We start from the raw sequence: 113,547 nt of genomic DNA, 5'->3' as shown, positions 1-113,547 counted from the left end.
ATCAGGTCCTGTTTCTGCAATACATTTATTAATTAATTTATTAATGCTGGTTATAGTTGTGTTATGTATTTTTAACGGAGGAAATACTTATCAAAATAGACAATTCTGGAACTTTGCAACACTGGAAAGAACCGGTGTCCTGGAGCATGAGTGGTTTCTGTATATATGTTTTCTATGCTAACTGATAAAGTCTGAATGATTAGTACTGGGGGGACAGATTCCAGTGCAGGAAAGAGATAAAGTTATATCTTTTTCTGAGGCAGTACTTTTCCTCAAAATACATGTTTTTCCCTGATTTCTATCATAATTTTTTTTCATACAGTCACTAAACAGCAACAATTCATATCATATCCTACTAGAACAGAGTGCAGAAACCTCCGTCAGCATTGACCTAGGCACAGATAGTCCACACCCATTACACAATATAAAATAAATATTTTCACCTGGACTGCAAGTTTTTACTGGTTTCTGAAGAGACTCTACAGCATTGGCCTCTTTTAATGGTGCCTAGTATAAAATTTATCAGTGATTTAAGTGACATGTTTTCATATAGAGATAGAAAAATGTCATCTTAGTGTACAGATATATAATATTTCATACAACTTAGAAGTCAACTTCTACAGACTAGTAATTTACAGAATGTTCATTGGCAAAACAATACCATTATTCCACACCCCACAAGAGATGCTGGCTCACACGTGTCTTTCCTTATGCTGTAAAGCCACAGAACAATCTCATTTTGGTAACAGTAGCTGTGAAATAATGTGGAAAGGTTTCATGGTAATTTTCATGTTTTTTGTTAATACAATCCATATGTACTCAGTGCAATGCCCACAGGCCATAGAGACATTCTAGAAAATTGCTCCTCAGTGTCATTGTAAATAATTCACTCACAGCAATATTTTTAGGTCAAGCATATCAAAGTTGCAGTAGACACAATAGACCTTGACATAATAGGAGCACTGGTTTTACAGCAGCAGAGGAGGAGAAGGCGTATACTTTCCATACATGAGAGATCAGTTGCTGTTCCCCAGTGCACACAATACTGTGCTTAAAGAGAGCAGAGGCAGTACTAAGGGCTTGTTATAAGGTTTGGAATTGTTGGAAGCTTTTACTTAACTCTAAATGTTCTTTTTTTTCTTTTTTCCTGACTTCTGGTATAAGATGGGTCAAAACATCTAACCCAACAGTTTCTGCATCAAGTCTATAACTTCTGTTTAGAAAGTACAAAAAGACACTTGGTTTTATCTCTAAAACTGCAAGTCAAAGAATTCCTATGATAGAAATAGTCCGTGATACTGAGGACCATGGTAGGATGAATATGTTAGACTCGCTTTTTGGAACAGCCTAACACCACCACATTAACATCTCTTGCTTTACAGATGGTGAAGTGCCATACAGTAAGTTAAAGAGTTAAATATAGAAGTAGTCTATAGCTTAACTGCAAGCAGTATCTAGATGATCTTGGAGTCCAATCATGTGTCCATCTGGAAAAAAAAAAAAGCATGCTCCTGTAATCCTGACTTTTCCCTAATGTGAACACCATGTTTTGCTTGCTGACCACCCCCTTTTTTTCTTTTCTTTTGATGTTTATCTTTGTTCCTTGCCAGAGTTACAATGAAAACCAATTTGATTTTTTTTTTTTAAAGCACTTCATGGTGACACCCACTCCAGATTAATTTTTATATCTTGCTTTTTCTTTTATTTAGGTTTGTATAATTTTCTTTTCTTTCTTTTTTTTTAGTCTTCCTGTGCATCCTCCTTAAGTGCAAGTGCCAGAAATGCAGACCACATTCCAAACAGCCCAGCCAAGGCTGGCCGAAATAGTCTGATGTCTCCTTATTTTACAAGCAAGCACTGATCCTTTTTAGCCAAAAATAGCATTTGTAATGGCACCACACAGTTAACACATTTAAATTTATCTAACATTATTTCCATAGATATAGAAGTGTCCGCAAGTTCTTTCCTAGTTTGAAATAGATTATTTCATCCCCTTGAAATGCAGCACTTGCAATTTTTTTTAACTTAGAGGTTTTTTTTTTTCCCCCAAAAAATGTAGGTCCTCCTCCCCCACAAAAAAAATCACTAAGGTTTTGAAACTTAGAAACCATGGCAGCAAGTACCAGTAGGAATGAACTTTGAATACCAGCAGAAGTCTATCATGATTTAGTAAGAAAATATTTAAACTTGCCATTGTATTTCATTTCCCCCACACTATTTTAAAAGTACAAACTGCAAAAGGGGCAATAGAAAGAATAAATACAAAACCAGCAAGTTTTTCATAAGCTTAAAAAACATTCCCTCTCTTATGTAAACGAGGTGTATCTTCAAGGTGCGTAGACATAAGACAACCATTAAAACATTTGCCATTTGTCACTATTGGGAGATATTGCAGATACTGTCATATAATTTAAGCAAACAATTTCTGGAATATAGTTACAGAACTTAACTACTGTCCAATAAGTAATGTATTAGAAGTAAAAGGATAACACTATTTTACATTATTACATCCTCCTCCTTTGTTCATGTAGCAAGTATAATGGTTAACTGCCATCTCCTGCTGTTTGCATCCAAAGTGTATTTACAAGCTCAGCATTTTACATTGCCATGTTAAAGCCTTCACTTCATAACAACCAGTAATCACAAATCGAATACACAAATATGTCTGACAATATAGGTAAGGAAAGATTTATGTGTGAGTTTAGGAAGTATTGATCTGAAGAGGAAACAGAGCAAGTATTCAAATCGCACAGCTTCCAGATGTGGCTTATCAAAAAACTGATAGAATTGCTCAACTTCTACATCTGCTGGTTATGAGACTGCCTTCACATTGTCACTAGAATGAAAAATAGTCTCCTCCTCCTAGGTCTGGATCTGAACCGATACCAAAAATTTAGGGAAAGCTTCAGGGGCAGATACTCTAATCCACACAAGCCACGAATTACAATAGAAACTTTGTCGCTATTTCACATCAGAAATAAAGCTCCTAGCTCTGCAGCTACCATATATGCCAATGATATATACTCTGGCCTTTCCCAATTTTGTTTCATGAGATACAGCTGCTTCCAAGCTAGCCCTAAAAATGTTGATGATGTTTTAATAAAGCCACTTTAACCTATCTTAAGTTTGCAAATAGATGGTCATGAGACCTGATGATATAAGTTGTTGTGTTTTGTTTAGTGTTTTTTGGTTTTTTAATCATCAATATTTTCTCTACTAGAAATGTCACACTAAGTCTTTATGATGAAAAACAAGTCTAAAATGGACCAGATACCACAATTCTAGGATACCAGCATTCAGAAGGTTCAGATACCAGGTCAGGCAAAGAGGCAAGAGAGCTGCAAAGTAACATTCACCTGGCCGTTAAGATAGCCGAAGTTTCACTTTGCACTTCAGATAAACCACACTATACAAACTATTTATCTAAACTACATTGTCACCTATGGGTATTGGCAGTTATCCCAATAATCATGTTAAGTTAATTGATTGCATGGATCTATTATTTAGTGACTAAACAGTTAAAATTTTTATCATAGGCATTTTGAAGCACTGAAACAAAAAGAAATACAAAAATACTAATTTTAGCTAGTGAGAGCTGAGTCCAGGTGGTTCCCTCAAAAGTCAACATCACCATCTGATGCGTAAAACCTTCCTAATTATCATAAAGTACACCCCATGCCAGTTACTGTGTTTGCCTCAAAATAACAAGCCACGATAAGCCTAAAGTTCATGACAATAGATTTACATTTAAACAGCATCCAGTTCACTGTCTCAGTATCAATGTGCCACTGGTTACTGCACTAACAGACATGATGAAATTACTGCATCCACTGTCCTGCAGAATAGGGAAGCCACAAAGATGCTAGAGGGATACCAAAACTAAAAGAACTTTCAGACAGACATCAGGATGTAACCGTAGAAGACAACAGGAAAAAAAGACAGTACTTTAAAGACAGCAGCCAGCTGTAGCCTAAGGAATATCTTAAAGTAAGTCTTTGTAGCCTCTCCAGGCTCAGAAGGTCTCTGTACATCCCTAAAACAATTGCGGGAGATCATTCCAGAAGTTCATGTGGATCATGATCTGCTAACTAATGAATTCAGATTCTCTGCTTGTTTTAGTCAACATACTTTTATTGATTTCAGTGGAATTATGCCAATTTGTACAAGCTGAGGATTTGGCAAGCCAACACATAAGAGAAATGTGAAAGAAGTATGGTCCCACACATCCTACACTAAATAAAAATGTAGTCAGAGGTAGATGTCACTCTTGGGGGGAGAAACAAAAGAACGCGTACTTGAAAAACACATGTTCCCACCTACAGAGAGCACATTTCTGCCCACAGACAAACTGTGGGTGGCTCTGGACACACAGCACTTGGACACCTAACTACTCCATTTGTGCAGATTACTGCTTTGCAGGTACAAATAAGGAGCTTCAGAACACAACAAGCAGGAGAGTATTTTGGGGCAGAAACGTCACACCCACATTATGATAATCTGGCCTTTGCCACCACATGACAGTCTCCTTTGCTTCATGAAGCTTGAGGTATGTGGGTGGGAGAGAGTTCATAGCATATTTTTGTCTGACAATGGCTCCCACAGCACAAGTGTACGTGAAGCACTAGGAGCTTGTTTCCTTTCTCTCCCTTCACATTGTGCACTTTAGATAATTCCCCATTATTTTGACACAGAGGTAGTAAAACTAAGCCATTCATTGGTTACATTTGAGAAAAAAAAAGGCGAAGCAAAACATTATCACAACATTTAAAATACCTTCTGTCACAATATCCAGGAGCTCCTTGATTTGGGGTGCCTATTAGCACCCCTCTCTGATCTAGAACTACATACTGACTTCAGACTTGTATCAACCTTTACAAGAGATGATTTATGTTCTGCAAAATTTCAGATAATGCAGGTACATGTACAAATTCTTGTAACTGCTGACTGGAAGCACCTTCTGGAACCAGATGACATGCATCAAGAGTAAGATAACCAAACCACAGGTCTGTTCAAAGTGAATACCACAAACTGACTGTTAAGAGTTAATTCTAAAAAAAAAAAAAAGCAACAACAAAACCAACCAACCAAACCAACAAATTAAAACCAATCCACCAAAACACCCTCCCCTTGTTCCCCTCTCTCCATTGCTACACCACTGATCTCATCAATGTCTTTGTGGATGCAGACAGGCACCTAAAACACTTCATACTTAAGAAAAAAAAAAAAACAAACCAAAAAAACCAGAACACATTAGGTTTCCTTCCCCTTTATAGAGACTGTTACCTGTGTGGGAATGTGACTTCTGCTTTAAACTTTGTATTGAGATTTTGGGGGCACTACTGTATCTATTGCTGTTTAGTGAAGAGCCAGGAGCATTGCTCAGGAGTAATCCGAGACATGCATACCTGCACAAATATTTTTTTGCTAGAACTTAGGTGCATACCTTTCCAGCCAGTTTTGACCAGTCATAACATCTAGTGCTAGTGGTTCCTCTCTACTTAGATGAGGTACCTAAGCTATATTTTCCTGAAAGAGAAGTATTCCTGCCTTATTCATTTTCTGTGAGGACACATTTGCTAGGAGGATATACTAGCCTTTGCCAAACTGAAACTGAAAGGTAACTAAAGTGACCTAAAGTAAATAATAGACCATGTTTTAAGGACTCTTTGTAGTCATTAGAATTACACAGGCTATTCTTTTGCCATCTTTCTAGTACAAATGGACTCGTGTAGGTCACATCTACAAAGAAATTCTGACTTGGATCCCCAAATCAATACAATTACATTAGCAGCTTGATGTGCTTGAGCTCACAGGGTGCTGGCGCCATTATCCTCATAACAGGAAGAGCCACAGTTTTAACAAGCCCTCCCAAGTTGTTGAGCAATAAAGTTGGTATCTCTGCATTGCACATAGATGAGACTGGTAGGTTCCTGAGCTGACTGCAGTTTACGTACCTCTATTATCATCAGAAACTGTGTCAGTGTTAAAGTGAACACAGAGCCTGCATACTTGTAAGCACAGAATACTGCAATATGTGCTTAGGCTCCATGTTCACTTTAAGGTTGTTGGCTGCTACATTTTATCAGCTCTTTTTAAAATAAGGTTGCTCACTAACTGCTTTCCAAGCTTTCACATATGTATCATTTCCATCAGTTACAAGTGTAAATTTGCAAGCAATGGGAACACACACACGCATGCAGAGTCTTGTGGAATCTGTATAGAAGGTAAAGCTGTCACCAGATGGCATTTCTAAGTTTTGTGTGGCCAGATATTCAGAAGCAGCATCTGAATTTTGGATATTTCACTTTTTTTTTTTTGATACGCCCAAAACACAGCATTTGCTCCTAGAAATAACTCTTGTGATATTTTGTGGATAAACCTCTAACAGCTCATTTTGCATGACTACATACCTAGACTATAAGAGCCCTGAATTAGAGACCACTCAAAAATTCAGTCCATAATGTCAGTAAATAAGCTTTATGAATATAATTTTGAGTCAGCCCTAACAGTAGCAAAAATAAGTAGGTTGCATGTTCCTTTCCTACAGGGAAACATTGCCAAAAATATATAACTGTCGCTTTTCATCTTCGGAATAATGTTAGCTACTGAAAAAAAAAGATTCACAATGAGCAATTATGTCTTCAGCTTTCATGTCATTTCACATCATTCCACTATCACCCATGCTTAAAAGCTTAGAGGCAACATTCTAGGTCAGTGACTTTTGCAGACAGTGTATTTGCTGTTTGGTAATTAAATTAGATACACTTTAAATAACCAGATTCTGAAACAGACAGCCACTTATGAACACATGACCAAATGTATCACTGGCACTGTTGACACCGGATGGGGAAAATTATACATGTTAGCAATCATTAACTATAACTGAGGATTATAAATTTAAGGATTATGATATTAAGAATAAGTGGATCAGCAAATCATTGCAGAGAAAAATCTTTAAGATGTAGCTAAAAGCCAGACTGAAGGACTGACCTACTTTTCATCACCAAGTTTTATTTATACGTGTATAGAATTTTTTCTTATGTTGTGATTATCAGAATAACTTGTCCTACCAAGAAAGCTCTCAACTATTAATAAAACTAAATAGAGAATGAAATACTGCAGTGGGTGCTCAGATTTTACTTTTAATAAGGTTTTAGCCTGCATCTCATGCAAATAGCCACTAGTGCTGTTTGAGATAAAACTTTAAACAGCAAAATAGAGACATTAATTTTCACTTCATATAGAAATTTTTGTGGATAAATTAAGATATTAACTCTTAAAATAAGACTTAAAATTGGAATTTAAAGAAACTATTCCGTATCAAACATGGCTCAGAGGCATCTACTGTGTAAAAGTATGTAGGTTTGCTATTTTTTCAAGCCTTGCATTTGGAAATGAACATTTAAAAAGTCAGAAAAAGATCTGATGGGTGCTGTAAGATATGTTCTTTGTAAGAGCAGTTCTCATAACTCTTCAAGGGACAAAGACATTTAAAAAAAAACCAAACTAAGCAATTTAGAGAGGTACTGTTAAAAAGAAAAATCATTTGACCTTCATTTTGTGTGTGTTCAAAGAGTGATGTTAATGGATCAAGGCATGCAAAGGATAACAGAACACGGAAAGAGCACAGCTTCAAGCTGGAGTCTGGTAAGTCATGCAAGTGGTTCTACAGCAGAGGCTATTGGGGTTCCACTGTTTTGGGTGTACCTTGTTCAGCCCACCCACAAGGTTCAGCTCAGTGTTTTGTTAGCTTAATTCCCCTACCACCTTTCTCACAATCAGCATTCAAGTGGAAGGCCTCAATTTGCAACAACCATACAGAAAGGTCTAATTTTAAAACCCCATTTTGTCTTCTTTTCTGGAGCCTGACCAGTTGGTCTTATTTCAAGATAGACACAAGCTACAATGCACAATCAATATTATTAAATATCCTGTCCACCTAACTCTGCCTGCAGACCACTGTAAAGACATTGAAGCCAGCCCCACAAGCTAAGGATGACACAATATGACTGTTGCATTGCCATAGTTACTTCTAAAGTACTGAGCTGGAAAATTAGTCTTAATGTGTGCAGGTATTGCTTTGGCTGAAACACATGGAAAAACTGTCTTCAAGAATGAGGAAAATGCAACCCACCACATGTATATTTCTGACTATTATAAAACACAAGACTGAACAAGGGGTTTCTGTGTCCCTTCCTGTGCCATGGGTAGAGGTTTGCAGTGGTATCACACAGCTGCCAGCAGGTGTTGCAATGGGCAGCCATGTAAAGCATCTATTCACTGAACTCTGTCACTCCAGTTGTGTGCTCTTTATGGCAAGGGAAACAGAAAACAAAGAGGCTGTTATGCTTTTAACTTCAAAGTCTTTGTACCCCCAAGCTTCAACTCTGTACCTCAGGCAGCACAGCCCAGAAGAGAGGCAGCATAGTCTCAGGTAAAGATATTTTTCTGCTCCAATAAACTCTGTAGTGCTTACAAAAGAGATTATTTTGTTTGTTGGTTTTTAAAATCTTGGTATAGGCACAATGATAGCAGAAGTTCACCTGACATTTGTCATTTGACTGACAAGTAAGTTTTATTCTTAAGCTTTCCAAGTTCACAGGAAGGTTTTCTTCTGAAAGGCCATAGAGGAATGGTAAGTTTATCCATAAGTGCTGCAAGAATCAATGCACAAGTTAGGAGATATCGATCTTCCCAGTTTACAGTTCCTGTTGGAGTTACCATTCTCCAGCTGCACCAATTTCCTCTTCATTGGGGTAAAGCTTTTATGAGATCCCTAAAGCCTGTGTGCAATATTTATTCTGTTAGTCTAATTAAAGGTATTACTATGTACATAGTTACTGGATCTGTCCCCAGTGGCACTTCACATCATAAATAACATATGTGAAGTGTACTCCTATTGGGACAGGCACTAGTATCAATTCTTCTTATGCTATCTCTTTAACCATTACATCACCTCACCATTCTCTAGGATTTTTCTTTAGAGTAAAAAAATACCATTAATATAATATTAGTCTGGGATAATTAAATTTACTAAATCTTCATGGACCCATATAAAGAAATAATAATTTTGAGATGTATTCACTTCATGTAAAATGAAGTAGTTAGTTACACATTGTGTAAGTCAGCAGTACCAAATTTAATTCCATGGGACTGGCCCAAGATAAAATTACAACTTTAAACATGCATTCAAAAGTTCAAAAGGCTTTAATGTTAGTCCATGAAAGATTCAGGGAAAAAAACCATAACAGTTTGGTCTTCCACTCCAAATTTTAGAGGTATTCAGATTATAGATTTGGATTAATCTGCCTACTTTAGAATATGTAAGCATGTATTCTCTCAGTGGGAAGGAGAGAAGTTGTGACTATACAGCTAAATTCTCTTTTCAGATCCATGCAGATGCTATGTTAGAAAATCAAAGTATGTGCATGCTTAAGACATTAATTCGGCTGCTTAAGACTAAGGTAGTTGCCTAATATCTCTAAGCTGCAGATCATCAACTGCAACATGTATATGTGGCTATACTCCTTACTCACAAGGGTTCAACAGTGTTAATGAGGTATGGTCCAATACAATATCAGCAACAAAAAAATCTAATAACAGTTTTCTCCTTTATTCTGTATGTATATAATGTATATAAGCTGTGTTTTCATCTAAAACAATTCTACTTTACATTTTTACCAGCATATGGCATTGTGAAACCATAAGGTAACTTGAGAAGTCACATCAAGTCCACCTCATTTCTCATGCTATGATTAAGCCTGTAAGATCTTTGAGAACAAGCTTTTTTTCCTCTTCCTATATGGAGGAAGTTTTATACCTTAAGACATTCCCCTCAGTTTTGTTATCTTATGCCAAAGCACCCAGATTCTTCCAGTATAGATATCTGATAATTTTCAATGATCTTTTTAGGATCTCAGTGTTTCTGGAAGTGGTACATCCAAGATTTTATGAAGTAATTTGGATGATGCTTTACTACTGATGACTACAGTAGATAGACTTTCCAACCATTTCTTCAATTTCCCCAATATACTTGCAGCCCCCATTATCCCAATTTAATTCTTATTTGTAAAGCTAGTGAAGATGCTCATGTTCAACACCAGGTTCTTAGTGAAGCTGTTGAATAGTCCTGGACTTGGGACAGAACTTTGCATACCACCATTCAATACCTTTTCATTTTGAGAGCAAATAAGTGACAACTACCTTGAACCTTACTAACAAAAGGAAAACAATTATGGCTTCTCTGTTTTCAGCAATTCCTATTATCCCATTGCAACAGAAATTAATTTGACAGTTTGCTTCTTACAAATCCATGGTGACTCTCATTCTCCTCACATTTCAGGTGTTTTTAAAAAGTTGGACCATTTATTCCAATATTAATTCAAGGTATTTAACTTCAGCCAGAAGACCAATAGTTCTGTGACTCCTGTTACCCTGTTCCCAATTCTTAAAGATAGGAAAGATTGTTTTTCTTTCTAGCCGTCATCTGTCCTCCAGAAAGCTTTTAGATCTTTCCTTGCAAGCACACCTTTCAGGAATTTTTTCAGGAAAAAATTTGGGAGAGAAACTAAGGAGTTTTACAGATGATTGACACTGCAAGCACAGGACACTTGGCAGTAAAAGAGGAAAAAAATACTTGAGCAGAAGTACAACAGAACAGAAGAAAAACTTGTAGACAAAAATACATGACCCAGTTTCTCACTACAGACCAACAGTAAAATGGAACAAGTGACATTTAGTATGGTGCAAGCCTGAAGGCAGGCATCAGTATTGGTCTTAGGTAGCCTTGCTTTGGGACAGCACAGCTGTGATTGAGTGACTTGGGCACTGTGGACACCAATGACAGTTGAATGACATTGGGGATTAGGTCAGGTAGGAATGGTAGAAGGAGGCATGATCAGGATGAAGGAAGTATAGTACTGACAGATAAGAAAAGAGCACTTTATAGACAGATTCCAGTGAGGAAAAGTTTGGAAAGGTTGTGTGAAACAAAATCTTTAAAAAAAGCCATGAGAGACTACAGAAGCATCAGATGGTGTCTCAGTATAGATCAAAATATAATTCAGCAAGAAGAGGCGAGACATTTTGCAGGAATGGTGAAAACAAGTCAATAAATATATCAGAAAAAGGAGCATGAAGGGACATGCAATAAATGGCATACAGCTGTTGTACCCCTCTTCTTGCTCACTTCCATATTTGATAACAGCCCTTTGCAATCATTAATCCCTTTGATAGTTTAAAAAAGATGAAATACTGACATCCAGCTGGGCTTATGTCTGCATGGATAGTTCTACAAAACTAGACATCCACCTTTCCCAGACCACCTCATTTAAGTTAGCAACCTGGCTGAGCTGTCAGACACTGGAATGGAGTCCACTGCAAAGGTTGGTTTATACTGGATCACAGACTGGTGATATCTAGCATGTCATTTGCCTTATTCCCTCACTCACAGCTAAAGAGGTCTGTCCTACTCCCCCTGCTACCTGAATAAGATGGTATTTGCTAATATAGCAATAGAATAATCTTTGCTACCTCACCTTCAAAATAAGCTTTCCTTTTCCTAGTATTGCAATAGGAACTGAGAGTTAGAAGGATCAAAATTATAATTAAAGTTTGCTTGTATAACCACTAGGTTTTTTTCCCCTCTTTGTGGGTATTTCTCAAATTGAAGGGTTTAAATGTTTTGAAGGAAAATAGTGTCTCAAATGTATTGTGAATTCTGGAAAATAAATATTAGTCCTTTTGTAGCCAGAGCCAGGCTAAAATCCTTAAACATTTCATTGCTCTCTATTTATTGAAATGTTTTGGTTTGGGGTGGATTTTTTGAAGATGAACATCCCATTCCTGCCAGCACCCTCAGACAGCTATGCCGATGCACAGATGCTGATTCAGCGTCTCACAGTGCAGTTGTTTACACTGCCACACCAAAACAAACAGTTCAAATATTTGTTCCCCGATTTGGTTAATCAATATTTTCTCATTTCTTTTAAGAAATAAGTATTTTTTTGGACTGTGACTATAGTAATTATTAATGTTCACAAGTTAGACTTCTCTTGTAGCAGCTCTTTACTTTTTGATGTTTTTATATGCACAAGAGGATTAGCCCCATCCAGAAAGCATACCCTGTGAAACTCCATCGGCTTTAGACAACAAGTTGCAGCAGTACCTGGCTAAATTCTTTCATGCTCTTGAAATACTATTTTGAAGTTGCTCTGTCCTATGACATTAGAAGTCAGACTGCTGTTGCTTTCTGCTTCAAAACTTAGCAAGAACATAGGAACACATGAACAATGAAGGCATTTGTGATATTCTTGCAAGTGGCAAAAACTCTTTTCCAGGAGTTAATTTTTTTCACCTCATTTTTCTTTTCTCTGAGCCAACTTTTTTTTTCCAGACTGTTAGAGTTCATAAAAAAAAAAAATCTTCTGGCTTCCAGCAAACTTATGTTCTACTTTCATCTAGAAAGACATAAATATGTTGAGCCAAAACCACAGTATTCACTGCTATTTGAAACAATCTGTGTAGCTCTTTTACATCCTTATTTGCAGACTGCCCTATAAAATTCAGTACAGAAACCACAGCACTAACCTTTCCAACTGTCCACACACATCATCCTCTAAGTAAACAGAGTAATATATAGCATCAGTCTGTGAAGTCTTTTATGACTGGGATGAAAATAGCTCCATCAACTAGCACATGTGACTATTGCCTTTATCATCTAACCAAGTGAGATTCAAAAATTAGAATTACAGTGGGTATTTCTGCTGATCTGAAAGATTTAACATCTCTTTTCCCATCAAAAATTCTATCTGAAATAAAAAAAATGAATGATTCCAAATCTAGTATTACTGTACACAATCCAGGGAAGAGATAATAATTCGGTATCTCAAATTTTTAAAAATAATATTGAGCCAAAAAACCTCAATTCCCACCAATGAGACATTGGGGAAAATTAAAACAAGGTTGTACAACAGGTTCATTTTTTGTATCATTCAATATGGACAGACCTGACATTCAGTGCAACTCAAGTTTAGAAATCATTTTTCTCTCAGATCACAGTCTTGAGGAACATATAACAGCAGCTAAACATGCAATAAACATTTAGCATAACAACTGGACTTCCCTGCCACCCCCCCCCCCCCCCGTAAAATAATGAATTAACCAATTAACCATAAAATACATTTGCTCAGAAGAAACCTTTTGTGATTTCCAGTCAAACTGCATGATCAATGCGAATCAAAACAGACAGGGCAAAAATTGGGAGCTCAGAGTAATTTCAGTATTTTAAAGCAAAAACATTAAACATTTTTCATCTACAAAAATAACCTCTCTTTTAATATAGATTAAACAAATATATAATAATTCAAGTTAAAACATTAATTTCAGACCATATATTTGGGTTCACCCAAAAGAAATTGATGGGAAATCTAACCCCCACCTTCTCCCATCTGGTTTGGTTTGTCCTGAAACCATTTCCTCTCTCTTCCTTTCAAATGCATTAATTCAATCACTGAACTGAAAAAGTCCAGGTTTATTTAACATCTGTGCCTTGATGCACATGTATAACTGGAAGATTGCAAAGCCTTTTGCTAAGCAGTATTTAATTATATTGCAAGGAACATCGTTAAATTTGTTAGGATTTTATTACATGTTGTCAGGGGTCATACACCAAACTGGTAGGCTGGGGGCAAAATCCATACAATTTTCTCTGGATACCACTAAGGAGAACATTTGGCAGTAGACAAACCATCACTTCAGGGAACCTGTTGCATGATAAATTCAGACAGAACTGAGTCACCTTCCTGCTCCCTTTACACTCTTTCCACTCCGGAAGGCTTTACTGCTGTTGTCAGGAAGGGGCCCTTGCTGCCACCATGACAGTTCTAAGCCCCAGATTGTCTCTTTTTCACCCAAAGAGACATGCAGTAACTCCAAAAGCACAAGGACCAACATCCACATTAACAGGCAGAACTATTCTCACTTAGAAAAATTAAATATTATATGGCAAAGCTGTTTCATAGGATCCAAAGGCTACAATTGAGGAAAGGGAAGCAGATGTCCGTTTACTTTATAAACATTATATACAAGCACAGAAGCATGAGCAAAAAGAGATAGTGTCAATGCAGAAATAATTTCCTGCAATGTTTCAACTTTCCCTCATACTGAGGCATTACCAGAATCTATGCATTTTTGGTGTACACACAAAAATATTATTTACTCATAACAGAGTCCAAGAAAAATGTGCAGGAAAGGCAGTGACAACCAACATGTGAAGATATAATGATAAATTATGGCACTCAATGACCCCCCCCATTACCACTCTTTCCCTTTCCCTTCCAAAAATTTACAGGCATATTGAGAAGCAAGTCTCTCCTTCTTGTATGAATCTTTATTCAAAATCCGAGGAGCCTGTTCAAACTACACGGCAACTGTTAATTGTGCTATGGATCTTCAAGGTTGAGGGGAGGTTCCACAGCACAAGGTGATATAAAGTAGCATTTTTATTCACTTGCAGCTGTCCAAAACTAATTCAGTTTCTATATTTGCTATTTTTAAGTAGTTTTAAAAAGTAGGGTCCTTAGGAAAGCAAGTTAAGCTTTTATCATTCACAAGCAGCAGCATAGAAACATGCCTCAAAGCTATTTGCAGGCAACCAGGTTCTGCTGTGTTAGATAAAGAATGAAGTCAAATGGTGTGATAATGAAATGTGGCAAATTAAGAAATATTTTGCAGGGTAATTTCAACTACCATGGTGGTCTGTGTGAGACCGAAAACTTGCTGTTGGTTTGTTCAGTTACTTTTTGGGTTGGGATTTTCAATGTTTTAGGAGTAAAAACTGAATACATGACTATCTTGGTCACCTTGGAAAACCCAAGTAATAATAAAGCAAACAAGCAAAATCTAGATAAACACAATCCTTTATTTTAGCTCTGAGGATCCAGGATTTGCTTTTTTCCACCCAGGAAGTTCCTCAGGTACTGGAAACCTGACAAGATGACCTGTTTACTTTCTGTTATAAAGGCAAAAATACCCTATTCAGTCTCATTCCAGAGCTGTTACCCTTACTCTAAAAAGGGAAACTGAAATGAGATCAGCAATACTTCTTTCATCACTGTTTCTAGAAAATGTTTTTTCCTGATGTGTAATACCCAATTCAATATTCCATCTGAATGCTTTTGATATGCAAATGCCAAAATGATAGTGCATATCAGCATAGAACAGCTAAATCTGCACAGCAGAATACAGAAGAGAGCATGAACTGGCATCAGAAACCTGGACTGGAATTTACATCTTGGTTAATGTAACTTGCAGTTCACTGGGGGTTTTGGGTGTGGGTTAGTTTGGGGGTAGGGGGTGTGTGTGGTGTTTTTGTTGGGTGGTTTTTTTCAGGATTTTGGGGCTTTGGATTTTTTTTTTTTTTTTTTTTTTGAGATTAAAGAGTCAATGAACATGGGATTCTACGTACAGCTGCTTCGGCAAATCAAAGCACATAATGCTTCAAAAAAAAAAAAGCCAAAACCAGTCTTAATTCCTTAACACATCCTGAAAATAAGATGTGCAAAAATTGACAGAAATCAGACATTAGAAAATTTTCTGGAACCTGGCTTGCAATACAGAATTTATCATGCATATTTGTTGCATATTATCTCATTACAGTAGCTGTAAAGTTCTCCAAACTTACACAGAATAAGGTATTTAATCTTAGAATGTTGTTTTTATTCATTGCTGAGACTTAAAAGTGGTCCCAGGTATAAGCGAGTCTGCCAGCACCCAAACACCTAGGGCATTCAGGGAAGTTAGGGACATAAGTTTGAAGTTAGGCCATCTTTAACTTACAAGGAAAAAAAAAACCCCCAAAACCAACAACATCACTAAGGAACCACAGCAAGCAGGGACCTTAAAGTGGAGACTGAAAGAACCTGATACAGGATGTTGCTAACTGGCATCTTTTTCTATATCTGTCACAGCCCCTACACAAAACAGGAAAGGTTGTGCAGACCCATTGCTGGAAGACCTCCATTTCGGTCCATCAGTAATACCACCAGCACTTCAACATATTTGGGTTTGCTAGCCTTCCAGTCAGCTCACAAACTGCAAAAGGTGATAAAGCAGCTTGTTTTCTAGAAAGAATTTCAAAGCTTTCTAATGAGAAGCCACACAACTGTATAACATAGACTATATTGTTACAAACTTCAAACATGTAACAGACTTAAAAAGAGCAAAAAACAAATTCAGAATGCTAATTTTGGAGGCAGATTAATTGTGTCATATACAATTCTTAAGCCTATACTTTAACATGTCATTGGAGGAGAAAGATATTCCTGAATAGTCTTTCCCTACAGAAGTGGCTGAAAAATGCACATGGTAAGAAAAGTTGAAAAGAGAAAATACAGGAAAGTTTTTTTAAGTGTCAGCTACAGCAATTTTAATGCTACACAAGATTCAGGAAAAAAGCTTAATTTTTAAGTTGAATTAATCACGTTAGGTTCAACAGAGTATGGAAATTAAAGTCTGAAGTCTCAAAATCATACTTAATGCTACATAAGGCTTCCTCTTAAAAAAATAAATTACTACTCTTTGATAAGTCTAAGAAATCCCCAAGCATAGAAAATGACCCTGTTAAAACACAGATATAATACTGATCACCCAACTTTCAAGTATTATCTAAATACACGGTGCATTGAACTGGTTGAGTGGGAAGCCAGCTCTTTATTGAATTGCCCACCAGCTTCAAATGGACATTATATAAAGTAAATCAAAGACTAAATTAGATTAAGTGAAGGTACTGCTGATTATTGTCAACCCCAGATATTAGATTATGCAACATTCTAATAGACCTTTATTCAAGAGCTCACAAGTTCCTCATCACTCATGAGGCACACAGAGTTAGGTGCTAATTAAGAAAGTCCTCACACAACAAAAGCTGTTACAACTTCAAAAAAAAAAAAGTCTTTAAAAAGAAAGGATTCTCACTTGCTATCTTTAAGCAGCTGTTAAAGACAGGGTCCCATTTCTAAATCTGTATTCTCAACAGCTCTCGGAAACAGCAATTGGTACTTCATATCATATACTAGAAAACTTCACCCCTTCAAGCGATCTTTCACACATCGCTTCTATGCTTATCTGTAAATATAATGAGCAATCAGCTCCCACAGTGGTGCCTTGCTGTCTGTCTAGAACTACTCTTCTATTGTAAAATTTTCAGACAGTGCTTTTGCCCATTAATAAACAAAGCAGTCAAGCTTGCCTCTTTTCACTAGTTTAATCTCAGAATATCTAAACTGCACACAAACCCATATATCTTTATAAGCAAATATTTGGCACAGAAACCAACTTTAATAAAGATCTGAATTTCAAGCTACAAATCAGAAATGGACTTTTTGATGGCCTTCCTTTATATACATAGTACAAAGTACACCATTATTAAACAAACATATGCCCTAAATTCCCCAGAGTCAGCTTTATAGCAAAGCTGTCTTTATGACCATAATGTTAGATCTCCCTCAAAACCTACATTTGCTTAATAAAGCAAGCTGTGTGGCAGACTACATCTGCACCCATATTACCAGAATATACATATATAAATTAGAGACTACCATAAATGCATATTCACTAGGATGTCTTGTGATACAACACTTAATTCCATATCAGTTTATCCATCTTTCCTATGGGTACATAGCTGTGGATCTCTTATTTCTCTTGAGCTTGTCCATCTGTGTTCTAAATCTGATATCTGCTTTAAATTGTTTTGAATGTAACCTACTAGGGGTTAAGAAAGCACTTAGGAAGAAGCCTTTCAATTTTTAACCAATGGAGCTCTTACCATGGCACCAGAAACATGGGTGGCATTTTAAATAGTTACAATGCCAGATATGGACACAATCCCATTTAAGTCAGAAGCTGGGACCAGATACAGGAAAATGCTCATGGGCAAAGACAAAGTCTCTAGATTCAAGCAGACATTCAATACAGCTTTCCATTTCTTGCAGATGCATTTAGGAGAGGCACCACCTGTTTCCCCAGATGTTTACATGCTCCTTTAGAAGATGACTAATCAACCAGCTAATCAGCCCTGATTGTGTTACAAGAATTTTACAATTAATGGCGACTCCACATGGAAAACAACCCCCAAACTTATTGTATTTCAACTATCCACAGTAGTCCCATGAATATGTAAAAATTACAATTGCATCCACACTTAAAAGAAATTATCCTGATGAAGCATGGAAGAAACCAAACTGAAGTAAAGCCACTGAAACTTCTTCAGGGAAGCTATGCTTTATGTAAGTCACTGTACAGCTTGGCCTTCTTTTTTCCAAAGGCATTTCTCAACACCAAGAAAGGCAGTGCTTTTCTGGGGACTACAGTTACATCTAGTCACACAGCCTGAATTCAGTGACATCATTCATGTTACATAGCTACCCATTTGTTTTTGCTCCTGCTATTAAAGGCAAACTAAGTGTGTGATATAATGAAGTGAAAAGTGTGGCACATTACTAACATAAGCAGAAATACCTAAAGAAAATACAAAAAAGAAAAATCAGCTAAAAAAATCTTAGAGGTATATGCTTAGGTTTACTACAAGTACTTCCATTAAACCATCAATTAGGCCCAAGTTTGAGAGTAGTTTGTATCTTAGGAACCTGTACAAGTATTTCCACCCTGTATAATGAGGTAGGCAACTTAAAAACGAGATTTATCAAGAGCCAGTTGATATATGGGTACTTGCAGTTCATACACATTTGCTAGCTTGTATTTGAGATCATCTGAACTGTTCTAAATCAATTGTTTTCCTTTGCAGCAAACAACAATATATTTAATTCGTATTTGGTTTAGGATATTTTTGTATGTGTTGATACATTGGTTCAACTTCCTGGCTGAATTTTTTTTGACCACCCTTTACTATAAAGGGCTGAAAAACTGCGACAAACTGAATGCATACCATTTTATCTCCACAGATTTTTGTATGTTTGTGTTTATAATCAGTTTATAGCTGAAGGGAAATTTCCAATAGTTATGGAAGAAACATAGCCCCTCCTGTCCCAAAAGCATGCTTTCACAAATATAGGAATACTCAGGTTACATATTTGATTTTATCCCTGTCCCCTCTTTTTTCAGAAGCCTTTTCTGTCCCCTTCAGGTGCTGAGTCCTGTTCTTTTCCTTTAATTTCTCCTAAGTAGGAAACAAATTTATTTGGTTTTGCATTTGAGTCAAACTTTTAAAGACACTACTGCCAGACTGAGCTCAATACCAAATACAAGAAGTAGATTCCCATTAACAGAAATTTTCTTCAAGCTCTATATTAAAGAGCCACAGATTTAACACACAGGCTATTTGTCTTGCATATTACATGGAATAAGGCTTTTTTGCAATGTCCATTTCATATACTGTTTATTATTTGTTCCCATAGCATACACACAATGTTTGATAGCCGAGAGCATAAATTATTGTAGTATTCTTAGAATCAAAGTTCACTGCCTATCTCTGTTAACTAATATATTACTTTTGCTTCTCTAATTTATATAATAATCATTTTATGACTGAATTCTTCTATCAATAAAAAGTGATCTTCCTTGAAAACTAACAAGGAGTGGATAAACACCACCATGTTTAAGTTTTTGATTCTTTGCAAGACTAGGTTCTCGAATGTCACTTTATGTTGACCTTAGTCTTGGTGTATAAAAATACCAGATAGAATTTACGTCCACAAAATGGAATAAGCTTCTTTTCCCCGCCCTTAATCCAAGCAACTGCCAATAACTGATTTAAGGTGTAGCTTTGATAGAATGTGAATGCAAGCTATGCATTTACTTTGCATTTCTTTGTCCATGCTGCAGAGATAAGTGATAAAAATTTTGGAATCCAAGTAGAATTTCTGGTCCTACTGGTAAGGAAAGAAAAAAAAAAGGGAAAATCTTCTAGTACCAAGAAAGACAAATTATATATACAATTTGACTGTCAACATTATGCATCTCCTAGAAGGAAAGCCATGCCACTGAAGATTTCTCCTCCCTAAAAAAAAAAAAAACAAAAAAAAACCAAACAAAAAAAAACATTAAACACCTTCAGCTACTTTTCAGAGACTAGTTTGTTATAGGAAGAATATCTTACCCAAGCTCATGATCTGTGACGACACCAGAAAAACAAACCCTTGTGAGACAACCAGTGATACTAAGAGCATGTGCAAGAGATAAGGGCACCATTCAGACTTCCCTCATGAATATTTGTTAGGAATCACATCACCCTGCGATTAGAGCACAACTTCATCAAAACTTTTCCCCAGTTTCCTTATATATACCATTTAAGGGCCCAAGCTCCTTATCTGCATCACAGCACACACGCATAGCCACAGCGTCCTCAAACTACAACAGTGGCTGAGTGAAACGAAGAGCCTGGGGACAACAGAGCAGAGACTGCATGTACACAGGGAAGTTTTCATAAGCATATGCAGCTGCCACAAGAGCAACCTTACCCTAAATGCAAAGTAAGGGCATTTAAAATCTCAGACCCCAGTACACCTCCAGATAAGAAGGAAACCTTCCCTTCCCCTTGCTCCCACCACCCACACAACTACTCCAACAGTGGGTCAGGACTGTAAGGAACGTTAACAGAAACAGCTTACCTGAGTACCTCAGCTCTTTCTGAGGCACTGCCTGAGCACCTTCCCCAAATAGTTTACTGCTGGCTGGAGACTGGCCCTATATAGTTTCTGCCGAGGGGAAGGTTCTGGGCCTGGGTGTGGGCTGGGCACAGGTGCAGCCCCTCAGGGCCCAGGTCATGTGCATCCGTCCCATCCAGGCAGTGTCCACAGAGCTGCTGTGACCTGAGGGCCATGCTGTGTTGCAAACCTTTGCTGAAGCTACTTCTCCAGCTTCCTCACAGGAGGAATAAGGGCTGGAGGGAGTTACTCTGTGCTCTGTGAGCTACAGTACAGGGTGTTGAAGCTGTAACCAGCACCAGGCAGGCCAGGTGTGCTCCATGGGGTGCTGGTGAGGGCTCTCTGAGGTGTCGCTCTCGGTGGCAGGGAGCACCTCAGCGCCAGGCTCGTGGTGCATGTTTGAGTGAGGATCGGTTCTCTGAAATGCCTCCCCAGTCTGGAGTGATCAGGGCAGCAGGCAGTTAGGGTATGCCATGCCTCAAGGCAGAAGGTAGTTAAGGTATGCTGTGGGAGGCCTTTCCTCCCCACAGAGGCTGCTGGGAGATGGCTCCTGACAGCATCTAGGCAGAGGGCCTGTTGTGAGGGGGAAATACAGAGAGTGGAATTAGGCCATTTGCCTGAAGTGCCTAAACATGAACTGTTTGCAGGGCCCAGATGAGCCACCAGGCTCCTAAACATCCAGCCAGCTGGGTGGTGGAAATGCCCAGGACAGGCCTTGGAAGAAGCTGCTCTGACAGCCTTCAGGATCCATCCATGTGTGTTACCTAACTGGGGACATGTCACCAAAGGTGTGGGAGCAGGGCTCTGCCTCTGCAGGCTTGCTTACTCTTCAGAGGCTAGAACAGACATCAGGGATGCTTCTGCCCTTGATTGACTGCAAGGGTTTTGATTTTTTTAAAGGCAATTACAAAGCCTAATGTCTTCCATACTGCAAATTGTTTAAAAGCCGTATGTGCTGTGCTCCTCCTGCAACTTATGCTGGTTTCACCCCCCTTCAGCTAGCTGTTACGTAGTGGTCAGCTAATGCTAGCTAATGAGTATGCTTTTTCACAAGGGGACTTCACTTCTGATATTAAACAGCAAAAAAAAAAAAAAATCCGCAGTAGTCTATGGGTATAGTGAGTTGTTAAAAGTTTTAAGAGCACTTTTTTGTTCACGCAGACAAAGAATTTCACCTCCTAATGTCATGCCTATGGGGTTTTTTTTGTGTGGTGTGATCAACCTTTTGAGTTGCACCAATTCTTAATTAAGTATGTAAAGAATCTGCATTGCCTGGCAGCTCTGTCCTACTGTGACTTTAAAAAGTATTGGTTCAAAATTTCTTTAGCACTGCCAAGAATTCAGAATGTTTCTGCTTCCAATACTCCACATCTGTCTAGAAAACATATCAATCATATGATCACAAACAGCTGTTGCATTAGACTTTTAATCAGCCATGATTTTCAAAAGAGACAAAGAATGTTGGAAGAGTTGATGGAAAGTTATCGCAGAGAATGCCCTACTTGAGAACTCCAAAATCCAATTTTAGGGAGACAGAACTTTACTAAGCACTGTAAAAACTCTTCAGGTATAACATATTATATTACAGATAGTATAGCTATCTGATAGAAATAAAATACTTGGACACAATGCACATACAAGCAAAAGTGTAAAAGGTGCTCCGGGCAGGTATTTCGTTATTAAAGGTATCACTAGCTTGCACAGATTGCAAAGAATAAAGTTGTTGCCCAGCAGCCCATTTTCTGTTCAAGTTCCATAAATCCCATTAATGAGGGGTTATGAAGCCTTATTGAAGATACAACAAATCTCTTTGCTTAGAAAATGTTGATGTCCAAAAATGGCAAATTTCTCCTCTCAGTAATGTTAGTGTAAATCTGCATTAGCTCTGTTGGATTCAGGAGACGTTACAGGGTAGCTCCTGACTCATTTTTAATAGAACATGCCAATCTGAAATAGTAATATGACTACTCCATGTTATCCACCTGCCATAAAACCACAAGATTAAAGAAAAGAAAGGCTACTTTTAGAATTGCTTTGTTTTTCAAAAAACCCCAAACTCCTGACATTCAACTATTATAAATAGCTTCATAAAGTACTAGGAGGCATATATCATACAATCTCTTTAAAACACTTTTGAGTCCAGAGCCTTAGGGCATCCTAAACACATCCACACTGGGAACATCAGACATGGTATTTGCTCCACAGTCAGCCTGCATAAGCTTTTCCAGTGTTCGACTTGATCCTGCCTCATGTCTTGACCCCTGCCTGACTTAAATGTTGCCTGCTGACCCCTTTTTGCCCAGGAACAGGGGCTGGGTGTCCTGCCAGCCCTCTCCAACTACCTGTGCCTGCAGCAGAGGTGAACGTTGCAAAGCCAGGTGCAGCTACTTGGGAGCTGTCATCCCTGTGTGAGGGATAAATCCTAGAGCTAAGGTCCTAGGGCAAACAGTCAACAGGCATAATATCAATCAACAAGTGATATAAACTTCCTGGCAACAGCCAAAAGCTTTTACTTTTGTGTAGGACCTTTTGTTTTCCTTAATCATAGGGAGATGAGGGCTCTCCTTCATTTTGGGCTGCCCAGGCTGCCTGAGAGGGCACGCTGCAGCTGTTATTCTGCCTGCCTTTTGCCTCCTTTCCAGCTGGTAATTCTTGCTGTGCCCAACAGCAGTTCAAGCTCAAAACACCACGAATAGCAAAGAGATTTGGTTTGAAGAAAGCTCCTTTGAGATGGGCAGGCCAGATGCAGTATAAAACTGTATCCTAAGGCAGAAAATAAGGTTATTCTGTCACACCATGTATTGGTTTTGTGTGGCAAGGTTTTGGTAGCGGGTGGGGTTACAGGGGTGGCTTCTGTAAGAAGCTGCTGGAAGCTTCCCCTGTGTTCGACAGAGCCCATACCAGCCGGCTCTAAGACAGACCCGCCGCCGGCCAAGGCCAAGCCAATCAGCGATAGTGGTAACGCCTCTGTGATAACATTTTTAAGAAGGAAAAAAAGTTGGGACGGCGGTATTCGGCAGCCGGAGAGAGGAGTGAGAACATGTAAGAGAAACAACCCTGCGGACACCAAGGTCAGTGAAGAAGGAGGGGGAGGAGATGCTCCAGGCGCCGGAGCAGAGATTCCCCTGCAGCCCGTGGTGAAGACCATGGTGAGGCAGGCTGTCCCCCTGCAGTCCATGGAGGTCCACAGTGGAGCAGATATCCACCTGCAGCCCGTGGAGGACCCCACGCCGGAGCAGGTGGGTTCCCGAAGGAGGCTGTGACCCCGTGGGAACCCCGCGCTGGAGCAGGCTCCTGGCAGGACCTGCGGATCTGTGGAGAGAGGAGCCCACAGAGCAGGTTTTCTGGCAGGACTTGTGACCCCGTGGGGGGCTCACGCTGGAGCAGTCTGTGCCTGAAGGACTGCACACTGTGGAAAGGACCCATGCTGGAGCAGTTCGTGAAGAACTGCAGCCCGTGGGAAGGACCCACGTTGGAGAAGTTCGTGGAGGACTGTCTCCCGTGGGTGGGACCCCACGCTGGAGCAGGGGAAGAGTGTGATGAGTCCTCCCCCTGAGGAGGATGAAGCGGCAGAAAATAACGTGTGATGAACTGACCGTAAACCCCATCCCCGTCCCCCTGTGCCGCTGGGGGGGGGGTGGTAGAGAATCCGGGAGTGAAGTTGTGCCCGGGAAGAAGGGAGGGGTGGAGGGAAGGTGTTCTGAGATTTGGTTTTATTTCTCATTACCCTACTCCGGTTGATTTGTAATAAATCAAGTTAATTTTTCCCCAAACTGAGTCTGTTTTGCCCGTGACGGTAATTGGTGAGTGATCTCTCCTATCCTTATCTCGACCCACAAGCTCTTTGTTATATTTTCTCTCCCCTGTCCAGTTGAGAAGGAGGGGGAGTGATAGAACAGCTCTGGTGGGCACCTGGCATCCAGCCAGGGTTAACCCATCACACACCATGATTTGTGCGTACATCTAAAAGAATAGCCATGGGATCATGAGGATCTGTGAGCCTGACACGGACACCAGGAACAGTCACTCATGACAAGTGTTATCTAGAAAGTATATTAGAGGAAAGATTAGGACCCAGAATTCCTCTACTGTCTATCTAGCTGAGATAACATTAGCAAATTTTTTTTAAGTGGTCAGAGACACATATGTGGTGGGTTGACGCTGGCTGGATGCCAGGTACCCACCAAAGCTGCTCTATCACTCCCCTCCTCAGCTGGACAGGGGAGGGAAAATATAACAAAAGGCTCATGGGTCGAGATAAGGACAGAGAGAGATTACTCACCAATTACCATCACAGGCAAAACAGACTCGATTTGGGGAAAAAAATTAATTTAATTTATTTCCAATCAAATCAGAGTAGGATAATGAGAAATAAAACCAAATCTTTAAAACACCCCCCCCCCCCTTCTTCCTGGGCTCAACTCCACTCCTGAATTCTCTACCTCCTCCCCCGCAGCAGCACAGGGAATGGGGGTTGTGGTGAGTTCATCACATGTTGTCTCTGCCACTCCATCCTCCTCAGGGGGAGGACTCCTCACACTCTTCCCCTGCTCCACCGCGGGGTCCCTCCCATGGGAGACAGTTCTCCATGAACTTCTCCAACGTGGGTCCCTCCCACAGGGGTCAGTCCTCCATGAACTTCTCCAACATGGAGCCCTTCCATGGGCTGCAGTCCTTCAGGTACAGACTGCTCCAGCATGGGTCCCCCGCGGGGTCACAAGTCCTGCCAGAAAACCTGCTCCAGCCTGGGCTCCTCTCTCCACGGGGCCACAGGTCCTGCCAGAAGCCTGCTCCAGTGCGGGCTTCCCACAGGGTCACAGCCTCCTTTGGGCATCCACCTGCTCCGGCATGCGGTCCTCCACGGGCTGCAGGTGGATATCTGCTCCACCATGGACCTCCATGGGCTGCAGGGGGACAGCCTGCCTCACCATGGTCTTCCCCATGGGCTTCAGGGGAATCTCTGCTCTGGCACCTGGAACACCTCCTCCCTCTCCTTCTTCACTGACCTGGGAGTCTGCAGGGTTGTTTCTCTCACGTGTTCTCACTCCTTTTTCTGGCTGCAATTGCTGTGCAGGTTTTTTTCCCCTTCTTAAATCTGTTCTCCCAGAGGCACTACCACTGTCACTGATGGGCTCGGCCTTGGCCAGTGGTGGGTCTGTCTTGGAGCCAGCTGGTATTGGCTCTGTCAGACATAGGGAAAGCTTGTAGCAGCTTCCCACAGAAGCCAACCCTGTAGCCCCCCTGCTACTAAAACCTTGCCATGCAAACCCAATACAACATAGCAGATTGTAATTTCATTTCTGATGCTGTCTTTTCCCAGAAAACACCACAGATACAGATTCCAACTATTGCTCAAATACCTACTGAAACTTATTGCACATTGCAAACCATCATGTGAAAGACAGATGGAAAACTCATGGGAATGAATGTTCCCTCGTCCTTCAGAGGTTTTTCACACAGGTCCTAAATAACGTGTATTTCCAAAGTGTTGCCAGACACAATTTTATTTAACACTATAAATCAGATTTATAAATCAATAAAACTTGTAGAATTACATAAAAGTGTGGAGTACAGAATGATTGTAAAAAAAAAAAATCAACAAAAAACAACAAAAAACTCCCCACCAGCATTCAAGCCTGATTAACATGGAGCTACATTACCTGATCTGCCTGGCTGGCCAGAGTTCTGGTACCAGCACCAGTGATTTACATAGTGTTTTCTGGAAAAAACACTCCAGATATTCCAGATGTGATCTGGGGACCTTCCATTTTTGAGGTCTGAGTGATATAATTTTCACTGGCCTTGATGCCCTGCTTTGTGAATGGGTCAGCATTTTATCAATGAAAATACTTCTTTAATGTGCAAGAAAATGTTTTTCAAAAATCAGTAGCATGAATCTCACATCTTTAGATGCCATAGGTGCAGGTGGGAGTGAGGCTGTCTGTTGAAAAAAAAGTAGCCAAACTGACCGCCATTTTAACCTTTTCATAATAAACATTGCCAATAATAAGTCAACAGGTAAAATATATATCCTTGAACCCTGTCTTAATGTTTGGCATCAAAAATTCTACCTTTTCTCTTCAACCCTTACTTAAAATTCAGGGAGAACTTCCAGGTGGAAAAAAAATGAGGAAAAAAAAAAAATCAAACATGAAAAAAATTAATGTTTTACTAGCAAGATACCTAAAAGTTATTTAAAATGCACAAAGATCTAGTTTCCTTTATGTCATGTGCCTAAATGTTCTACCACTGCAGATCATTGGACACTGAAAGGAGCAGAGTGGTAAAGTTGACAAATATTCTTGAAAGTCATACTTAATTCCTACTTCTGTTCTGAAAAGTGGCCTCAGTGAAATAAAAAAGTAATTTTCTCAGGTATTGATCAATCACATTCAGGAAATAAAATCCTATCATCTCTTTGGTTCCATTACAGTAAGAAACTTATCCATAACTGAAAAACTCAGAAAAGAAAAGTAATAGGAGACTCTGTGTGGTTTTTCCCAATGCAATTAACATTATTCTAATGTATACCAAAAGAAAAGCAAATACAGGAGGGTAGGAATTGCCATACCAAACCAGATCCAAAATCCACTGTCCAAGACAAAAAGCTTGACATGGAAAGCAAAAAAATTCTGCACTAGGAAAGTATAAGACGATCTTTCCCCTCCTAGTTCTTTTTCTTAAATCAAATCACTGGATTTGAACCCCATCACGTCTGGAAGTGATTTATGTTTTCCCTGCTAATGGGCATTACTTTGCATGTGTATCCCGACTGACTTTCACTTCCGCTTACAGTCCTCTGTTCCTCTTGACACTTAAGTCTCCATATTCAGCAAGAAATTAGAAATGCTTTTTTAGCTGTTAGTAGTCACTAATAGTCATCTTGGAAATTTGTTACACCTGGGTTGCCAACACTATGAAACACATGTCTCTGACAGCCTCTTAATTTAGGTGTGTTCTCAAGAAAAGCATGTTCCAACAGCTCTTTCACTCTCCACAGTTCCTGCTTGCCCATATTAATGATATGAATCAGCACTCCTGTTAACATATCTCCCCATTACTGTTGCTTCTCGTAAAAGTGTTTGGGTTTTTCTTTTTTTTTTTTTAACACAGAATGTGTACAGCGCATTTTTGCACAGAAAAATGTAGGCATTATCTGCTACTTTCTGAGCTACCTAAATCTTACCTTGTATTTCTTCAAGGATTCCTGGCTGAGATCTTCAGCCTCAGATTTTTATTCCATTAACTGAGTTGAAACAGACGTAAATTTAATGGATAGCTCCGAAAGTCCTAATTCCTATTTTGTACTCACTCTGCCAAAAAACTGCAGCGTCTAGCCCTGAATACTTTATAATACAGCAGCAGCTGCATGGCATATATAGCTATACAGAAGTCTCACCTATGAAGCACAGACTTTGTTGTAAGATCAAGATAGAACTGCACAATGTGAAGGATATGGGCAGGGATTAGCCTACCAGAGCAACTCTTCTTTACTGATCCCATCAGTTATAGGCATGTGTGTATAAAACACTTCCTTTTACTCACATTTATGTCCTGCTTCCTCCTTGATTCCCATAAAAACAAGCCACATAAGAGTATTTTTTTTTCTAAAATGCTTGTTTGTTCCCCATTACTGAAGATAACCTCACAGTCTTTCAATGCTTTTTCATCTCACAATAATTAACACTATTTCAAAGTATTATAGTCCTCACTTACCAAATAGCCTTTCTGTCTTATTTCCCAGAGTGACTTGCCCAGAATCACACAGGAAGACTAGGGCTGAGGAAGGAGCTAATCCTCCATCAGTGTTCCCTAGTGGGTATATATCTCTCCAGGTCAGTTGTCTTTTCTCAAAGCTGGAGTTACAGTGCCTGGCAGTAACAGCTCTGATCCAAGAGAATCCCCAGTAGATGAAAGGCTCACATTACCTGGAAAGGTCTTAACATCAGGTTATGTTCCCAAATTCCTTTCTCCTGGAAGCTAATGCATGTGAGTTTATATGCTTAACTATTACTTAGCTATGTAGACTTCAGAAATAAAATACAGACATACTGTTTGCCAAACATTCATTTAAAGGATTCTACTGAAGTAAAATCTAATTATTATAGATGAGTGAGCGTACGGATCAATCTTAGAGATCTCTACTTTGATACTTTGATGCATATCTGTGTTCCTACTTCTATTTCCATTCTTAATATTTGCATGTGCATGTGAGATGGGAAAGGGAACTGCTTTAATACAACTTAACCTTTTTTGCTGAACTCACAGAGAGTGGTTTTTCAAGCAAGCATACTCAGGCTCTTGCTTCTCTTGAAGCTGTACCAAAAAGGAAAATCACAGGCACAAAACTATTGGTTTTAGATACAACCTTGTGCATGTGTCTTTGAGACAAGTGATCTAGTAAACAGTGTGATCTGGCACCCATTTAAGTCAGTACAATTTTCTCAGCACTGATAGCACTTCCGTATTGCTCCAAACAAACTTGCTCAGGTACCAGGCTCTATAGCTGCTCTGTCTTTGCAGTCTGCCCAAGCAAATCTGTCTTGCCTCTCAGCCAGGCTAATTAATTCTAATGAGACTGCTGGAATAACATTGCCACGCTGCGTCTGATTCATAGCTGCAAGCTCACTGGTTCAGCATTAGCTGAGGAGCTCCTACGCTGAGCTCCACTGTACGAAGCTTTCAGATACCCGCATTTCAGCTAACATACATTGTACCTAGACTCTTAATAACATTCAAGCTTTTGACAGTTTTACCCTAGTTATATGGGAGATAAAAAGAAACTGCAAACCAATGTGTGACTCATCACTTCCATTTTCTTCTCAAAGAGTTAATTTCAGGTACATCCAGGAGGCCACGAAAAGTTTGGCACCTAATACCATGTTCTCCTCATCCAAGACAACAAAGATTAAACAAGACTCTGCTTTAGTTATGCAGAAAAAGCAAAGTCCATTTGCTTTAGTAATACATTCTTGTTAGTTTTTTCATTTGGAGGTAAATGTTGGTGAAATTTAGTGCTCATAAAAATGAGAGATTAATCCTGGCCAGAGCAAGGTTTGGTGCAAGCGGACCCTGTGTAATCTCCCACACATGTCTCTGTCAATGCACCTCAGTCAAGAGTGGCAGTGAAACATGGCTGCTGTCCCAGTACTGGACCTATTCTGAAGGGAGAGTGCCAAATCTGCTGAAAAGTTCAATGGCTTGCTTGATTGCAAATAGGTTTCAAGCCCACCAGAACAACACATTTAGTTACACTTCCCTGTTGCTTAACACTGACACTGTAACAGGTACTTGTGTGTTCTCCAACTATGCTCATGTAATTGGCCCTATCCAAAAATAAACCATGATGTAGCAGAAGTTGTATCTGTGATGATGGTTTGGGGGATTTTTTTTATTACATGCCAATTTTTAATCTACTAGACTGAATCTTGATATAACAGAAGCCACTTCTAAGAGTAAATTCATGTTGCCTCTTGCTTTGATCTTTTACATGCACAAAAAAAATCCCAGGAAACAACTGATGCAGAGGAAGAGAGCATTGGAAAAGAAACAGGTGTAAGACTCTGAAAAATGGTATAACCAGGTCAATAGGAATTTCGCACTTGCTGTTCAAATTGCATGCCTGTTTGCCAAGGAATCAAGGCTAACCACAGTTTCCCCACTATATACTGCTGGCAGGGATCTTATCACTGAACCAAATTAGCAGGAAAGCACATTCTTAGATTGCTGTTGGCTGAGGACCAATGTAACAGTGGGCTCCAGGTAAAACTTAAAACAGATTATTATTTGTACCTTTTTTTTTCTTTAAGAAACAGAATGTGAAAGTTAACACTGAGTCCAGCACAAACACACTCTGTGCTGTTCTCCACTTACCGGGCAGCAGAATCCAAGAAATGAATAGTTTCAAGGCACAGTATCGTGCCACATGCACATTTTTATGTAGATGACCTCTGTTTTCCCCTTGGTTTTGGGGAGAAGAAAGAGCTTATTACAGGAAGGAAACTTTCTGCGTAGAGGCAGTATTTGTGCATGTCAGTATCTCTGGTACTGAAGAGCAAAAAAAAAATATATACTGAATATAATCTATTCATACTTGCTTCTCCTTCTTAAACCCCAACTCACTGCACAGCAAAATAATTGGAAACAATCCCACTAATTTCAGTTGATGTAGGACAGAGTCCTAGCTCAGAAGAGTGGTGTGATCATATTGACATCACTGGACACTTTTAAGCAACATTGCAAAAAGAGTTTGACCATGGAACTGCTTTCCCTGTACTCATAATGTGCTTTGTGAACAAAAACCCACACTGGGAAAACTCAGGGAAGGCTATAACTCAGGGAATTGCTTACGCATTATCCTATTGGGTCAAAAAATTTGTTTTTCAAGAGAATGTGAAATGTATTGGGCTTAAAAAGCTCTTGGCTTATATAACAGATGCCAAAGGGCAGTCTATTCATTAGCCAAGACATAAAAGTAAAAAGGCTGCTCCAAGGCCTTGAGGCAGCACAGTTTATTGAGCTGCACTTCATAACAGCTGCCCTCCAAAGTCTGGTTAATATCATCAAAAATGCTCTTTAACAGAGGGCTAAGTTGACACACTTACTGTCACAGCAACCCCTCTTTAGACAGAAAAAGACATCTGCAGTTTCCAGACCTCTCCTTTCCAGTGCTAAACTCTGACATACTGGGATCGTCCTTTACCTCAAAGTAATCATACCAGGAAAATTTGCTCTTCTCTTCTTTAATATAACCTTCTGCTCTCCTTAGTTCTAGATAAACAGTGGATGCTCAGGTATTTGTTATAACATGTACTGCTGGGCCTGCATAGTTCAGTCCTCTATGAGGAAGCTGCCTTGATCTTTTGAGGAACAGGGGGCAGCCTTACAGAATATGTATGCTTCAGTTTTACAGGACAACAAGTAGGGAACCAGCACAAGGAGCAAAGGGAGTGAATGTGTTCCTTCCTATCACATAATTTTATGAATTTGCCCTAGAAATGATTATTACCAGCTGCAATTTTTTCCTTAAAAGCTGCTATAAAATTATATAAATGGCTAAAAAAAAATCTTCCTCACTAAATCTGGTGTGCCCTTTTCCAATTTAGAAGTCCAGCAGAACAGCTGGACACCTGGATTTATTTCTTGCACACAGCCCACTTCCCTGCCGTGGAAGCATATCCCATTCTAGCTTCTGGGCTGGGTTACTCATGCTACCTTCTAACAGCCCTTTATACATGATCTCTGACTGTGAACCATTTCAGAGGAGCCATTGGCACACAGTTGTAGCTGTTCAGAGCAGTTACCATCACACCGTCACTCATTTGTGTTTGTGATGTCTCTCAGCCAAGAGTGTCAGGTTGCAGGGGAAAGTACTGGCTAGGATGTCTACTGTAGATCAAGCCTTTGTCAAGGAAACCTGAATAAACCTTATAAAAATATTCTCTCCTTCCTATTTATCTTAGATTTTTGAAGTTATAACTATTTAATTTATCAAACTTGATTTATTGAAGTATTTACCTTGGATGCTGTTGTACTTGATGGTTTTGAGCAAAGAAATGACTAATTCATAATGACAGTTGGATGAAAAAAATCACAGCACCAGGAATTAAACTAAACAAATTCTTGATTTATTTATATTTTTAGCTACAAGCAAAAGCTTGAAGTTAAGTAATAGAGTGCTAGATGCAATTTTAAAAAGTGCAATGCAGAAAGGAACCAAAGCAAAAGACAATTCCATAAATATAAGGAAAAACATACCTGCCTGCTCCATCCAAAGACTTTGGAGGAGAAAAGGGAGAAGAGATTGAAATGGCTGTTGAATAGCATTCATCTGATGACTCCTGAGCGTCTCTTTATAAAAAGAGCATATGAGCTTGCAGCCATCTCAGTTCAAGCTGCCTTACTCCTCCAACAGTGTCTCCTGCTAGAAGTGTCCTGTCATGCAGCTAGCACCACTGCTGGCTTCGTGCCTGCTCTGTTTTGGCTTAATGAAGCTCCTCTCTACAAAGAGGAGCCTACAGGAAGGCTATGGAGTGTATGCACCAGAAAACTTTGACAAGTACACAAAACCTAGTCGATGGCCCCTGATACTCTTGAAACCAATCTACATTCATTTTGTCCAGTTGCATGTAGGGCAAGCAGTTTAATTTGCAGAGCGCTGCTATTGCCCTAACAGGGAAACAGACTTTTCCCATATGAATAGGACTGAGACCACCGTTTCACACGTCAGCAGTTCATAATCGAGCCTGGCACCTATGTATTAGACTAGAACAGTGGCCTAGTCTTCAAGGTCTTTAAAACTCAAACCGGCTAAGACCAAAAAACTTACTGTACCCAAAACTTAACCACCTGTTTGCACTGTAGCCTGTCATGAGTTGTGATGCTGTCTGGATACATCCATCTATTGGGACAATGAATTTTTTCCTCCTTGTTTGGGCATAGGTGACAAAAAAGGAGGAGTAACTGGTATAGCAACTCTCTCATTTCTTAAAAACAAAGAGAGAGAGACAGCTCTCTCAGAAAACAAGAGCAATTATACAGTACATTATGTAGCTTTGTCCTTCAACAAGAGACCAAAAAATGAGATGTGATGCTTCTTAATACATTTCTGTGCAGCAGCGTGCAGTCCATGACTTCACAGAGTACTGAATTAGGAATTCAAAATTAGCAAGCTTGAAACTGTGACTGTCACAAAACACTGTCAGAAAGCTGTTCCTGCAAGATGGAAATGTTGAGAACAAGATACCTGGTTTGTGGCTATTTCTTTCCTATCTTGCCTAAGGTGAACTTTCAAAATAAAACCTCAGCTGACTAGATGATGGGAGGATTTACTTAGGATGCAGAAGATGCAGAGGTAGCTTGCAGAGTAGAAATGGGCCTTGAACGAAAGTATGCATGAGCATCCTATCTATGTGTCAATGAACTCAGCTAATCTGCTTTTCTCTCACCTCTATGTATTTAATTCTTAACTCTAAATTCTGCACAGATCATCATAAACTAGTACTTTTTATCAATAAAGTTTCAAGTTTTAGTCCAAATATCCAGTTGGTACTCATCCCGTGGCGTTGATTTTACAAGGGCCAACAGTTTTCCTAGCATCTAAACATGTAAGACCTAAAATACCAGCAGTCTTCAGAAACAACGTAGCAGAGCCCATGGAATCATGCACCGTGATACAACAGCTCACCTGCTGAGGTGCCGCGCTGATATCTCCTACTATACCAACCTGGTACAAGGTCTTCATGAGTCAGTATGTCACAGACTCCAAAAAATGCCACACAATGACAAGTAATCATCTTCCACAATGTCTAGCCATGTGGCATGGGCACTTTACACATCCAGCAACTCCAAACTGAAGTCCAAGACGGTGAGAAAAGAAGATGTGACAGAAGCTTGTATCTTGACACAGGCCAGGAAACGAGAGGCATTAAGGTAAGGAGCCCTGCCTAGACTTGCTGTGCTGTAGGTCTACCTCGTGGCTGAGGCTGCTGTCTGATGCTGGTTACTGTCACCAGACCTGCTCTGCTCACCTTTTTGGGGCACTGTGGGACTGTGCCCATGAGGGTACTCTTCCTCCCCTGTCTGCCTTCACCCTCGAACTGGTCTCCGCTTCCCTGGCAGCGCAGCCGGCTCTTTCTGCTTCCTGGCACCCAGGACAGGGGGAAAAGGGACCAGGAGGATGGGGATGGGGACTGGGAGGGAAGAGGAAGGCTGTTGCAGAAAACAGCTCTTCAAGTCAATGAAATGCTGAATATCCCAAATAAGGAGAAAACCTAGAAAGTTGATATAAATATTCAGATAGGAAGAGGCCACCGTTCAGTAATTGAAGCAAGAGCTACGAAAGGAAAAGTTAGAGACTTGAACCAATTGGACTGTGGAGATGAGAGTAGGGCTATCTGCTGGCGGGGGCGCGGGGAAGCTGTGAGCCTTGTCCGCCCTGCATGGCCACAGAAAGTCTTTCCACTGGGATTGGAGCGGGGCAAGACATTATTTGATAGTGGAAACACCTTGCTCTCTTTGGAAGGAGACATAACTCCTTATGGAATAATTTATTAATGCCATTTAAGAAATTGAATTCCTGTTCCATGAGAATTTTATTTATGCTAAATCAATACATGAAGTCAGCATTTCATTTTATTGCTGAATGGAAATTATATTAAGAAAGCAGCACAGAAAAAGGAAACACAATGATACTGAACTGTTCTAGTCTTGAAGTGGTTTCAATGACATAATTATATATTAAAAATAATATATTTAAATATTTCAGAAAAGAGCAGGAGAAAAAGGAAGTACAGTGCTAAACTTAGACAAGATATTGTTATTCTCAAAATGACATATTAACATTAGTAAAATAGGATAAAAATGATTCATTATTTCTCTCTTAAAAAAAAAAATCAAAATTGACACTTCTTGCCAAACGTCTGCATTTCTATTGTCATTTTTTTACCATTTTTCTCTGCAGTTGAAGAACATGCACATTGACTTCTATTGCAACATCAGGAGACCTGACAAATAATTTTTTTAGTAGCCACTGATGCCAGCACAGATTTAGTCTGTGACAATACAAGCGCTCTGTATGCATGCAGTCTCCTGTACCTCATCTGTAGTTTATTTTTTGCAAATTCATTTTTGAAAACTACTCTTACAAAGCCCATCAGCCACACAGTCCAATATTGTCTCAGTGCTGCATTAATCCACAAAAAAGTTAGCACAGGCCCACCATGTCATCCCTGTTGCTCCTAATTTTTTTTTTTTTAAGCCAAGCAGCTGCCAAGTCAACAACTCATCAATTTCTGGTTGGGATTGTGATCTCACACCTAAGGCTATGAATGACGCATGCATGCACACACATGCTCTCTCACTCTGAACTGGTGCTTAGTCTTGGACAGACACAATCTCCGCAGTGCTGTATAAACAAATGTCTTCTTCATTACCTCAAATGGCTCCACGTTACTGAAAGGGAGCGAGCTGAATGCATTGCAGGAGCTCTCTGAACAGAGCAAAAGGCATTCGAAGAGTTTCAGCACAGCCTGGCGGGCAAGCTGTGAAAATACACCCAAGGACTCTATGGAGTGTTGATGTGTGCGAGCTCTGGGCCTCAGCTAACGGCCAGGCTATCGTGAGGTTTCATCTCCAAAACCAAAAATTTGATACTGAGTGCTAAAATTGATCCAAAGTAAATTTCCTTTTCACTTTTTCCTGTGAGTCACGCTTATGACTACATTAGTACTGCCAGCCATGGTGGTGTGCAGCTGCGGGATTCAGGAGACCACCCAGTTGTAAATAGTTATATGCCTATTCCTCTGAAAAAGGTTTATTATGTTAATTTCAAAAATTCAGTAACATTATGCATTGCTGATGCTGACAACCCTGAGTCTGAGGACACAACTGTTTAATGAAACCCTGTTTTTCACTAAGGTTAAAACAATGAGGCTAATATTTTACAATAACTTATACTAAGTATCCTTCCTAAATAATTATCTTTTTGTCCCTAGAAAGGAGATCTTTTGGTATAAACTTGCTTAGTACTTTTGTAGTCATCATCTTCCTTTCATTTGCATTGAAAAGAAAGATTGACTTATAAAGCTTTTGTATAAAACTTTATTTCTGTGTTGCTGTACCTTTAAAATTATTGGATTTTGTTCTTCTTCAGAAGACTTGTGTTTTTTCTGACGTAGAGCTGATGCATATAGAAATGTGCTGTACTCTGTAACTGAAACTTTCCTTTTCTTTTATTTTGGTTTTCCCTAGTCTAAAACGCAGCATGCTGGTTCTTGGCAAACAGTTGCTTTACATATAGAAAAATACCTGTGGTACAGCTGTGTAAAGCCCTTGGGAAATTTCTGATATTCTTTTAGAGGCAATCTGGAGAATGTACAATGTCAAAAAACTTGGGCATTTACAAAAGCAAGATGCCCTGTCAAAGAGATAACCACTGCTACTGGAGAGTTTTTCTGAGGAACATTAAATAAAGGATACAATATCCAGCTTAATGAGACACCTGTCTTGAGAACTCTTTCTTACTTTCTTTGCCATCTCACACAAACAAATGGCTCGTGGCGTTAACATTTTACTTCCCTTTGTAGCTCCTAGCTTAAACGCCGCCATGTGTCACAGACTCGCTATCCGGCTCTGCTTGTGCCTCTCATACAATATTTAACTTAGGTTTCCTGTTTCACAGCAAAGCTCAAAACCCACTGCTTTCTTCGCTCCTTTGGCAAAATCCTCCCCCCCCCCCCCGGGTGATGTTCTAATGGTAGCAGTGAGAGGTGGGGCAGGTGCAAGTGGGGACTCTCCATGCGTGGTCCAGCCCCTCAGGCTCCTGCGTGTGGCCACCAGCTCCTTCCCAGCAGATCAGTTTAGAGCAAGGGGAAGAAAGTGCTCCCCAGTGAGCTCACTGCTGCTGGGGGCTGCAGGCTCTGACAGCATCAGCCGGCTCAGAAGTGGAGAGGGCGAGTTCATGGACACCGGCTGCACATATGGGTGGGAAAAGGAGCAGGCACGAAAGCAGCAGTGGAAGCTGGGGTGTGGAAAAGCAATAGAGCTTTTGTCATCTCCTTGAACAGCATCCCTGACCGCCACACCTCAGTGCGCTGGCCTTTTTTGTGTTGTATAGCATTTACCTCAAGAATCATGTCACGGCTGATATTCATAATGTACCATCTCTGAAAAAGATTTTAATGTAACTACCTTGTTCATTACAGAGCACGAGAAACATAAAAATCTAAACAAAAGCAAACACACAATTCATTCTCCACTGCAGTTACCTGACCAAGCAGAATCTTGTGGAGGCTCTGCGATCCTTCCTCTCCCCCATCTTCCCACACCGGACTCCACTAACACAGCACTGTCACTTTTCCATACCCATTTTTCTATCAGCTTCTACCCAGCATATTGTGGGAGAAATCCAGTCCCTTTGGTAACATAAGCCCTTGATTACCCTCGTTTGTTGCTCAAAGTCCTCTCCCAGCTGGTCTGCTGCTTAGTTATTTTTATCCAGGACTTCAGATTATAAAACACTTTCAAACAACAGCTAACTCTTAGATTGAGGCAGTGGTTAGCAGCCTTTGTGCACCTTAGCTCTACTTGAGAAAATAAGCGTTTTGCACCTTACTTTGCATGTTTGTTTCTCAGCTTTTAGGCTATGCCCACTCTTCAGCCTGCTACCATGCCGTTCTTGCCCTAACAAAGCCAGAGCAGTTTCCTAGCAGAGCTTATTATCTTGGGCTTCATGCCTCACCTGTAATATGCTTCACTGTATTCCGGGGAGATATAAAATTAAGACTACAAGTGAATAAGCCAAGTGACTATGGAGCATCCAGCATAATGACCTTCTTCTACAAGCTCTGTGTCACCACCTCGTGGATTTTTGAAATTCAAATGACGATGGAGAAGGCAAAAAACCATCCCTGGTACATACAGAGAGAGTTCCTAGAAGCAATCAGAACTTCTAAGCTCTGTTAAGACAGGTGCCCTCAATTGTCACACTGGGATTTAATGAGATTTAATTGCACAAAGTGTTATTTACTTTGAAAATAATTAAAAGCCAAGAGCTCAGTTTATCCCCTTGTGACTAACTTTACTCCAAAACTGTTTTATACTAGGCACATGAGGACAGTTTTAATGTAAGGCTCTGTTTCCCTGATTAGGCTAACAATGAAGACACGCATGAGGCAAAATTTAACAGTTCAGGACTTTTCTTTCAAAATGCATGCACAAATCAAGTGTTAACATGGCATTCATTTTTAAAAAAAAATATGCCATCAAATGAACATTGAAATTATTCTGGAAAACAGTTTAAGCAAAATAAAATCCTCCAGAATTTTTGCAGCCCAGGTGCTGCAGGAGCTTAAAAAGCTGTAGAACCATTTTTCAAGGAACCGAAGTGCATGAGTCCCCTCAGATTTACACAAAATGAAAATTTGGGCTTAATTTTTGATTTGGGAAACATTTTCCATTATTCCTAAAAGTGTGACTAGCCTCTGTCTCTACACTCTTACAATAGGTAGCTACACTGACCTCTTTATTTTACTACCTGAACTACCTAGAGAGGCTTTACAGTGGCCAGATCTTAGAAGAAGAAATTAGTTGTTCTCTATCATCAAAGGAGCAGTGAGTTGATCTGCATCCAAGGCTTTTTATTGTTTTGATCTTCAAAGGCATGCCAAATTTGCAATTTTGACATGTTCCTCTAAAAATAGCCAACGGGCTTTGGGCCTACAATTTTTTTAGATTACCTTCACATTTAGTCTCAAGAGCTTTTCCTCCAGAAGTGACCCCCTCAGCTTTGTTAGTTTGTCATCTAACACAGCTTCAGCCGAAAAGGTAGTTCAGCTGACAGTCAAGGGGATTCCCACTGCCTCTGTGACTGTTTGCTGCCACTTACTCAAGCAAGACTGCCTTACTCAAGCACTTGTCTGAGCTGATAATTGTGAATGAAATGTTTGATCTAGAGTAACAGCAACATTAAATTAATGTTTTAACCAAGTGTGACTGTACATGTGTTTACATGCCTCTCTCTAAGTATTTTCAATTACGTTTTGTAAAGAGAGATTAGGAATATGCAGTGATAAAGTAGGAGCACTGAGTCTGTTGAATGACTGTTCCTTTAATGACTTGAAGCAAAAGAAAAATTAAGTTTCCTTCCTCTGTGGTGAGAGAATCATGACACTTACCTGGGTTCACACACAGTTTTATAAGAATTAAATGGTGTGGTTTCCTACTGAAATTTGTAAATTTTATCCATATATGGGATAGCACAAGATTTTGTGCATTTAGAAGAAAATGATCAGTTTGCAGAGTCCAATAGAACAAAATACTTTCCACCTTGTCAACTAGTAATTATCTTTTTTATTTGTTCTAAAAACAGTAGGCTAAAATCCAGCAAGAAATAGTAAAAATACCACAACATACAAAACCTTGTAATGAAAAAAAAAAAAAAATCCTGTACCAATTAAAATCTACAAGGTTTGGAGGAAAAGCATCTAAGTATTTTCCAATTCTGAAAACAAGTCAGATGCATTTGTGGAAGCAGTCCCTTTAAATAACAGTAAGCGTAAGAAATAGAAGTGCAAGCACGCAATATTTTAAGCTCTAAGAGTAAAGAGAATGTGTTTTCTATCAGAATCGTTGCAATCATTCAAATGCCAATCTCCAAACTCTTCTTTGACTCTAACATTGAAATCTCAGAGTAATATATGTGGAGCAACAAGGACACCTTGAGGCAAGTTAGAAAAATGCAAAAATTTCTATTCCACTTTGGTATAGGATGACTTACAGATTCTCTGTAAACCTGAATTCTTTGGAATTGCCACATGATGTAAATGATAAGCTCTTAAAACTGTTTGGCAAAGTACCACAAGTTCCACGGAGTATTATTAAAGCAGTGCTTGGTCAGCACTCCTGAAATGCTTGAATATATGCTTACCAATTAGGTTAATTTACCTGCTAATAGTTTTGAAGACAGACCTGGTTTTGCAACACACTAATCTTGTTCTGAGTTGCTTTTCTCCTTGTTACAGAAGTAAAAAAGTTTTCTTCCCACTGCTTAGCATAGTATTACGCTGTACATATTTTTAAAAGACAATGTATAAAAATAGTGAAAAAGTTTCTGAAGAAGTATTAAATGCAAATCTACACAAAAATTAAACTTTCACAGTTCTTTGTCACTCTCTACAAGTTTCAAGTATTCCTTTAAATTTTTACCTTTGAAAAATTGATATAACAGTAAACATTTTCCAAAAAACAGGTGGGAAGAAGAAGAAATCTTATACTTCTTATTTTGTTTAAGATTTTAGCACATGAAAAAGCACTTTTTTTCTAGTATAGCTTCTAAGTCAGAACTGCAGTTGTGGGGCCATTTGTAGAGCTTTCTGTTCCCTTAGTGCTATCTGCAGCCTTAAAATCATCACATACTTCAGAAAACTCATGTTCCTCTGGCGTTGATGGGGTAAGATCAATAGTGATCAAATCAGTTTCCTGATCTGTTTTTTCTACTTCACTGCAAAATTCAACTTTATCTTCCTGCTGGTTGTTCTTCTTTATTTGTCCATTCTGTGCAGGGTAGATGCTGTCAATGGTGTCATACAGAAATTGGTAATGTTCCTTAAATATATAGAGAAAAAGTTAGTATGAATGGAATGCTCAGAGCCCAAGAATAAACCCATTCTTTCTCTGTTTTCTCAAATTGTAGAAATGTAACATGCAGTTGAACATGCAAGTCTGCATATGAAGCAGCTTCTACAGTTTTTGGTGTACAGAGTGTTGCTTCTATGGTTTATTCTGATTTCATGTGTATGTAATGTCTCTGTAACTGCCTGCATGATCTTCTGAGTTCAATCACTCAGTACCCTCTTGGTTCACAAAGTACCAAAAACATGGGGTGTAGAGTACCTAAGCTGTAAACAAATTTTGTAAGGAGTCTAGGAAAGCCGTCTAATAACCTGCGCCATATCGATGACACCTAGGCCTGGTTTGTTAGTAAATGCATAGTGTATGCCACAGAGACACAATTTCTCCAGAGTGATTTAAACAAAACAAGTCGATGGCTGCTAGCCTGTGAAATGGAGTTAACCTCCTAACTGCAGAAGTTAAGGGACACTGTGCACATAGGTCCCTGAAGCAACAGCAGAAACATCGATTTATACAATTTGTAATTTTGTAATATGTACCCTTCCACAAAGATGTTACAGAATTGCAGCTCTGGACATCTCACAGACTCATAAGATTTACTTACAAAGGTGGACACCACTCCCAGCCTGGTGCGACGAAGAGCTTTTACTACTTGGAAAACATCTATTACTTCTTCTTTTTCTGCACTTTCCAAGAGGGTCATTAAAGCACAAAATACACCAGTCTGTTGTGATCCATCACTAGGAGATGATGTAAAATGTACAAGTAAATTTAAAATGTAAAATCAGCAAGTCCTCTGACTAAATGTTAGATTTATTTCAAAGTCTACGTAATAAATTACATTTCCAAAACATTTTTTATTGGAGTGAAATTGTTACAATTAAGAATATCTGTAGGACACACACAAGACATAGTTTATCTAGAGGCTACCTGGATCTCATGTGGCCACTTAAGGGGCAAGAGAGAAATTAGAAGCTTCAGACTTACAGTGTCAACAGCTGTTAGCAGGATTATCCTCTGTTTTAGATGGTATGCAAGGGTATTCCTGGAAATGGTCCTAAAAAAATGGGCTTATGTACGGCAGCGAGAGAGAAACCCAAAAGCTCTGCTGGATCCCCATTAGTAATATGCTACAAGAGCACCCTGACCTAGCATTTCTTCTCAAAATACATGTACCAGGCAAGAGCAGCTAGCTCTTGCAGCTGAGTCTCCAGACACATGGAAAGGCTTGTGGGAAAAGGTAGGCACCTCAAAACTGCGGTTGCTACATATACCCAGAACTTAGAGCTAGGTTATGTGCTGAATTCAGACTCACCGGCAGTGGACAACAAGCGGGACACTGCGGGTACTTCTGTTGTCCTCAGTGACTGGTCTGGCTGGGACTTTTTGTTTAAGGTTGAGAATCATACTGACTAAATCTTTGGGGTTTTCTGGCACATCCAAGCCACTCCACTTGTGATACTGATATTGATACACCTTCTGTGTTTCTTTCGTCTGAAAAACAGCAGCAGAGATGTAGTCACTGTTCAGGTTAAAATAAAGATTCACGTAGTACATCTGTTGCAGCTGATTTACAAAAGAAAAATTATATTCCTGAGAAATTGCATGGTGATGTGAGTTCTACCTCATGAATGTGAGGTAGGTAGACATCCAAGCTTTGCTCAAAGTACAAAAGGCAGCTGACGTCCTGAGACTCCACTACCACCATCTCAACGACTCACTAAATGGGAAAATTGAGATAATTTATAGCATTTATCACGATTGGCTGCTGGTGTGGAAGAGAAAAATATTTCCATTTCTTAGAGCAGCAGGTAAGTGCAGTGGGAATTGTCCCTTTTCTTTCTTTAGGCTAAGTTTATAATAGGGAAACAAATTTAAAACTTCCTTTTGGAATTTGCAACGAAACTTTTACCTTCAGATGTGTAACATCAAATGCACGTATGGTATAGCTAAGACAACAGTTGACATCTGTCATTTGAACTTCTATGCCATCATACATTTGTTTTCTTTCTCCCCAGTACTGCGCACAGAGTTCCTAAAATGGGTGAAAGTACAAGTCAGTGCTTACCATTCAAACCCCCTTTTATTTTATCTTCCACATGCACTTACAGAACATATTGACGTTAAAGTAGTAGGAGTGTCATTGTATTTTAAAATATAGCATCATATACTCTTCCCCTCAAAAATGCATTAGAAAGTAAATTAAGAAGGTAAATAATGGAACAAATTATATTGGAAATCCAAATTCCTCATCCTATGAAACAAGCTTAACTGGAGGAAGGGAATGAGAGTGTGCAGTGAAGTGTGTTCTTTGCCTAGAGAGGACCCTTAATATGTCAGTGTGAAGACGATGCTCTCACCTGATCTCCTTCTTTCAGCTCTGTCAGCATAACAATGACTTTGACTTTTCTTTGGAATACCATTTGCCAGAAGTCAGAGAGAGTTTCCTGCAGTGGTCCCTGTGTTGCAATCATGGCTTTTGGACCCCAGTAACCCTATAAAAGAAATTGTTAACATTTTTTTCTTAAATTAATTTGAAATGTGATTGTCAAGCAACAGAACTCACTGTCATTTAAAGAATACCCAGTGAAATAAACTAATGAACCCTTTTGTTTATAGGGAAAATATGCCTATTGCAGTAGGCAATGGTCTTACAGGAATTCAACAAGCCAAATGACATTAAACTCAATCCTCCTAACAACAGTATCACTTCCAGATTGACAAAAAGGTATACTCATGCTGCAGTGGGTGAGACCTCACCTTGCCATTTTCTGCACAGCATATTTTTAAGGGCTAAAACATTTAATTCTACACAGCTGTTTAATCTGACCACTAAGAAATTGAGTTTATACCATACAAAGTTGGTGTACCAGTCAGTTCACACTGAGCTACCCAAAAGTAAAAATACATTTACCCTGAACAGATATCCTAACTGTGCAGCATTTTAAAGGATTTAGATAAATCGAATTTAGGTAGCAATTCCATTAAAATCAGTTACTTCATTAGTGACCAATAACTGCTCTCCTTCTTTTGGAGGTATATATGATACCAAAAAAACTGATGGCCCCAATCTTCACTAGTAGGGTTTTGTATACATGAGTAATTACACGCACAGTTCACTAACAGGGAAAACATTAATATGGATCAACTTGTACTTAGGCAGATGCCCACTAATAGAAATACATGTTATCATGAGGCCAGTCTGAAAGCTAGTGGTTTTAAACATAACACACACATGCAAAAAAAGTGTTTCTATGTTTAGTCTCACTATTTGTGATTGCACAGTCTAAGGCCACGTAAGGGAAAAAGTTTCATCTTATTACCGCAGCAAAATGTAGAAGATTTTGATGATTAAAACTATAAATGGATTTGCCAATCAACTGCCAGATCTTTCTCCCTTATTCAGGTAAATCCTATTCTATTTGTGAAGCCAGTAAGACAATAAGAGTTCAAGCTAGAATATAGTTTTAGCTAAAAGCTTGTGAAATACTTATAGTGGATCCTCTAAATACATACAGCTATGAAGGAAGCATTGATGTATCTGCTTGATTCCTCACAGTCGCTGTCCTCATCCGAGGAATCATCTGAATCACGTTCACCCTCCTTACTGCATTCATCTTCGTGCCTGATCGGCACTCGGTTAAAGTCATCTGCATGGGACAAAGTGTCACTGTCACGCCACACTGGTGCTTAGGCATAGCATTAGAGAGGGGCTGTTGCCACATGTGCAGGGGGGGAAATAGATAAAGGCCAGTCTTTTCACAACAGACTGCAGAACAAAGGCCACTTTATTTGAAATAAACTTAAACACTCCCAATAATTCACTTTTTAAAAAAATATTCTTTTCTAAAACACTGTGAGAAGTTTCTAATATTACAGTGTTGAAAAAATTAATCAATCAAATACATCTCAGTAAGGTAATTTACTGTCCTTATTTTTTCAAAATTTAGTAGGTTTCCTTACAGAAGATAACAGATACAATAAGGGAAGGTTCACGGAAAATACTTACATGGAATTATGTTGGCGTTCCTATTTTTGCTTTTATTTTCCTCACGATTCCCAATGTTCTGTGTCCGCCACCCCTTATAGGAAGGTAATCTCTAAAGAAAGATGATGCTTGGTATTACGCTCAATTAAAATGGTTCCTGGGATCATTGTCACCTCTGGACACCCAGTCATCATCTCCCAGTGCCTCACTTCTTACTTTAATTCTTTAAACTTTGGTCGCATCTGGACTATAGTTTAAAAATGCCTGCTATATCATGTACAATGGCACAGGAAATCATTCACAGATACACAAGTAATCATTCTATGCTCCCCATCTTTTTTAAAAATATTAATACCAAAAGCAGGAATAAAATTTCATTAATTTACAGCTTTTTCATGAAGGTAAAGAAACTGTTTCTGTGCCAGAGAAATAAAATAGCACAGAAGTGATCTATTATGTATGGTATCTCTATCTCAGGACTATTGTGCAAGGCACTTTCTAATGTAAGTGGGAGGTAGGGGCACTACAATGCAATGCTTATTTACCTGAAACTCTGCCTCCAGCAGAGAAGGATCACTTGGAGGATCTTTCCTTTTCAGATTGTTAAGATAGGAATGCAGTTCTGAGAGACTGACCTCTGTTTCTCCATACTGATTGTATTCCACGAGTGCTTGATGGATAAGGATGTACTGTGACTGGTGTTTCCCATTTAAAAGGTTTAAAATTGAATTTATTAAAGAGTAAAAAAAAACCAAAACCAAAACCATATCACTTTTTAAAACCATTATAAGAAACTATTACTCCCATGATGCTATTAGTGTTAATAATATTAAGCATTAACGTTGAACAGGCATTAAATACAAGTATTAAAAATCAGAGTGGCCCCAAATTGGACACTTTGGAACACATATAGTGTGTTGGATGAAAAGTGTTCTGCAAATAAATCTAATGTCATTCAAGAAATATGCAACTGAGATTTGAAAGATCTGCAAAACACTTAAGTAAGTTAAAAACATGCATTGCATCAGCCCTTAACTTTTGTTGTACTCTCAACTCAACTGAAAATCCCACCTAGACAGACAGTTTTTAGAATTTGAAAATTAAGTTTGACTATGCAAGCTCAATTTTGCATTTGCGAATTGTATGCCAAAAGCTGGATTACCAAATCTAAAATGTCCTTCTTGGCTTCCTTTTTTTAAAGCCTAAACTTAAAAAGTTGACGTTTCTAAAACTGAAAAACTGTGTTGAAACTTCTTCTCTCTCTTAATATTCTTCAGAGCTATATTTTCTATGAACAACTTCAACTGAACTGTAGCAGTACCCAGGACTGAGCAGCGCACTTCTGAGAAATACTGATGAAGCCCTAGCAAAGGAGAGTTCTAAGTGACAGGAGTTTTAGCGAGATACCTCTACTTGAACCATGAGGCACCGCTGCCGCCGCAGCTTCACAACATAGCCATAAACATCGACTCTGCCTTCTGCATCCAGCCCCTCCAGCATGGCATCAATTCCTATATATGTCCCGGTGCGCCCAACACCAGCACTGCAAAGCACAAAGGGATTTGGTTTTCAAGGGGGAATGGCATCTCCCAGTCCCACTCAGAGTGGAGCAGTCAGTGAGAGCGCAAAAGTGCAAATGTGTAACAATGGGATATGAAGCAACTGAAACAGTTCTTGCTGTAAATTAATTGGCAACACAAACAATGATGAGTTTGTATTTTAATTATCTCTTAATGAAAGTAAAGGCCAATATTGCCGAACATGGTGGTTATAGCTAGAGTAGCCCAACATTTACCTGGCTGCTTTCCAAAAGTCCAAAAGTCTGTGTATCCTCAGAATTTATCTACCCGAATATCCTTCAGATCCTTCAGAAAACAGGCATTTTTTATACATCTTTGGCTGCCTCACTCTCAAGTAATCAAGTCACAAAATTTGGGATCAGCCAAATACCTTTGCCAGGTCCCTTTTCTGAATAGCTTCATTTCATGTTCATCTAACATAATTTTTAAAAACTAATATATATTTACCTGCAATGAACCACTATTGGGCCACTAAAAAAGTTGCTGAGAGCATTAACTCTGCGTCGGAGTTTGAGAAGCAGGTGCGGATCCTCAGGGACTCCATGGTCTGGCCAGCCTGTGAACTGAATATGAGTGACATCTCTTCCAGCTGTCTTTTCTCTTCCCTAGACAAAGTGAAGTGTGGGTTTTTTTAATATATATATATATATATATATATACACACACACACAAAGCCAAAATCAAGTGCAGATATACAAAGCAGAAGAAAAATAAGGGCAACAGTCATCAAATGTTGAAACTGAAATTTCAGACAGTGTGCTGTAATGTTGTAATCCCAATGGTCTCTCAGGTTATGATATTTTTCATATTCAACTTTAATTAAAAAATATCCATGAATCAGGAATATACAACAACTCCAACAGAGGACAAGCAGGAGGTTCAAAGTGTTGCTAAAAATACTTTTTTCTCAGGTTAGCCTATGATCCAGAGTACAATATGTCTCCCCACTCTACTCATAAACAACTTGGCCAGTGTATAGTTCTGCTTACTTCAAGGGGTACAGGTTGGTAACTCTCTCATATCTCCTAGGATTAGCCTGCTGAGGGTACAACAGATTTAAAAAAAAAAAAAAAGAAAAAAAACAAAAAAAAAAGAGAGAAGAAATTTAAACTGTAACTCAGGCTTCTACCTTTTAGAAGTAGATAGAAGAAAACGTATGATTTTCAATGAGACTGACTCTCTTAAGTCACTTGACTAAAGCTTAAAGCATGTCAAGTCTTGAGTCTTACTTTCATATGTTGCTGCTAAATTAAAAGAGAGGACATGCATTTTGATAACCATGATTGTAAAACAAAATGAGAAAGACATCTCAATGGTATTCTTTTACTGGCCAAGATTTAGTATGGCTATATGGGCATTTCCCCAGTAATTTACCTCCGAGTTCTTACTCTAAGTTGAATTATCCAGTTGTGGCACAGTTATTCATACAGTTATTTGCCATTGTTTCAGTAATTATACATCACTGTTCGACCAGAACTGCAGAAGTCTCTGCTTTCTCGCCAGGGACCACTCTTAAATTAAATTCCACAACCAATATCAGTTTTATCTATATTAATATGATGTCAGCCAAACAGAGAGCAGATAGCTCTAAAAATATCAGTCCTCAACCTGCAACAATCTCATTTTTAATGTCAGATTGTTCTAGTCACAGAGTAATGTCTTTGTTAATAGTCACTTCTTAACATCCTGATATTCTCACCGTCTTTACACTAAGTTACAATTTGCTTTTAATCAGTCCACCTCCTGAGTAAATTTTAGTGCAACATAAGACAGCAGAATAGGAATTTCCAGCTGTAATCATGGATCAAGATGGATGGAATCTGTTGCTTGACTATTTTGCTGAAGATCTGTCAGCAGATTTACTCTTTGAGTCTTAATGCTTTTAGCTATGACTTACGCTCCATTTGCCCTCACTGAAATATTTTTGCAAAGGGCTGGAGGAGCATTTAGCCTTACATGGCAAATATTGTTCTCAATTATGCATAGAGCAACTAATGTGATTTCAGATGTGTAAAAAAGAGCAATTAACTAGCCTTAATGATTCTACATGTAGCCAAATGGTAATTTTAAAACACTTATGTTTATAAATACACTTGAGATTACCAGAATATGTAATCTTCCCACTGTACAATTATCACAAGGGTAGATAATGGTGCTTTATGAGTCACATTGATTTTACTTGCAGAAGGTTATGCTGAGATACACGTAAACCAGTAAAATTTCTGTGTTAAAGAACAAGCTAAATATCTAAGGAAACCACAGTGTATTGAGTTTTCCATACTTAACAGCATATTAACAGTTTCCTCTTAAATGTAGATTCCAGAGTACTAAGGAAAATACATTTTTAAGTTGGGAAATATGTCTGACTCATATTACTTGTAAGGAATGACACCTACATCTAAGAAGTTTTCTCTTAAACTTTATGTTGCTTAGGGAAAAACAGCAGAGCATCTTCCATTGATATCTGAGTCTTCTCTTAAAAGGATCTCTCAACAATACCTACAGACTCCAAATAGACACTCCAATTCCAGTCAGTCTTACACTTTTGAATCAACTTACGTTTGTGATGTGTAGTTTCTGAATGACATAGTCTGGACATGTTTTACTTTCATTGATCTTCACAATGATGTCCCCATATGTTGCAGAGCCATTCTCCATTGATGGCCAGTACTGGGCACATTTGTTCTATGAAGATACGAAGTTAGGTGAGCAGCACGACAGCAAAGTGGCAGAGAGCTGAGAGCTAAAAGAAAGTCTGATTTAAAATAGACAGCAACTCAGTACAGTTTTTCCAACTTCCCACAGGTCTTCTCCTCTCCTGAAAAGGCTGTCACTGTTTAGGATGTCAGCACTAAATAATTCCAAATATCCAACAATTCAGATCTCTGACCTGAAGTTTATGCCCATGGAATTTAACTTGGAACATAAAGTGGGGAAAAAATCCTGATACTAGTTGAAAAAGTGAACAGTTACAGTTGCTGTTGCCTGAAGGCTGTAGAAAAGTTTGCAGCTACTTCTATGGCCTCTTTTTCAGTCTTCAGTGAGGGATGTTGCTCCTGCCTGCCTATAACATCAACTTGGGGATGCTGTAAATCTGCACACTGCCAACGTTTTCATCTTTAAAAGCAGTTAGAACAGCAGTTCCCCTTCTTCCTGGAATAAGGAACAAAAGCAAGCCAGAAGCTTCAAATCTTCCAGTTAAAGGAAGGGCAAAGACAATGGATAAAAAAAAAATTCTGTCTAGGATTTACTGAGGGCATTGCCAGGATATCAGAAGATAATAGACAGCATTAAAATACAAACCATACCTTTTATGACAGGTCTGTGAGGAGCTAGACTTCTACCTTGGGCCCTTTTCTGGATTTATTAGCTGTAATTTGGAAGCTCACCCTCTGCTACTTACAGCTGTGACTAAAGTGACATTTTCTGATAAGACTGGTAATTCCATAAGGCAACACTGTTTTGGCATGCTTTCCAACATAGGTTCTGCCACAACAAGAGAACAGCAAAGAATGAAAACAAAGTACTAAGAAGAAAATGTAATTCACCACGGCACAGCAACCCATTCTGTTTTCAGACAAAAGAAGGATGGAAAGATGGATGGATATTTCTCACCCTCTTTCCTTCCTCACAGCGAGTCACCATGACAATAATTGTTGCCTTCTGTTCCCAGATCATTCTCCAGAAATCATCCATGGTTTCATCCTTGGGGCCTAGCAGGAGATAAATTTAAGGCAGTTTTTCAAAGAGTGCAGCTACATGAAAAAATACTTGCCTTCTTGACGTGCTTAGCTATGAGGTCTGAAAAGCTTGCCATAGATCATGCAGATAACAGCCACACACTTGATTTCATTATGACTGCTGCCATTAGGCTACAACATTTTATAAGTCTCATATATATCTTTAATGCATAGCTGTGAAATCTGAAAACTTTTGGTGTAAAATTATACATCATGAGAAATCTGCCTTTGAAGTACAATTTATTAATCTTCACAGAATTTCCTAAGCAAAAACTCATTAGCAACTTTTTCATATTAAATTTCAAAATGTCAGATTTTCAATTTTTCTTTAAATTTACTAATACTTTTTTACCACTCTCTAACAAAAAATGGGTGAATAAAGAAAGCATATTCTTTTAAGGTTAAAAATTACCTTGTGCAGCAATGTATTTTCTTGGTTCTTTGAAGCCCTATAAAAAGTACAATGTTATCAACTTTTAGAAAGGAAGCATGAACAATTTAAAAGATTTGCAACTTTAAAAATAAATTCAATATGCAACAGTCCAGTAATACTGAATACATTACAAAGATGGGAAGAACTCAAATGGAAATCCACAAGGGTGTTTGATGCATGAAATGTACAGACTACAGAATTTCTTCGATAGTGCCTAAGACTTTTAAAGTAGAAGTCACTCACATCAATATAACTTGCATTGATATAGTCTGATCCTGGGTCTCCTGGGATCTCTGAGAGCTCAACACGGTTATGATCATCTGTTTAAATAATTTAAAACAAAATAATTATATTATCTCAAGGCACTGAGAAAACAAATATTTATAAAACATGCAAAAATTGTAACAAATACTCACATGGAAGGATGTCAATGTAACGGTTTTTGTTCTGATTATGGGTTTTTTTGGCCTCCTTTATTGAAAATTTAGTGAAAACTCTAGGAATACTCTGTAAAATACAATATTTCTTTTATTAGGTAAGCATATATTTAAAATAGCTTCTACTTACAGTCAAATGCATATGGAAGCAATTCGGTACTACTGAGTCTGGAAAATAACATTCTGTTTCATATGATACCACTTCATATATTTCTTATATCTAAAATATATATTATTCATATTAAGGGAAAATAAATTTATCACCACAATTATATATTATTTATATCCCCATGGCTATGCTGTAAGACAGGGTACTAAAAATGTGCATTAAAAGATAGTTGAGAATGAGAAGTGTTTAGACTGTGTATTTTATACTTTTATACTTTTGCTGAAAAACACCTTCAGGAGAAAAAAAAGAAGTACCATCACCTTATAATGAGGAGAGCTTGGTAGCAAAAATTAACTGAAGCCTGTTTGACCTTAGATGAAATTCACTCAATTTTCTAGATTCTTATTTTTTTATTTATTTATAACCAGTGCATATACTTCAAACATGCTCCTGAACACAATTCTTCCAACCACCTGGCTACAAATCTGTGGTATATTTTGAGCCAATGACAAACCTGAAATTCATCCAAGAAAAGCCTTCCTTCATCAGCAATCTTCCTCTTGTATGTGTCCAGCAATTGCTCTGAAGGTATTGGCTCTATATTCAGAAGTTGCCTGTCATCATCTTTAACTGTGTAAATATGTTGAACGTTTATCGTTACTGACTTTGAAAATGTAAATTACATTTCAAGAAACGTGATTATCTAATTCAGATAAATTAACAAAAGGACAAACCTCTTTATTTTAACTAAGCTTGTTTATTTTTCAAAAAAAATGGTGTTGCCGGAGCCAGCTGTGAGCAAATGGGCCCCGGGAATAACAGAACTTGTTCAGCTCTGCCGCCTGACTGGAGGCACCTCAGGAGGAGGCCACGTGCAGGGACATTGCATTAACAGTGCTTTTGAACAAAGTGGCGATTGTCACATTCAGGTCACAGCAACAGCCCCAACACCCACAACAGTAACATGGCCTCGTCCTCTACTTCAATTCTGACCATTTCTCGTCAGTGGTGAAAAGGATTACTGTGTAAACAACCCACAAATGTAATAACATGTATTCCCTACTTTTCCAAATTTTCTCCAACTTATTCTCTGATTTGCAATAATCTGTAATATCATCTTTAATGATAAAGTAATGATTGAACAAGTTTTAACATCTTTAACTAGACATTTATTAATTTTTCATTTACATTGAAAGGATTTTTTTTTTTAACAACTGTGTGTCTAAGCAAATGGATTTGAATATCAACACAGTATTACTTCCCATTTAATGCAGTTAATTTCTGTGGGCTTGAATGTCATAAATTATTTTTTTCTTGGAGCTTTCTGGTACTAACTGATTCTGTCTTTCTTCATAGGCTTTGAAATCTTGTGCAAAAAGTTGCACATAATGTTCTGTGTCAGTCTTTGCAATTTGAAAGCCTTTAAAATTTTGTGGTAAAAAACGACTGGCTTATGTTTAAATTCTTGCTTTGAGAAAGGTGCACAGGAAAGGGAAATTCTGGTTGAAGCGGTGTTTGATTTTGGACTTACTCTCAGGGTTAAACATATTACAACCATTGTCTGTGATAACAAAATTGGGTTTGTAATTAAATAATAAATAAGAGGTTTTTAAACACTGACAAACTTTCAGTTCATTTAAGTATAAATACGTCTGCTATATATTTACTGAAGTATTTTTTTTTCTCCAAATGAGGTGTTATCATGTTGATATTTGTAATCTATGTATAAAACCTAGAAAGTAAACAATCAAAGGCGGCAGCAAGACGTGCAACTAATTTTATTTCTACTTGCTAAATATATAAAGATAGTCACCTGCAACAAGGTTCACGCCTTCAGAAGAATTGCTGTAAGAAACAAAAGCAGCTGTAAAAGCTTTGACTAGTAAGACATATATATGATAATGAGTTAAATAAAAGCTGTTTTGTATGTGAACACCAAGACTGTTCATAACCAGCAGACCGCATTGCAAGCTCTCTGTGAAACAAGAGTGCTACAGCTGGGACTTAACAGGCCCTACACAGAGGTGGCTGGGACCCTTGCCTTCCTACTCTGAGCACTCTTGAGGGAGAGAAACAAGGGAACCACATCAAACAGCTTTACCACTTGCATAATTTTGTCCATATCACCTGCAGCAAACATGCCTTTAATTTCTTCACTGGAGTGACTGCTCACACCATCTTTGTTTCTCTTGCTAAATAAATGACAAAAAACTAACACATACATAAAATATAATGAAATTAAGTTTAAATGCTAAGTAGCCAAGAACAAGCCAGTCTCTCTGGAGCTGTACAAGCAAAAATTAGTTTTGCTTCCCTAAGCACAAAAGTTTGCATCTGAGCAACAGCAGCTCCCTGTCCCCCTAAGGTGAAGAGCAGGGAGGAAAAGGGGCTGGAAGAGACGGGTCCCCAAGTTCTGCTGTTGCCAGAGGGCTGAGAGGTTTCTGAAGAAATTGCCCTGACTCCTCCGTCTCTACCAGCAGCAAATGCCCCCTTGCACATTGCACTACCTCCCTGCACAGCAATAGCAGCAGTGAGCCTGGCTTTCCAGGGCTCTGGCACAGTCATAAGGGAAGGCAATGACCATTCTTCTACCACCATTCGCTGTCCTACAAAACTGCCAAGTCACCTAGAGATGACGGTAATAAACAAAGCCTCCCTGAGATATTGTTTTGGGTGAATAAACATTTGAAAGAGTTCCAAGAAAGTGTGTATTATTTTCACTACTTTTAATTTAAATCATGAAGGAAAGGTTTTCCAGATATTTGTGAATATTTTTTCACAAAACTAGTGACAAACCATTTTGCTCTAGCAGATCAGTTCTGTGCCCTGAGAAAGGGTATAGCAGAGAGATTTTAAATCTATTTCATTGTATTTGCATTCCCAGACAAATCACCAAAGTTGAGTTTCTTCTGAAAGGATTAAAAGGTAAAAGGATGTCTTTCCCCAGTATTAATGAAATATCAAACTTGTAACATTATTGCACTACCCGTTGGGAAATCTTGTGGAAGAACAGGAAGCCCCCCCCCCCCCCCATTTATATAAGAGAGGGAGAGAAACATGAAGCTTACCTGAGCTTTTTTTTGTGAAGATCATAGATTTTGTACAGAACCAGTAGTAAAGCAATTGATGTCACAACGATCAAGAATGCCAAGAATATAATCAGGGCTTTAGAATTATCTAGCAACAGAAAAAGAATACATTTATTATTTCTTGGATACATAATTAAGGGAAATTTTTTTTCCTTTTTTTATTTTTTTTAATCTGTATAATTCCTAGAACCAGGTCCCATTGATTTTTTTGTGACAAGAACTAAACAATTATTTTTAACTGTTTAGTTTAAGTTTGTTATTCGAAAGCACCAAAAACTTTTAAGCTCACATAAAAGGAGGGAATTTTATTTCTTCATTAAGGAAACTTTCACTTAAACTCTCCATGTCCACCTGTCAAAACGCTACAACTCACTCGCTGGGTCAGCATTACCAGGCTTGTCTCCTGCTCTGTGTGACCTGTACACCTGAGCAGTGGAGCTCTCAGCTGCTCCTGATCTGGGAGTTGGGAATCCCTGACAAGTCACAGATGTTCAGCTCCTCAAACACGGGATCTGAATACAGGAAAATAATCCTAAAGTGCGTAATTTAAGTTAGAGAAAGGAATTTCTAGCTGCATTCGAATGTTTCCTGAAGAAACCACAGTTGTGTAATAATTCTGAATTACAGTCAATGACTTGTCAACATTATCTGTTACATTAATGCTGAATGAGGATATTTTTTCAAATGCAGATCAACTTAACTATAAAAAAGGCAGTTTGGATTTTTAATTAGGAGCAATTGTAACAGAATTCACAATTTACACTATTACTCTACACTATGCTAAACTCTAAAAGTAAAAATGCTGTATATATTTACTTACATCTGGTTCTTATGCTCTTCTTTACTGGCTGCCCTCTATGTTCTCCATTAAACACTAAGATCTGCATGCAGTGGGTGAGAATAATAGAGATGTTAATATATAACAAGTAAAAATTTCTGCATAGATTTTTTTCAAAAAAGCAAAGCACAATGGATATTCGAAATACATCCATCTGTTTTCAATGAATCAACTTCACTACAGCAGGATCTGCTGTCAATCTTTGTATAGCCATTTAGGTGGAAACCTGAGCTGCACTATAAGTTACAGCAAGATCTAGAACCAAAAATATGTAGATGACTGGGAAAAAAAGATAGTGAAATAAGAGACATTTTACAAAATCAAAATCAGATGTATCTCAAGGAACAAAATCAAATTTATCGCTTATCAAATCAAAATCAAATCTCTCAAATCTGAAAAATAACCATGCAATATGTAATAAAATGTCATTATTTTATTTGCTTCAACAGTAATGTACAAATAGTAAACTGATTTGGATATTTTTAATACAAGTTCCTGTTTGGGAAGTAATTCATAAAAGGTTAAATTATAGAAGCCAAAATAAACTTCTAAATAAGCTGCTTTCTTGCAACACTAACTTTTGGGTACTTTAACTGGTGTTAAAATACTAACTTTGTTTAGATGTGTTTATATTTCATAATATATTTTATGTTTATCCAATCTTTTAAATTTCCTTAATAGAAATTCCTATCAGATCTAATAGGCAGCTTGAAGTTGGTAGTTCAAATATTCACACTTTTCTTGTGAAGAAAAATTAATCTTACGACTAAACTTAAAGATTTAATACTAAACAGTGACAAATACTACCAGGACTGAATAATAGTAATTTTAATAGTAATATTCTTCTGCTGCAAATCATCCAAAAGGGGAGGAGAAGGGCGGTTAGCACCATTGCTGGCTGCAGGCTGAGTTCTTACTAAGCCTACCCAATCCCTTAAGAGAAACTTCTCCTGAAGACTCTGAGCACTGTGCCCCAGCTCCCACCCTCTGCTTTAAAAGGCCGATGTGTTCGGGGGGTTGGTGGTTTCTGAATTCTGCAGCTGGGAAGAAAACCATGGTAGGTGGCAACATCCAAAGCGGTGGCAGAGAAAATAAGCAAGAAGCTTCTCAAATAGCGAAAGCCAGAAACCTAGTGCAGCAGTCAGGGTCAAAACATCACTAAACCAACAAGTATGCTGGGTAGGCTCCTGTTTATTCCCTGAACAATTCAGTGTGCAGATAGAAGGGAATCATGACATCTGCCAAGTCTCACAGGTGATCTGTTTTTTTCTCTTGGGCCTTCCATAACTTGACCCAGAATCCTTTCATTACTAGTTAAGGCCATAAGGCTTTCTCTGTTTTTCCAGTAAGAATTGGGCAAAATAAGTTTGAAGCAGAAGCCAGGGTTTAAAGCCAAGCAGAATCCAATTTCTGCTGTAAGGCAAACTGCTTACTGCAAGTGGTGTACAAAAAGCTTACAAGAGTGCAGGGGTCTTGTACTATGGGGGCAACGCAAGCATCTTTTACTCCTCCAGGACTTCATCTTTATTTTACAAATACAAAGCTTTCTGAGCAGAATCTGTTGGAAAAATACTGACAAAGCCCTGGAACAAAACCTAGACTACTCAAGTTCTCTGATACAGCATTTCCTCAGGAAGACACAGAGAAAAGAGGAAAAGATTGTGGAAAATGAGTGAAACTGGTTCCTAAAAGTAATAAAACTCCATCATTCCTAGTGATTACTTTCTTACCTAAACTTTACTGAGAAGAGCTATCAGGATATAAAAAATATTCCTACTGGCCACATTAAGGGGATCACACAAGACCATTGGCTTTGCAAGCAACAACTGCCAAAAGGGTAAAATGCCTGAAACAAGAGAAAATAGCAGGAGGCCTCAGGAAAGTGAAGCTTGTAAACAGAGGATGATATATATTGTATTGAAACAAGGACTGGCTTGTAAAGGGCTGATGTAAGGACATGCAAAAGGATCTGAACTGCTTAACACTAACTAGTCCCAGAAGCATCAAAAATTTTCACAGTGAAAAATTCTGAACAATTTATTTCTGAGCAATTATCTCAAGACTTAAATCCCATATTTATCCTCTGATTGAAATGACAGTCACACATACATTAAATGAAATGTGTTTTAAACACTAAAATATCAGTTATACTTAAGAAACTATTTTAAAATGTATGGAGACCCCAAATTTCTTTCTGTCCCAAGTAAAAACAATCCATTCAGCTTCTATTTTTCATGTTGTCAGAACCTATGTGGAATAGCACACAAGGGATTGATTGATAGGCTAGGCATATATGCATTTTATTTCCGAAGTAACAGCTACTTCTTTACATCTGTGGCCTATAGATCGATAGATTAACTCTTCTGCCACCATATTTGCCTTTTTTCCTAAAATCAAGTATAACATGTTTAAACAGTGAAAATACAGCAATATTATATATATATATATATATAATTTAATAAGCCTACTTACCGTAAATGTATAGTTTGTCAAGTATGAGAGATTTTCTCTTTTAAAATCACAAATATTATATCTGGTGTCGTTTGTTCCATCATTTTCCCAAGTCAATTCAAATACTGTTTTTGCTCCATACGCATTTTTACTGCTGCACTTAATTTGGACAGCATTATCAGCCGTCAACGTTGCACTAACATTAAACACTGGCTCTGGTTCTGTTCACAAAAGAAGTGTTACTGGTTCTATTCTCATCATTTCAAACAAAACATTTCAACAGCTGTATGTGTTCATGTCTTTGTTATCTTCTCTCTTAATAATTTCATACATTTTCTTCCTTAAAAATTTCAGTCCCAATTTAACAAGATAAATAAAATAAATTTTTAATTAACCATAGGCTTATCTGAACTGGAAAAGATGTGAAGTGTAACTGAAAAGGCTGGGAAGATCAGAGCTCTAGTGACAGTCGGGCTGCAAAGATAATATGATGGCAACTATCCCTCTTGCATCTGACATCACTTTCTCATTTAAGGAACATGGGACAACAGACAATCAGGGGAACAAACAGTTTTCTGTGTGAGTATATGTTTCAAAATTTCTGTAAATGAAATTTCCTACCAGGAATTACTAGTATGTTTTAATATTTGGAATAGTATCCTTTTGCTTAAAGTGTCACATTGTCTTAAAGCTGGCCTAAAACCACAAAAACATTTTACTTTTTAATGATAAGGAATCTGTTAGTCTAATCTGTGTTTTCTAACTCTAATTTTGTATGTTGTAGCAAATGAGTTTCAGACTGTGAGCACCTTTCATTGAGAGCTTATGAAACCTTTCAGAAAGTAAATAACCTTCTGTGTAAGGCAGCTCCGTTAGCCATACTTCAGTAGAACACCACCATGGAAATTTGCTTCAAAATCACTTCAATTTGCAAGCTAGCATATTAAAAAAAAAAGTAAAAGGCAGTTGCTTTTTTCATCATATGAAGTGCTAAGATGTGTGAGGCTTTATGAGCAGATCAAATATCCCATGGGGGGAGTGGCAGGATATTTTACTTGTCTGAGTGTGTGGTTATGATGCATCTGCTCGTTTTTATCCAGAGGGCAGATTTGTTAGATTCCTATTCGGCATACTACTGAAAGGCCTGTGACAAGGAGAAAGTGAACATTTCTGGAGGCAATGTGTTTGTTGAAGACGAAAAATATTTTATGAAATGTAGGGGTTTTTCTACTTCCAAGGAGTTGTGCTCTACTGATATATTCTCTTGTTCAAAAAGCCATAAAATTCTTCCACTATCTGCTATGATCATGTTATCAACTGTTGTAACAGTTGAAGAAGGTTTAATAAATACCATTATTTCATGAAGGCAAGCAAGTTGTTATTTTCTCAAAAAATAAGGCAACTGAGGTTGTTTTCCAGACCCATAAACTTATATTGTGGACTATAATCTTCACTTCAGTTATTAAAATATGAGTGGAGCTGCAGAAAGTGGGGGGTCCAAAATATAATATGCTCAAACTAGACTATCATAGAGAGAAAAATCATGATCATGCTCAAATTTGGGCTGTCTAAAAATTAAAGATATTTTTCAATTTCTGTTACAGTTAAGTCTCAGATCAAATGGTTTATATTATCAATCAATTCATTCATCAGCTTTTTTTCTCCATGGGGCTTCAGGTGATAATTTTGATCCCTGTATTCTTCCAAATATAAACCAAAATTTGTTAGCTCAATGACCCAGACCAATAGGGAGATCCCAATGTTTTCATGGATTGTCTATAAAACTGGATAAAAAAGTTCTGTATATTCCACAGAGGGATAGGATTCAAATTCAAAACAATAGTCTGCCAGAAGCTGCTGTATTTCCCAAAGCTCTACAGAAACACATTTAATAAAAACAGCAGATTTAATGTTCTTATATACACATTTCTACATGCTATTCAGGAGTGCTAAAAGCAACAAAAGATTTAATTATTCCTGCCATTACAGGGGAAAAAAACAAAAATCACCATTTGAAACTGTCATTACATCACTAGCACAAAAATAATATTTTATTTTTCACTAAAAAAAAAATAATCCTTTGCTTATTCAGTGAAATTAAAGGAAACATTAATTTAGTGTCATACCAGGTGTGTGGATTGTCTGGCTCATAGTTCACAAATGAGTTTCACCATGTCTAGTGCACACAGGCGACTCATGGCGGGGTTACGAAAGTGACCCAGCCTTGAATTGCCTTGAGGCCCTGTCTCTCTGCAGAGACAACTCACGGGGAGCTGTGTAGGCAGCTTAGCCCTGGGTTGTCTGATAAACCCTAAACTAAACAGGGCGGTGGCTGTGCCATTCAAAGAACCAAAACCTGAGCTGAGCCTTGAAATCCCTTAACAAATAGTATGCCCTGAGTCTCAATCCAACCACTATTCAGTTGCCTGAGGAAGCAAGGTGAAAAAACCCCAAAACCTGGAGGGTTTCAGCTTCAGTTTCAAATGACAACCTTGTGTAGTCAAACAATCACAGACCAGCAAAGGAAAGATAACGGGAAACTCCACTCAGATATACATAATCCATTTAGGCATATATCATGATCCACTCAGACATAGTCATACACACCATTCCACAAGTCAGGGGATAAAAACTCTAAGATTCAGGTTGGAAATGGGGGAGTCACTTCTCCAACTATACAGTTGGCTTGTGAAGGAAACCTTTCCCCCGCCTCGATCGGGACGCCGGTCGAGGTAGCTTCCCTGGGATTGAGAGCCCTTACCTGGAGGAGTAAGTGAATATTGTTTATGCTTTAAGTTTGTAAACACGTGTGTGCTTGTGGCTGTCTGTGAATCGCTTGTGGTTGTAATAGTGTACTACTCTTGCCTTAAAAATTGCAATAGTGCATTCCTCCATTGTATCTGTAAAACCTGCAATAGTGGCGTGTTAAGTCTGTAAGTGAAGTTCAAATAAATCATTTGCTTGAACATTGCAGTTAAGTCTGCGAGTGAAGTTCAAGTCGTTTGCTTGAACCTTGCAGTGAAGTCCTTTTCCGTCACACCAGGTATAAACCATCAGTTTCCCTATAGCTGTATCTCTATATTAGCTGAGTCTGGAGGTGGTGCAATTAGAGCTAAAAAAGTACTAGAAGAAATTAAATAAACGTGGTTTTTGGGGTGGTTTTGGTTTTGTTTTCTTTTGTTTTTCTCAAAGAAGGAATTAAAACAGTATGAGGCTCTACATCTGAAGATTAAAGGGGGAAAAAATACCCCAACAAAACAGAAAGAGCTGAGTCTCTATTATGCCTTGTCTGCATAAGGAAAATATCTGCAAAGTCTGTTGGTTTTTTTTTTTTTTTAGCTTTTCTTGTAGTTCTATCAATTGAACATGTCTGGCAAAAAAATAATTAGGACTACAGGGGTAAGCTTTTGAAAGTATAGCCCCCAAAAGGTGCACGGACATTTCCGACAGCACAAGGGTTGTCACATATTTGGCTTTAACCTAGTGTGGAGTCTTAGAAGCCGACTGTGTACGTGTACATCCAAACTAACTGAAATCTGGTACACACATCAGTATTGGTGCAGCCTGTGTAATGCAGGTCTGCTTTGAGCAAACAGGCAGCTACAGAACACCTTTCATGCCACAAAGAAAAAAATGAATGTTTTTCATTCTCATTTTGTTTAATTTGAATCTTTCCTTTAGATTGGGACATAATGCTTTCTAAAATCTTATAAAGAATTTCAAACAAATGCAGAATTTCTTTAAAAAAATCTGGTATGTATAAGATGAACACTAATACTAAATGCATAATTAAAAATAGATTAGCATTAAATAATTAAAAAAGAAACTAATGACATGAATGTCAATAAAATTCTTTTAGTGTTAATCAGTTTCTTGGCTAATAGGAATGACATATATAAAATATAATGAAGTACAATAAGAAAGTACATATTCCCTGTGTTAGTATCAGCCTTGTTCATAACAGTTAGCAAACAAGTGACTTACCTGCTGATTTTGTTGTAAAGTTACATCTTCCAGTTTTTCCCATAATTATGTTGCTATTATATTTGCTGTTTGTATATGGAGTCACATATACAGAACCTTCTTTATAAGGTTCTAATTTATGGCAAATAAAGCTATTTGTGTCGACAAATTCTGGCTCTTTAAGAAAAAATGAAAAATGAAATCAATTAATAAAATTTGTGTTAGGAGCACAAGAACTCTTACACTTCATCAGAGCTACCTGAAAACGCTGTCATGTGTACTTCGATTTTAATTATCTTGTACTTGGTTGGTTTGTCTTGCTTACTAATGCTAAGTGAAGGCTCAGGAAGAGGAAGATATATATTCCCTAGTCAAAAAGGTAGAAAGTTGAGGTTTTGGTTTGTTTTGTTTTTTACTTTCTCAGTATGTCATTTAAATGGGTGTATTTAAAAACTAACATAAAGTGCATTGATAAAGAGAGGCTGATATTTCTTCTGTGTTCAGCTTGGGAAGGGGTTAGTAGACACGTCAAAAGTCACTCTGCACACTGGGCAAGTCTGTTCTGGTATGATGCGAGAGATGTGTGCTTTTGTTAGGGGCAAGCAGGACAGAAAGAATTGCATGAGAAACAACATGAGCAAAGCTATTACCCACACTGCAGCTGGGGCTTTGGTGGCTTGGGGAACTGGGGAGCAATGGCCTCTCCATCTTTCCTTCTGTCTGCTTCAGAAGTGACCTCCCGGCACCCTGGTATACTACCTCGCTCTCCTACACTGGCCAAGCCAGACCAACCAGAGAAACTGGTGCATGGGGCTGCCGCCCTTTTTGGTAGTGGTCAAATTTGGGGCATGGAGAATGGGAGAGATTATTTCTATCTGGGGAGCACAGGAGCTTTACCTATCTAAACATGTATATGCTAACTGCCATACTTCCGACCCCTGACTTTTACATACTTTGTTGTTACTCAGAAGGCAGGTCCCTGTCTTCTCAGAGATATATTAACCACCTATAGCAGCATTTTCTGAGACAGAAAGCATCATGTTCAAACTGATCAGGCAACTGATGATTTTGTCATAACTTATTCTTAATACAAGAAGCATGAGAACTGAAGGGTGACACAGTTGTGTCCTGAAATGGTAAATTGAATAACCACATGGTTCACCTGAACAACCTCAAAGGAAAGAAATTGAAACATTTCTGTGTCATCCTTCCCCACCCCCCTCAAAAAAAAAAAAAAAAAAAATTATGCACAGTTTGAAGAGATTCCAATATGGTTTGACATTGCATCATGCTTGGTGCTCTGTAAATATTAAAACATGCAATGAATTATTCAATACTGAAGGGGCATATACTTACCGTTGTCATTGCATTTCACGCTATAGCCATGTATAGGACCCTTTGAAATGTTACTAGGTTTATTCCATCTAACTGACACATTTCTGGCATCACAAACCACTGTAAGGTTTTCTGGTGCTTCTGGAGCTGTTGAAAAAAGAAAAATAATGGGGAGGGAAGGAAATGTTTGAATGAAAATGCAAAATATTCCTCTCTCTACCTACTTTGATTAAATTAAATTTCATTGGATACTAAATCAAGACACCAACAACATGTAATATTTTTCACAGTCTATTTCATTCAAAGAAATTATACATAAGTATAAACTGAATATATGTAAAAGCATCATATTAGAGTAATTTCATAAATTTAATTAATTCAGGACAAGGTGAATATAGCAATATCACATATTACCAAAATTGTCCAACATTTCCAAATATTTACCTTGTTTTGATTTTCTTATAATTTTAACAAACTTTAAATGTTTGGCCTGAATTTTTATTTGCAGGTTACTTGCTTTAGTTGATTTCCTTTTTCATTCAGAAAAAAAACCTTAAGCTATTTCCAAGGGCAATGCTTTGGAAAAACACATCATTTTATCTGGAGACACTCTTTGTAATTATTTTATCACATCTTGCTTCAAATCAAGAATTTAACACTTGTATTTGACTAGGCCTCCTTTTTTTTTTTTTTTTTTCCTTTTTGTCTTCATGCAAACTTCCTTACATTTGGCCATGTTCTCACCCTCCAAAAAAAAAACCAAATCACAATCTCTGAGAGGAGAGGAAGGCATCAGACTGGAAGACTGAGACCAGGGGTGGAGAGGGAAAGGAAGACTGTGGCTGCAGTCAAAGAACAACCACAGGGGCAGGAGACTGGGCAGGAGGAGCTGGAGGATAACCTGAGAGTGGCTGAGCATGGTGCTCAAAATATATCTTCAACCCCAGGAAACACAATAGTGGGATTCATAGTAGGGATTTCCAGAAATATGTGGAACATAAAGCAAAAATAAGCATTACACTTACCACCATAATCTGTTCTTATGGTGAAGGTTTGCTTGACAACCTCCTTTTCAAAAAAACATACAGTACCAGTGCAGTTGTACTCCTTGTTGGGTGACAAAGCGTTCAGCTCTTTACATTCATTTAATTCTGTAAAGTCTTGTGAACCTGTAGACAGGAAAAGAGTTTTATCAATATTTTTCACAAGTCCAAAAGTACCTGGTACCATTTTAACTGGGATTTTCTCTACCATATTTATTCAATATAATTTGTAATAAACTATCATAATATTCCAAATGGAAAAGTATACAACTTAATCCAATGACTAGGTTTTAGGTTCTTTTATACTAACTTAGTTTGCATAGGTCTTTACTTTTCATCTGTAAAGCTCATATGATTTGACTTTCTAAGAAAACAGTTTTCCCACACAAATCAAAACATTTCATGGGAGTCTAGCAGAACCCTGGAGTGGCTTCTTAGCTCTTCAGCTCCCTGAAACATGAAATCTCCAGTCCCAGACATTCATCACACATTTTTCTGGGACACGTGAAGACATTCAGCATCCATATCTTCCCTACCACACTAGCTGCCTTTGAGCCAGTGTCTCCTCAGGCTGACTGGTTCCAGGAGCAGGGAGCCTGGACTCTCACCATCTAGGAGCCTACAGAGCCAGCTTTCTGGGTAGTCTGCAAGGGATCAGCTCACAGAAGACCCACAGACTGCAGGATTTCCAAACACTCAGCTCCCCTTCAGACCATCAAGCAGGACCTCAAAAACTACAGAAGTCTGCAATTTGTGAAGCTGGTAAACTCAGTAAATGAGCTCTCTGGGTTTAAACTTTCCCTAGACTTGCAGTGCGCAGGGACGGTAGTCCCCACCTGGAAATCCCAGAGATTCTGAACAGCCCGTCCCTCAAACTGGCACAATTAATTTAAATCTGCCAGTCTCTCATCAAAAGACAACATCAACATCGCTTTTAAAAATAAATAAATAAATAAATAAATAATCAACTTTTAAAATATCTTAGAAGTGTCTTACCTTTGCAGTTAACAGTCACATTAGCACAGGCAAGTGAGTCTTCCCAACATAACTTTGCAGATGTGTTAGTTATATCCTTAACTTCAAAAGGATCCTTGCTGCTCTCTGAAAAGGATTAATACTGTATGTCACTGTGACATTGGCTATATTGATTCTTTAAATAGCAATTTGTTCTTTTATATTTGTTGACTTGTTCTGCAGTATGAAGATACAATTGGCACAGAATAATATACAAAGAATTTAACAAGAAATGGAAAGTAAAACTTGAAAAATCCTACATGAGATAAAGACACTGCTGGTATTCAAATAATAAATGAAACTTTTAATCCAACAATCTCTTTAGTGAACAAAACATCCAGCATAAATAGTAGCTTTCAAGTGCTAGCTGGTCTTGCTATTGCTAACCATGCTACATATGGCCAACGTAGTTAAAGTTCCCCTTTTTCCTTTACAATGAGAAAATTACAATTTTTTACATCCTACTTGAGGAAAATTCTACGAGGTTTTAAGATGCAACTTCAAAATGCAAAATATCTTGCAAACCAAGCACAAAGTATGAAAACCTTCTTTCTGATTCTCTGAAAAGAGACAAAAATAGACTAAGAAATCCAGGAAAGCTGAATTACTGCATGTCAAAAAAAAAAAAAAAAAAAAAGAAGAAGAAGAAACTATTAAAACCAAAAACTTTCTATACCTACCAGGCGGAATAGTAAAATAAATGTCTGTGCAATTTTTAACTCTAACAGTGTATCTCATGCATCTCTGAAGTTTTATTATATTGGTGCTGGAATTCACAGTTATGTTCTTGTTAGCCCACAAAATAACATATTCTCTGTTTTTTCTGAGATTTCCCAGTATAACTTCAACCATGTTATTCTCGTCTTTTCCATTTCCTATGCTGTAGTTCATATGACCAACTAAAAGAAAAAGATAAAATAGCAAACAATGATTTTATGAAAATTTTTAAGAATCATTAAATGTTTTATGGCACTGCCAGCACCATATGTGTTTTAAGAATCAGAAGATACAGCAAAATTAGTTGCTCTTTATTCTTTACTTTTTTATTTTATTTATCTTTTACTTTAAAAAATTGTTTACTCAAAACAGAAAATTTCCTGAGGAAAATATTCTTTTAAATAATTCCCTAGTTAGAAAAACTAAAGAATTAAAAAGATGAACATTCCAGAACCCAATTTGCTTCAATTTAAAATGTCAGTTCAAAATGAAATATTTTGACACATTGAATCATTTGCTTGAACAGAAATTTCAAATTTTCTTATTCAAAGCATTTCATAACCACCTAGTAAATAATGGCTATAGTCTATTCCTGAAAATTAGAAAGGAGAGGTCTCTAATTCTGAAAAGAGATAAACCCATGTCCAACCTTTAGGGGTTTTTTTAGTTATGAATTGCAGTTTGCAGTATATGATTATCAGCATGATGGGGAAAAATTAGAGAGAGCCCAGTGGAATGAAGTCAGATCTCTTCTGCAGCCCTGATATCAACAGCCTAGAGCAGGGCAATTTAACAGAACTGTAAAAGTAGCTAAGAAGAATATAAATGTTAATAACTTTAATCCTACTCTTCCAGAATCAGAAGACAGTTTATAAAATAACCTGAGATGCTAACTGATCAGTTTTACTGATCAGTTTTACTGATCATTTTCTGTATTTGAGTTTACTGGTTTGGTCAAGACTGAGGAAAAATAAGGGGTTTGGTTCTTACCACAAGGTTCTTCAGTTGTCACTATGGGAGCTTCTATGAGAAAAGAAAACAAAACAAAGGTGTAGCTCAGCAGGTTTGGGTTTTTTTTCACAGAGCATTGGAGGAGGGTGACTGGTACTGCCCCAAACTCTTCATTCAATATATTCAATACAAGTAATTGCATTTAGCACTCCACTCACATTCAAAAAAGGGAAGAAAACAACCCCATTTTTAACTAGTTGTTTTAGGGATCATGTGTCTTTCATCATTTTCCAGTGACATCACTGACTACAAATCAAACTGGTTATTAATAACATTTCTGCATACAAAGTTACACAAGAATATTCCAAAATCACTCAATCTCATAGCAGTATGGTAAGCTATAGCAGTTTCCCAGGATAAGTACGCTGTGGAATGGCTAACTGAACAGTAGCCACTGTCACTAAAGAAACAAAATTTACCTACTTTTTGCACAGCTACTCTTACATTTGGAAAGAGATTTATGCAACAGTACAGATTGGTTTACAACTATTTTTACACGGAAATACCCAAAAGAAGTTATGAGCTGGTATTTAGAAAATCCGTACAGAAGCTTGAGCAAAGAACTTCATCCTGAAAACAATTACTTAAAATATATTAAGGTATAAGTATTACCAAAAGAGACTGACGTCTAATTTTTTTCATAGAAGATAGGCCCTAGATTTGCATCCCTCCAGGCTGGGAGTCATCTGGCTGAATAATTGCCCCTAATGAGAGGGTAAACTGAGAGGGTCCAGTGGAGAGTTACCAAGATGGTTAGGGGCAGAAAATCCACAAGTAAAAGCCAAGTTCAGTCTGTCAAAGAGCTGACAGCAGCCTACAGCTACTTGAAGGGCAGTTACAAAGATGGTAGGAGTCCAACTCCTGGATGTACTTTGCTCAAGCACACACATTATTTTATTGACCTGAGTAATTCCTGACAGCCCAATTGCAACAATAACGTGTGTAAGTGCTTGTAATATTAGATCCCAAGAAAACGTTAATGCTGAGTGAAACAAAAGAGAAGCCACCAGAAAACAGAGAAACATACAGATCTTGGATGTGTTCATACTTTTTTGCTGCTTGGGCAAATTTCTGTGAATATCAAGAGGAGTACTGACACAGTAATTGACAGATTTACCCTCCTGCTATGCTGCTGTGTGGAAATAACTTCTATTTTTCACTTGTTTGAGAAGTAGCAAATCTGGTGTCTTTAATATTACTCATAAACTATTAATAAGATTCCTAAAAAAACCCTTAAGTTTAATGCAGTTGCATGCCTAATTTGTATGCTTAAGTTTGATAAAAGAAATTCAGAACGAATTCCCTCATTCTAACACATTTTCTGTGCTTGCTGTATCGTAACTGTCATAACTGTGTGCAAGTTTGTCACCTATTGTGTGAGTGGGGATGATCCCAGTGTTTGCTGGCATGCTGACTGGTGAGATGGTGCTGTGCAAGGATGTTGAATTGTAATCATCTGTAAGGAAATAAACAACATATCAGCATTAAAAAGTAAAATTCATTATATCATACGGCTATGTCATCAGAAGTGTCTTACACTACAGCCCTTCTCCACTATTTTTTCTTCCAGGATTTCTGTAATTTAGAGAAGAGTGCTGAAAGAAAAATCATGTTAATACATCCAATAAAACAGAAACTGAGTATTTAAATAGAAAGCAAATTTTTAGGAATATACAACTTATTAATGGATTTTGCAGTGTACAAGGACAATTTTTTGTGTCATTATTTAGGGATAATCCAGGATGGAGTCAACATAAAAATGGCATTAATAATTGTGAACTGGGAAAAACTAAAACATTTTGCTATATTCTTACAGTAAAACACAATTATGAATAGTGCTTGTTCTCTTTCAAAAACAAGTGCTCCAATAGTGTTCATTTGCCAGATGACATACCTTGCTCACCATATTACTTATTATATCGCATTATTTACCTCCCTGCTTATAAACCACTGACTGATTTCTACATTCTATTTTAGGTCCATTCCTATTGCTATTGCTTTGGCAACAGCCTCGTTGACAGCAGCTGGCATTTGGTACCACTGTGATGACTACAAGGCCTGGCCATCAAATAGCAGAAGTCGGAAATATTTCTGGTATTGCCACTATGCCAAATTGCAGATACCTTTTGTATTTGATGAACCATAAGGTGAAAAAGGCTACCCTGAGGCTGAATTACTTAGTTTTCTGCTACAGTTCAGAGAGTAGTGAGTGGCATCTAAAGGAAGACAGCAAACCTGATGAAGCATTCTTGAAGGCAATGGGAGTGTGTGTGGTCAGGGCAGGAGTGCTGCTGCGTGGTGGGCTGCTGAGTCCCACAGCGGGGACAGAGCCTGCGTGCGTGGAAAAGTATGTGCTGTCTGCAGGAGAGACACCTGTGGTGAGAGGTACAGCAGTTTCATTAATGCTTTGGAGGCTGCCCAGCCAAAGAGGGACACAAAGCTGCACAAAACACAGGACTGCTGTGCTGGAGCGCTCTTGTACTGAGGCACTGTGAATTTGTTAGCAAGCAAAGGCACACTAAACGCTCAAGTTGTTAGGGGGTCCAACAGGTGTCAGCTGAACATTCAGTAAGTATAACCCTTTTTGGCGCTGACTGCACCTCTTTCATGCTAAATGCTGTTTTTTAAAATATACTCAAATTCATGACTCAAAACCAGACCTGTCTGACATTCTTGTCTCTTAAGACAGCATATTTCATTTCATTGGGCTGAATGAAAAGGCATTACACACTCTGTAAGATAACTGCACACAGGAGAAGGAAAGAAGAAATGATCAGAAAAAAACATCAACGCAGTTCTGTCATGTAAATAAAAAGTTTCTTACCAGGTGTAGTCACTGCTGACTCAACTCCTTAACAAGAGAAAGAGAGAGAAAAAGTGTAAATTAAACTTTCAAGGAATTGAACACAATCATATGCCAAAAATATAAAAAGAAACATTCCTTCCTTCCAACTACCAGCTGAGCTTTCCCCAGGGAATTGCACATTCTTAAGTAATATTGGTCACATTAAAAATCACTCTTCCTTGAGACAGGAGGCTGTGCTGTGCAGCCTGAGGGGTGGAGACAGCATCAGGAAGGCTGCGGTGGATGCCAGCTCAGCTGAAACAGGAGAAGAGCAGCAGTGCCGGAGTCCCAAATTCATCATTACCTTCAGTGGTGCCTGGAGGTGAGAGTGATGTGGAGCGTGCAGGTGGAGGTGACATAAGGGAGGAAGAGCTGGTGTTTGCCAGATTTTCATCTCCTGCTGCACAGTGGGGAAAAAATATCATCAGGTGAGCAATGCATGAAAGTGAGAAGCTCATTGCAAGCAGAAAGACTGCCAGCTGCTCTCTGAATTATATTTCTCCCCCCAGCACTGGCAAAAAGAACACATCTACATTGCTCTCCAGTTCCTGCACAGGCTGTGCAGCACATCTGCTTGGATTTATTGCAAGAGCATGGCTTGCGATTAGGTCTGCAAGACCACTAAGTCCAAATTTCCACCAGTCTGTCTGGGATGCCTTTGTGGTGAAGAGGTTTGATCATCCTTTAGCAAGGTGTGGGGGATGCACTGATTTCAGGTGTTTGAAAACACCAGCTGAAGGGGATGAATTAATGTGCAGCTTGCAAAAACCCCAGACTGATTGGGGTATTTTTGTTTCGTGTTGTTGACCCAAGAAGGACCCTCTTCCCACAATCATCAAATACTGCTGTTGTGCCCGAGGAGCTCTGCATGAATTGCAGGAAAGTGTCACTGTGAAAGCTCAGCATGAAAATCTCATCTGAGAGCTCAAGGGGAAGAGGTGTCCATAAGGAAAACATGAACTCGTAACAACTGCTTTCTTTGAAAAACGTGTTTCAAATCCCCACCTTTGACTTAATTAAAATAAAAAACCTAAATATGTCCTTATCATATTAACAAATTTTGCAGTAATATAATTGACTTCAGACAACGTAAATCACCAGCTTGCTTTAACAGTGATGGAGTTAACCGATGTATGATAGAAGTAGATGCCAGTTCAGCTAAAGCAGAAGAGCAGCGATGTCACGGTCCTGAATTCACCGTTACCTTCAGTGGTGCCTGGAGGTGAGAGTGATGTGGAGCGTGCAGGTGGAGGTGACACAGAGAAGGGAGAGCTGGTGTTTGCCAGATTTTCATCTCCTGCTGCACAGTGGGGAAAAGATATCACCAGGTGAGCAATACATGAAGGTAAGAAGTTCATCTATATTAGAAAAAGGCCAATGGTTTGTATGGCTTTCTCTGAACCACATTTCTTAAGACAGATTTGACTGGGGGATAGTTAAATGTTTTCATGTTTATCAATGCATTTTGCAATACCAAAAGCTAAAACTCTCAACATATTTTGCATCATCACACAGCAATGTATACAAGTACAAGCAATATCGACAAATAGAGGGTGACTTTTCACTGAATGAAGAATGACTTTATTGCTAAGAAGAGATATCAACACATTTTTCTCATTGTCTAGGAAAAAACCTACCTGTATATAATCTTCACTATACAAGACCTGGAAAGCCAAGCCTCGACATTCCTGAAAGCCACTTACTTTCCCTAATATTAATTTCTAAATGGCAGTGCCCTTTCTGGACCATCCTGCTGATATTTAAAAATCTCTCCAAATAACTTTTATCTCCATGTTATAAATTACCTCCTGACTTCAGCTGGGAGCTATGATCTTTTCACACCTATAAAAACAAGCCTCATTTTTACACTCTGCTTTGAAATCCTGATCCCCAAAATTTTGTATTTGTGTAATGTAAAATTTCTGTTGCAAGAAAGAGAGACAAAAATAAATGGCAATGGCTGGAACCATGAGTTTGTTCTCATCACTATATCTTTTACTCATTTTGAGGATTAGAAGCTTCCGCTTTGACATAAGAATCCTGAAATCCATCCCCAAAGTATGTCTGTTCCCTCAAGATGTGTCTCTCTAACACAGCCTGCTATGCTTTCAGCAAGGAACAAACCCACTTGTTCACACATTCCTTGCTGTGACTGTCCACAAACTTTCATCCGCTTGTTCGGCTCTTCCTTTCTCTCCCTTTTTCTACTAGTTGTTTCCCACTATGTTTCTTTGTTGATTTTTTTTGGGGGGGGGGGGGGGGGGCATGTGTGGTTTTGTTGTGGTTTAACCCCAGCCAGCAACTAAGCACCACGCAGCCACTCACTCACTTCCCCCCCACCGAGTGGGATGGGGGAGAAAATCGGGAAAAGAAGTAAAACTTGTGGGTTGAGATAAGAATGGTTTAATAGAACAGAAAGGAAGAAACTAATAATGATAATGATAACACTAATAAAATGACAACAGCAATAATGAAAGGATTGGAATGTACAAATGATGCGCAGTGCAACTGCTCACCACCCGCCGACCAACACCCAGCTAGTCCCCGAGCGGCGATTCCCCGCCCCACTCCCCAACTCCTATACTAGATGTGACATCACACGGTATGGAATACCCCGTTGGCCAGTTTGGGTCAGGTGCCCTGGCTGTGTCCTGTGCCAACTTCTTGTGCCCCTCCAGTTTTCTCGCTGGCTGGGCATGAGCAGCTGAAAAATCCTTGACTTTAGACTAAACATTACTTAGCAACAACTGAAAACATCAGTGTTATCAACATTCTTCGCATACTGAACTCAAAACATAGCACTGTGCCAGCTACTAGGAAGACAATTAACTCTATCCCAGCTGAAACCAGGACAGTTTTTCAGATAACACTTCACTGTTTATAATTTCCCTGTTATTCTCTGTTACTTCAGCTTCCCTACATGGTACTTCACAACTGTTGTAGCTCTACTCTTTTGAAAATAAACTCCTTCAACCTTTAAAGCAAAGATCCAGGTTTATGTGAAAAACTGCAATACTTATGAAGGATACATGTTCTGTTGCTCTGTTCATGTGCCAGCATGAAAACCATGTCTCTCATCTCTGACACAGAAGCTCAACATAGGCAGATCTCCTGGGACTCCAGAGATTTTCCTTATCGACCCAACAAGCAGCAGCACACGTCTTGGCTGCTCAATAGCCACCATGGATTCTGCACTCCTTATGGACAGTTCAGAAGACCAGCAACAGCCATTAAGAAAACACGACCAGTGATGACAAAAAGTCATCTATGGAGAGCGAGCAATTTCTTTATGTTCAGAACTGTCATGAAATGTATATAAGACATGGTATAAAAATGAATGTAAACAAAAGCTAAAATCTTGTAAGTACTTTTCTAGTGAGCAGTTCAATTTGTTGTGGGCTGTACATTATTCAAGATCTCTTCCTACAAATTAAAATTTGGAAAAAGCCAGTAGTTTGATATTTTAAAGAAAAAACATCAACAGAAGTCAAGTGAAGCCCAGCTAGAAATAGTAACGCAGAGCTAGCTACTTCATTCTTTATTGAAGTGGGGACGGGTGTTGCCTAAAATCTGGTCAATGAGATGAGGATATGGGCCTGCCTATAGTTTGTCTGAAATCATATGAAACTTTCAAAATAAAATTGCTCTTAATTGTAAGAATATAATCTGTAAAAAATGCAGTAGACTGACAACAGACTGAATAACACTGGTTTAGAAGCCACTATATTAACAGCTTTAGTATGTTAAGTCATTTATATCTAGGTATCTCCACTGAAACACAGGACCATGTATACTTTTCAGAGCTACAGAATGTTAGCAGATGAAGCTTCCTAACCTGAGAGTTGTCACAGATAAGAAACAAAAATAGAGATGATCTTTTGAACTATCAATGTATCTTCAGCATCTGAAATCTCTGGTAAGGACTGGAACATTTATTAACAGTAATTGTATAATCTGACTGTATACGTTAAACTGCCAAGGAACCTTGTAAAAGCTAACATGTATATTCATTCATATTTGGCATGAGCAATTAATTTTCAATGTATTTTCATGTTTTTTAAATTCAGTGTTTGAAAGCTGGCAGTTGGTCACTCTAAATTCCATAATATGATTTTTTTTCTCCAACTGGCTTATCAGCTCAAGAATCAATTATTTCCCCTCCTTCCCAAATCTTACTTTGTTTCAGCACACTAAATATACCTCAAGCCCCAAATTAACTTTCTATGAGCATCTACACAGATCAACTTCCACTTAAATAACTGTTTCCAAGAAAAGAATAGAAGGAGTTGCAGAAAAAGTCCTAAATGAAACTCTGCTCAGAGATTAGTGAAACATTTAGAAATACTTTTCAAGCTATTTACTGATCTCTAAAGCAAACACGATGGAGACAAAAATATATACTTCAAGATTCCCTCTTCCAAGTGAAGATAATATGAGCAAAAGAGAGCTCATAAGCTTGTCACAGTGTTGTATTTCTGGTTGCCTCATTGACCTCCTTAAGATTCCTGTGAAAGTCATTTTCCCCATCCCCTCCCTTGTAAAGTTAGGAATAATGCTACTAGCTTAAATATAGCGTGAGGTTTATTGCTCACTCACGGTGAGAGATGCTAAATGTTACACACAATCATAGAACTCAAGGTTGGAAGTGACCTCAAGAGGTCATCTAGTCCAACTGCCCTGCTCAGACCAGTGTCAACTAGAGCAGATCACCTATTAAAACAGTTTGGAAAATAATAGTCCTAGATTGCCCTTTTTTCCCTCCAAACAAGCACTGGCATTTTAACAGAGTTTCATGGCAGTTTTATGTCCTTCTAAGCATTTTAAAGGTCTATGATTCTCTTCTATTCCATGATTTTTTTATAGCAATGTAATAGGATGCAGTTGAAAAGAATTCAATAGGTGGCACCAGAACACTAAAAAAATCCTCTCAAACAGCAAAGCAGATAGGTTTCCTCATATAACCTTACTGAGAGATACTAGGTAAACTGAAGGAAAATAAAGAAGGATCCCAACACACCAGACCGTGTTACTCCAACATTAATAGGCATATTGCTACAATGAATTTATTTTTCCCAAAATGTCCCACAGCTAACAAATATGTGTGAGCTAACCTCAGGTTACCAAAGTTAACCTCAAAGTCAGAACTGTTGACTCCTGTATATTCTAAAACATAACTCTGGAATCTTGAAGGCTGAAATCTAAGAATATATTTAAAATTTAGTAAGGATGTCCAACTCCAAAAAAAATCTGTGCAGTATGAAAGCCTGATAATTACCAAACTAAGCAAGTTGGTCTGGGTTTAAACAGGAACTATCCCAAACCTTTTCTCAAATCTTAAACTGCATCCAGCCATAAGACATTTTTAAGATAATATGCATAGGATAGGCTCAGACAACCCAAGTGGAAGAATTAAAATATACGAAAAGTTCCTACTACTGAAGGAAGCTTCCCTTTCTCTTCTCTTGATTTGGCCACCAGTTAGTTCCTGCTGACTTACCCAAAAGATTTGTAACCCATCAGTAACGTTTGAGCAGATCTGGCCTTAGTCGGATTCCCTGCAAAAGGATACAACCAGCATATCCCACAGGCAGATGGGAGCTTGGCTAATCACTTTCGTTCCCTTTCCTCTCTAGCTACCAGTTGGCAGACAGAGTGCAGCTGCTGCTTGAAAGAAAGGTTTTAGATGGAATGACAGGCTGTCAATGAAATATGCCTAAAACGGATAAGCTGACCACCCTTTCTCCTGAAAGCTCAAAGACATACAGGCCCTGGGAGTGAAACATGGGACTACTGTATTTTGAAGAAACCTTTCAATGTTCAACAAGAGCAAATGGAAAAGCTGTGAAAGAAACCAGGCCACAAAAAAAAGCCAAACACTTCAAACCCGAAGGACAGCAGGCTGTACAGGTCACATTTGGAGGTACAGGAGCTGCTATATCACCGCTGCAGTAGTGACTGCACTCACTGCAGTGAACTGTGGTCGCACCCATGTAAGAAGTTACTGCTTGCTGCTGTCGTCTCAGGAAAGACAAATAAAGTGAAAATGCTTTCCACTTGGCAGGACCAAGTGACTCAGCAGAAGACAACTCAGACCTAGGGTATGTTAAAAGACACTGTGTTCCATGTAAGTCCAGGGTCTGATCTTCCCGAGCAGAAGGAAGCACCAGCACACACTTCCTGTGCATGTGTGTTATTAAAGAAAACTCCAGCTGATAAGATGGAGATACTGTTGAATCTACATTAAGAGCCTAAAAACATTATCATGTTTATATGGGCAAAAATACATTAGCTGGTGACAGGGAACATGCCTTTTAACTCCATTCTGCTGCTTAATTTGCACAGTAGGTAAAATGGACCTGGTTTTGTATTTCCTGGTGGGCTGGGCAGGGGACTGCGCTTGCATGCCATTAGCTCAGGCTGTCCCCTCTGAGCACAGGAGTGCTGCAGTATTGCATTCCTTGATGCACACAGCATAAAGAAATGTGGAAAGGAGGATCCCTTTCTGCTAGTAGTGCATTTGGTGTTTTATCTAGCATGGTACCATACTCTTTACATCCAGCTGCACTCTGCATTTCTTTGCCAGACCTGGAGAGGGGGCAGAGGAAGTAATCCTTCCTCTCAGCCTTGTGTCTGCAAAACCATTGGCAGACATGTTTTTCTGCCAGGAAAAATGCTTAGTGGTTCTGCAGAGCTGCTGCCCTTTTCCCAGGATCTCTCCACACTTTGGCATCTTGGACAGACCCCAGCAACCCCCACCGAGCAGCATCCTACACAAAGCAGCTAGTCTAGGACCAGATTCTGTCTTCCCTCTTTTTACAGCTGAAGAGCACTGCTTCAGCAAGGTCAGGGCTCTTCACATCTGCACAGAAAGCAACAGGATGTGGTCTACTTGTTCAGATGGAGTAAAGCTCTTTGAGGGGGTCTTCTAGCGAACAGCACAGACATTAGTAAGCTCCACTGCAAGCCAACACTAAACTGCAAAAAAAGAACAGTTCCTGGTGGGAGGTGAAGGGTAAGGCAAGGAGCCTTACAAAATGCTGCCAGCCACCCTTCTTTGATTTATTTTTAAACTTCAAGTGGGATAGGATGTAATTCACACCTACTTTAAGGCTCCCTTGTGCTGCCAGAACCAGCTAAAGGGACCTTAAAGTAAATGAGCATCAGGGCCAGAGATGTTATTGCTTCTTTTTGCTGCAAACACGAAATAAAGGGATCCATTGCTACTTTATAAATAAATCTGGGCAGGCCTATGAATAGGCTAGCAAACACTTATACATCTGAGTAATTCTATACCACAGAGGACCCCTCAAATTTTATAGGTAGGATCATGTGTGCTGAAATGCTTTTATAATCACAGACTGCAGAATTATACTTTATTCTTTATCACTAACACCGGGGAAGAAAAAAAAAAAAACCAACCCCAAACCATTCCTAGTTTCTGGACAAACTGCTGCTTTTTGAAAATTGATTAAAATAATGCCATATAAAGCTCACATTAAAAATACATGAAATTTTGCATGCTCTGAGTCAAAAAACAAATTACTCTTTCGAGTTCAACATGTAGACACTTCTCAGGTAACTGGGACATTTCAGAGGGTCCTAAAAAAAAATGCATATGCTTTTGGTCATTGAAGATGCAGTCACAAAATCACTTCAAAGTAATCCATAATCTAATTGGTAAAAATCTTCATAGTCCTACAGCAATCATAGGAATGCTATACATTTACTGTAGCTGAGAATTAAAACTAAATAGATATTAGAATTTCTATTCCCACAGGCAATATTTACAATATTTATTTTCACCAGAAACTAGGGATAAAAAGTTGAAACTGTAAATTTTAATTTAACAGAAATTCTAAAATATTTTGATTGAGAAATACCAATTGTTTCCTTTTTGCATCAGGATATAACATTCATTCTGACTCCCCAAAATGGTAATTAAAATAGTTTCCATTTGAATTGCTCAAAATATTTCCTTTTATACAAGTTCACTAATAATTACCCCCATAGTGGCTCCTTAACACACTGCAATCATTCTCTAAGAGCCTGATCCTGTCAGTCTTTCCTACCACCTTTAATCTTTGGTTAAAACATATATCTTGGGAGCCAAAGGCTTTTTCGTTCCCAAGACGCCTACCAGTGCTCAGACCTGAATTGCATTGTGGAAGGCATAGTCTTCCTGCAAACCATATCTCAGGAATAAGTGCAGGCCTACACTACAGCTAAATATGATAGGATGTGGTATTATTTTTTTAATGAAAATTGACGTTTGAAATTAATGCTTGTTCATAGTTCCCACCATCTGTGACCCTCTCCTTGCTGTCCAGCTTCCAGGACAGAAGTTGTCTCTCTCCTCCTCAAATTCAGAGTCAACTATAAGCCTTAAGCAGCATTTACAGCGTTGGAGAAGGCGAAAAATTCAAATTAACCAGCAATCAAGTACAAGGGTAGCAGCCAGAAGAAAGAGATAGAAATAAGAATAATTTACAGCTGGCAGATATAAGGAGAAACACAATGTTGCAGGCTCAGGAAAGAGGAGGAAGTACAAACATCAAAGTTTGCCAACATTTATCAGCTAAAACAAATTAATACCAAGCATAACTTCTGCTAACATACAGAGCCTGTCTTAAGGAAAGAATAAGAAGAAAAGCACAAGAAAAATACTGACACAATATTTTTTTCTCAACTAACCTGAAATCAAATGAAACCATTTAAAAAAAGGAATTTTCTGATTCAGATGATAAAAAATAAATTTAAGAGTTTAATTTTTCCAGAGAAAAACAGAAATTTCCCTCAAGAAATATTAATTTCATGGAAACAACAATTGTTACCAATGATATCTAGAATTTCTCAAAACCATAAACCTGAAGTAGAACAAAAACTAAAAGCAGCAATTCAAATACTTTTTGCCATGTACACAGTTCTTGCAAACTTAAAATAAATATCCAGGAATATTGTATATTTAGCAGGCAGAAGGAAGGCATTTCTATCAATTGCACTACACTTCAAATGACATCCTCAGTCTTCACAGGAGGACTTTAACTATGGTAACCCACTTGTATGGCTACAGCTAATGACGCCTTTGCTGCTCTGTGGTTTCTCTCATGCTGTTTACTTCTGTTTTTCTTCTACAGAACCCTACTCAAAAGGAAGAGGGTGCAGCATACTGTGGTTTAGAGCTTAAGTGCTTCCAAATGGTGAAACTGAGTTACCATAGCACCCACATGCTCAAGCAATCAGACCTATCTTAGTGCTAAACCACAACTTCTCTAGTGCAGTCATGAAATTTCCCTATTAAACTCCTTTTCACCAAATTTGCATTTGTAATTATTTTTAGTTGTACGGGTTCATTAATATGATACAGTGGGGGGTGCCAATCTTTGGGATACAGTCCAGGCTGCTTTGCAGGGAGTACTTGTCACCATGTGAATTGTCTGCAAGAGGCAAGAATATTAAACCCTAATGTAACAGTTACTTCAACTGTGAAACACTGGCTACCATCCACAGTCATTAAGAAACACCTATACATGAGGAATTGAAGATTGGCTGTGATATTTGCTTGGCAATTTTGTGCTACATGCAAAAGAAAAACTGTGCTAATGTTTGCTTTGCCTTTTGTACATTTTCAGTATTTGTGCATGTATAGAGTCAAGAGCCAGACTCACGTAGATACCGTAACAAACTTGTCTGTTGTCAAGGGCCAGTCACTTTCATTATGACTTTTCTAGCCCTGCTGTACCTGCCTTGATCTTCCCTTCCCACATCTGCCACGAGCAGAAAGAAACACTTGCTCCATATTGCTCTGCTTAACGATACCAACAGGCTGGTTCTGGATTTGCTGAATGCATATTGTTTATGGCAAGCAGAAAGAGGAAAGAACATGCAACTATTACATTATTCTCTCAATTCCTACTCCCATGTTTTTGCAATTGCTGACTCTATTAGTCCTGGGAAGCTGCTGAGCACAGTTGAAGGCAGCTCAGTTCTCAAGAGTTTTGACCAGAAAAGGAGGCTGCAGCCAAGAACTGACTGACTATTGGTGAGTATGAGGTAGGGGTAAACTTCTACATCTCAGACTATCTCATTGGACCATGTTTTCTTTAAATATCTGATTTGCTTCTCCATCTGCCTCTGAGTTCCTTCAAGATAAAAGCATTATCTGGTATTGTAAACCTCTTCCTGACTGCACATTAATTTTCAAGTAATTTTGCCAGCAATAGAAAATGGGTCTTTTGCTCTGCAAACCAGAAACAACTTGGAAATATTTCTCTAAACTATCTTTAGTCAGCTCAAAGGTCAAACCATAAACAGTTTGGTACTGTATGAATAGCAGTATTTTAGCCATTGATAACATAAAGCCTGCTGAAATCAGAAATATTTTCTGTTTAGTAGAGATCTATTAGCATGAAGTCCTTGCATCAACAGCTCTGTACCTACTGGGAGCATTATGTCAGTGGGGAATCTAATCAGTGATTTTCAAAATGATGCAGCCAGTGATTTTTAAAAAGAAATGAACATTTCTTTTAAGAAATGATATCTGCCTATGAGCTTTTCCTTTTTGTAATAGTATTTTTCTCTGATCCATTGCTATGTTAAAGACCCCCCAAAAATATCTAACTGGCCTGTGGGGGAGCTGAAGGAGGAGTGCAGATGACAGAGATAAATAGTTGATATTCAGGTGCTCTGAATATCTGTCTCCAACTGACATCACCTGGATTCACAAATACTTAGCTTTCCTACAAAATAGATTCAAAGTACAATCAAAAATGGAAAGAAAACACGTAGGCTCTGAAAAGAGACCATAACATTTCCTTTAATTTGTTTGTTTGTTTTGTAACCTTAGATGCGCGTGGTATTCTAAGCCAGTAAAGAGTTTTAGATGGAAGTATGATTTTCAAGGTGAGGTTGCTTCCTCTTAATTTAATTTTATTTATAATGCAGAAATATCAGTATTCCTCAATCCCAATCATAACTGCCTTGTGCTATGTTCTATGGATGCTGTATAAGACAACTTATGCCTGGAAAGGTTTCAGTCAGACAAGATGGGGAAAAGGAAAGGAACATTTCAAGTGTTACAAAAGGAATATTAGGATTAAAAACTAAACAAACCAGCCAACCACAAAACTGGAGACAGGCATTCACAAATTCTTAGAAAAAATCTATGCTACAAACAGGAGCCCCAAACAATCTAGTACTCCGTAAATTCACAAATCCAGCCTTTTACTATCACAAATAGCTAGTCCCTAACAAGCTATTTCTTTGGGTTTTATGCATTGCAGATTTTTTTTTTTAATGTAAAAGGACATATAAAGGTACCACAGGAGTGCCACGGCTTCACCTTGGCCAAGGCCTGAGGGCAGGGCAAGCAGGGCTGAGTGGTGGCAAACAGCCCCAAGCCAGCAAGACAGAGTGTGATGAACCACAGAGCAACCCACCAGAGTGCAACACTCAACGCTGCTGCAAAAGTGTAGCGGGGTGTTCCTGGGGGCTGCTCTGACACTCTGACAGCACCTGGCTATCGAGGCCCTCGGCAGTAGGGGCTGGGGACAGAAACAGTCCAGAGCCCCACAGATCTTTCCAAAGCTGCAGTCACAAAATACTTCTGGTTTAGTGACACAGGTGAATGCACAGGCAGCAGCTGCCCTGTTCCCACAGGACAGTTCTTCCCCTCACCAAGGTGAAGCTCCCAGTAATTCAATACTGCTGCAAAAATCACACATTTCGGATAGTGCCCTGAATACAAAATTTCTCACACTTGCAGGAGATGCCAAGTGGCTCACAGGAGTGGTGATCTGAGGACTGCAGTGATGTTTGCTGCTACTGAAGCATCTCTGTTACAGAGCCCAAGGCTGGGGCTGGGGGGAGTCAGCTGCTGTCTTTGATGAGAACAGGGCCCATGGTTCAGATGAGCACATTGGAGCCAGAGCGAGGATCTGACTATCTGCTCACAAGAATGACATGACTGTTTAATTGAATTCTCTGATGATTGTGCGGTTCAGGATTAAAGAACACTAGCTGCTTTATTCCACAGTGGAGTAACACACATGCCATTGCTCTGTACCTCCAGTGCACAGTGCTGGGTTTTACTGTGCTCAGTTACTCTGCCTGCACAGCCCCAGCCTTTGAAAGATCCTTAACTACAGCAGAAAGGCACAAATCAGAATAAAGATGTGGCACAAAAATTTCATTTTCCAGCCATCTGTCATTTGTATTTCTACAGCCTCTTGCTCCGAGCTTAACAGGACCCTCAGCAGTCCCTATGCTCCATGAGCCAAAGTCCCAGCCTCACATCTCTAAGCAGCAATGCTCTAAACTATCCTGCTAGTCTCAGTCATCTCCTATGACCCAGATTTCTTCCAGCATGAAGAGAAGATCCTAACCAGCACTGGCTGATAGACATCTAGCTTCTGTTTCTTAAAAGGATAGAGAGTACAGAGGGAAAAAAAATCACCCAGCTCAGTGGAGAACTGTTTCCATACCAAGTCTGCCTTCTGGGCAGCTTCCTCGCCCTCCCAGGTCTGCCAGCTGCAGCCAGCAAACTCCCTTTGTTTCAAGGGAGAGTGATTTTACTTGGTTACTATCCTGACTTTTTTTTTCGCTCCAGACATTCAGGCCAGAAATGATCAGAATTAAATATCACTCATCAAATATGCTACTGAATAACATTTTTGTTTTTCATAAAATACTGTGACAAACAGTATTGACTGATCAACAGCTAAATCAACTGTATACTTGTTAGGGTATAATTTAAAACACAGTAAAATATACACACAAAATGTTGATAGGAAGCATAATAAGGGTCATATTCTACCACCATTACTCATGCAAAAATTGTTTGAAAAGTAAATCATTCAGTGAAGCATATCGATATTTTTTAGAAAAACTGCCCGTTAAAAATTATTTATATATATTTCCTATATAAACTAATATGGAATCATTCATATTTTATTGAAAAGCAGAAATTACCAGTATTTAAATTAATCGAAGTTTCCTATATTTGATATATAACCTGAAATCCATCTTGTACTCAGCCAGCATGAGGAAAGTTGGGACTGTGACCAAGTCCTACCAAGGGGTTCCTCATTTTACTACTGTATGAGTGATCAGGTGTACCATCCATGTCTGTACCTCTGCAACATCCCATGCAAAATGGAGATAATGGCACTTTCCTACTAAACTGGCATACTGCAATTAGAAATTCATTAAAAATTATGAAGTTTGCAGACAAAGGATCTGAAAGTGCTATAAAAAAAAATACACTCACACCTGTCTGATTGCATAAACAGGAACAGTCATAGGGCTGCGAAGAGAGAAACTCCTAGAACTCGAGCTCCCCAGAATGCTGTGCATGCACGTACAAAACCCTCTCATTGTCTCAAAATCTGGATTGTAAAACCTGGGCTCTGCCCCTTCAGGGAAGCTGAGCCAACGCTATCGAGAAAGGACCTGTACTTCATGTCATGCCAGAAGCAACGATGAACAGATTTCAAAAGAGAGCTGAGTGGTTTCTCAGTCCTCTTTCCTTCTTTATTTTTCTTTTGAAAATCAGATCATCAATTTTGGTGCCCAACTCTGGGCAGTTACCTGCATTTTAAATGTGTCCTTTTTTTCTCTTTCTCTATTTGCTATGGTCATTACAACAAACATAAGATGTGAGCCCTGACTTTAACAATCTATCTGATAATCATAAGCAAAAACAGACAAAACCAGTTCATCTGATTTTGCTTTAAACCCTGTGCTGACCATTCTTTTCTGAAAGACAGTGTATGCTGAAGGTTTCAGGAGATGAAAATAAAAGCTCAGAAGAGGAGTCCACTCACAGGGATTACACTGCCCCATATTCCAGCAAAGAACCTGTGAAATCTAAAGCTCATATTCCTCGGGATTTGAACAAGACTAATTTCAGTACCACTTTAAATAATTCAAGGCAAAAGGAACATAAACAGTCTATGCTTCCATCTTTTGTACGTGGCAAGCAATTTTCATTAGCATTTCATAAGTATTTTCCTTTTCTTCCATTTTTTTTATAATTTTTTATTTTAAAAATATTAAGCGAGCAGTCTCGGAAAGAAAAGTAAAATCAAAGATACTAGATTAAGATGCTAGACAAGAACTTATTTAGGAAAAGAATTTTATGGACCTTTCAAAGTATAGGGACCCAGGGAAAGCCCTCAGGCCAATACTAACAGAACATCCAATTTCATGCTCCAAATAATTTTACACTCTTTATATAGGCACAGCAATGCACAAGCCAGGAAATTCAGCAGACCTGTAAACATTTCTGATGTCTAACAATAAGAAAGGTGTATATAGTACCATTATACATCTTATGACAATAGCAAGAACAACTCCCACTAGGAAGTGGGAGGTCAGAAATGTGATTTGATCTGTAACAAGTATCAGTCTGTATTCATACACATAGATGGAGAAGTTTGGAAGTAGCATGTGTAATGTCTTCCGTGAGGACAAATGAAAAAGCTGAAGCAGAAAGACACAGTATGTGCAAATGTGGGTAAGATTTTATTCTTTCAAAGTCTATACTTTAACAGCTTTTGGTTGAAATACTGATGAATTTATGACCACGTGACCTGGTAAAATTAACTGGTCTTTCATTTTTATGTAAGGGAATATATCAGAAATTTTTCAGTTGTGTAGATTAAGACACTTGGAGACATTATCTAGCACCTATACAGCATTTCATATATATGCCACACAAATTTGATAATATGAACAAACCAAAAAAGACAAAAAGTTGTGGTAGGTGTTCAAGAAAGCACTTCTGCACACAGATTCATCATAGACTTCAGTAGGAATGAAGCTCATATTTTGAATTAAGATGATGTTCTGAATCAGGACTGCTAAGAGTCCGGTGTGTAAGCATGTAACAGATCCCTAATATCAACCCAGCAACAAATACAAATAGGAAATGGGGACTGAGAGTGCTTAATTCAGCATTCATCTCTGCTGGCTCAGGAAGGCACATGAGCCTTTTCTCTGCCTGCCACTTGGTGCATGTAGACCAGCTCCAGTGTGGAATCACCTGGCTTTCCATGGGCTGCTCTGCACCAACATGTATGCTGTTAGGAGTACTTGGATAATCTGAACTATGATCAAAACCCTGCACAATCTACAGCACCCACAGTCAAACTCTGTGTGAATTTGTCTGTTTTTGTAACACTTCATGCTGCAAACTGAAAATTTCAAGGCAGTTTCATCCATATTAAAATTATGAAAGACAACTTATAATGATGCCAACATTAGCAAGGCAATTGAGACCATTATAACCAAAGACCCAAACAGGCTGCAGCATTTCAGTTAGGATTTTCAAGATTACCCTCACATCCAGAAACTTTGAAAAATCTGTAAAAAACTAAAATTCTAGCTTCTGGACTCCCACTTTTCTCCACAAGATTGTTTTGTAGGAACTTCCCTGGTCAAGAATGCATGATGTTCTGTCCATTGCAATGTCTGCTGCAAAATCAATTGATTATGTGCTGTTAACACAATGCGATGTCTTTCTTTCCTTTTGGAAATAAATTGTTCTTTATGTACATTTACATAACCAAGACCGAAAGAAATTAAGGACAGAACAACAGCATCTGCAGCGATGACGGTGTAAAGCAATCTGAAATAGTGCAGTGAAAGATAAGGCAGGAAACCACCAGCCCTCTTTAGGCTGACAGGGCCAAAGAAAACCTTTACAAAGATTAGTAAACTCCCAAGAAATTAAGGAATATAGTGATCAGGGAATGGAACTCCCTAACCAGGACATAATGTGTTTCTGTTAAGGGATGAGTAGCCAATTCTCTAGGTCCACAGCAGATGGTATAAAAGACAATTGAATTAAAGGCTATCAATTCATTTTGGCAGATGTCTGGGGCAGATAGCTGCCCCAAAGGAGTATGGTTCTCTGATGAATGGAAATGGAACTTTTACAGAAGCATTCTCCAAAGAATGCAAGAAACGGTACTGAGGTCCCCAATATCTCCTACACTGAGCTGACATCCCCCCTGCTCAAATCCCCCATCACTAGTGATTGGGAAACTGGCTGTAGTGGAGAAGCTGTCTCTGCAGAGGTGAGTGGCTGATGGCTTAGTGGGATCCCACTGCATTTGGTATCATGAGGAACTTCTCAAATTAGACCAATGACAATCTATTTGACCATGGCTTTCTCCCTGTGAACAAGGGTTTACATTACATGAGGAATGTGGGCCTCCTGCCAGAGCATCTGCTCTCCAGCCAGGAGCCCAGGTGGTTTTACTTGTGCAAAGGTACACAATGCTAAAATGGCTTAATCACCAAGCATGTTTTGTCTTTCAGCTTCAAGTTATTGGCAGTTGCTAATGAAAGTCATCTTTTACCTCATCAATGTTAATGAGCTTTGGCACTACGCTACCAAACGCGGTTGTAAAAATTCTACTTCTGCAGCTAGCTGTGTTATGGCTTGTTCAGGGGCCTCTCTTTCTTACTTTGCTGTACCCTGTAGTCACATCCTTTTTGGCTATGAGTCATTACAGTTAATCAGCCATATGGTCAAACTCCCATTTCAGTATAAATCAACTTCTGTTTAGATTTGAGTGGCTTAACCATGGGAGGGTTCCCATTGTCTTGTTAAGTTTCTGCCTTTGGACCTTAGGGGACAAAACTGAGAGATCAATGTTGGTGTTTACCCATTAGTCAGCCTGAAGTTTCACTTACTTACTCTTCATGTGCTAGTTTGGCAGAGAGATAGAGATATCACATAAAGTAAATAAAACCCACTGCAATCCACCACCTCACTAGGAAGGGGCAGAAGAATTATTTGAACGCTTAAAAGTTACAAAACTGTTGTTAAATGTGGTCTCTAGCAGTAACTTTGTCCAACAAAATGTCTTCATGTATTCCTTCCCAGGCTCTGCATTAATGCTGACGCAACAGCTTATGATGCAGTGCTGACACATTAATGGGCTAAGAGAGGGGTTTGGGGCTAGCTGCAGGTCCTGCAGGGCTGCACTGCTTTTTGCACATGCACCAGACAATGCTACTCTCTGCTGGGAAGCTTAAAATTGCAAAAGCCACATGCGATCGGCTACTTCTTGCCTTTTTTTTGCCTCCCCCCCGCCTCACCCCCCCCCAAATGGTTAGAAGTTCCTGATTCTCTGCTTCTTCTGAAGCATTTTCAGCAGCCTACCTCTAAACTGCAATGGTCCCGTGTTCCAGGGGCTGATCCCTTCCTGCCTGGCTCAGTTCATTATCTTATCATGCATCTGCCTATGTCACGTTCCAGGAAACTGGTCCATGACTTTGCTGAGGCCTCCACATCACAAATATCCCCATCTAAAAGATGTGTTCAGTCTCCATAGCCTAGACACTGACCCGTTTTTACACCAGTTTTACTATGAACTTGCAGTTGCTTCAGAAATGCCATCTAGGTTGCCTATTTTGGGATGCCTTGACAATTTGCTATCTCCCCACCAACTTGATCAGAAATTCTGAGATTCAGGGGTGACAAGATCAAAGAGATTGGTTTAGCCTTCTAGAGAGATAGTAATTTAGATTTGCTTGCCCATCAAGCCTGTGACATGTGACCATGGCACTATGTTTTTCTTCCTAGTCTTGACCAGATTTCACTGGGGGAATACTGTTTGACTTCAGGTAAACTAGCAAGCTTAATGAAAACTTATGTTTCTTTTCAGATGATAACCTACTCATTTCAGAGGAATTTCTAAAATAGACCCAGTCAGCCCCATTTAATAGTTTATTGCTAAAGATAAATAAAAAATTAAGTTCCTACCATTATTCCTACCAAACACAAGAATAAAAAGAAAATGTTCATTTCCACCTAGTCTATAGTTTCATCTGAAATGTATACATGTTCCAGAAATGGAAAACAGTTGAATTTTTTTAATAATTTAAAGCTGCATATTTAACAGTTTTTGAACAAGGATAAGAACAGACACAGGAACTAACAGCAAATAATGATTGTAGATGTACAAGAAAAGTTGCGTTAGCTACAAAATATAAGAAGGTACTCATGTTCACCTTCAAAACTAACATGGCAGACAAGTAGCCAGAGCTAGTTTTTGCTCCTCCTCTGACACCACCAGGAAGAGACTGAGTTGCATCAGCAGATCTAGCTCACAAGGCACACATTCAACTGTACACAGTATAAGTGAAAACAAGCATAACTTTTCAAGCATTTTTGTGTTTTAACAGTGTTTGGAACTAGTGGACTACTTTCAATTTCCTGGTAAATGGCAGCCTGCAAGAACTATATGGTGTCACAGGATGTGGGTGCCTTAATTTTATCTCCATTTCGCAGAGCACTGCTCTGTACTTAGCAAACCAGCTCTCAGCTTGCATTGTAAGCAAGCGCCTTCCCATTCCCATGGCAAGGCGGCCTGTCCACCTGCAAATGTGTAAACTTCCTCACTGAGGTAAGGTGAAATGTAACAATGTACAAAAATATTAACACTTCAGCCTACATCGTTTGCAAACATAGAATTTTGCAAAACTAATCTACCAGAAAGTGTAGTTGCCCTAATGACTTACCTTTCATTTTTAGCATGCTGCTTTAGCTACAAAGCACTACACAAGCAGCCTCTACAATGACACAAACCTCATGGTACATCACAGTATGAGACAGTTATTATCTGTCTGTTCGTACTTTACCTTCCATGAGCATTACACTGTACACAGAAAATCCAGTGACTGTCCTGGATTAGGATGATCTGAGTTGCCCAGTACAAACATCCAAATACTTTTTCCTTTTATAGTTCTGCTATTGCTATTTCAAGTATTCTTTAATTACTGAAGGTTCATTGCTCTAAAGTCCAAAGAGCCACCCTTAAAAAGATGATTACTGTAGTACACTGACTACCTCCACCATAGCAACTGATGCTTGGGGAGTTGGTTTTTATTTTTACTGTACGTTCATACTCATAAGTCCTTCAAGAGATTTTGGGTAAATCCCACATCATTCAGCTCTGAAGCTCACTTCCTAAAGACAACATTCACAAGCTTTATGCAGAGTTCTTTCCTAAAACAAAATCTAGCATCAAAAAACAACAAAAAAAGGAACGGATCGCATTTCTTCTCTTCCCCACTGCTCACAGAAGCAAACACCCTGTGCTATTACACTACTGTGTCCCCTTTCCCACACCACTAATAGATTGTAGTCAACTCTGGTTTCTAACATTGCCTTATACTTTCAAGCAGGAACAGGAATGTCTCTAGGGCCGACTGCATGAAGACTTTGTCAAAAGGCAGCTTTAGTCTTCTGTTTGCTTGCTCCTATTACTTTTTAACAATCTAGCAGACCCACTGAGTTTTTCACAGCTTTTCTCATACATTGGAATAATTTGTTAATTTATTATGGTTTATGTTATTTCCTGAATTAATTTCTTCTTCATTTTGGTAAAAATTACTTTGAATTTTACCTACAGCAGTTGGTATTATCTTTAGTTAGCATCACTTCAGATGGATTTCCAGCTTCAGAAGAACACCTCTAGTACCTAAACAAACACTCATAACCCAGCTTTTATTTTTTCCTCTGGCTTTACTGCTCCCTCTCCACTTAGGCTCAGGCACACACACTTGCACAGCATGTTAACATAATTTCCTTGCAGGTTCTAGGATTTCAGGGGGGGGGTTATGTTTTCTTTCTGTTCATTCTAAAATGCTTTCTCCTGGAGCTAACTTTCAAACAACACTTGTCCCAGAGAACATTAGTGCTCATATTCTGCAGAAACAGCACTGGGGATTTTAGAGGAGATGTAATTTTTACTCTGTTTAAATTATACTTAGAAGATAGCATATTTATTTGCAAGACATTACATTTATGTAACATCCTCACATCTTGTCATGGTTTAACCCCAGCCAGCAACTAAGCACCACGCAGCCACTCACTCACTTCCTCTCCCACCCCGTGGGGTGGAGGAGAAAATTGGGAAAAGAAGTAAAACTCATGGGTTGAGATAAGAACAGTTTAATAGAACAGAAAGGAAGAAACTAATAATGATAATGATAACACTAATAAAATGACAGCAGTAATAATAAAAGGATTGGAATATACAAATGATGCACAGGCCGATCGATGGCCAGCTAGTCCCCCAGCAGCGATCCCCCAACCCCACTCCCCCCACTTTATATACTAGATGTGACGTCACATGGTATGGAATACCCCGTTGGCCAGTTTGGGTCAGCTGCCCTGGCTGTGTCCCCTCCCAACTTCTTGTGCCCCTCCAGCCTTCTTGCTGGCTGGGCATGAGAAGCTGGAAAATCCTTGACTTTAGACTAAACATTACTTAGCAACAACTGAAAACATCAGTGTGTTATCAACATTACTCTCATACCCAACCGAAAAACATAGCACTATACCAGCTACTAGGAAGACAATTAACTCTATCCCAGCTGAAACCAGGACACATCTCTCACTTTCTAATACCAAGTGGGCATAGATTTATATAACACTAACTCTAAATACCTAGTTATAAGACAAAACTCTTCATGGTAAATCTCTACAACGGCCTTAAACTGTGCAAGGAGTACTTTGATTAGGTATACTGGCAGCTTGACACAACTGCGTGAATTAACTTTGTTTCTTTGTATGCCCCTTTTCCAGTCTAACTTAGTGGTATTTGCAGTGAGAGTCAAGAATGTGTGCCTTGGCCTCACAAAGAAGAATACAAACTCAATTACTCTGCACTTCCAAAGCACTGGGAATGAAATGGAGAAGGATTTTTCAGACCAGCTTTAAAATTGACAGAGGTAAAACAAATAACCATATCTGCATATTGTTACCTGTGCTTTTCTTAATGTAGAATATATTATCCGTAAAAAAATGTCCATTACAACATGACATTAAAGTAAGTCCATATTTAGATAAAAAGTGGTGACTCACTGCAATGAGAACAATGCAATCACTCGAAAAATTATACATTGCCTAACAGGTTTGGACACAGTATAATAAGAGGCATCCAAGTGGCCTCAGGTTTCATCCTTAATGCATCAATAGAAATGGATGATTATCTCTATACCAACAAACTTGAAAACACTTCCAAGATTACAGGTCCAGATCAAGCATACCAGAACACCAAAGGGGAAGTAACTCTATCTGCCATACTCTGGTTGCTACATGAAGGAAGCCTAAATCTGTAGGAGGGAAGGGAGCAGCAAAATGTGTCAGGATGTCCCCCTGGACAGTCAGAGGGCCAAGGCTGCAAGGGGCAGCTTAGAGCCTATTATTACCTGCAGAAGAGATCCAGTCAAAGATGTTTACACCTGGGCATTTCACATCATATTTCTTATCTACATTATAATTTTTTAAGGATTTTTTTTTATTTCATAGCTTGCCTTATTAAGCTTTTGAAAAAAATTCCTATCAATACAAACATTTTCTTTAGTTTAAATAAAAACAACCCCAACAAATAATTCTTTCTGTCTACTTAACAGAATTACAAGAATTAGAGAATAGCAAAAAATTGATTGATTTCAATACAGTTGCCCTGATAGACAGATCATAGGTGCCATTGAAAATAAGAGTTCCTACCCTGGATTAAAGATATATTTATATAAGGAAATACAGAAAGTTCATTCTGATTAATTATTAGTCTGCTGACAGCACAAAGCTAGTGCAATGGACCTGGATGAGTCCTTGAAATGCCTCTGGCCTTGTAAGCCAAGAAAGTGGCAGGCATTAGGTTTTGCAGATGAACAACCCTTGCATCCCCAGAGAATAATTTGAATCCCCCCCAGATCTGGAGAGTCTGTACTGTATGATGTCAAAAGCAATATTAAAAACATGCACCAGTAAGATTGTAAACACAGGACACCTAAATAATATTAAGTCTAATTATTTTTAGCAAAGAGTCATCAAAGAACTGAAATTCAGAAAGCATTTTGGATAACAACAGTAGGCATATGAAAAGCGAGTGTACCATAAAGATAATGAGCAGAGAGACCAAGCTAGGATCTATTTGCAGTCGAACTGGTTTCTTCTTCAGCAACTGCATAATGAACCTTCTAGATGGAATCTGTGGACAAGAAACCAACATCCAACACTTCAAATACTCAGCATCACACACTGTCAGTCATTCCCAGTGTTCTTCATTATGAGTGAAATCTCCTGTCTCAGTATGAGAAGAACTCATAGGGATTTGGTTTTGAGTTTGTTTTTGAGCTAAAAGCTTTGAAGCACTTTTTGTTCTGAAACGTGGCATTACAATGAATTTCGTGACAGATCATTTCCCTAATGATCACATTTCCTGTAGTGGGACTTCTCATCTGCCTCTATGACTGCACCAACACTGCAACCACATGCACTCTGCAACACCTTCCACCTCCAGTGAAAACGCTATTATATGTGCACAGATCGAAACAGGACTCAAAGAGATGTGTCACTCTGACCTAAGACATAGATTGGGAGTCTGCATCACCAGCACAGCTGAACTGTTTGGATTTTGGGTTTGGATTTCTTTTACAAGGAGAGTAGGTGGTAACTTTTATAGAAATCTGCCTCACTAAGACCTATTGTTGTACCCCTGATCATGTTAATTCTCATTTGCATTTGCCTCCTGCAGTACCACAATAATTCCAGATCATAAAATTAAATGCAGCTGCTAAAGGTACTGACCCCTGCTGAAAAATTACTAGTGCATTATTGTTATTTCCCTGCTCCTGATTTACTCTTGCTCATGCTCTAGAACAACTGAAAGGTGTCACCCTTTGATCTCACCCAATTGTCCAAGCAACCCTTCTATTTGTGCTTCAGTTTGATATCCCTGCCTGGAAGTAGGCAGAAATTTTCTTTTGAAGCTGACAGCAATCTTCTCCCAGGAAGAAGGATTAATACCCTCATGTCTTCCTCCACTAGTCTTTGCTGAATATCAGATTAAGTTCTCATGTCCACCCTTTGCTAGGGTGACAAGTACTTTATGCAGAAGGTTAATCCAGGTTTTCTGCAACTAGCTGAGGTGATATACAGGCCTCCTACCACTTTGCCAATTGACTGACAGGATTCATTAAATGAATCGTTTATTTTGCACAATAATCAATGTTACACTCTCCTCTTGTTTTGCATTGTTCAATATGACTTTTTGCTTGAGTTTGCTACAAAATATGTGACCTCCTTTACAAAATAACAGTCACAAACAAACAAAAGTTTGAATTCAGAAATGCTCCTTCTTGTGTCTTCATTTCCCCTCCTTTTTTTGCTTCTTACTCAGCAAAAGTTCCAGAGTATTTCTTTTTGTCCAACAACTTTCCAGGTGGCCTTTTAGAAATCAGCTCTCTGGATCTGGTTCCATTTAAGCTGGGAATAATGACTTTTCTTTGCCTAAGTGTTTTGAGCTATGTGTAACAGCAAGATATGTACGAAGGTGCATTGAAGTCCATTTATGAAGCAGAAATATTTTATATCAGTTCTACAAGGTGACAATTTGCTATAATGAACAGGTGTCCCAAGGCTCTTTTCTTTTGCATTTCCTTTAATACCTGATGTTTAGCAGTACTTACTAAAACTAATACGTGGTCTGATTTCTGCAAATACATACTTTTCCATCTAATGACACAAATATTTTGCAAGGTAACATTGTAAAGAAAAACGTTCCATGTTTTTTTAAGGAAATTACATTTCTTTGTCTCACCTAGAAGATAAAAATGACAGTCCCTGACATTACGTTTCACTCAAAACCACTTATATGTGTATGAAATAATCCAGGTTCAGGTACATTCCTGAATGCAGAAATCTATTCTAAACCCTTTGGCATTTAGGAAGGGTTTCTTCTTACATACATTTCTACTTACATACATAAAACCACACACTATAAAGAACTGTTATCCCATTAATGGTTTGGGAATCCTGAATAGTGGCTATATGGTGGCTAATGGTTCAAGCCTTGTGTGTCTAGCCTGATAGTGATGTATTTTACTTTCACTATGAAGAATCCCACTGAAGTTGGCTCAAATTTAAACTAGTGAATGACAATTTGCTTTCTTAAAGGCACAGATTTAAATAAGTAAAATTAGTAAAATCTTAGTAACATTTATTTTAAAGACAAGCTATTTTTTCTCAGGCGAAACTTTCACAAACATAGTTTGAAAGCTTCTCCAGGTAAGAATTTTCTGAAGGGACACTATAATCATTTCAGTAGTGCAGCTCTAACCATTATTAAGATATGAATGAAATGCCTTCCTGACTGGAAAAAGAATGTATTTTTCTTCGTTAGACATTGCTTCTTCCCCTCTGCCTTTATTCTGCACAATATGCTTACTCTCTAGAGAAGAGAGACATTTTCAGTGACTTCTCTGAGCAAGAATTCCTCCCACCTCCCCTTTAAGAATAGCCTTTAATCTTTGTTATAAATGGAAGAATGATTGATAGTATTCTGCCTACACTTCCTGGAAACTCAGCCTAGGCCTGTGTGTATGCTTTTATCAAAATATCCATCAAAGGTCAGGTAATTTTCCATACTCATCTAGAGACAAAGATGCTACCTATCTTGATGAATCAGTTGAAGAGTGTTAGTGCTTCTCCCTCAAAATGAATCAGATACAATCACTAAGAAAATGAAGGACATTATTTCCATGACTATAAGTGTGCTCAGAATTACAATCTTATCCGATTCCACAGCTTCTTCCACTGTGGGCCCCCAATCCACCTCTTCCCTGGTGTTGGAGCCAGTGACAGGAGACAAGGGACCAAGCAGCAAATCAGTCTGTAGTGGCTAACTAGTCAGCAGAGCCAAGCTCTGCACTAGTTCTGGTGGCTATCAGAAAGTATGAGGTCAATTAGGGAGCACAGGACACAAAGTGCTATTTTTAAAAAAGAAAAAAAAAAGAAGAAAAAAAAAAAAAGGCCGCCTTCATGCTACCGCTGAAGAAATGCTGGAGATAAGCCATTAAGTGTTCGTCCTCTTTAGACTAACGTAAAATGGTGATCGTGCCTTCAGTAATTTTTTACTCCTTACACAGGAAAGAAATCCCCTGATTTACTGGAAAAAAAACATGCTGTTTGTTTTAGCATCAGGACTGCAGTTACTACTACAAGTTATCAATATGTCAGCACATTCATTGTAAGCCATTGCAAAGGGCAAAATTTCCAAAACATAAAAGGCATTTAGGAGCCTAAGTGATCCTCAAGAAATCCACTATACCAATAACAACAACAACAACAACAAAATGTCAGCTTCTCCAGCAACAATACAAAGAAACTTGACTGAAATCACTTTATGCTGCAGAGATCCTAATGTGACTGACAGAGATCAAAATATTTTAATTTATTATTTAATTCTTATCTTGGCATTACAGCAGTTACACACAATTTGCTTGACATCTTAACTTAGAAAGACTTGAAATAGTCAACAAATCAGTTTTCTTTTTTCTCCTTAAACATCTCCTGAGCAAAGATATCAAATGTTTCTATACAATATTTTGCACTTAAATTTCCTACCAACATCCACTTTGCAAGTATTGGTGCTGATTAAGGATACAAAAATAAAGGCTACAGCTCAAAACAGATACAATGTGATGGTTTTTCAGTAGGATCTTTCCCCTACTTCCATTTCTGTTCTATGCTCCATTAAATGGTAATTATACTGCCCTTCATCCAAACTGAAACTTAACATGTCTTGAAAATTGTAATTCCGCATTTCCTGACATCACACAGATCTAGTGGAGATTGTTATAAACGTTATCAATATTCATGTGATCTACTTTAAATGTGGCATCTGCCTTAAAACATTTCACTTTTTGCAAGAAGCAGGAATGCCTCATAAAACAACGTTTAAAGCCCTTTGTCAAATAAATAACATCAACAAATGCAATGTCCATTTTGATACCAATAATTGAAAACAATACAAAAGTAATGATAACACTAACATGATACAAGTCACTTCCATGGTCACAAATACAATAGAAACAACTGTAGTCCTCAGAAATATGTAGGAAAGACAGCTACCAATGGGTTGCCCTTGGTCAAGAGGTGCAAGAATGTGGCAGGTTTGGCACTACACTACTGCAAAGAACTGAATGTTTAACTAGACCTCACCAGGTGTTTTAACAAAACAAAACAAAGCAAAACAAAACAAAACCCAAACCCCAAACAAACAAACAAAAAAATCCCCCACATCAACACACAACAAACCAGAATTTCTGTATGAGTTCTTCAATTCTGTTCCAAATATTGGAAGAGTAGCTATGAAAAAGCTTAATTTGCTTCGTTTACAACATCGCCAGAACTTCAGCACAGATTTACACCCTGGAAAGTCACAGATACATATGACTTTCACCATGTACAATGACTATTTTATAATAAAATCATACACTCATAAGATGTTCCAAAAGACATTGTCTGGGGAGCAAAGGTAATTATTCAGGAGTTTGCAGATGTCAATTTGTATTGCCAGTGCAAAGCCCTAGTTCTTTTCCTTTCCTGACACTTACAAACATTCACCGAGATCTTTCATTCTGTGATCGCAGACTGCTGTTTTGGTGCAGCACAGAAATGCTCCAGTGCAAGCAGTGAAGATACTTTTTGCCTGCAGAGCTAATTCTGTGCATGAGCCATGGAGTTAGTGAGGCAAGTGACCACAAAAAACAAAAAACATCTCGCAGCTATGTAGTAAAATGCTGGTTTAGGTAACCGGATTATATTCCAGCTTTTGTCACAGAATTCTTGTATGATGCTACAAAATCTACTTATACTAAATTTTCCGTACAGCAGTCATTAATAATTAGTCTGCATTTAACAGGTTCTTATCTTAATTATACTAATCTGATTCGCAGAAGTGGTGACCTTTCAAAACTGCGAATTAACTGAAGTAATGGGTGCTTTAAAGAGTATGGTGCTCGTCTCAGGTTAACTTTTCTGAATCAATAGATTGATTTTCTCTTTGCATCATTTTTTCATCACAAATATGAAAATCCATATGTGCGTACCACTTAGCTACAGAAGATGAGCACCATCATCAAAAAGCTTAAGAAAAAACCTAATATTTCTAGCTGCAGAAAGTTTTGAATAGTAATTCCATAAATGCGGCCTGAACTATACATTGAGCAACACAGACATAATAATACACTGAATATATTTTCATTTCTACACAGAGAATGAACTCTCTTAAACCAGTTTCATCATCCTTCCTCTGATGCTTTGGAGTAGCAATAGCTGTACCATCGCTCCTTGTCCCACAATATTGATCTCCCCTCATTTGGCTTCACATCTGTTCAGAACTTCTTTCTGAATGTTAATTCTTATAACTACAGAAAATTTCACTAAAAAGATACCAATTGCATCCACTAACACTGTAAAGATCTGACATCAGCCATAAATTAGACGATTTATCACTGTACCAATCATTGCAGTGCTTTTCAAAGACTACCATAAAGTTCTGAAGTGATTTTTTAAAAATTATGTAAGGTTACATACCTGTTTCCTGCTACCTATGGTTGCTCATTGCCACAAGGACAAGCTGACATAACAGAGAGAGCTCAGATTTTACAGAAAGACAATATTATTAAACAGTTATTACACATTCATTCAAGACTCTACTCACAGGTCTATCTTATAATCAACTACTGTAATAGCAAACACAGCCATTCCAAATCCTTAGCTTTTCACAACAAAATCTTTTCACAACAAAATCTTTTCACTCAAACTTGCAGCCATCTAGAACCCAAAAGTCCTTATGACCCTGAAATCCAACTCAGCAAATGAATCACAACTAATTCCATAAAAAAAAAAAATCACCTCTGTAGAGTTCAATAAATATTTTAAAAAATATTCTATCCTGTAATATGAATCCAGGTCACACTGGAATTAATTGCAGGCAATTCCCAGAGCTTGTGTCTACAGAGTTCACCACCTGATATTCAGGAAACATGATGTCATCCTCTGCAACCTTGAAGATAAGTTCTGTATTTTTTTCTCATTGCTTTTTTCAAGAGAAAAGAGTTATAGCGTGATTTTTTTTCCAATCTAAATAAATCTATTAGGTTAATTACAGGTCAAAATTAATTTATTATTGTTATTACTATTTTTGAACACTTAGATATGAGAATGCTGAACACAATATATAAATTTTCTGAACTGAACTGAATGTGGTCCCTCTCTTTCATATACAGATGCTGTTCACATTTGCTCATCTCCTGCAGATAGAGTATCTGCTACAAGAATTGTGAATCAGAGGGGTGAGATTATATGCACTCCCACACAAGAGAGTGAATGCGTGTGTGTGTGTGTGTGTGTTTGTAACACATCATCTACATATTCTGTTCTTTGTTTACCATATTTCACTCACTGGTGAGAGAATTCAATAAGTTAATGAAAGGATTAAACAGCTGGAGAAAATAATCATTGCAAATAAATATAGTGCCTTTGTTTGTGACCTGATTTTTTATTGTTTCTATAGAGCAAGAGAGGAGCTTTGGAGCACCGTAAGTTTTTACCTGCAGCAGTTTTATCCTTAAGAGTTATCTTCCAGGAATGCATGCATCTGTTGTTGTCATGTAAAGAAGTTGTAAGAGCACAATGTGAGACCTGCAATACATGGACCTGTGTAGGAGAGTTTATTTTGGAACCAGGGAGTAATTTATTCCGTTGTATGCTGTTTTGAATAAGGCGTGTATGTCTCTTTCTCAGAAAAGGAAATAAATAGCACAGGGGATTATGCAAACTCTTTGGCTGGGCACATACACTACTATTACTTTTTCCCTTACCTGTCTTTCCTCTTGCCTCTATACCTTTCCTTTTTAAGAAATATCCATGCTGTCTAAAATCAGATCATAAACCCTTTGAGGACAAGATCATATTTCATCCTACATTTGTACAGCAACTAACCCAACAAGAATACTTGATCATGACTGTGGCCATTAACCCTACTGTACACACAGGTCAGACAGTCACACACACACAGGAGCAGCTCCTTCCTGACTTTTCAAGTGTTCAGTATTCATAACTTCAGAAAAAGTTTCAGATAAGATTAACTTGCAGCTGCACAGTCCAAATTTTCACATCATCTCAATGACCAACACTTGGAGGTCTTCCGAAAATCTGATCATTTTCTTCTGCGAAAAAACAGTTCTCAAGTGGTTTGGAGCTTACAGTCAAAACTGGGGGTGTCTCCTCCAAACAGCTTTCTCAGGGCAGCTAACAGGAAAGCAGAACTTTAAGTTTGAAGACCCCCAGTAGGTTTAAAAAAAAAAAAAAAAGTGGACTTTATTTTCCTGTTCTAATATAAAGCCAAAGAAAATTCAACAAAATGCAGTAAAATAACCCACAAAGATAAATCCTTTAAGACACCTGAAAGCCTTTTCAGACTTTCCACTGACGTCACACTGAGGTGAGACTTAGGTGAGCAGCAATTCTGTTGCTCAGAAGAGAGCATCAGAGAGCAACAGAGAGCATCAACTGCGGACACAGCAGCTGAAAATGGCATATCTGACATGCTCTTTGTTATTAAAATGTCTTCTTTGCTCAGTGAAAAGTGTTTTTTAGAAGCTGTGGTTTGCAAGCAATCTTTCCCTTGCCATTTAAGGCACACTCCTGCAATGATGACACACTTGTTCACATCTCTGGAGTACAATCACTTCCACTTTGTAAATGGCTCTCTTCCCAACATTAACACAAAAACTTAAACCAGCTACCGCGCCAAACACTTGCCTGTTTATTCAGGGTGGTGCAAAACTGCATATTAGCAGGCTCTTAAGCATGGCATTAATCACTGCAGGAACACAAATGCAGCTGTCGCTTTTTTATTAGCTTTTGGAATAATCTGATCCTCAAATCTTGGAATTTTTGTGGGACCTTTATTCCTGAACTATTCTATGATTTCTAATGAACTTAATACAACCTGTGTTGATTCAAAAGGCATCTGTAGGCAAGATTTCCATAAACGGTATGCATCTACAAATAGTATCTTACTACATATTAAAACTTACCTATTTTACCACTTCAAACTGGCCAGTCTTCAGAAAAGTATAAAGTGCTAAATTCAGGAGGCCAGACATCACTGGATTTTATGGAAGTTTCATGTCCGAGTATTACAAAACCTTTAAGTATTACAAAACTTTGATCCATTAATATCAAGGATAAATAACTCTGTAGATCTCACATTCATTTCCTTGAACTGTCTCCCTTGTATTCAGCACCATTCCACTGTAAACCTTCTAAACTGTAAGTTGACACCAGGTTAAGCTGTCATTACTCCTAACATTTTCTAATAGTGAGAGTGAGTGTATTGGGCAGCTTTCAGAAACATTTATTTCTAAGTCATTTGATTAGCAGACTGGGACAGCAAAATCAGAAATGCTACTAAGTTGTACTAACACATACTTCTTACCGCTGTTTCATATCTTTCCCTCAAACCTCAACCACATTTCATACTTCAAACACACTAGACTGCAGGTGTGTGGAGGATGTAGAAAAGTCTTTCAGTTCTGTTGAGGCAGCACAGTTGAGCACGGTAGCATTAATGAAACTGCAAACAAGGCCAAGTATTTTCATGTACTTATTGGGCAGTCTCAAGTATCATAAAAGTTATACTTCCACTCATACACACAGATGCATGGCACAGGCATGCATTCACACACATTATTTGGGGATGAGGGAACTTGTATATTGCTTACAAGAGACCTAGGGCAACAATCTCTCACTGCCATCAGGGACCAAGTAAAAAAAAATTACGTGTAATTTTAAAAATACATATTTCATTATCATTTAAATTCTTCTAAGAAAGAGTGACATGAATAAATAAATCCTCCAGATACTCTATCCAAAACTCATTAAAACCAAAAGATTTCTCTACAGTGTATATGCATGTGATTCTGCATTCATTTTAGACATTGGATGTCTACCTCAAGAAGATTAACTAAACTTCTGCAGTAGCAACACTGGTCATCTTTCCTTCAATTATGAGAGCATATGATTTTAAATCATATGTTGACAGAGTCAGATTGTCCTGCATTTCTCTAGAACGGTTGGTTTACATTTATAAATGTTACCACTGAGACTCATAAAACACCTAATTTACTAGACAGGCTCACTGTTGTATTTACCCCTCCCTAAGCATGGAGGATGCTTTGTAACATGAAGCATTTTGCAGCTATGGTCCATTTAGCACACCTTCTCATCTCATCCACAGACACTGGAAGTAAAAAGCTGGCAATCCTGTTCTTGTGTCTCACAAGGACTCATTACCAACTTCAGTTATTTCACCCAACATTGGTTAAAATGGAGACTACAGTTGACATGATCATGTTTTAGAGATTTGCTGAAGTTAAGCACAATATGGGTTGTTCTTACTCAGCATAAAAGTATTGGCTCCACATTGAAAGCACCTGTGCTTTAGGACTGAGAACAAGGTAGAAATTTATGCACAAGACATTTGTTTCATACATTTCATTTTCTTTGCTCAGATACACTATTCAAAATACTCTAATGCACAACCAGTTTCTTCAGATTAATTTGTGGTAGTTTACAGGTTGCAAGAGACAAGCATCCCTCAGTATATTTAAGGAATTATGACTCTACATTTTGCAACAAGGTAAGTGTTACTACCTTCAACTTAACAGATGATGAAACTGAGATGTGGAGAAATGAAAACGACTTAACACTTCATACAATGAGTTTCTGAGACAGCCTAGACTGCAGCTGACTTCTGTCTCTTAGATCTTATTCTAGAAGCTTGACTACGCTCTGCCATTTATCTTACCCTTTTTTCCACCTACATATGTCTTAACTCAGAAGCATCCAGAAACAGTTCAGGGACTCTTAAATATTCCATTCACAGCTTCTGGAATGTATATGATTACCTGGAAAGGCTTTACTAGCTGTATATTTCTGTACCATTTCAGCTGAGGCTCTGTATTGTACATTTCCCTGAGCGTAAAATCTTTCAGCTCATATAGGATGTATATGCTTCATTTAACAAACTATTTCCTTATATGTTGTACAGAAAGCCTCATTGTATGGCTTTATTTTTCCTATTAGACAGCTAGTTTGATTATTTCTCTTTTTGTCAGGAAAAGAATTTATTTCAAAAGGCAATTAAAAATATTGCTCCAAGGAGTCCACATTTTTGCAACGACAAAAAATGTCTTTCATGCACAACAAAAGATACCTCTAGAGCCCTGAGCAGGGTGGTGGCATTATGAGTGAAGAACAGATAGATTGTAAGAGAACTCTTTGAAACTAGAGAATAGAAACCTAAGCAAGCAGGCTAGCTGAGGAGGCACTGACACAGAGGGAATAACTGGAAGAACAGTACTGCAAAGTAGTGGTATAAAAGAAAAGAAGTGGGTCCTGTTAGCTATACAACACTGGATAATATAAGCTGGCACTGAAGTGCTCACAGCTAGTTTCTAAAATCCTGGCACTGAAGGCCCCAAACTGCTTTACCTGAAAGGGAAAGAAACCTGGAGATAGATAAAATGCTGTAACAGTTACTGAAACACCAGTGAACAAGATCTGTTTGCAAGCTTATGGATAGCCTGGAAATATATCAGGACACACAGTACAACAGTCTGAGAGAATAGTAAAGTTGCAGGGAAAAAAAACCTGCTTTTGCAACCGTATCTGTTATTTTAATCTTGATATTTACAGGAGGAAACCAGAATTTTGCCACTTTAAAACTTTATAGCATTTTTTGCACAGAAGTGTTTCAGGGCCTAAACTGAGGTTTGAAGAGAGTAAACTATTCCTCACAAAATTTTTTGGATGTTCTGTACTTCATAAGTTTGCCTGAAAAAAAATAACTTCTTGATTTCTAGTTGTATACAATTAAAGATGAATAAATGTGAACAACAGACATCTCCGCACAATGCAGAAAGCAGCAGGGCTCAGGGACAATCGCTGTCTCCCAGGCAGGGCTGGCAGTCATGGCTCCAGCAGCCAGCTCAAAGGGCATGTCTGTACGAAGCAAGGCACAGACATCCAGTTCTGCCCTATCTAAGCTGTTACATTGCTGTAATGCATATGTTCTTGCTAGGGTTTGAAAGGAGTTCACTCACAGCCACAAAGAGCTGAACTCATGCTAGCAAGCCTTGCCCAGCACATGACACTTCACTACAGTGCCTCTTGTTCCTCTACTGTATCAGGTGCCATCTCTGCAGCCACCCCCATACTGTGCTCCTCTGTGGTCCTCACCCTTGGGGCTGGCAGCATGGGAGGAACAGCCACCCAAACAAAGGGGAACGACAGTGGCAAGACTCAGGTAAAGTCTGTGCTGCAAAACATGGGGCAATGCAGAGATACTTGAGCTAACTCTAAAGGAGGTAGTTGAATGAGTACCATGAGAAGTCAAGCCATGACAGCAGAGAGTTCATTGTGGGTTAATTTGCTCTGCCTTCCTGGTGGGCCAGATGTATGCTTATGAATATTAACTCTTAAAACTAGATCAAGAATGTAAACAGAGGACAGAACATTTTCATGGCCTGCTGTTCTCCTTTCCTTGCTCCCAGCATGGTACAGTATATACCACAATGCAGCTGCACAGCAAAAGAAAACAGGATAATTTTCATGCACTATATACAATGCATTCACAATTTCAGTGTAGAGACTGCCTACTTGTTTAATGCATACACATGCTCCCAGGGAGGTAGGAAGTTCTGCAGACAAGTCACAGGAGTCAGGAAAACAGAACTTGATTCCTGATACTCGGAACATCTTGAAAAGTCACTTCATCCTGTCTCCTCCCCCCACTTCTTCTGCCTTATCTCATTATACATGCAATGTGTCTAACCCACTAAGTGTTCATTTGTTCTTCAGAACTGAAATATAGAAACATAAATTCACCAAATTAAAATTAAAACTAAAGGAAATGGTTCCAACATACCATGCCACCGAGAGCTTGATTTTCTTTAGAACTGGTCTCTGCACAGCAGTTTTGCAGCTTTATTTCTATACTGGTAAAAACATTCTCAGTATGTCAATATACTGATGTGAGTGAATACAGAATGACTAGCAAATGTCTTTTCCATACTATGTGAGAAAGACCCATTAGTCCAGAACCAATGTCTCTTGCCCTATCTGCAGTTACAATCAGTATACCACATGAACAACCCAGCCATTTGCTCATTACGTTTGTGTAGGTCTAGGTGAATGGGTAAAGAAAATTACATGTTTGGTCCAAATCAGTAGCTAATTCTAGTCCAGAAACCACATAGCTATGCTAGTGTGCTGCTGTGCTCCAATTAACAAGTGTCCTGCTGGTGGCTTAGGTACACCACCATAATGAAACCAAATGGTTTCCAGTTTAGAAGTGGCTTGCATCTGGCCAGCCCAGGAAGTGAGTAGGACTGCCTGCGCCTCTGTGCATACACAAACTCTCTCAGTTGATTTTGAATAAAATATTGGAACTGTGCAAGATGTGAAAAGCAGGCAATTTGTTTCAAATTATTAAGAGGCCCCTGAGTGCAGGACTCTGGAGTATGTATTTCAGAAAGCTTTAAGTGCACCACTAAAAAAAAAAGAGTATGGTACAGTCCTAAACAGAACCTGCAGTGGGGCATCCATAAGAGGAAAACATCAGAGGCGGTGCTCTAAAGCCTTCATTCACTTCACTTTCTTCTACCTTAATGACTATCCTCCTGCCAGTGCAATTCCCCTTATTCTTTATCCTACACATAAAATAAGCCGATACTAGTAAGTTTCACTACTTAAAAATTAGGTCTGCCAGACTCTTTCCAGAGGGATACATCAATCTGTGAAAAAGGTTTTCACAGAAAGTCAAAGCCATAGGATGAGCTATACTGACACTGATGTCTGTGCAAAGAAAATGTGACACTACCAGGTGGAAACCTCCACAGCTGTTGGGCATGGAGACTGCATGGCCCCAGATTCCATGTGCCTGCCGAAGCTTCTTGGTACTTTTAACTTGGAAAATAAAAAAGTCACAGTCAAAACTACCAAGCAATTATTTAGTTTCCTGAAATAAAGGAAGTGGTTCAGAAGTGGGTGAAGGCTTTTGAAAGCTGTCAAATTGCTACTGCTTTTGTAGAGGGTGGGGGAGGAACCTGAATTAATGATCTAATGGAAAAAAAAGTGCTTGATCTGCAAGCATTTTTTTTTTTTCCTTTTCTAAATGGAAGCAAAGCTTTTTTTCTGGTTTTTTTTTGGGGGGGGGCTGTGTTGGGTTTGGTGGGCGTTATTGTTTTTTGGGGGGGATGTTTTTTGTTTGGGGTTTTTTGCATAAACAGGCATTGATGTATTGTATCAGGTATGTTAGCATAACTATTTTGATTGGGAAGTCAGCCTAGACATTAAGAAAGTGTTATGTTATCAGTCTTATACTAAATATTTTAAGAAGCACACATCTGGCAACTAAAGGTTTTAGTAAAGCTAGGTATTCCATGTAGGTAGCGATGAAAGACTAACAAATAGTGCACAAAAAACTGATTAAATTTATGGGATATTTCAGCAGTGCAAATGTTTACATGTACAGATGGAACTCCAAGTTTGGTGTTTATTGGTACCATATATTGGTATGTATAGGTACACACAAATACCATTATTCGTCTATTTCTTACCAGGATAACCAGCTGGATACATGCGTTTTATTTGGGGGATTTACATAGTGAAAAGGCCTTTGTGCAGGCTCTAGACATTACCAACTTTTTTATGTTTGTTTTAATGTAGTTTGATGCTCTTAAAAGTGGCTTGGTGATTGCAGGAAATTAGAGATGTTTTATAGGATGTCTCTGCTTGTGGTGGAAGTCAGACAACCTTAAAATTTCTCCTGCTAGGTCATCAAAATCACTAAGAACAATAAGCTCTTGGAGAATAATAATAGTAATAACAAAAGAAGTCCCAGAACCCACCCAACACTTACTAACAAGTGCCTGAAAATTGTTCTTGCCATAAAACCAAAGCATACACCACCTTTTCCAAATGTTGCTCCTCCATTAACAGACTCGTCCCTAGAAGACTGCCCAGTGGCCCATAGCTATGAGGCAGAGTAATCTACACAGCAAAGATGAAGTATAATAGTTCTGTCATCCTGACAGGAGAATCAATCTCTGTGCCAGACTACATGGTGAAAACAAGGTCTGTGAGGTTGAGTACTTGATACTACAGTGTGAGACTGTTAATTGCCTTGTGTAATAGAGAGGAGTTGAAACTTATCATTTCTTTGAGGTTCTTCTGTTTAGTAAAAGTATGTAGAGAGGAGCAGGCTTGAGCTAGACTACTGTCTGTGGACAGAGAAAATAACTATTACTTGAAATAAAATACTGCTACCCCTCTTTCTATGTTCCAGCCCTCTCTGTTAGCTAACACATCGACTGACTGTGGAGGTGGCTGAGAGAGCAGACAGTAACCTGCCCTTTCTGGAGAAAAGGGAGTGGTGGGAAGTCTCAGAAAGACTTATAAAATGGAAAGTAGGACAGCAGATTTAAAAAAAAAAGGGGGGGGGGGGGAGACAGGAAAAGCAAGAGATTTTGTTCTTTTCCTCTACGGTACAGCCTTCATTTGTTTTCTTATAATATCCAACAGCTACCAACCAGATTTATTCAGTGCTACCTCTCTTCAGAGACTTTGAAGGACAAAAGGACTAATGCTCAGGCTTCAAATGCTCTTCTTAGCTGGTTATCAACTAAAGGCAGGTCATTTTCTTGCTTACATCAGTATAAATCTGGAGTTACTATAGTGACATGATGATGGAAGCGTGGATAAATTCAATATATGTGAAAAGAGGTTTCAGCCCTGCATATAATTTGCTGCCATATCAGAATATGTTTCAAGCCACTTTTTAGGATGAACATTAGAGAAAACTTTTGTGTCTGCCATCAACTATTCCAAATTACATTAACTAGCTAAACTGATGAAAGGTACATATACATAGAATGCTGCATGTTCTTTTCAAGAAAATATTTTCTTAAACTTAGATCCTTTTTTGTCTTTATATAAAGTATTACCTCAAAATTAATTGGGTTTTTTGCTACCTACATTATCTGTCACATCTGGCATATTTTGCAAGATCAACCTCTTGGGCTCTATCTTTCTCTTATAAAATTAAAAAAAGTCAAGCAACAAATTCACCTGCAGTGGGGTAATTAGACAATTAAAAATTTTGATGGCTCTTTAGCAAGCAGTTTTTATAAAATAAATAAATAATCTGTATTTTATAAAATAAGTAATTACCCAACTGTAGAGATTAACTTACAATGTTTAGATTTTTTTACTAACCCCACTGCAGTAAAAATCAAAATTTGAGGAACTGTAAGCAGATTCTGAGGTCAGGGAGTGGCTAAAATGGATGGGAAGATTTTTTTCTTTAAGGATTGAAACACAGAAAACAAAGTACTGCATTGTGACATGAAACCAAACATAAAGACTGTATTGAACAGGTTCACATAAGAGATCTAAACATATTCTTTTTCAGATACAACTACAAATCTTTTTTTTTTTTTTAAATGGTTCGTATAACTCTCGCGTATGACCATGCGGAAGACATTTTAGCCTTGTACATTATGCGTCAATCTTCCCGATTTAAGTTCTGACACCACTGCATACGATCGTATTCTAGTTTCTGAACAAAGATGTTATTTCTTCACTTTGCAAAGCTTTTCATTTGTTTTACTTCTACAGAGGACATCCAGGTATCAAAATGAGAGAAAGAAATATCAATTGCTACCTACCTTTGACAAAAGCATCCCGTCTCAGAAATGCAACACCAAATGCTAAGAGTTTAAGCCACAAAAACATGGTTATTTCTGGAAATCAGGCGTATCCTTATGAAACAGCATGTGTCTCTCTCTGAAAAGCAAAATAAGTGTTATCTGTCTGCAAAATAATTTCTCAGCAAAACCTGAACCAAAAAAGAGAATAACTAGGCACATACATTGCACTGCCTGCTTATCTGTGAAGGAGTTGCTTCCTCTGTTACCCCAAACTAACCACTCGCAAACTCACTATGCAGTTTAGTGATGTCAGAGACAATTACTTCTTCAAAAAAAAATTCTTTCAGTTTCCAGGAAGCCAAGAGGGTTTTTCTTAAGTTGCTGCAGTAATGCTCAGCTTCCTTAATTCAAATGAAGTAGATTATTTTCAGCCATTTCTTTCTACTGAGGAGCTAAACAAGACTTAACTTTTCAAAAGGACTGGATTTAACAGTCATTCTTTCTCTTCATATTCACTTTTCTATTGCATACGTTCACTGAGTCCCTTCTGTGTTATGGATGCTTCTTGAGATTTCTGTTGTGAGAAAGAGAAACCCAAACCATCAGTCAACAAAACCCTTATACTGGCAACAAGGCCTTCATAAAAAGATGCATCCTCAAGTGAAGTGACTGCTGATTAATTGAAAACCCTTTAAACATGGGATATATTCCTGAATCCTTCCGCAAGGATGCAGTTCTAGGTATGACAGTAATACACAACAAATGGATAGAGGCAGTCTAATTCTGTTTTCTGTAATGTTCAGTTCCTAATTAGATAGCTCAATGCAATTCTTCACCATGATAGTGCCAGAGGATTGTTATCCTTTCCTGGAGTTGATGCAAGGTACACCAAAGACATTTTCCCTCACTGAATGCACTGAGATAGTACTCAACAACTTGATAACAAATGCCCATTATATAGTAGGTTACAAAAGGAATAGATGTTGGGATTGCTTCTCTTAGTGGAGGTTTCAAAGGTTTTAAAAGAGCCAGCAGAATCCTGTCACAAGACTGATAAAGAAGGGAAGAGAATATATTTGTGCTTATTCTTCATATCATAAGTTCTTTGGAGACTTCCTAAGCATCACACAGGAAAAAGTTGCACAAATTCACATAGTAATTCACAGATGACATGAGTGAATCAAACTCCTCATAAGATTAAACGCAGCTTCTACACATCCAACTTTGAGTCAAGTCTTATAACACAGGCCAAAATCTTAGCTTCCATTAAGCAGTATGTCTCTGTACAAACTGGCTGTAACAATAATTATATTGTAAATGTATTCAGAAGAAAACTGACAGTGATATCAGTCTGACACTCCAGAGACTCCAACTTTGATATATAACAACTTCATCATCCTGGAGTTGTCACAAATTGAATTTGGACTATAGCCATACATTGTCTGCAGCACTAACATCTTAGTCCCTGTTATCCTAGACAAAACCAGGATAGCAGAAGGGATGAAGTGTGCCATCTGATTAATAGAGTGCATGATATCCCGTGGAGAATTTCACATAAAGTCTCTCAACAAGAACCAGGCTCCATTTCTACCTGACCTTCCCCAACAGTTTTATGCAACCTCCATTCAACTTTTCAAGCTGTGCCCCCAGGACAAATTCCTGCACAGTGGACCTTTTCTGGCTGTGTGATATTTACATAGCCTCCATAGCACTTAAATATTGCAACATATCATATATATTATTTAGGGATAACATCACACACTCTAGCCATCATACAGTTCAGGTACAATATTATTACATTCATTTAACAGTTGAGAAACCATAAACCATTAACTGTTAAAATTACTGACCATAGTTACAAATGAATCTCATGGAAGATTTAGAGACTCAAACCACATCTCATAAGTCTCAGTGAAGTGCTGAGAAGAAAAATCTCTCTTTCTGAGAGCAGATCCTTCAATCAGTAAATTATTTCTGTGCACATTTTCTGACAGTGAACCACTGCCCTGTAACTGAGAGAGAACAAACACTTTCACAGAAATTACATAGTATCTTTGATTTCAGATTAGTCTCAGATGTTTTAATATTCCATCTGCTTGCAGTGCATTTGAAATACAAATCTCAGTAGTCTGTCTACCTGACATTTGTCTATATGGACAACTGAGAAAGAAATAAAGAATATCACGGTACTAAAACACTGGCTTTTCAAAGACTCTATTTAAGAAGCCAATATTTTTACTGACAGATGCCAAGTGCATTTTAGTCACTAAGTTCTCAAAACAACTGCAGACCTGGCCTAAGAAGGAGGGAGGAAGGAAGTGTGACAAAAAAGCAAACTCAAGATTTCTCCCCTCATAATAAGCCTTTGAAAGCAGGTAATTATCAACTACATATACAAAGCTAGAAGTTACACAAAACGAAGTTCAGATTTAAGCAAAAAACATAGAATCAGCCAAGGGGAATCAGTATACTCTGCTAGCATTTTAATTAGAAAAACCTAAATGTCGAGGGATATAAAGCTGCGTGTAATTGGAGGACTTCGGAACTGACAGAGCAATCTGAGCTTTACTGATTAATAAAGGGGGCAGTTTAGTTCCTCTCAGCCACAGGGAAGGTCAGGAAATGGTTGCTGTAGACTTGCTGAATGGAAAACATGGTCCATAAAAGCAGTTGCTCCAGAAAAAGAAAGAGAAGATGGTTTGAAGGGGAAATTCCTACAGCCTAGGGCTGGCTGATGGCCAGGATATAAACTCTTCTGTTTCACCCTTTTGTCAAGGAGAGATTGCTTGGTTTTGCTAGCTAAGATCACTGGATTGTGAGCAAGCCAAAGAACAGACTACAAAGTATGGAAATTTCAGTTCTAGTGTGGTTCAGACCTGTGCTGAAAGCAATACTATGAAGATGCTATAGTGGGATTTTACACTTATTGTCTTATATTGAGCTCCATATCACAGAGGTTCAGTCTGCAGCTTTCTATAAATTAATATATTATGGCTACACCAATGTATTTACACCCCATATGTTATCTCCTATTCATGTCTCACACAGAATTAATCACAAATATGTTTAAGACTATTAGAACACATGAAGTCTTTTCCCAAACATAAACTGCAGTCTTCTTCTCAAGGATAAACCCAAAACCCCACTTTTGGGGGATTGGGACGGGATTAATTTACTCTACTTGCAGATTGAGCAACGGGCTATTAAAATAAATCCTTTCTCAGGACACAGCCTTAATTTTTAATCAGCCAAATGATTACGTCAGTATGAAACTATAGCAGTATACTTCCCCTGCGCTGGAAAGAATCAAAGCCAGAACCATCAATTTGTATGATTAAGGATTTCTAAAATGACATTAAAAAATATGTAGATGTTTAAGTTACCCATCTCTTTGGAAGTCTCTCTCTTTTGTGATTTATGAAAAGAGCCAAAATACCCCAAACAAACAAACAACGTAAGAAGCAAATCTTTCATTGTCTGATTCACCTATCGTGCAATACAGTAGATTTGTTAAATTACCATAAATGTCTCCATATTCTGTGCAGTTAAACACCAGCTTAAAGGGCAATTATATCACAACTACAATAAAATTCTGAAAATATGAAATGCCAATAGCAATCAGTTTTCCTTTCAATTTATATCTGGAGCCTTTGGAAAAAGATCACAAATACATGCCTCCTGCTTCTTATCAAAATTTTAAAGAATACAGCTCTTGAAATATAGAGAAAAGAAAGGAAATTCAAAGAAGAAAGAAGTAAAGCAATATGTCCTTGCTCCAGACGAGCTGCAAATATTCTTATGAACCAATTCACATAATTTTACAGGAAAATACATTGAAATCATAATCATAAAATAATTAGATTCATTCTGTCCTAAGTGGTTTATGACATAAGTTTTTGTTATATGACACTAATTATGCCATTTGAAAATATTTCTATGCTGAAGCTACCATATATTTGCAGATAAATTAACCATCCCAGATCTAGTCTAAACTTTTTTTTTTTGTAATAAATTGGAAAGGCAAATAACAAATGAAACAAACTCACAAAGAATAACAGAAACATAAAATTAGTTGCATTTCAGAACTAGCTAATATTTTATGGGAATATATGCAGGCTATATTCAGCTTCAACACCTAAAATACACTACAACTGGGTTTGATTGACAGTTGCCAGAAAAAACATTTGGCTCTACTCTAAGAATGAAATTAAATCTCAAAGAAACGTACTATTAGATTCTGTATATTCAGATACTCCACCCTTGCAATAGATTTCTGAAACAGATGATGTAAGGAGGGAGAAAAATCAAATTATTCTATGGAAAGATACAATGAAAATTCCCAGTGTTTTTGATTTGCATCGACTTACACATGACCCAGATGTCCCACATGAGAATAATAGTTGTTGAATAAGGAGATGATGGTAAAGATATCATCAACTCTCATTCCCAATTCTTTCTCTCCCACCTCTGTACACCTCCCTTGAACCAAGAGTGCCCCTCTGGCATGGAAGTATTTCCCTTCTAACCACATATACACTGTTCTTGGCAGAGTGACTTGAGTTAGGTGGAAAGAGGAGTCTCAGCACAGATAGACCTTTCAGTGCCAGCCCTAAGCTGTTTCCCTAAATGGGGGAAGTGGAAGGGCAACTGTTCCTGCTCCCTGGGCTGAGTCTTAGCCCTAGGCCTAGTCAGTTGTGCCCCTGGTTAAGCCAGGAGGAAGGTCTGGTTCCCTCACTGCTAATGAGACTGCAGCGTCAGAGCAAGGAGTTGTGATCCTCAAAACACTACACACGCCCATCCTCCTGCACAAGTTTTCATAACACATCAGGCAAAAATTCTGTAGTTATTCAGTGACTGATCCTAGATAGTGCAAAAGCTCGGCCCAGATCCCAAACGATCTTAGAGCTTGCTGAGAGAGACCAAGATCTATAATAGCCTCCACAGTCGCTGCCAACTTCCTTTCTACCAGGAGGCATTTCTGTAGCTTCGTTTTATAAGTTGTGCTGCACAAAGGCATCAGATTACAGAGTGCACTGGGCATGGTGTGATCTTCAAACACTACTACACAAAGCATTTCATATTTTTTGCTTCTGAAGGCATCATTACATAGCGGTGGTCCTGCTTGGCCAGGTCTTACCACACTGTGTAGGCAAAAGCAAGGCAGAGGAAGAGAAAATTCAGCTGAACGTGCTTGATTCTGTGGTTAAGCAGATTTCCTTTCCCAGAGTATTTCACCGACTTTCAAACAAAACCAAATGGACAGCCTGGGCTGTACCTGCTCGTGCCATGCAGGAGCTCACAGGGAATGAAGTCACCCATGAAGGCAATTGTACTGAAGTGGGAAACTTGCAAAAAGGGGCCACAGCATTTTCAGTACATCTAAGAAAGGGAAAGGATGAGCAACTACTGGAGAGTAAAAAGGTACCCATGTAGGCCAGATAAACATAAGCACTTCTCCATAGCTCCCTGCTCTACAATAGCTTTACTAGGAGGCGGTTCAGAGTATGTGGCATCTTGCTTTTTTCAGTACAGATTCCTGCCTTATTTCCTCCCTCCAAGTAACAGTGGCGTCTGTGTCTGTGTGTGTGTGTGAGAGAGGGAGGGAGGGAGGGAGGGAGGGAAAGAGCACGCATGACACCTCTGCCCTGGAACAACTCCATCATATGCTAATGCAGCTAAAAAATCCCTTACTGTTCTTTGGGGAGAAGCCAAGGACCTGGTTCCTATTCCAATGAAGGGTAGAGGAAAGTAGAGAACAGCCATAAAAAACACTACTATTTACCGTAGAGGCAGGGAGACCATGAACTCTTCATCCATATAAGCAACTTTGAGACTCCCCTCTTCCACTCCACAGTGTGTTCCCCAAACCATTCCCTTTCTCTGCCTGGTACCACAGGACTGGAAAGATGGAGGGAAGGCAAGAGTAACCAGGATATGAGCAGCATTTTCATACAGTCACAAGCCAAATAAATTTGTGTCTCGGGTTGGATTGTCATGGGTTGCCCCCAAAAGATTGGGCCACCCTGTATGTGCCATCAGGATTCAAATAACAGCCATGCTTACCCTGCACGCTAACACCCACAGGGCCCATGCCACCCAGAAGCTATTATTCCTGGTGCTTGCTGTGTTCAATGCCATAGGAACTGTGACTGAAAGGTGCCAATGAAACCACATTCTTTTTGTTCTCTCTCCATACGATTTCATGCTGCTTGGTTTCACCTTGTGTTCATTTCGCTAAGAGTTTAGCCAAATAAACGATGGGACATTCATCTTCCTCACCCAACACAACTTCCAAGTCCAGATTTTTAAAGTCAGTATGGCGTCACTTTGGCATTCTTTGCAAAGAATTTTAACTGGGTTGGATTTTTGGTTTTTATTTGTTTTTGTTGTTTGTTTTTTTTTTTTTTAATTCAGGCATTGACGTTCTCCACTGGTACCTAAACCTGATGCTGTTTTGGGTTAATGTGTTTACAAAACATTGTATAAATTAGTTTTCTCAAGAAATGTATTCTTGAGAACCCACCTTTGTTTTCTTTTTGTCCAGAGACCTTGAAAGAATAAAGTACAGAGCATG

At 38.5% G+C, this 113,547-nt stretch overlaps 1 protein-coding gene and 1 long non-coding RNA gene across 20 annotated transcripts; one reads left to right on the top strand and one right to left on the bottom strand.

The window, feature by feature from the left end:
- Positions 1 to 37,307: 37,307 nt before the first annotated feature.
- Positions 37,308 to 107,542, bottom strand: PTPRC (protein tyrosine phosphatase receptor type C). 19 transcript variants are annotated; one of them, XM_052800716.1, is made up of 33 exons: positions 107,442 to 107,542; positions 106,992 to 107,109; positions 70,588 to 70,683; positions 69,688 to 69,783; positions 69,363 to 69,389; positions 68,774 to 68,911; positions 67,908 to 67,994; positions 66,518 to 66,550; positions 65,491 to 65,709; positions 64,793 to 64,897; positions 63,779 to 63,922; positions 62,775 to 62,900; positions 61,440 to 61,595; positions 57,477 to 57,676; positions 54,987 to 55,047; positions 54,146 to 54,254; positions 52,891 to 52,922; positions 51,592 to 51,707; positions 50,948 to 51,038; positions 50,775 to 50,851; positions 50,511 to 50,547; positions 49,974 to 50,071; positions 48,918 to 49,043; positions 46,806 to 46,963; positions 46,186 to 46,321; positions 45,324 to 45,473; positions 44,800 to 44,890; positions 44,307 to 44,440; positions 43,151 to 43,285; positions 42,703 to 42,825; positions 42,106 to 42,284; positions 41,395 to 41,530; positions 37,308 to 40,763 (listed from the first exon to the last, which is right to left on the bottom strand). In XM_052800716.1, exons 2-33 carry the CDS (start codon positions 107,056 to 107,058, stop codon positions 40,491 to 40,493), a joined length of 3,756 nt encoding a protein of 1,251 aa, XP_052656676.1. In that variant the 5' UTR covers positions 107,059 to 107,109; positions 107,442 to 107,542; the 3' UTR covers positions 37,308 to 40,490. The 19 variants fall into 19 exon arrangements, with proteins under 19 accessions (XP_052656676.1, XP_052656675.1, XP_052656677.1 ...); XM_052800715.1 differs by lacking the exon at positions 107,442 to 107,542 and adding an exon at positions 107,195 to 107,407; XM_052800717.1 differs by lacking the exons at positions 106,992 to 107,109; positions 107,442 to 107,542 and adding exons at positions 77,521 to 77,563; positions 77,680 to 77,858.
- Positions 79,311 to 81,591, top strand: LOC128147753 (uncharacterized). The gene is made up of 3 exons (XR_008237093.1): positions 79,311 to 79,422; positions 80,227 to 80,282; positions 81,145 to 81,591. It is a non-coding gene; the product is annotated as an uncharacterized LOC128147753 (long non-coding RNA).
- Positions 107,543 to 113,547: the final 6,005 nt, after the last annotated feature.

This window comes from Harpia harpyja, chromosome 11, assembly GCF_026419915.1.
Source record: "Harpia harpyja isolate bHarHar1 chromosome 11, bHarHar1 primary haplotype, whole genome shotgun sequence".
In the NCBI taxonomy this organism is placed as follows: domain Eukaryota; kingdom Metazoa; phylum Chordata; class Aves; order Accipitriformes; family Accipitridae; genus Harpia; species Harpia harpyja.
This window is presented reverse-complemented; position numbering and strand designations above follow the sequence as displayed.

Excerpts from the sequence above, each read along its gene's own strand:
- PTPRC (XM_052800712.1), bottom strand. Across the intron at positions 43,286-44,306 it reads TCAATGCTTCCTTCATAGCT|GGTTACTGGGGTCCAAAAGC; the intron begins GTATGTATTTAG and ends TTTCTTTTATAG. Across the intron at positions 42,826-43,150 it reads AGCTGAAAGAAGGAGATCAG|GAACTCTGTGCGCAGTACTG; the intron begins GTGAGAGCATCG and ends CACCCATTTTAG.